The sequence below is a fragment of the Acipenser ruthenus genome, chromosome 4, assembly GCF_902713425.1.
Source record: "Acipenser ruthenus chromosome 4, fAciRut3.2 maternal haplotype, whole genome shotgun sequence".
In the NCBI taxonomy this organism is placed as follows: Eukaryota; Metazoa; Chordata; class Actinopteri; order Acipenseriformes; family Acipenseridae; genus Acipenser; species Acipenser ruthenus.
Genome location: NC_081192.1, coordinates 65199150 through 65343328, shown reverse-complemented (window position 1 = coordinate 65343328; position 144179 = coordinate 65199150). Strand labels below are relative to the sequence as shown.

Sequence of the window (144179 nt, the reverse complement as noted above, 5' to 3'; positions counted from 1 at the left end):
CTCTGTCCCCTCACCTCCCGACCTGCTCGCCCCTCCCCTCCCCATCCCTGGCTCTCCTTTGCGCTCCACTCGGCAAGAATCGCACTGCGATCTGCTGAAAAGAAATGGAAGTTTTACTGTTTAATATTTTAAGTATTTGAGGTAGATGATTTCTGAGAGGTATAAATGAAAATGTTTATTTAAAGAATTGCATACCAATTAATCAATAACAAACTTAATCACTCAATAACAATAACAAACAAAGTCAATAACTACAGTTTTCTATCTTGAGTTTGGATTTATGCGCAAGATACGTCAACAATTGCTTGCCTGTTGTTTTTTTTAGCTGTGGTTGGTGTCTCACTACACATGGTTTTCTGACCTATCTTGCCTGGACCTAATAGAAAGAAAAGATGTTCTGAAGTGAAACTAGCTGGGATAGGGGAGTCATTTTAAAACCAATGTATAAAAGCATTGGATAGCTACCTTTGTTTACATTACAGAACTCCACGAGTGCGGGCCATTGCTACAGAAATCTATCAGTGCATGAGCCTAAACTCAGCCACCTTAAATACAAATGACAATTGCTGTTGCTGGTTTAAGAATGAAACAAGTGAATACAGTTTTTAAAAATAATGATTTAAATTCTATTAACATGAATGGTTTCTAGCTTAAACTAAGTACGGTATAAAACCGTACAATTCATTTTATGACATGATCCGTCAATTATTATATTATACAGGATTTATTTGCTAAAAAAACAAAAATCGAATATGTTAATGCACAAACCTGGTGTTCACATGTTTCAGTATCTTCCTTGTCTTCAGTACCACAAAGGTCTTGGCATCGTTTGAGCTGTTTCTGGCATTTACCACTTTTGTCTAAGAGATAGCATATGTCAATGAGTAACTCATCGACTCTTGCTGGCAACATTTTTGAAGCTGACTGTGCTGCTATGTGAATTAATCCTTTCCAGCCCAGAGATGCCAATTGGAATCACTGTTTTAGGGTCTTAGTATTTGTGGTAAAAAAATTTTGTCAACATTGGTAGTAATAAAGGCAGGTATTGGTTAAAATCTGGACCAATAGCAAGGGGTATTAGAGAAAGGGTGCTTGCATGGTCATGTGACTTAGAGTGCATGAACTGAAGTTTAGTAAATCCTCCTATTCTTCCAACTTTATTTCAATTATTTGAACTGTATTTAAAACGAATATTATAGTTATTTTTCTACAAACACGTTTTACAGATGTTTGTACCTAGTGTCAAAAAGTATTTTATTATTTTCAAAATAATTGTAATTATTTTTAAGAAGCATAAAAATGTGTGATGCCATATGGAGTCAGTGGGCCTATTGCATGCACAAGCACTGCTGCATGCACTGCCGTGCCCCATGCGATATGTGTGTGTTTTTCAATAAATATGATGCTTTAATTAGTAAATTATGGCATTTAAGTGCTTTTTAGTTATATACTATTATGTGTTATAAATATTTATTTATTAATTAGTATTCATATAGTTATTATTATTATTATTTATTTCTTAGCAGACGCCCTGATCCAGGGCGACTTACAATCGTAAGCAAATACATTTCAAGTGTTACAATACAAGTAATACAATAAGAGCAAGAAATACAATAACTTTTGTTCAAGCAAAGTACAAGTGTGACAAACCACAATTCAATAATACAGCAGATAATAGTGATAGTTACATCAGGATATGATTAAATAGTGATTGTTACATCAGGATGTGATTAAATACAAAGTACTACAGGTTAAACACTTGGCAGATTACAGTATTCTGAAGTACAGGATTAAATGCAGTAAAATAGGGGGCAGATAAGAGCAAAATAAAGCACATTTACATGAAGGGTGATAGTGTCCCAGGATACAAACAGAGGAGTTCTACAGGTGCTCTTTGAAGAGGTGAGTCTTGAGGAGGCGCCGGAATGTGGTCAGGGACTGGGCAGTCCTGACTTCTGTAGGAAGGTCATTCCACCACTGCGGAGCAAGGGTGGAGAAGGAGCGGGCTCTGGAGGCAGGGGAGCGTAGCATAGGTAGAGCTAGTCTTCTAGTGCAGGCGGAGCGGAGAGGTCGAGTGGGGGTGTAGGGAGAGATGAGGGTCTGGAGGTAGCTGGGTGCAGTCTGGTCAAGGCATCTGTAGGCTAGTATAAGAGTCTTGAACTGGATGCGAGCGGTGATCGGGAGCCAGTGGAGCGAGCGGAGTAGTGGAGTAGCGTGGGCGAAGCGAGGCAGAGAGAACACCAGGCGGGCAGCAGAGTTCTGGATGAAATATAGTGCTTTATACAAAGCGCTTTACATAAATGATAAAACTATACAAAACAGTGAATAGTATAGGTGCTATGATGAAGTATGTGCCAGTGGCAGGGAAGGTTGAGAGATAATTTATATATTGAAATATACATTTTGACAGCAGATATTGTCTGCTAAATATTGTGTAGTTATGTCTGTACTAAAGATAAGTTACATTTTATCATTTAGATGGCAGGGATACGTACAGGTGTGTTCTACAAGAAAGCACAGACTAAATACATAGCGGTACCTGCAGGAGATCAATCTGATGCGAGCATTGAGTCAGATGAGGAAAGGGAAAAGCAAACTCCAGATTATGAAGTAGGAAGTGAAAGTTCAGGTCAGCTTCCAGATATTGGACGAGGTAGAAGTGTTTGATGGGGAACAGAGTGGTACTGAGGATGTTGACTATGTACCTCAGCCAGAAGTATACCATTTCAAAATGTTCCAGATTTTGTTTGCAAATTTATATAGTATTATCTTTTCAAAAACTATTATTATTTTTTTAACCTTGATATGTTAAAAAAAATGTCTAAGACAATTCAAGTGCCTTTTGTTAAACAAAAAATTTAATAAATCACATAAAAAAATGTATGCACTTTTTCTTTTATGTGGCCCAATGATGCCAAATGTACTCATGTTAAATTTCCAAAATAAAATATGCAGTTGCAAAAAAACATCCAAGTTTGGAATATTTAAGGTATTTTCAAGTAATTTTATGAATGACTTGTTTTTCTAATGTATAGAAATTAATGTGGGCTGGAAAGGGTTAAATGGCAAGGGCAGCCCTGAATGTGGATCGCGTTGATCTCTTTCTTTACCTAGGCAGCTGCCCTTTATGTGCATCCATCATAACAGAAGCATTGTCTGCTCCAAATGCTATGCAATTTTTCCATGGTATGTTAAATGACTAACACAGTGTTTACAGTGTTGAAGATATTTTCTCCTGTTGCTGATATGTCATTTCATGACGGTAAAGCAAGAAGTTCGGTCACGACTCTGCCAGTCTCTGCACTGAAAGTGTGAAAATATGTAGATGACAAGTACATGCTAAGGTTTCAATGACAGCAGTAGTTTTTGTTCTTGTAGTACCCCATATCTAGATGCTATTTTGCTGTCAGGAAAGGCAGCTTTCACCAGTGCACCTACATGATCTGCAACGGTGATAGGTAAGTTGTGCTCTAAAATAAAATTGGTGAAAAGGGTGGTTTCGCTGTCTGGTCTAAAAAACAAGGCGATCGACATATTATCTTGGGCTGCCCTCGCATTTCTTTCGTGTTTCATGGTTTTTACATGGTCATTTACGTTGTTTATTCCACCGAGTTTCAAGAGCAAAACAAAATACTCGCAGTAAGCATGAATCTCTGATATTTTACTTTGCTTAATGAAGGAAAACTCTTGTGTACTCATCCTTGAATTTTTGAGTGTTTGGTCGTGTCTTTTTGGAAGTCGCCGCCATTGTTCAGAGGTGTGCAATAATTCGTACAGTTCGAAACAATGCCGTGAATCGGAGAGGCAGGCAGTAGCTGCAAGTACTGTGGGTGCGTTCACGGAGATCATTCTGCATAGATTCTATGCAGAATCTGACCAATTTAGCCAATGATCTATAAACTGGTCAGATTCTGCACGGAATCTGCTCATAATGATCTCCGTGAACGCACCCTGTATTTTGTGATCTTCAACCCACCTCTTTTGACTTCTGTTCTGATTCGATGCATTGACTAAACTAAATCACATGCTCAGTAATGTCACTGAAACACACAGGTATAGCCCCTCCCACTTCCACTCCGCATAGTAAGGGCGAAGGAAAAAAAAAACTTCTTTTTTTAAAGCTGTATTGTGATACAACTGAAAAAAGTAGTATTAGCACCGTACCAGAGGGTCAAAAACCGTAAACCCTAGCAGTTGGCACCTCTGCCCTACATGCCTCTACCTCTGACATAGCAATCAACTGTGTCGTGAAGCGTAGTTTATGTATTCTCTCGGCGAGTGACCTACTACTTGCTGTTCTGACTTGCTCTGTGCTACTGCCGCTTGACATGATTGCCAAAACGGAGCCTTGAGGTGACACAAGCGCATTCTGTCTCTTTGAATTGTTGCCTGACCCTGATTGGATAGCAGATTCCCCAACCTACTCAGCATTGATTGGCTGGGAGCTGTCACTGCGCCAATAAACGCGCTTGCGCTAGAGTTTTTATTTTGAGCAGAATCGCACTTTTGGAGAAGCCATGCCGTACGGGGCATACGAGTTTGAGTTTAACCACTGTGTCTGCGATTGCGTTCGTTTCATTAGAGTCGAGCCCTTTGTGTCTGAATATGTTATTAGCAATCTGAATAATTCTCAGATACATAACATAAGTGAATCTAACAAATAAGGTAAAAGACCACCTATGTCGAGTAAAAAATAAGGATGTTTGGGAGTCTCTTACAATATGTGTACTAATGTTTTATGTAAAATGTTTGGATTGGTAATCTAGTTGGTCTGCCACTGTTCAGATCAGTTGAATAGGCAAATGCACATTTTCTAAGAGGACTAACCCATTGTATTCTTTATTCGTTCCATTATTTTTCTGCTCGTTTCATAGTGTTAAAATTATTTGAAGTTGTGCCTTTGCTAATAGGGACTGTTAGTTTGGTCTCTATATTTTTTGCTTCACAGATTTAGTCTGCCCTCAGTTTTTATATTTGTGTTTAACAAACTGACAATTCACAAGATGTGCATATAAAATATAAGCATTGCAAATTCCATGTACAGTATTTTGTAATACTATCAGAAGAATGCTGGTTTGTGGGGAAAGAGTATATGTCCAAGGAGCTTAATCTGTCTATGGAGAGTGCAAGCTGGGAAGTTCAAAACAACATTGCTTACTAACAGCTAACTGCTCTGGGCCTTATAAACACTACCATTGTGTGACACCTTATGTGCTTCTGCTATAGTTGCATACATTGCCTTGATCTAGGGTTATACCTTGTAACGGAGCCACACTCACTTATGTTCGTTTGCCCTTTTAAATGAGACCCAGCTTACAAAACTTACAAAGTCATTGCCAATTATTTTTATTATTTTCTCCCAATTTAGAATGGCCAATTATTTTTTAAGCTCAGCTCACCACTACCACCCCTGCGCTGACTCGGGAGGGCGAAGACGAACACACACTGTCCTCCGAAGCGTGTGTCGTCAGCCGACCTCTTTTTTCACACTGCAGACTCACCATACAGCCAACCAAGAGCTACAGCGTCGGAGGACAACGCAGCTCTCGGGCAGCTTACAGGCAAGCCCGCAGGCGCCCGGCCAGACTACAGGGGTCGCTAGTGCGCGGTGAGCCGAGGACACCCTGGCCGATCTAACCCACCCTCCCTCCCCCCAGGCGACGCTCGGCCAATTGTGCGCCGCACCCTGGCAGGAACCTAACAAAATAAACAGGACAGCTAAGCTGTTTACCTGTTAAAACGAAAACACACAGTTAAACAAAGTACACACAGTACCTCTCTTGTGACTGCTCGGCAGCAGGGCACACACCTTCCTGCTTCCTTCTACTTAGCAGCCATGAATTAACAGTAACTGAAGCTTACAGTATATGCCCCACAGTAACAAGTGTGGGCAGCTGGCTCAACTGTCAAAACAATTAACACATAATATAATTAAATAAACGTGCATTTGTACGTGTTCTGGCAGGGAAGCTTTTAACCTCCTTCCTGCCCCGTTACAACCTACATAGAGGAAAGAAAGGTGCTCCAATCATTCTGGTCCAGAGTTAGCCAGGTAAAATACTACAGCAGATCAAGTGTAAAAACATTATGAGGAACTGCTTAATATGGGAAGAAAAAACAAGCTTGGAGCTTGATAATCCCCCAGTTTCATCTGGGAAAGTTCTATTCACTAATAAACAAAATATTGAAAATACCCTTTTTTACCACAGATTGTCAAAATATGAAAAAAATCCCTTACTGGCAGTACAGCATTGTGACAATATTTGTTTTTCTTGTTAAAATTTGGCTTAGTCCTATTTCAAAAGAAAAGAGCATTGCATTGTACTTAGCCCTGCTGTCCTTAATGCTAACAGCTTATACAATAATATACCGTATCCCCCCTCCCGCAGAACAGGAAAAGTACTCAGACCCACTATAAAATCCAGGGCTGGCAATGGAATGTGAAACAAGCAATGTGATTGGTCGAGCAAGGTTCGAGCTGTCCGTATTTTGGATGGATATGGACAGTTGGAGCCTTGTCACATATTCTAAATCACTGCGCTGCCTCACGGAATTTAAAGTATCGGACGGTAGCCATCTTGCTTTTACAGTTGCAGATGTACAGCTGTAACTATGAAACTGAGTGACCAATTACCTGTAAAAAAAAATTGCAAAGTAGGAAGTAGACATGCCGATTTGGATGAAGAACAAGTAAATGAACTGAAGATAGCAAAAAAAATCGCTGTCTTTATACTCAGTCACCCTGACTGTCACTTAAAATAATGTACTTTTAGTGGTTTGTAAACGCTACAGAAAAACACAAAAAGACACTTATTATTATTATTATTATTATTATTATTATTATTATTATTATTATTATTATTATTATTTATTTCTTAGCAGATGCCCTTATCCAGGGCGACTTACAGTCGTAAACAAAAATACATTTCAAGAATCACAGTACAAGTAATAATACAATTAAGAGCAAGATAAAAATACAATGACTTCGGTTCTAGCAAATACAAGTATATGACAAAATACGATTCAATACCGGAGCAGATAACAGTGTCAGTGATAGTTACATCAGGATATAATTAAATACAAAATACTACAGATTAAATAACACTTGACATATTACAGTACTCTAAAGTACAGGATTAAATGCAGTAAAATAGGGGGCAGATAAGAGCAAGTAAAGCGCGTTTAAGGAAGAGTGATAAAGTGTCCAGAGGGAAAAGAGGAGTTCTACAGGTGCTGTCTGAAGAGGTGAGTCTTGAGGAGGCGCCGGAAGGTGGGAAGGCCATAACCACTTAGGAAGGCCATAACCACTTATGCACGTTATCCACCCCTCTCAGACACATACCTTGAAAAAACTGAAATCGAGACGTTGTTGTATTTCTTTTTATTCCTCCCGTCTGTTCTGCTCAGTGTGTCTGCACTGTCAGTGACTAGTAAAAAAAAAAAAAAACTCTGCCGTCTCAGCTCCGCCCCTGGTGTATCTTTTCAATGGCAATGTCCACAGTATAAAAAATACTTTCTTTTGCATGATCCAATAAAATGAATTTACTCGTCTTAACTTAGTGTGTAGTTCAAAGTTATAAATGGGACTACTTTATTTGATATTTCATTAAAAAAAAATACTTGTTTGCTCTAAATATGATTTATGCTTTTTTCCCTTCAAATCCACTGTTTGACCTGGATTATAAATGAATAAGGCCCTTCAGAGTGTCCGTATACGTTGAATATACAGACTTCTTGGGCCTTATTGCATATATATATATATATGGGATGATTACATATATATATATATATATATATATATATATATATATATATATATATATATATATGTAATCATCCCATCTATAAATAATTTCAAAATAATTGGAGCAAATTGCAAAATATTTAATGAGAAATGCCTCTCACAAATCTGGGTGAGTGAGACAGTCAGAGGAAAGCAGGTTTGTGTCCTGACTGTGCAATGTTGACACTCTTCATGAAGGATCCTACATGGAATGTTGCTCCTGTGAGTTAGGGAGGCAGGGATTATTTCTCCTTACCGAGCTGCAATAAATGTGCTTTGGGTATATCTAGATATGGTGTGGTTTATCTCTAGATGACAGGGTGTCGAATAGCACAGCACATACCATGGAGAAAATGTAAAAAAAAACAAAAAAACTGCCCATTTCATTGATAGGTTTTGTTATAGTTAGTGACAACTATCTGTATATAAAACACATTATGGAAAAGTAAATCGCTGTTAGTTCAATTTCCCTTTGAAAGCGTATTACAAAGTAAATGGCTCTGCACTGGGGTCCTTACCCTGATAAAGTAAGCAACCAAAAGGGATGACCTTAGATTGCACATATTTTTTTAACAACAAATATACTTAAGTATTAATATAGTAGTGAATTGCACTGCTGCCCAATACTACTACGTTGCAGTATATTTTTATGCCGCAAGGGTAGGTGTCCCATCTGCAGTCAGAATTGTTTTGTAAAGTCCCTCTTTTGTTTATCCATCACAAGACGACAGCGGGACTTCATTCACGTATATTGTGGTTCAACTGTATCTCTGATCGTGGCACGTCATGTGGTTAACCGTAAGCACATACATAAGGCGGGTAATACCAGACACAAGGCAAGGAGATTTGAATAGCCTACTACTATATAAACTCCCTTCAGCTTTCATACTCATACTCATTTCATACTCATGCACCGAGGAGACATTAACACGTTACCATTTCAAAGTTCTGAGCGTTGTAAGTATTAACTTCGTAAACTTAAGATCTTTTTTAAAGATGATGTTTTTACTAACTCATATAATAATAATAATAATAATAATAATAATAATAATAATAATAATAATAATAATAATAATAAAAACGGTCATTCTCTGTTAAATGCCCCCTTTGGGAATTATTAGTTTATCTCTGTTTTCTTTCTTTCTTTTTTTTTTTTAGTTCTAACTTATTTTATTTTTTAAATAAGATTTTAGTCTGGTGCAAGAGACATTTAGAAAATAATACAATTCAGTATGTTCTTACCTGTACAACTGTCGCGACTGAACAATTTATGCTGTGCTGTGTGTGGTATTTGAATCCAAGTTTGTTGTACAGTATATGATTGGGAAGGTCCAATAATGTAGACGCAATATTACAGGTAAAACAATAACTGCTGTTTATTATCGTTGACCCAAATAAAAATAAACCTTAACGGTGTAGTTTTTGTTACGTGCAAAGAAAAGGACAAGACAGCACACGTAGTCATTTAGATAATTTACCACAGTTCCATCTTGGCGCATAAATGTCTCTTGTGGTTTAACGGTTCTTTACAGCAGCCTACCGTGTCTTACATATATATATATATATATATATATATATATATCTCAATAGACGAAAAGCAAACCTTTTTTTGTTACTGAGTTCTCTGTTTTAGGGAAAGTAAGTCTACCAAAAGTAGCAAAAATGTATTGTCTACAGCATTTAATTCTCCAATGTCCCACAATCTTTATAGTAAAATGTGATTGCTTGGTGTTTGTTTATTACCACTACATCCTTTTTTAGTTTAGCCTCCGGTGCATTATCAGAAACCTACCCTGTTAACCACACACCTGGTTTATAAGGTCGTTTTAGCTGTAGGCAGGTTTCAAAAGCTTGCCACTAATTAACTCTGCAATAGGTTGTGATTATTTCTCTGTGTTTAGAAAGTAAAGCATAAATAATAAAGGGGTTCTCCTATGCTCCCAAATTTGTTGTTGTTATAAAGGTACTAATAAGATTCACAGATACTTCTTAAAGGTCTAACAGGTATATTACCTTGGTATTTTCCAAGGTGGGGAGACAAGATAACTGTCAGACACCTATTTCTAAATTGTGCAGGTGCTACCAGGATTTCCGCCAACCTGGTAGCTCTCGCTACCATTGTCAGTATTAAAGTAGAGTACTTTCCCTCATTGCAGCTATGAAGTAGGTGTAAAATATAGGCACTAAGTGCACAGGTGTCTTGGAACACTTTTATATTCTGGTTGACAGAATGCCTGCAGCTTTTTACCAGTACTGCATAGATCTGAAATCACGAGTGGTAACATAGTATGAGTACTGTTCTAAAAAGAAAGAGTATAAACCCAGTTTCCAGGTTTAAGAGATGCCTCTAAAACACTGGTTAGTGCTTGCTAATTACATTACTTTGTTTTTCCTACTGTAAAAAAAAAAATTTAAAAACATTTTTTTATGATTGGCTGTAGGAGCCCTTAACTCTAGTTAAGCACAAAAGGACTAAAAAAAGTAAATAACTTAATTGTCTTAATCTTTGTGGAAGAATTTGTTTTACAAACACAATTAGACTATTTTAGTTTCTGAAACTTTTTCTTTTTTTTAGGCATTTATCTTGACCAGAAGAGATACATTTGTACTGCAGTGGAAACAAAATAACAACTCATGGAAAGCATGGTAAGCCATTCTCATTTAAAAAAACCATCAATTGTGTCTTTTGCACGAAGAAGGTCTTTAGTAGGTCATTGCCATTCCTGGTTCAATGGATTATAACAAAATGACAATCACTACCAAAATAGTTTATTAAGGCACATGTACAGGATTATGACTTGATCTAGTTGTCAAAATTCTTGAGTGACCTTGACTCAAGATTAACCAAAAAAAACAAAACTCTTTGTTTTGGCATATAATGTTACATAAGTTATCAGTAAACATCAAACGTGTAAAAACAGATCAAAACCCACTAAGACAGTCAATATAACATATTATAGATTTCTTATTTACTACCTACATTCAATGACATATTCAGAGTTGTCATGCTCTTTAGTGATGAGAAAACAAAAGAAAATGAAAAAGCAGTATGTGGTTAACGGATTGGTTTCTTTCTCAAACACTGCACCTGAGTGAGGAACTCTGGGGGTAATCAACCTGTAGAAGTAGAAAAAGACATAGATATAGGAGGCCTGAACAACTTACAGGAGAAGTGGGTGTATTGCATATGTGCAAAATGTCATTACCATCTAGATGAAATTCATATCTAGTACAGACTTTGCTTTTCAATTCTATTTCTTGTTAACATTTTATTGCTTTTATTTATTGTCAATTCCATGTAGAATTGTTTTTTTTTCACAAATTTTAACTCCAAATGTAGTTTTTATGTGCAGTGTACATAAACATTCCACATTATTTTAAAGTACAGTACACTTAAAAATAAATCATTGCTATTTTACACCATAGAAAATGTACTCAAATAATGTTTTGTTTTTCATTCTCGGGTACAAGAATAAATCTAGCCACAGTTGCTGTAGTTCCATTTCATAATCATCATCCATAACAATAAAACACTTAATGGTGGTATTTTTAGTAATACTAATATAAACTTGTAAAATTCAATGATAAGCATTTTATAAACTACTGAAATCAGAAACTGCAATTTATGGTGACATGATCTACTGCAATGGAGCTCAGTTTTTATGGGGTAGGTTCACAATATTCCCTGTACTGTATATCAAATGACAGGCTTTATTGGCAGTTTTTGCTGCTAATCTTCTGCAAAAGTCTTAGATTAATGAGCTAAATCTGGTCCTATTTAGGATTAAGTGGATAATTGTTCCCTGCTACTGTATGATAAATGCAATGTTTTTTTTTTGTGTTACAGACATTTGACTCAAACGCTGTCACAGAGGATTATGATTATAGTACTGGTATGGATCCAGATATTGACAACACTGGATTTTGTGACAAGACGACCGTCAGAACATTCCGCCAGTACTATGTCCCAGTCTTGTACTGGGTTGTCTGTATTCTTGGGGCATTTGGGAACTTGTTGGTGGTGGGAATTTACTCCAAATTCAGGAACAGATTGAAGACTATGACAGATGTGTATCTTTTAAACCTGGCAGTTGCAGATCTGCTTTTCCTTTTCACTTTGCCTTTCTGGGCAGTCAGTGCATCCGAAGGTTGGGTTTTTGGGTTGACCATGTGCAAACTAGTAACTTCAATATACAAGATCAATTTCTTTAGCTGCATGCTGTTGCTCACTTGCATCAGTGTTGATAGATACATTGCCATTGTCCAAGCAACAAAGGCACAGAAGTTCAAAGTCAAACGACTTCTATACAGCAAGTTGATTTGTGGCTGTGTTTGGCTGCTTGCAGTAATTTTGTCTTTGCCTGAGCTGATTTTTGCTGATCAAAAAACAGTTAATAAACAGGATACGTGTGATATGATCTATCCAAATGATGCAAGTAAAACCATAAAAATGTTTGTTTCTGCTATTCAAGTTAGTGTAGGTTTTTGCCTACCTTTAGCTGTAATGCTAGTCTGTTACTCAGTGATAGTCAAGACCCTGCTGCAAGCAAAGAATTCTCAAAAACACAAGGCACTGAAGGTTATAATTACAGTAGTAGCTGTTTTTGTCTTATCCGAACTGCCCTACAATGGCTTTTTAGTAGTAAGGACCATAGATGTAGCCAATGCTACCATTACTAACTGTGAAGTTGCTGTGAAGATAGACATTGCAGCCCAAGTAATGCAGAGTTTAGCCTACATGCACTGCTGCCTCAATCCATTCCTATATGCTTTTATTGGGGTGCGCTTCAGAAAAGATCTCATCAAAATTTGGAGGTCACTAGGCTTTGTTAATTTGAAAAAGGTAAACAAATTCCAATCTGGTCCTAGTAGGTCATCTGCAATGTCTGAAACCGAAATTACTGGGGCATTGTCATTGTAAACCAGTATTTGGAGAGAACCTATGGTGGTACACATGCAGTTGAATGATAAGCTGACTTGTTGCCATAGTCGGCTACAAAAAGGTTACCTGATGTCTGTATACATAGACAATGGCAATAGTATTAATGCTGATTCCCAGATTAACTGGTCTGGAATTGCAAGGGCTATTCATATGTAATCATTTATGATCTTAGCTGTCAATGTTAAAACTGGGTACAAATCTCTTAACCCCTCATTGAAAATAATATAACATCTTAGAAAAAGATGTAAGTCTGTGTGGAGGCAATCATTTCTATTTCAGCACCTTTGTCATTAACAGAGTTGTTATAATGAGCAGCATTAACTGATATTATTTATACATATTATATTAACAATATATTTAGACATGCATTAAGGAAATAATGTCACAATGAGTGTTTGCTGTCTATCATACTGTGCTATCTGATGTAACTTTCCACAGTATTTTGCCAATGTATATTACCCTTGTAAAGTTGTATTGTACAGTTTTTGTTTTTATTAACCCTTCAATATAATTCATTCTGTTACCTGTTTATTTCTCATTATTGTGTAAGAGCCATTTATAATTTATGTTTTTTTGTGAACTGCTTTCCTGGAACCTGTTTAAACCATGTCATTGTTGTTTAGCTTTCAGATGAATATCAGTGAACTTCCTAGCGAAAATGCGTGTACATATTGTAGCAATAAAGACCTTGTGCTCGCATATTAATTACTTTAAATGCACATGAAGTGATGTGCAATCCTTGTGCTTAAATACAATTATACATTATAAATCACACGTGAAACACAGACCCGTTTATATCCCGTGTACCAATGCCTATACACCAACATTAACACAGCACACGTAACATACAACACAGAAATGCACACAGGGGCGGGGCACATTGCCACATATACCCCCCCTTGTGCGCAACACACATGGCCTCAACGGCCACCTCCCCCCTTAAAATCCCCAAAGTGTCGCTCAAAGTCCTGGGCCAAGAACAGGGACTTCAAGGGGTTCATGGGCGGCAATGTTGCCAGTAGCCAGATTGCTCCTTCAGCCGGGGCAGTCCTGGCAGCGGAAAGGCTGCTTGGGGGGTGGTCTCCTGACCTCCCCCCTTCTTCGTAGCCGGCAGCTCCCTTTTGTGGGGCTCCAGCCACAGTACTTCCTGCAGCGCACGTGCTGCAGTGGGAGCAGGTCTCCTGACCTCCCCCACGATCTCCGGCAGTGAAACTGCTGCTGGGGTTGGTGGTCTCCAGACCTCCTCCCCCTTCTTCGTGGCCAGCAGCTCCCCTTGGTGGGGTTCCGGCCACTGTACTTCCTGCTGCGATGCAGAGCAACAGGCAGCCCCAGGCAATAAGTGGATAATTGTTCCCTGCTACTGTATGATAAATGCAATGCTTTTTTTGTGTTACAGACATTTGACTCAAACGCTGTCACAGAGGATTATGATTATAGTACTGGTATGGATCCAGATATTGACAACACTGGATTTTGTGACAAGACGACCGTCAGAACATTCCGCCAGTACTATGTCCCAGTCTTGTACTGGGTTGTCTGTATTCTTGGGGCATTTGGGAACTTGTTGGTGGTGGGAATTTACTCCAAATTCAGGAACAGATTGAAGACTATGACAGATGTGTATCTTTTAAACCTGGCAGTTGCAGATCTGCTTTTCCTTTTCACTTTGCCTTTCTGGGCAGTCAGTGCATCCGAAGGTTGGGGTTTTGGGTTGACCATGTGCAAACTTGTAACTTCAATATACAAGATCAATTTCTTTAGCTGCATGCTGTTGCTCACTTGCATCAGTGTTGATAGATACATTGCCATTGTCCAAGCAACAAAGGCACAGAAGTTTAAAGTCAGCTACAAAAAGGTTACGTGATGTGCAATCCTCGTGCTTAAATACAATTATACATTTTAAATCACACGTGAAACACAGACCCGTTTATATCCCGTGTACCAATGCCTATACACCAACATTAACACAGCACACGTAACATACAACACAGAAATGCACACTGGGGCGGGGCACATTGCCACATATACCCCTCCTTGTGCGCAACACACATGGCCTCAACGGCCACCTCCCCCCTTAAAATCCCAAAAGTCTTGCTCAAAGTCCTGGGCCAAGAACAGGGACTTGAAGGGGTTCATGGGCGGCAATGTTGCCAGTAGCCAGATTGCTCCTTCAGCCGGGGCAGCCCTGGCAGCGGAAAGGCTGCTTGGGGGGTGGTCTGCCACAATTCTATATATAGCTGACCCTGTAATATATGACAAAGAGTTCCATGATGGAAGCAACCAGGTAGATATTCAACATTCTACACTGTTCTACAGTATAATACATATATATTACCGGTAATCATAATTTTTAACAGACTAACATTTGTGAATGTTTGTTGTGAACATATTATATTAAAATACACTTAAGAGTCTTTAATGAACAATTCCTGTACAATGTGCATCATTAAACAATCTATGTATAACCCCGAAGGGGCACCAATACTGGTATGAATGTACTATATATTCAAGTGATTTGTACCACCTTCCTCTTAATGAAGACAACATACAAGGAAAGGTTACCTTTTATCCATAATTTACATTATAAAATTATTTTTACTTAAAAGGAAAGCATGGAATATGCTGAATGTATACAATTTGGTTCCACCAAACTAAATAAAAAAACTCTCAACCTGCAAATGTACTACTATATTGACTGCAATTATATTTATTATATCATAAAGCTAATTTACCATTGGTTATGCATTACGTAACTTATTATGAGAAGGGGACTGCCGCTTATTTCATTTTACCACAGCTTAAGGACTCAGTCTGTATTCCTGTATTTGAAACCTAAGACGCAGAACAAGCTGTAAGCCACAGGACACCAGCATCCTTTGGTGCCTGGGTGTTGTTCCAGCTGCTATCAAGATAATACATGAGTACTAGAATCAACCTGGTTAGGCAGCTATTGAGACTTACATAGAAGATGGTGGCAGTTAAAAGATGACTGAATTGAACTAATATAGTTGTAATGCAGTCTATGAGAGAAGAAAAAACTGCATTCAGCCTAGTTTTTTCGTCATATCAAGGGTAGTGTACCCTGGGTATGTAAAGTGTTGCTGACAATGGGTTTCTCAGTCGTGCTCCAAAAAATAAAAGGGTTTGAACAGTAGACTGAAAAGGGAACATTCTATAGAAATATTGAAAAACAGCACCATTGTGATGGAACCTGTACCAGTATTATGTACAGATGTCAGTAGCAAGGAGCACATACAGGCTGAATCCCAGCAACAGGAGAGAGAGCTTCCCCAGCTGGGACTTACTTCTATAACACCGGGAAGGACAAGGGCCAATTCCCTGATTATTCAATTTTCTAAACTCCATAGTTTTCTTTAAATCACTCATCACAGTGTTGCCTTTCAATTTGTATACCACTGACATCATATGACTTACAAAAATAAATGGCCTGAACTACTTTTTCTGGACACCTCATGTTTTAGGAGTGTTGGTTGTACATCCAGTTATGGCCATTAATTTGAGATGATGTAATTTTGCCCAGTCCAGTTATTAAGGGTGTATTACTCCCTCAATCGACACAGCTAAAGGATTTGTCTGAAATGAAGGGCTAAGGGTATGTGCTGTTTCACAACTGAAGTCACTTTGAATTGAAGACCTCATCTCTTCTGCTCTTGTAGGTTTTCCAGAAGAGACAAAGGAATACACACTTAGTCTCTGCAGGTGTTTACATTATACAATTTGATTTTTGCACAATGATAGTACTCAGTAGCTATTTGTTTTCCTCACAAATAACTATAAATACAAATATATTTTCAGTGTGAGGCACCTTACTTGCATCACTGGTGCTGTGTAAAAAAAAAAATAACATGCCAAGAAAGCTGATTGAGGAGACTAAGAAAGATGAAATAGATCTAAAGTACACCATTTTTTTTAGAAGATCTGTCAGTTTGCAACACAGTACAATGACAAATAATAGCAAAACAATAGTTCATTTATATAACACTGAAATTAATGAACTAGGTAAATGTTTCAATTGTGGTTTTCATTTTATTCTTCTGTCTGTGTAAGCAGGCGGTAACAGAACAAGTGATTTGGAATGCTCGAAGCAACTATAAAATACCTGTTTTCCCTTTACACATATTTTTAAATTTACCATATGTGTAGCATAGTATAGCCTACAAGAAATAAGCATGTTTACAAAACATAGGGAGGTCCAACCAGAGACTTTCGACTTGTGTGAAAATAACTGGGGAAATGCCCTTTAAGCTTTTATGTAAAAATGCACCTCTGATTTCTTAAAATAACTTGTGTAACATGAAGTATATTGAACGACAATGTTTTTGAAATTGAAGGGGGTTTACCATGCAAACTTTGAAATCTATCAAAGTAGACAAAATTAACATATATTTCTGATTTAGATCTGTTGTATATTGTGTGGTGTAAACAGCTTAATTTGATACATATTATATTTTGTTAACCTGAAATGTTAAAAATGTCTTTAAAAGTCATGTGTTTTTTCTATTACTGAGCTCCAAAAAGCTGGTAAGAAAAACCTGTAGTCCTCTAAATGAATTGGTCTAATTGAAGTCTGGTAGCTTAAAAAACACTCTGTGCCTTCTTAAAAAACTGTGATTATGGAAACACTAAATGATTTACAGGAAGACTAGGGGTGGGGATTGTTTAGGCAATTTATCTTCACTCAGACCCCTTACTTACTAAATACCTTGGGATCTCTGAATACATAATCATCTCCTCTTTAAAAATATGCACAAGATTTTAGTGAGCAATTCATCTCACAAGTATAATAGTACCCCAATTGTTCTTCTTTTTCTTGATAAGCAGTAAACTTAGGGATGGGGAAAGAGGAGACTATTATATATTCAGGGTAACAAGATATTGTACTGTTTTCCTAAAAAAATGACATTTTGGGGTACCATTCTATGTGTGTATGTCTTGCTCATTAAAATATTTTGCATAGTGTTCAAGAGGAGACCTATTCAGGGAAACTCAGTAAGTAAAGGGTATGAGTGAGAGAAAATGGGCAATACAATTGTAACACCCAGTCGTTCTGTAAACCATTTGTTTTGGTACTGTACATTTAAAGGAACTGCAATTCCTAGAAAAAAGAAAACACACATTTTCAAACTGCGAAAATATTTAATTTTAGTAGTGTGACATATTTAGGAGTAACCATTGACACTGTCTTGAAATCAGTTTCAAGTTTCTTGATATTAATCATATTTCCTTCCTTTTTAGCGTTTGGTTTTACATTATTCTATTCCAATCACAATAGATTCAAAGGGTTTACTTAATGGCGTGACTGAAAGAACAGTATTTGTGGTGTCCTATGACAGGCTGCTATGACTTGACGGGTATTTTGTTGTTATTATGTTTGACATTTTAGGATTTTCATAGGTAGTAGGTCATTTCTAATGAACTGTCAGACAAGACTCTGAAGTAACTTTAAAGGAAATAACTTTACACTGGGTCCTGGTATCTGATCATCAATATACTCTTGCTCTGAATCCACACTAAGCTGTACTCATGCCATTCACTGAACTCAGTACTGGCCCTTAATTCTCTCAGCTCAACACTGAACGCTGTTGGCTTCCTCTTTGAAAATAGAAATTTCCAGAGGACTTGTACTGTGGTGCTTTAAACATTACATCACAATTACGGTATTAACATTATAATTTCATAATGTTCTATCCAGGAAACACCATTATATATATATATATATATATATATATATATATATATATATATATATATATATATATATATATATATATATATACAGTGCTCTCTGTCTATAACGCGGGTCTAGGGGGACGCACAATATGAGCGTTATAACCAAAGAGTGTTATAAATGGGGGAGGGGGTGGGGGGTGCAGCAGGATACATACAGACGTGCTCAAATTTGTTGGTACCCTTACAACTTATTGAAATAATGCTTCATTCCTCCTGAAAAGTGATGAAATTAAAAGCTATTTTATCATGTATACTTGCCTTTGGTATGTCATAGAATAAAGCAAAGAAGCTGTGAAAAGAGATGAATTATTGCTTATTCTACAAAGATATTCTAAAATGGCCTGGACACATTTGTTGGTACCCCTTAGAAAAGATAATAAATAATTGGATTATAGTGATATTTCAAACTAATTAGTTTCTTTAATTAGTATCACACATGTCTCCAATCTTGTAATCAGTCATTCAGCCTATTTAAATGGAGAAAATTAGTCACTATGCTGTTTGGTATCATTGTGTGCACCACACTGAACATGGACCAGAGAAAGCAAAGGAGAGAGTTGTCTGAGGAGATCAGAAAGAAAATAATAGACAAGCATGGTAAAGGTAAAGGCTACAAGACCATCTCCAAGCAGCTTGATGTTCCTGTGACAACAGTTGCAAATATTATTAAGAAGTTTAAGGTCCATAGAACTGTAGCCAACCTCCCTGGGCGCGGCCGCAAGAGGAAAATCGACCCCTAATCGAGCCTTATAGCGAGGGAGCAAATATTATATTGAACAAAGCAAAATTAAAGAATGAGTCATCCTTCTGTAACAATGATCCAATCAATTTGGATAACACCAAAGATACATATTTCCAAAAAACAGCAATGGTGCCAGGTGAGCCAAGTTGAGCCAAGTTGACCCTTCAAAACTATTTTCATTTGGAGGGGTTCCTGTCTCCACTACCAGGTGAAAACTACCTGCTGTGCACGCCACCATCGTCCAGGAAGGACGTCTTGATGTCCCCGTCGTCAGGGAGAGATGTCTGAATGTTCCCGCTGTTATTGCTTGGGCAAGGCGTCTCGCTGTCCCAGCCGCCGACGCCAGGGGAAGACCACCCCTAAGGGAGACGGGCCATTGTTCCCGCCTCCACTACCAGAGGGAGATGAGCTGCTGCTCCCACCTCTGCCGCTAGATGAAGATGGCTTGAAGTTCTTGCCTCCACCATCAGAGGGAGCCTATTGGATGGTCCTGCCTCCAGAGTTAGAGAGGGATGACCAAGAAGAACTGCTGCAGCCTCAAGAGCCAGAGCTGATGCCATCGTGAGAATTGGAAGGGATGGAGCCTTTGCCATCCTGCGGGCCTAATAAGGAGATCCTGCCATTACCACTTGAGTGGGAGAAGGAGGTGCAGTGTTCTCCAGAGCTGGAGTGGGAGGAGATGGTACTATGGCCTGTAGTGCCAGAGAGGAAAACGTCGGTGCTACTGTCATGGCTTCCACCACCAGGTGAAGAGGAGCTGGAGCTGCCTCTACCTCCACCCCTGCCTTCGCCACCAGAGGGAGACGGGCCGCTGTTCCTGCCTCAGCCACCAGAGGGAGATGGGCCAATGTGAGAGCCAGAGGGGATGGAACTGTTGCAGTCCCGATAGCTAGGAGGAGAGGAAAACGAGCTGCGTCTGCCTCCACCACCAGGAGGAGAGGAGCAGGAGCTACCGCTACCTCCACACCAGGGGGAGAAGAGCAGGAGCTGCCTCTCCCTTCAACCGAGGAAGGACCAGGACGTGATGCTGGCATTCCTCAGCAGCCACTGCAAAGGCTGCTGAGGGAAGCATGGCTGAAAACAGCCCGGCCACTCCTGTCACGAAAAGGGTCAGCACCGCCGCAGCCACTGCCAGAGTGGCCAACCCCAGCACCACGACTGTACTCCATCACCAGGGGGAGAAGTGGAGCTCCCGCTGCCTCCTTCTTGGCTGGGGGCTCCCCTCCTGACTTCGCCTCCTGAGGGTCTGCTGCTGTCATTGCCTCCCGAGGGTCCCCTGCTGCCATCGCCTTTCTGAGTGTAAGCTGCTGCCATGGCCTCCTGAGGGTCCGCACCTGTTGTCGCCTCCCAGTGTCATGCACCGTCTGGGGATGTCTGTTCACGATCGCCGTGGAAGGCCAGTTCGCCATTGCCAGAGGATGCCTGCACGGCACCACCCGGGGATGCCTGCACGTAACCGCCCGGGGATGCCTGCGTGTCACCGCCCGGGGATGCCTGCATGACACCTCCCAAGGATGCTTGTCTTGTACCACCTTGGGATGCAACACCTGCTCCGCTCTGGGATGCCACGCCCATTCTGCTCAGGGATGTCATGCCTGCTCCGCTCACGGGCATCTGCTCTGCATCGCTTGGGATTGCATGCTGCTGTGCATCGCCTGTGGTTGCTGCCTGTCCTGCTTCACCTGGGGTCGCCGGCTCTGCTTTGCCTGGGATCGCCGGTTCTGCTTCGCCTGGGGTCACCGGTTCTGCTTCGCTTGGGGTCGCCTGCTTGGGGTTGCTAGTTTGCCACTGCCCGGGGTTGCCAGGTTACCATTGCCCAAGTACTTGTTGGAAGTCCTTGTGCTACTGCCAGAACTATTTGTGCCAGGGGAATCAGTTCTGGCACTGGCAGCCTTTTCAGAGCAGACGGAGCTGCTGGCTGCAGTGCCACCTGTGGGCCTGTGGAAGCCTCCGTTCCTGTCCCAGGACTATGGATTGGACATTTGAGACTTTAAGGGGGGAGGTGGCCGTTAGGGCCATGTGTAAATTTGTGTTATTATTATCATTTTTACTGTTATTTTCATTATGATTTTCATTATAATTATTGTGGTTTTCATTATTGTGATTGTGCTATTGTTTGTTTTGGATTGGCAGGGAGGGGGTTAAATACACGTGAGAATGTGGCTGTAGCCTTAATTAGCTAATTGTTAATTATTGATTAATTGGGCTCCAGCCACAGACTATAAAAGCCAGGAGGAATCATTTGTCTGGGTGAAGTGGTTTGGAGAGATACAGAGAGACACAGAGAGTAAGTGTTATGATTGCTACCTGTAATATTATATATACAGTAATCCATCGCATATCCGCCTGCCATGGGACCAAGGTGGATAAATGAATCCTGTTTTAAATATCATTATACAATACACCGCTGTAACAATTATTATTGTAGCAACCCACTGCTGTGGTTGTTATGTGTTGCACGCGTTGTGTGTACTGTTAAACTGGTATGCATGCAAGTGTGTATGCGCAGCCGGGAGTGAATGGGGTTAGTTAGATTGCACGGCTCTGTGTGTGAATGGTGGAGGAGGAGCCGCTAAAAAAGTGTGTGACAGTTTTTTGAGTGAGGAACAGTACCTGCCTACAGTGTGAGACTGGAAGCCAGCTACAGCTGTTTGTGGTTAATAAATAAAAGACACTCACCTTGTCAGCGACTTTACTGCTGGCGCTGCAAAGAAAAGGGACGGCGGTACATTATATTCACACAATTATTGTTTTAAGATTCAGCTTTTATAAGGGAGCTCCTCTAAATCCCTTGTTTAGAAAGATACAGGGTATTAATGTTTGTGACAGAGTAGCCGTCTGCCATGTGGGTGCATGCATTTGCTGCTGAGTGACAGGCAGGAGAGCGAGATGGAGGGTGAAGTTGAACAGGATTTATTTACATATCAAGTCAACACACTGAACAGCTCATGTGACACTTCCAGCAATGCTTGCGCACGGAGCACATACAACACAGTATACAAAAACTCTGGTGGATCTACGATCTCTGAAATAATCTTCTCTGTTCAATAATAAACTCAATAATAAACGGGTAGGGCGGATATGTGATGGGCGGATACGCGACGGATTACTATATATATATATATATATATATATGTTGTATATATGTTGTATGCATTGATTTGTGTTTTGTTGCTTTGGCTCTTGTGCCCATTTATTTTATGTTTTGAAGAAGTCTTCAAAACATGACCTGCCGTCACACACATCACCACACCCCTCACATCCTGACATGTGCACATTGCAATCTTTTCTTGGTAAAAGTCTTTGCAATCCAGAAACCAAAAATTCACATGACCCCCAAAATGGTGGCTTATCTGTGACAGATTTATCCCTTGCTCAGTTGTTTGGACCAAGAATGCCACGTCAGTGCCCATAAGCCCGACTATGCCCTCAAAAAGTGGCTTTTGGCTAAATTAGCAGCAATGGGTGAGGCAGTGGCAGGTTGACAAACTCATGCAAGCTCTCCTTACGGGAATTTTTAATAACCTTACCCCTCACCCCACCGGCCTGATAATAAACGGTTATTCCATCTTGAAGATGATTGACAACATGTACTGAACTATATAAGGGCCTCCCATACATTTTTCAGTTCTATCACAATTGTCTATGATCAAATTAAGACTAATGACAGTGAAGGGAGGTCTTGTACACCTCCTCCACAAAATTGCCTGTGGACCTAAAACATGCTCCCTCCAGGTTCTCAGTGCCCCAAGCTGAACAGCTTCATGGTAATACTGGAATTACTGTACAATGGCATCCCAGTGGTATTTTTCTGGAAGGGAAATCATATTATTGCTACAAATAATTGGTATCTGGAAGCATTTTTGACCATACATTCAGGCCTAGATTTATAAAAGGATTGCACATGTTATACAACCCTAAAATTAATACGTGATTTGTGTGGGCAATGTCTCTGTGCGCTTTAGCCCTTGATGCAATATGTAATTCTGTATATGCATGTGTAATTCTGGGGCGTTTCTCAACGAAACCGCTAATATTGGGAGGGGATTTTGCAAATGAGGTCTATTAAATATTATGTCTAATTTATTAAATCTGCCGGTAATTGCGGTCCTCGTATTTGCTTGATTATTTTAAGAACTCTGAAAAGCAGGCGTTAATTTGCCGCAGTCAGACAGTAGGCTATATAAAAGGCAAGGTGATGTGGGAGACTTGTCTGCAGCAAGTAGGAGACTTCGTTTTCAAGGAGAAAAAAACATTTAATAACATTTTGCAAAGAACACATTTTTTAACCCCTTTGATCAAGTCAGTTTGTAAATTGCGATTTATAATACCATATTGTTTTGCAAACCCCAATTTTCAATACGTGTTTCATAGCTTACATGACAAAAATGAAAGTCTACAAATAGAGAATATAGAATCCATGTAAAAAAAGGTTCTTAGAAGCACCTAAAAAGGTCTCCCCACAGTGGCAAAGCAAGGTTCTAACAAGAACAGTGGAGGGGATTAATAAAAGATGGAACGATTTTCCGAGGCTCATAAAGAAAAAGTCTGATATAATACAACGAGGGCTCATCCTCTACCATTATGTTTTGTAATATGACATTCAAGTATTTAACAATACTGGTTCAGGCAAATGTCTTGTTAAACACTGTCTTGTTTTAAAATGTCTTGTTAATCAGTGAATCTCTGAAATTCACTGTGAAACAGGTTTAGACAGGAAATCCGTTGTACTGTTCACCTTTCAGTAACACAACACCACTATGCTTGGCTGTTACTGTAGTGCCAGCACTGAACGGTTATTAACACTGTCTGAGATTTTGCTTGTCAACCTCACCTCACGGATGTGGAGTAACAGTGAAAGTTCTGTGTAGAGTGATAGACTAGTTTCTCACAGAACAACAAATTACTCACCACAGTTTATACGTTATGTACATCTAGGGTTGCTAATAACTATATTTCTCATTGCGAAAAAATGAACTGTGAAATACATCAGTTAAACCCATTGGTTAACATTAATTAATATTAAACTGGCACCAATAACAGGAAATCAATTGACACAGTCAATGTTGGTGCAATAGCTGAAATACTTGTTTGCTAAAATCCTATGAATGTCTAATTCTGGGTCACCTAACTGCTACTGCCATGAGGACTATCTTGGGCGTAATACACTAAAAAGTTTGATAAATACCTTTAGGGTAGCATTAGTGGAAATACACAAGTGATAGTAACACACAATCAGATAACAACGATCATGATGTGATAGCATACTGTTAACGATATTGTAGAACAGTATTGCAATGTATTATTCGTGAGTAACCATTTACATTTTACGAAGTTGTCTTCGAAACAACAAACTGAAATTGAATATCCAGATGCTGAGTACTATTGTTACCACTTTTACAAAATGAGCCCAAACAGTGGTAAAAGAAGTTCCACAACATCTACTCCAACAGTACAAACATACTGAAAGAGAAGACAACCACCAACCAATACTTTTGAGATATGCCTGCCTTAGATACAGAGTCTTAGATACAGAAAGTCTACACGCCCTTGAACTTTTTTCACATTTTGTTGTGTCAGTGCCTCAGAGTTTCATGCATTTAAATGAGGATTTTTTTCCACTTATCTACACACCATACTCCACACTGTTAGGGGAAAAAAGTTTTTAATGAGAAAAAAATTATATATTAAAAATACAAAACTGAAAGATCATAATTGGATAAGTCTCCACCCCCCTCAGTTAATACTTGGTAGAAGCACCTTTGGCAGCAAATACAGCTGTGAGTCTATTGGGATAGGTCTCTACCAACTTTGCACACCTAGATTTGGCAATATTTGACCATTCTTCTTTACAAAACTGTTCAAGCTCTATCAAGTTCCTTGGGGAGCATTGATGGACAGCAATCTTCAAGTCATGCCACAAATTTTCGATTGGATTTAGGTCAGGGCTCTGACTGGGCCACTCAAGGACATTTACCTTTTTGTTCCTTAGCCACTCAAGTGTAGCTTTGGCTGTGTGCTTTGGATCATTGTCATACTGAAAGGGCAGCAGGTTTTCCTCAAGGACTTCTCTGTACTTTGCTCCATTCATTTTCCCTTCTATCCTGACAAGTGCCCCAGTCCCTGCCGATGGGAAACATCCGCTTAACATGATGCTGCCACCACCATGCTTCACAGTAGGGATGGTGTTCTTTGGGTGATGCGCTGTGTTGGGTTTGCGCCAAACATAATGCTTTACATTTATGCCAAAAAGTTCCGTTTTAGTTTCGTCAGACCACAAAACTTTTTGCTACATGGCTACAGAATCTCCTGAGTGTTTTTTTTTCCATACTTCAAATGGGATTCAAGGTGGGCTTTCTTGAGTAATGGCTTCCTTCTTGCCACCCTACCATACAGGCCAGATTTGTGGAGTGCTTGGGATATTGTTGTCACATGCACACTTTGACCAGTCTTGGCCATAAAAGCCTGTAGCTCTTGCAAAGTTGCCATTGGCCTCTTGGTAGCCTCTCTGATCAGTCTCCTTCTTGCTCAGTCATCCAGTTTAGAGGGACGGCCTGAACTAGGCAGGGTCTTGGTGGTGCCATACACCTTCCACTTCTTAATAATCGTCTTGACCATGATCCAAGGGATATTCAAGGCCTTTGATATTTTTTTTCTACCCATCCCCTGATCTGTGCCTTTCAACAACTTTGTCCCAGAGTTCTTTTGAAAGCGCCTTGGTGCTCATGGTTGAGTCTTTGTTTTGAAATGCAATACCCAGCAGAGGGAACCTACAGGAACTGCTGAATTTATCCTGAAATAATGTGAATCACTACAATTTAACACAGGTTGAGGCCACTTAACTTGGTGTGTGATTTTGAAGGCGATTGGTTACACCTGAGCTAATTTAGGATTGCTATTACAAGGGGGGTGGACACTTATCCAACCAAGATATTTCAGTTTTTATTTTAAATTAATTTTTTACGAATTTCTTGAATATTTTTTTCACTTGAAAGTTGTGGGGTAGGATGTGTAAATAAATGAAAAAAAAAACTATTTTAATGCATTTTAATTCCAGGCTATAAGGCAACAAAAGGTGAACATTTTGAAAGGGGATGTAGACTTTCTATAGGCACTGTAGGTATTCGCTGAGCATTTTATGTTAGAGCTGCCGATAGCCTCCTCCGTGGAGTGACGTCCACAGTCCCACCTGCCGAGGGAATAAATAGTCGCTCCGCGGAGCCCATTTCCTCTTTTGCATTGAACCCACGAATGCTAGTGATACCACCTCGCAAGGTTTGGTGGTCGTCTTCTCTTTTAGGGAACCAGGGTTACGGTAAGTAACCTAATGTTCCCTTTTGAATTCGAAGACGACCACCAACCAATACTTTTGGGAAAGTATACCGGAGCCGTCGCAAAGGAGCGTGAGCGGACAGCATACAAGGGACACCTCGCTACCGCCAACTAGTGTTGGTGGTGCGCGCGTACAACCTCAAGGACCCTAGTGCCTAATGAAGGCGTAGAGGGATCTACCACATTGATTCGGTAGAACCTGATGAATGTATGCAGAGTAGCCCAGCTAGCCGCAGTACAGATGTCAGTCAATGATGCGCCTCGAAAAGCATCCATGACGTGGCCACCCCTCTAGTAGAATGCGTGGCCATCCTCCCCAGTGGGGATAGGCAGGCCTCATTATAAGCGATACTGTGTCCACAATCCAATGGGCCAGTCGCTGCTTCGAGAGGGCTTGCCCCAGGGTCCCTTCACCATGGCAAATGAAGAGCTGGTCAGACTGACGCAGTCTTTTCATCCATATCCATATCCATATACTCTCTCAATGCCCTCACTGGGCAGAGAGAATTCAGTTTCCTATCCTCCTCTGAATCAAAGGGAGGGGGATGGAAGGCCGAGGCAAAGAGATCGACCTGGGCTTCCCCGAAGCGATCCCAAATGCACTGCACCACCTGAGGATGGAGTCACCATTCTGACGTGTGGGGACCCTCTCTCTCTCGAGAAGGTCCGCCGCCCAGTTCAACACTCTGGGGAGGTGAACAGCCCAGATCAGCAGCCGAAAGGCTATGCGGTGTAACCTCAGGGACTGAAGCCCACCCTGGTGGTTCACGCATGCCACTACTGACATGTCGGTGCGCACAAGGACATGTCTGTTCCGGAGCACAGGAAGGAAATGCTGGAGTGCAAGGTGCACTACTCGGAGCTCCAGCGTATTTATGTGCAGGGATGTCCAGCGGCCTGTCCAGGACTCATTGACTCCTCTGCCTGCCCAGACCGCAACCCAACCCAGGTTGGATGCGTCTGTCGTCACCACTTGACGGCTGTGTATCACTCCCATCACTACACCTTTGCACAGGTGAGAGGGTTGTCTCCACCAGCATAGGGCTTCCCAACATGAGCGAGACACTGTCAGCCGACGGTGTCTGTCTCACTTGGGGTGTAGCTGAAAGGCATTGAGCCACGCTTGAATGGGGCGCATATGCAGTAACCCCGGTTAGATAGCTGATGAGGCTGTGGCCATCAGACCCAATAGTTTTTGACATAACAGTAGCTGCACAGTGGACCCCTGTTGAAACAGGGCCAGAGAGTTTTGAATAGCCTCTACTCTGTTGTCCGACAGATAGGCTTGCATGGTGAGGTAATCCAGCCGGAGACCCAAGAAGACCGTACTCTGCACTGGTATTAATTGACTCTTGGCCTCGTTGAGAGTTAGACCTAGTCTCACTAGATGGTTTGTCACTGTCACCTTGTGGGCCACTGCTCCTTCCTGCGACTGGGAACAGATCAACCAGTCGTCCAGGTAGTTCAGCACCCTGATCCCTTGCAGCTGCAAGGGAGCTAGGATTGTATCCATGCTAGGTGTGGGCAATGATATGAAAATTGTATATGAATATTGTCCACATATTTTGATACCGATATCGATAATATCGAAGTCTTCCAAAATACAGAAAACTATAATAACACAATTGTAATATGAAACATATACATATAGAAGTTAACAGATATTTACATAAGAAAAGCAATAACTTACTTTTACTTTAGTATCTTAATATCCATAGAGAAAAACAGGGTCTTGTTATATTGTGTTACTATTCCATGCCATCATCAGCTACCTCAAAACCGAAATATTTATATACTGTACTTCACTGCGCAGACTAGCCAATCCTGAAGTAATTTAATCTTCTCTAATGCACAATACATCCAAAAGTATTAAGTACGGTGTCATGCTGAATGTTGCATTATTTTCAGATGTGTTTTGATGTTTTAAAAGTACATCTAATTTATAATACCAAAAGTTCACATTTTAAATATACATTACTAATAGTGTAAGTAATCACATGGATAAAATGCAATGGCCCACTGATGCTGCGCATATCTCAAAATAATCCCAATAGTACTTAATGTAGCATGCAAATTGCGCTTGGTACCTTGTACGTTCTGAATGGATGAAAAAAATAATATATATCAAATTATTTAAGCCGATTTTCCTGTTTATTATGTTTTTTGTGTTAAGTTTGTTTTTAGGTGTGTATCCCTTTAAAAAAAGATGGTCCTGTAGTTAGTTAATGCACACACTTTTTGAAAACAGGGTATAGTTTCCGGTAAGGGATTGGCCGGTGAGAGGAAACAGGTGAAGAAACAGCAGTAGAGCATACGAGAGAGGGTACACAGGTTATGGATTTGTTGTTTTTCTTGATTTATAGCTATTGAATGTTTTAAATACATTTGTTAATCAGGTTCTTAGAAAAAGAAAAACGGCAATCAATGGAATAAAATGGTTAAATAATACTTTGTGTGATTTTTGCCTACGAGACTAACAATGACTGGTATGTATAGGGTTTGTTGTATCTTAATATAAAATAAGTTTTGATTATACTTGTTTGTATTTTTAGCAGTATTAGCAATATAAAGTATGTCTCTGCAAGCGTACGTGAATTGTTTTTAGTCCCACGATACTGCGATATGGAAATTATTATCAGTATTGTTTGATATTGATATTGGTGCCCACCCCTAATCCACGCACTTCGCAAAGGTGCAGGGGCTAATGAGAGGCTGAAAGGCAGCACTGAAAACTCGAATACGGTCCCCTGAAAGGTGGAGATATTTCCTGTGCACCGGAGGTCCCGTGCTGAACTGCAGTGCATAACCGGTGTGAACCGGTGTGAAGCGAGCACCCAGGAGTCCGAGGTGCAATTGCGGCAGTTTTGCTGCTGATGTTGCGTAAGCGGGTGGGACTGAGGCTGCAAGCCTTGAGGGCCCCTGCTGGGGCTGCTGAGGCTGGGGCGGAGCATGCTGAGGCGGCTGCCTGGGGTGACAGCCCTGGAACTGTCTTTTGTAGCGCTACTGCGTGGAAGCCACGTCCTGCGTTCCCTCTTCTTTGCAGAAGGGTCTGGTTGCCTGCTGCTGCGGTGGCTTGCAGGCGGTGCCTCAGGTCACCCAGTGGAGCCGTGGGAATCGGGACTATCCGGGTTATTGTGCGTGCCTGTGGAGATTGCCAGTGGCTCGACCTGCCCCGCGCCGGAGCACGGGGAGGGAGCAGTGCAGCCACTTGCCGAGACGCCTTGCGTTCTCAGTGGGAGTGCTGCAGGATCTCCTCTACTGCTGGCCCAAATGTATGCCCTGGATATATCGCCGCATCCAACAGCGTCATTTTATCTGCATCAGGGACCCTCACCTGTGACAGCCATAACTGTCTGAGAGCCAATACCAGGCTTGCCAGGCTCCGGCCCAGGGCTTGCCCTTAAAGCACAGCCCTGATGGAGGAACACACGGCTGACTGACTGTCTTTTTTGTTGCCCAAGCAGCGCAAACGACAGCTGGCAGAGACGCTCAACAATGGGACGGCAAGCTGAGCCTTGGCAGAGGAACGATGTTCTCCCTCATATGATGGACAGCCAAGAAAAGACGGCCTGCGACATAAGCAAAGCAGCTGCTGATTCCACGAAAGCGACAAGCTGGCTCTCAGCACAAATGCAAGGGAATTACAGTCGACTCAGAAGAGCTCTTTTGAAAAACACACTCGGATTAGTGACACAGAAGCGTACCTTACCGTAGGTGAGAGGCAAAAGAGGAAGTGGGCACCGCGGAGCGACTATTTATTCCCTCGGCAGGCGGGACAGAGGACTTCACTCCATGGAGAGGCCTATCGGCAGCTCTGACAAAAAATACTCAGCGAATACCAACCTAAGGCAGGCATATCCCAAAAATATTGTTTGGTGGTTGTCTTCGAATTGAAAGGGAACCAGAATGTTAACAAGAACACAATCCACCATCTATGATCCAGCTCTTCATACTATGAGTAATATTACAAGAAAATTGCAACCCATGCTTTCAAATGATTGAAAACTAGAGCAGGTGTTTCCACAACATTCTATCTTGGCTAAGTCTCGATATATATATGTGTCCCCTACAAGCTTCTACAACTCAATATGAGAAAAGCAGAAATGTCCTTAGTTGCTCATTTGGAAAAATGAATGTTTGTAATTGTCAAACATTCATTTTAAAAATAGATTTTCAAAACTTTTTTTAATAAAAAGCAGAGCCAATTGAGCCCTCTGGGAATAACTGGTGACATTGTACTAGTTTATCTACAATAATAACAGACTATAACAGAGTGGGTGTTACTTCCTATTTTGTTCCATCTGGCAGGTCAAGCGAAAATCTCACAGCATACCACTGTTACATGAGAAAAACATTTTTTTGAATTTACATTTCAAGTCTTTCCATATACAGATGCTTGATCTGTTCAGTGAACCACTGGCAATACAACATTTTTCTATAATACTTCTACCCAATAAAATCTTAGGTAACACCTATTTTCTTTCTAGTAGACAAACTATACTTTCCTCCGTTACTGTATGTGAAGTGAGTTTGTGTCAGTATGTGTTGACATTTTACTATTGACTATGTGCCTATTTTAGCGTCCTTGGACAATGCTAAATTAGGCGCCTGTACCAACACGGCAACTGAAGCCTCCACCGGTGGAAATTGGGCCAGGCCCAGCTTCTCCGCATTGTGCACCCTATATAGGGAGTCCATAGACCAGGAAACAGCAGGAGCTGTAGCTGGGTGACCCCAGGACGACTGGATCTCAAAAAGAGAATCTGTGGGCACAGGAGAAGTGGTAGGCTCGTCATCAAAGATGAACCGCCTCGTCTCATCTAGGCCAGGGCACTTGCAAGACTGCAGTAGCCATCTTGTTCAGTGGTAGAAGCTCTGCCGCCAGGGAGAGCTTAACCGCAGGGGATGTGCTGTCTGACTCCACGTCCTCAGACAGGAACACCAGCTCCTCCTTTGTGTGCTCTGGTCCCAGGCAGAAAGAGCATCTGCCATACTTGTCCTCAACAGGCATACTGACCTTGCATGTGTGGCAGGGATAAAATCCAGGCATAATGCAAGTAGCAATGCCGTGTACAGTAACAATGTACAGGGGCTGCTTCAGTCTGCTTAAAGACAGTAATGCGGCTGTTCAAGACCTGAAAAAGACCGGCTTGGTACCGAGTCGGTTCGGTACTTGTTCGGTGACTTTTAGCACCAGGTCGGTATAGTATGGTACTGGTCAGAACTGCGATGGTACCAGGTTGGTTAGTTGACTGTAGCACATGTCGGTAGTTGGTCGGAATCAGGGTGGTAACGGGGCGGGGCGGTGCCGGTTTGGTGACTGTAGCACTGGGTCGGTACGGTACCGAGTCGGAACTGGGACGATAACGTTAGCATCGAGTCGGTACGATATGGTACTGAGTTAGTTCAGTAGGTCCTGGTTCAGTACGGAAATGAGGCGGGCCATTGACTTATTGTACATCAACACAGAGGATGGATATTGAACATCAGTCTTCGCTCTAATTTTTGTGTCCCATCTTTTGAGACTGGAAGTGGGGTAGATGCTAGAAAATGTACTTAACAAAGGTACTGAGCGCTTGTCTTGCCATTTGCTTGCAATCAAATTCAGTCCTTCAATTGATGTTACTTTTTCATCACATGATCCTCGTCCTAGTTTTTTTAAGCTCAGCATCACTTTTCAGAGTGCATCCCTTCAACGTATTCGATCTTACTGTGCCAAAGCAGCATAGCCCTCTCTTTGCCAACTCCACTTCTAGGCCTATGCTTGTGAACCAGTTGTCATGGTACAATTTTAAGTTTTAATTTTGGGATATTATGTTAGCCAGTTTCAAGATGATATTGGTACTGGCACCCAGATCTGGCATTTCATTTACTGGGTAAATCTTCTTACAGTAGAAGTTGTGCGCAATGCCCTTTGAGTCACAGAGCAGAAACATTTTACAGCCACTTCAAGCCACTGATTCCTTTAAAAGGTATAATCTGCTCATCAATACAAAGCTCCTATCCATTGGAATGCTGTTCAGTTGTTTCTGAACAAGGTTCCGTAGGGGCCTCACCTTGAATAGGTTAATCTCTTAGGGTGGTCTTCAACTGCAATCTGGATAGAATTATTATTGAAGGGAAGAAGTGCTTTTATTTTCATGGTGCACGGCAAAGGTGAGTTTATTTTCTTTTGACGGGGATATAAGTTTGACTGTTCAATTGTTTTGTATGCACTTTGTTGTGAGCATCTGTCTGAAATACAAATAAGGAGAATGCACTTCATCTACCTGAGGAATTTTAGATTTCCAAAGGGTAGCTGGGAAATGAGTGCAGACAGTATGTCCCCAAACAGGTTTGTTATTGGCCAGATATGATGATGATGGTAGTGACTCTTCAGCTAACCTCTCTTCACTGCTGTTCTCTCATTATTTTGTCCTTCACAGAACATAGGAATCTTCCATTCTTTCCTCATCTTAACTAGCATCACTGTCATCGCTATTTTCAGGGACTGCTGTAGCATTGCTAATCTGCCTGCCATAAAAACTTTTGGCACCCACCTATAAAAGAGACAATCACAATGTGTATAAATTTGGCAAAAGACTCAATCAAAATCAGTGATAGTGTTCATGATATTCACTGAAGTTGCATAATGTCATTTATAAATGACATACAGTTTTCTTATGTTTTTAAACATACATGATCTTCAAATTATCCCAAAAATGCATTCTACCCTGGCACAACACACAGATGAAGAGTCATTTCTACATAACAAAGTACAATACAATCTAGCAAATCTAGCAAATTTTGGTACTAAAAATAGTACCAAAATAAACAGTTTTTCTCATGGGAAAAACTAACTGATATGTGCCTAAGTATAACCCAGTAGGAAAATAAATATTGTGGTTGGGTTATTAGCATTTCTTAATGTTATTATTTACTGCAGTTTCCAGAAAATATAGTCACCTTTCTCGTAAAATATAAATATAAATTTAAAGGGAAAAACTGAAAAGTAACCAATCAGCTATATTTTGTCCGATACTTCTGGCAAAACTAATAAGCACACCAATATACAATTATATCAAATACAAAGGAAAATTGTTATCACATGCAAAGCTTATAAGATGGGCAAAATTCCCACTGATATTGGCAATTTTTTGTGCAGTGGCGGACAAAGGCACAAGAATCCCCCCTCATGCAAAAAAAGACTAATACTAATGAATAACAAATATGTATTGGTATTTTTTTGTTTTGGTTTACTGTTGCTTACAGGACAAACCTGTAAATGAGATAACATCTTAGGGGTTTTCTTTTTATCTGTGTAAACAGCAAAGCAAACCATAGCACACACGTGTGTTTGTACACCTTTCTGCAGATTTCTGCAGATCACCTTTCTGTACAAAGAAACAGGTACAATTACTGTGCAATACTAAAGGCTGGTTATCAGCAGTATATGTAATGGGGCAGCAGTGTGGAGTAGTGGTTAGGGCTCTGGACTCTTGACCGGGGGGTCGTGGGTTCAATCCCCGGTGGGGACACTGCTGCTGTACCCTTGAGCAAGGTACTTTACCTAGATTGCTCCAGTAAAAACCAACTGTATAAATGGGTAATTGTATGTAAAAAAATAAGGTGATATCTTGTAACAATTGTATGTCGCCCTGGATAAGGGCATCAGCTAAGAAATAAATAATAATAAAATAGGTGCTTTTGCAAAATATAACTATAAGTAGGAAATAACTACGTTTCAGACATACTGTAGCAAACACCTCTGCACTATTTATGTTAGCTAATCAGTGCAAGAATCTCACAACTCGTATTACAATCAGAGCTTGTTGAAAACCTCCACTATGATCTACTGTATCACAACATTTACAATATGTGGAATAAATCATTGCAGTTTTGAAAATGTGGCTTTATCTATCTCAACTAATCAGAGACCAGAATGACAGATTATTAAGAGATTTGTAGAATACAAATGTGGACAACTATAAAGACCCTATGTCAAAGCATTTGATCTGCTAATTGAGTTTTAAAGCAATGGGGTAGTGGAATTTTTTACTGGACAACACTGGTAATTGAACTTAAGTAAAAAAAAAAAACAACAACAAACAAATCTACAAATACAGCTGTGTACCTTACATTAAGACACTAACTCAGTGTACTGTCTCTGTGCAGCAGTAATTTAAACCATATTAGGTCACATGTCAATTGCACCTGTGTACCAAGGATGAAGGTAATCTCAAAGCGTTAAGAAGTTATCATCCAGAAACCAAAAAGTCACATGACCCCAATATGGTGGCCGCCTTGGGTCAAAGTTCAAGGTGAAAGGTGCCTTTAGATTTTGGCCACAGTTTTTTTACAGCACTGAAAAATTCAAGTTGCCAGCTTAATGGTTTATGAGTAGGGGTCTACTTAAATTGCGTTAAATTTACATATTTTTCGCGGCTAGGTTATGGAATAAAATTAGGATTTCGCTGACATTTCGCAGACCTGTTTAAACATTAAATAAATTTAAGTAGACAATATTTCAGAGCACTATAAAGCCTAAAAATAGTGGTACTTGTTTCCTTACTAAAACAGAGTGCTGCCATTTGTTAAAGGCAAGCATGCAACATCCCCCAGCTGTTGCTGCTGACATTCTCTTTCTGATGTGGACTTGCCCATACATTGAGACTGCACGTTCTGCATCCACTGAATTGGTTGGAAGTGTAAGGCAAAGCTTTGCCAAGTTATACAGATGTGGAAATCGATTAGAAACAGTCCCAAAACTCGAGTTACCCTCAAGGGCATCTGGCAAACTTAATAAAGGCAATATATGCAGCACGTTCATTATCATGTTATTTGTCCCATCCAATAAAACAAAGAAAATGTGCATATTTGAGTTTAAAATTCTAACTGCGTTTAAAAAGTAAGCAGCAGGTTGTTTGAAGCGAGGTGGCTGTGCTAGATCGTACCTGTAGTACTGATTTTTCTTGGTTACAACCGACAGGAATACTTTTTGTCTGCGCTGACTTTCCAATTTGTTTTCTGAAAGCTGTTTATTTTACGTTCTGTTGAGCAGCCTCTGAAGTAGCCATTCTTAATGTGTGATTCTGAAGATAAATAGCGATTGATTGTATTTTCTTCAAAGACACGTTACAAGATGTGCAAAACAATTACCTCCATCTGCATGTACAGTTTCTTTGGGAAATATCTTGACACGATCATCAGCCGAAATATACTTTGCTTGTTTTGCTTTGTCATCCATTTCTGGTATTTTACCTCCAATGCTGAAAACTAGATTTTAGCAACCTAAATCGAAACAATGCAGCACTGACTTTTTCCCACCTCCTACTGTACAGTACAGGTCACAGAAAAGCCAGTACAGACACACTGATAGGCTGATTAGAACATCGTCGTCATCTGAACAGTAAACAAGAACGTTAACCGCTTTGGAGTATTTTTATGCAATGCACACAGGACAGCGAAGGAATAAAAAAAGCCTATCTACAGAAGGAAGTTTGCGTCACTTGCATTGTGCAGTAGTTTCTCTCCGTACTTGTCCGGTATGCACTGGCCCCTAAAAGAGGTGAATTTTGCGGTGACCCCTCAATTTCCTGATTTCTGTGAAATCGCGATTTAGGTAGACCGCTATTTATGAAATATTAGAAGTAGTTGGTGCAGTGGAAGATGGCTGACAAAATCATACAAGCTAACCTTAAGTAGATAATTAATCAATACTACTACACAGTAATAACCAACACTCTTTATTGTATGTTGAGACAAACAGTCAAATCATTCAAAAACTTAAGTAAGATAATTTGTGATAATTATCTCCCCCCCCCCCAAATGGAAATTGTATGATACCTGTTACTTACTAAATAAGACAAATGCAAAAGCTCTTGAAACCCACATGTCAGTACTTTGAAAGGTTAAAGTTAAATAACTATTGCAGCATTTTGGGAACAAGAGGCTTTATTGGTTTTTGGTTTTAAAAATGATTATACTTTTCAAAAAGTGTGTGCAACATTGCATATATAGTTTTAATCAAATGTTTTCATTAAAAAACCACACATTGTTGGCTTTTTATAAAAATACAATTTGTATTGTAAAATATATATATATATATATATATATATATATATATATATATTACTAGCTGCTGTACCAAGAAAAGTAGCATCAAATTCACTATCTCATAAATATCTAAAAAAAAGAAATATATATATATATATATATATATATATATATATATATATATATATATATACTGTGTATATGTGTATATAATATACTGCAAGTGGTTGTCAGCATTCAAATAGGAAATTACAGGGTATAAATATAAATACAAGTTCAACAGCCTTTTAGTGTTATTAGATTTCTATAAATATAGCAAATACAACAGTTGGTAATTAAAAAAATAAAATAACATATGACACTACATTTGCGGTTAATAATCAGTATGAAGTATGAATAATCTATATAAAACCATTAATAAACCCTGGTGCTAAAAAGTCATTCAATGTATAGACTACCCCACTGCAATTCAACATATCATTGCGGTATGTTATCAACACTGATGTTTGCTACACAAACTTACTCATTATTAGCTTTTACAATTAAATTATGTTAAAGTAGTTTTGAGATTTATATACTTTTTTAAACACAAAATAATTCACACCACATACAGTTTATAGGCATATTCTCATATATATATATATATATATATATATATATATATATATAGTGTGTATGTATACGCATACACACTTCACTTCAGCAGGTACAGGGTCACTAGTGACAATGTAAATAAAATAAGCAGTTCAATTTCTTTTTACCCAGTGGCAGTATATTAGATATTGGTTACGCTGCTAACTGAGCAAAGACACATCATGAAAATAAATACCCTTGTCTATCAATAACATTTTAAAAGTCCTAGTATTTTATAACATAATAATACAAACATTATTTTTCCCTGATACATGCAGGGCTCAGTAGACACTGTAAATAGATTTTGCCCTGTTGTTTTGGGAGCAGCAATCAAAAGCTTTGGGGAAATAATATACGTGTGTAAATGAGTTTTAAATCCCATGATCAATGGTTTATGACCCTTTTGAATCTAGGATCTGGGCAATTCTATACTGTACATTACAAATTAAAAGAGATTATGTCTCTCTACATACTACGGCACAAGTGCTTTTGTTGAGTTTTATTTTGGATTTTTTCTGCTTTGCATTTGAAAATGTTATGTTATGATATGTTATGAGGCTGACATTTACACAAGAAGTTGCACCTGGAAGGTGGTTTTACTGCTCTCCAGGATTATCTCATGCAACCTCAGTACATTTTTTAAAAATCCCCTACTCTAACTGCACATTTCATTTTCACACACACAGTAGTACTTGGCACCCAGAGACTGTGGCATAAGGAGAATGAGGGTGCTTTAAAATCAAAATAAAACAATAAATAAGAAGAATTCCAATATTATGGGTAATCACTTCCATCGTAGATTATGGGTTTCTCAATTGTCAAGTTGTAACGAACTTTCTTTGAGATGAATCTGTAAAATAAAAAAAAAATAAAAAAAAATGTTACAGAAAAAAGTTAAAAAAGTACATTTAATAAAAATCCAAGGTCAATCATAGGTAGGGAGCTAGCGTTCTTGTTTACTATTCAAATGACAAACAGTGCGTCTTTACTGCTTTTATGTGCTCTGTACTGTGCAGTAGGGGGTGGGGCAAAGTCAGTGCTGCATTGTTTTGATTTAGGTTGCTAAAATCTAGTTTTCAGCATTAGACGTAAAATACCAGAAATGGACAACAAAAAACCAAAAGTATATTTCGGCTGATGACCTTTTCAAGCTATTTCCCAAAGAAACTGTACATGCAGACTGAGGTAATTGTTTTGTGTTAATGTGTCTTTGGAGAAAATACGATCGATCGCTATTTAGCTTCAGAATCACACATTAACAAAAGGCTACCACAGAGGCTGCTGAACAGAACGTAAAATAAACAGCTTTCAGAAACCAAACTGGAAAGTCAGCCCAGACAAGAAGTATTCCTGTCTGCAAGTTAAATCAGGACTAAAACGATCCAGCACAGCCACCTCGCTTCAACCTACTGCTTACTTTTTCGCAGTTGGAATTTTAGACCCGACTAGCCACGTTCTCTTTGTTTTGACTCAGTACTAATAAAAAAAATTATTGGATGGGACAATTAATATGACAACGAACGTGCTGCATACATTGCCTATATTAAAGTATGCCAGATGCCCTTGGGTAAACGAGTTTTGGGAGTGTTTCTAATCGATTCATCTGTATAACTTGGCAAAGCTTTGCTTTAACTTCCAACCAATTCAGTGGATGCAGACGTGCAGTCTCAATGTATGGGCAAGTCAACTGCAGGGGGATGCTGCATGCTTGCCTTTAACAAATGCCAGCACTCTGTTTTGTAAGGAAGCAAGTACCACTATTTTTAAGATTTATAGTGTTCTGAAATACTGTCTACTTAGTTTTATTTAATGTTTAAAAAGGTCCGCGAAATGTCCGCAAAATCCTAATTTTATTCCGCAACATACCTGTGAAAAAACTGTAAATTTACCGCGATTTAAGTAGACCCCTATACATAGGTAATGACTGCTGTGGCAGATATTAATACTATTATATACCAAATAAAAATGAAATACAATAGTGTTCAGCTAGTTATTAAACAGATTTTGTTTTTTTTTGTGCTGTTACTTTTTTATACAACTGCTTAAATATGAATTATAAATAAACATAATTTAAAGTAAACACTAATAAACAAAATGATGATGTAACTAGCAGGCATTAATATATACATTGTAAATATTTTTTAAAGGACATACCTGGAAAATGAGTTGTCGAATATGAGCATGTAGGAACCAGGATTCCTGACTTTCAGCTGACCCTGAATGGTTTCCCGGTGGGAATTGCAGCGAGTCAAAGGAATTAAAACCTGTGAATTAATTGGACACAAACACTTTTAATTCCTGTGGTATAAAGGAGTACTTCAGAAGTAGGAGACACCACATCAAGCCCTTGGTCCAGTTATTCCATATATAGAATGCCACATTTCACCTCTGCTGTAACTAGTGCAAACAACACCAAATGTAGAACATGCTACAGTAGTACCTGTTTTTTCTGTGACAATCATATATTACGCGATTGCAATTGCACCCCTTTAAAACAACAAAAACCAATAGAAGGTCAAATAAGTTTCTACATTGGAAGATAATGACAAGCAAATCTCTCATTACGGTTATGAACAACACAGGTGTTAACAGGCCTTGTTTGCCTGATGCCACATGCTTTACCACCTACATGTAAGGTAAGCACTGCAGATGTTCCTGGTTTCAGTACACCTCCTAAATCTCAAATGTACACTAAATCACAGCTACCACACCTGAGCCTTGAGTGGAAAATACTGTGATTTTCATCCTAAGCCAAGCAAACAAAAAAAAAAGTTCCTATTATTCTACATGTTGAGGTTTACACAAAAGGGTATGCCTGACTTACAGTGCAGAACTAATTATGCAGCTGAGGTCATCATCAACATCCAACGCAAGAACTGAGTGCTGTGGGTTGATGCAAACATACCACTTTTGTGACTCACTTTTGAGCGACTCTGTTCTTTTGCTGTGAATGACTTGCTAAGCTTAACCTACAGAAATATTCATTGCATCTTAGCTAGGTGCATTATTTTAAAACTCAATTATTACAACTGGCCAGAAAGAAATCATTTTATATAGGCTACATTCTGTATAGCAATTACTTTTAAGATTTAACTTCATAGGAAAACACTGTACTGTAATACACATAAGAACAATGTGACAGGGTGCAAGCCCTGTTATACTGTTGTTCTTCCAGTTTGTTGGGGATAATGGGGTTAATACTATCCCTGCCAAATACAAGTGCAGACTGTGGCAGGAACTTAATTGCTTAATTAACAATCAATTAAGCCTGGCCACAGGTGTAGGCCAAATGAGCAGTCTCTCCACTTGTGGGGAGACGAACCCAGGGCAAGAAGCAAAGCACATCAGCCAAACCAAAAGGAAGGACTACAATTCTCCTTTATATCTCCACGGACTGAAAGCAGGTAACTACCTCCACAACACCCAGAGACGATTACCTGCCAGCCCAGCATCTGCAGCTGTTAATAAAGATTCCACTTGTTTCTATACTTGCTCTGCCTGGGCTTCATTATATATAGAGTGTGCGATATTTAAAGACACAGTACCCTTTATTTAAGGAACTGTTTTTGTTATTTTTTGTTTGTAAATAAATATGCACAAGAGTGCTTAAACTGCCTCATTTTGCCTCTTGCCTGCTACTTTTACAGCCGTTAAAGGCTGCACCACAATGCTTACCCATTCACATTGGTGTTAGCGCCCTTAGCAGGCAGAAGAAGTATTGAAAGAGAATATATATATATATATATATATATATATATATATATATATATATATATATAAAATAATGGATTCATCAACCCTGTTCATCTGGTTCCTGGAACACAGCGGGGAGCCAGAAGAAGCAGTCCCTCAAGAATAATATACCTTCTTACAAAGAGAACAATGAATGTAGTATTAAAGGGTACCAAAAAGATATGTTTTATATCATATTATTTCTATTCTAAATGACTTTCTAGTGTTTTCTTTCTGCGTAGATCATTAATTGCCATGTTTACCAACTGTTCAAGTAAACACTGTGTGGCGAAATGACAGGGGAAGCATATTAGCATAGCGCAACATTAATATTCTTCTCCACTTCACTTTTAGAAAGCATTCTTATTAGCTATTGCATAATTTGGATTGATTGTCACTAACAATAACAGAACTCCATGGATCCTTTAGCTTTCATTTTAGCTCCAGCTCTAAGGCAGGGTCTAATCTAAAGAGTGAAACTGGTTAAACTCTCAGGGGGTAGGATGCTCGTTTTTAAAATACTGTTAAAAAAATGTTGTCTATCCTACTTTGTTTTTGAGGTTAAAGAGGTTAAACGAGATGTGCTGCCTGTTGAGATTAATTACACCACATACATTTCTCTGTCACGAAAGGAAGTAGCCTTCTGAAGCATGTCAACATGTACCTTAGAGCAAGATCCCACATATACGTCACTGGCCCTATACAAGGAATATATTTATAGATGTTCTCTTGTGTAAAATGTTTACCCAACCATAGGTTTGAAATTGAGGCATTTAAATGGTGTCATTGTTTTTCCTGTTTGCTTGTCTGACACTCTATGCACTCTACTTGCAAATGTTAAAGCTTGAATACAGATACAGCTCTTACTTCATTATTACTGGAAGTCAATTAGTCCAAAGTGTTTTAAATTAAAATATGTACTATTTTGCTATCCCTTAAGGGGATGTTTAATAATGATGTTACTAATAGTAATACTAATAAATTAGGGATGTGATTTTGTCATGGCGGTCACAGGACCTGTGAATTTTGACATTTGTTTCCACTCAGTGTGAAAATAGGAAAGGAGCCATTGAATTGGTTTCAGTGCAAAGTTAAAGTGGTTAGCAAATGTCAAATAAAGGTGAATACTATAAAAATTGTCGAAATTAAGTTCTAAGCAACTAGCAGAGCAATATCCCAAACAATTTCCTGTCAACAGTGTAAATGCAGAACAATCATTCTAATCTTTTCATGTACATCTTGTCATACCAAAACCACAGCTGTGTTTAAACAGACATTAATGAAAAAGATATTAAACAATTCTCAATTTAGATTAATTTAAAAAAAAACTCAATTTCAGTGTTCAGATCATTTCTTACATTGGACAAGGTATACATGTTAAAATGAAAAGGTAAGCATATTCCTGTAACGGTTGTTTTTTAACACTAGAAGCCCCGTGGCAGTCATTTTGGCGGTTTTTGGTTTTAAAATGTAATTTTCTCCAGTCATGTAACACATATGGGGCTGCGCGTTCATGTTCCTTTCTGTCCGTATGTATTAAATATTCTCACAAAGCATGAAACACAGGAGTGCAGAAATAAAGGAGATATATTACATTATACCTAAAAGCCCCGGGAGCAGTCGCATTGACGGCCACACATAAAACAATTGTATTTTCATTATACAGAACGGTATTCTACTTTATTATTTTTATTTACCAGTCTGCAATGTGTTTAGCTGTAATCAGATTAGTCTCTACTGTCTGCCTGAGTGAATGACTGACAGTCTGTTGTTATCAATCAGCCTTTTGAAGGCCTGCTTGCCAGCTGCGCTGTTTTGGTCAGTCAATTAGCATCGGGACTAGTGAAAATAAATACTAGAGACTGTGGAGTTTTATAACGCAACAAAATACGGAGTTGATGTTTTGGATCAGATGGCACGGAAGTATTCCATGAAAGCTGGCTCCCGACGGTGGTCTGTTCAGGTGTTTTACAATGTATTGAACCTAGCGGCCATCAACTCCTGGGTACTTTACAAAGAATGCATAGAGAATAATTTACCAAGGAGAGAATATATTTTACAGTTAGCAGAGGAACTTCGCAAGAAGCATTTGGAACAGAGGGAGACTGCCAAGTGTGTACCCACAGCTGAAGCTGGCAACCCCGCTGAGAGCCACAAGAGACGCCAATGCCAGGTTGGCAAGTGCAATAAAAATGAAACTTCAGACAGCTGTTCCCTGTGCAGAAAGGTGGCGTGGAGAAACGCATTACCCGTGTTGATTGTGAACAGCCTTAGACTCAAGGTAAGGGAATACCCTTTTGTCGAAAAAAAGAAAAATAAATTAGACTTTTTTTCATAACTTCTTGTGCTGTGCGCTTCTATAAAATGTTTTTTTTTATCTATGTTGGTCAGCTGCTTTTGCTCATCTGATAATAAACCGATTGCTGTTGATAAGTTAAAAATGTATTGCTATCGTTTCAGTTTTATAAATAGGTATGTTGTAAATCAATATCTGTTCAGATGTTTATTTATTTACATTTTCTTGTTTTGATTTGTAAAATAAATGTTCATATATATATATATATATATATATATATATATATATATATATATATATATATATATATATATATATATACTTTGGTTGTTCACATGTTTGTGACGTACTCAATAAAAAAAAAAAAACTAATTACATCCGACTGTTTCTCCTTTCGTTATACTATTTACAGTGTTTTGAATACAGCCGTCAGAAAGACAGCTGCGGGGCTTCTAAGTATGAGTATCTCTCCGGTCCTTCTAGTGTTAAGCGGTACTGTTAAAAAAAAAATGGTTTACTTTTGACTAGAAGCAAATACTAAAATATTACAGCATATTACATGAATAAATATATTTAAGTTCAAATCTTTGCAGCCGTGACCATTCCGTGAAATTGTCTATTTTTAGCCGTGACTGTGCTGTGATTTTTACATATTTTTCGATGACAAAATCCCATCCCTAACTAGGATTATTATTACTACGACTGCTAATGATAATACATGTTCACGAAGACAGGACTTCTTGAAGGACAGCACCTCCTTCACCATGATGGGCCATTGGTTAACTTCTGGCCCAGTAGCATTACTAAACTATCAACAACACTTCCTGGCATTTGGACAATGCTGATAATTTGCAATTCTAAAAGTAGCAAATGACCTGTGTATGACCCTGCGGTTAGTTTGTTTAATCAACTGCTGTTTTCAAAACGTAAGGAATGTCAGTGTCAAGTACAATAGTACAGCCCTACCTTTTGCCAACACTGGGACCACGTAAACTTTCAAGATCATTTGCTTAAATTCACAGGTTCTGTTTCAATATGCAAGCTAACCTGTATTTCCCTGTGACAGAGAGCGAATGAATCAGAGTCAACAATCTCCCTCCTGACCTCTGTGGGCACGGTATAACAGGGACAATGTGCCCCGGAGTGGATGGTTTGACAGTTCATTCCAGGGTCAGTTGGAAGCTGGACATCCAGGAAGGGGGTGGTGCCACAATACTAGAAGTCATTGCCTTAAGGCGATGTGTCAGTCACGGATTGGAGGATATGTGACTGGCCGCGCCACCGAAAGAGGGTGTGACTAGTGGAAGTGGCCGATCTATCTGTTCCTTCATTGCGGTTACTGAAACGACCCATTTAGGAAATGGAAGTGATTCATTATCGTGTTTTGTTTGTTTGATTGTGCCAACTGTTTGTCTTTTGTCACTGTTAGACAGCTAACACAAACCGGGAGCTGTTGCTACTAGCCAGCACCAAAACCTGGACTACACTGCACCACTGTTTCACAAACTGTTGTCTTTCACCCCACCTGCACACGAGCACTGACTGTCTGGAGAAGCGACCGTGTCTGTGTTTGGTGTTATTATAAAGTGTTGTATTATTTCGGGACTGAAACCCTTGTTTTGCACTGAGTGATAAACGTGGCTGTGTAGAGCCCGTGCTTATCATTTAAGTGTTGTTGACACGCAACCCAGCCAAATAAAGGAGCTGTTTTATTGAACTGTCTTGTGTGTAATTTTCCTGAGCATTGCACCAACTACACCTGCACACTGCAAGTCACTTTGCCACAGTCCCGTAGACACCTAAGTTTGTGAAGGAAAGGACAACATTATGAACATTAAATTCCATATGATATCATAACAAAACCCCTGAACCTGCTTACCTTTGACTGTTCTAAGGGGCTTTCCGCCGACTCTTGATACACAACGCTGAATGAGATACTTTTCGGCTCAGAAGAAAAAACCCAACTAATGGTGGGGCCAGCTTCCTCAACAGCAATGAGGATGACGCTGTAGCAGCTAGACTTAACGAACAGTTCTCTACTATCATCTCCAAACTGTGCAATCTGTTCAATATTCAGGGGGACTCGTAACCTGCAAACAAAGAGAACAAACTCACTGAAAATACATAATTTATGATGATGATAATGTTGAAGGAGTAAAATCACTTTGTAACATTAAACAACACTGTCAATGGACAGAACTAACTGGACATTTTTGAGAACATAAAGAAAGTATCTCTTGTGGCACTGCTTAGCACATTAACCCACTATTCCATCTAGCACTTGTACAACACATGTACTTCCAAATTAATGTAAACAGTTCCCAACATACATGTTATATTTCCTATCTATGTATCTATTTTACAATACAGATATGTTTTTTCAAAGTTTTGGCAGGGCAACTTCTCGAACTCTATAGAGTTCACACAAACAGCTTTTTTAAAATTTCTAAAAATTAAATTAAGAAGTCGTGACAATTAACCAATGCTTCCAAACCCGGAATAGCCTCCCAAAAACTGTCCTTGCAATATATATTTTGCTGTTGCTCTAGCAAAGCTGTCCAAATTCCATAGAACAGTGCTTTATGACTATTTTTTTTTAAAATTTAGACTGACAAATTATTATTTTTATTTATTTCCCCCCAATTTGGAATGTCCAATTATGTTTGTTCTCCTCACAGCAGCGAGTCCCCACACAGCACAGACGTTCTGAGGGTGTGTGAGTATCCTCCGATCTCACAAGCCTAAAGCCAGAATCGCTTTTACGCCGAGCAATCCAGAGCAGAGGTGGACAGGCTACCAATCCCAGAGAACACAGACCGGCCCTGCCTCTTATCCACTCTGAATGTGCTCGGTGTCTGGCCAGTAATGTTCGCTGTTGCGCGATGAGGAGAACCAATCACTGCTGGTTTCCCATCCCCCACCTGGGAGCGTAAGAGCCAATGTGACGCCCCCCTCGGGTGTCTCCAGCAAAGTTCGGCCTCTTTGCACAGCCTAGACGCAAACTGGCGCCATCCAAGCTGTGTGACTCATCCTGCACTTTAACTGGATGAGCCACTCGGGTACCCTGCATGACTATTTGGAGATATCGCACATCATGTGTCATATATCAACCAGGGAGCGTTTGCCAGGAGAAAAATAATGTATCTTCTAAACACTGAAGCTTATCCAGTTTATGCTTTCTCCAGCAACAATGCTGGTTTTCTGTTCTCACAATACACCACTCACTTCAATCAGAGCACAAGCATTGTTGCAGGAGGGAGTGTGAACTGGATACACTGCAATTTTGAAGTCAATATGATGTACAAATAAAATAAATCTAAAAACAATCAGGATTATGCTGCAAACTGCCATATGAACAACCCATAGTAAAGGCAGTCTTGTAAACTCAGGGGGTTACTTCTGCAAACCTAAAAACTCCCACAGGAAACTGTGATAAATGCTGAAACCACTTAATAAAATTCGTCATTACCAGAATTATTGTGGTCAGACACATTTGGTAGGTATAGGCAAGAACAATGCCCATCCAAAACTATAAATTTGATCAGGCACCCTCTTCTCTTCTCTGAATATGGTATATTATGCAAAACATAATTATAGTACAGCCTAACCACATAATTTTTTAAAATTATGTGGTTATAACCTTTATGGCCACTTTTACTATACACATAGAAGTAATCCTGGAACAGTTATAGTTCCGGTTTCCAGTATTTTATGTCTGTTTCAAATTAGTAAGGGTTAGACCATTTTCTTTTGCTCAGAATTAATTTAGGTGTAAGGGTAACTCACTCACGTAGGCCAGATGGTTGCCTGGTTTACATACTAGGATTTTTTTGTTTTAATTGATCACCTACATAAGGGCACTGTGGGATATGTTGAGTGACATACAATAAGTACCACACAATACCTTTAAAGGCACCTTCACCAGGTAAATAGTTGTAAAACAGTGAGGCTGTCAGGGCTCCACTCCTTTCCTGTTTTAAAGTTGAGTTCCTACTGAAGATGTCCTGGATCAACAAAGTCAACCCCAATTACTCTTTCAAACTGAACACAGACCAGTAGTAAAATTTGGAAGCTGAGACTAAACATATTTTTCACATACAGAGTAGTGGGTGTATTTAAAGGGGTACCAAGTCACATTGTTGCTGATGATTAATTTGGATCTTTCAAAAGCAGTGTGGACAAGATTCTGGGTATAATCAGCTATTAGGACTTGGACAAGTATCAGGGCCAAACTCCAAAGTGCCACTAAAATAAAGTACAATTCATTGAAAAATATTCAATAGAAGACATATATCTATTGTTATTGTAGGCAGGCAAAGAGTGCTTGTTTTCGTCAACTGCAGGCTCAGCAAAACACAGATTTAAATCTACACTGAACTACAGTTAAAAGTAGACTAGGAACTGGACAAGCATTGAGGGGCCCAATGGCCTTCTCTCATTCACACCTTTTCTTATTTTGTTATGTTCTTATCAATTCAAAATGACTGGATTTTTCAGACTGGCAGCAAGGTTTATTAGCTGGATAACACACAAAGTAACTAATTGGCTTTACCAGTAACACATATACAGGTACCTAGGGGCGGCCGGTTAACAGTGTTTGCTTGCTCGCCGAACCCCCAGTCTCTTATTAATGAATTGCGTTTCCCTTCTTCTGGGTGATGTGCGTTTCATTTCCCCCCTCTCACGTGACACTGGCACATCAACAATGCCATTCATCCAATCTGTTTAATGGGCTGAAGCCTGTCTGTGCACGCTCAGAAATGCGAGCTCCCGGTAGCAGTAGCAGCCAGCCGTTAGCCAGGACTGGCTAGGATTGGCTTAAAAATGTCTGGATGGAGCACAGCCGGTTAACGAACATGGTGATCAGCGGGCATGTGCCAAGAGGTCCCAAGTACCTCCTCAACCTGCTGACCCGCTATGTCCCTGCCCGCAAGCTGAGGTCCTCCGACTCTGGCCTGCTTGTTATCCCCAAGCAAAAGTGCACCACACTTGGAGAACGCTTGTTTAGCTTCATGGCTCCGACTCTTTAGAACTCTCTCCCAGCTTTGGTGCGTGATGCTCCCACTGTCGCTCACTTTAAATCAACTCTCAAGACCCACCTGCTCTCTCTTGCTTTCCATGCTCTTTAAGCCTGATATCTGCTATTAGCTGCTATGTTGCTTCTACTATTTCATGTATTATGCACTTAACACTGTATTTAATGTATTATGCATTGTTTTTTTCTGTATCATGTATTATGCATTTCTCTGTAGTTAAAGTATTATGGATTTTCTTGTTGTCACTGCATCTTGTAAAGTGCATTGTGATGGTGGTCCACTATGAAAGGCGCTATATAAAATAAAGATTGATTGATTGATTGATAAATATCAGCAGCACGACTTTGTCTCTTCTCAATCTTATAAGGTGTGTTACTTTGCGGAAATACAGAAAACTTTTAAGCTGTTTAAATATTAAAATAAAATTCACAAGCCTAATTATCTTTGTCTAACTTCGTCTAACTTTAAATTAATGTTTATGAATACTGTTATTTGTTCAACTTTGTTCTTTTCACAGTTTTAATCTGCCTTTATTTTGCGCAGTCTGTCCCTTTTTCTCCTGAGGCTGCTGCTCTTCAGCAGTGCTTTAACAAGCTCAGTAATATCTTGCTGTGTTTGGCAATTTTTCTTTTTTTTTGTTAATTTACCAACCACTACTACCTGTTTGGGGTAGTCGGTTATTAAATATACTGTACTGTACATTTTAATATTATTCATATAATATTTGATATTTCTTTTAAATCTTGTTGATAGCTGCGTCAGTCTTTTTTTCTAGGTGTTTTTAAATTACTATTTTTTTTACTGTTTGTTTGTAGCTGATCAGCCTTTTATTAGGTCTATATAAATTATCTGCTGGTTCCTGAAAATACAATCTCTTTAACACCTCTCCGCAAACTCTTTAACACTTCTCCCTCCCCCGCACCCCCTCCTGCTCCAACCCCTACACCCACTGCATCCCCTTCTAACTGACCCTCCTTCTCCACCTTCTCTCCCCTCTCAGACTCTGACCTCTCCTCCCTGCTCCAGGGTCACAAACCCACCACGTGTGCCCTGGATCCCCTCCCCACTCACCTTTTTCAAGCTGCTGCTCATGCTCTACTTCCCTTCATCTCCTCCCTTCTCAACACCTCTCTCCTTTCTGGTCTCTTTCCCTCTGCCTTCAAACAAGCCTCTATCACTCCCCTCCTCAAAAAACCTACCCTCGACCCCACCTCCCTCCAGAGCTACCGTCCTGTCTCCCACCTACCCTTCCTCTCCAAAACCCTCGAGCGGGCTGGACACCGCCAGCTCTCTGCTTTCCTGTCCAACCACTCTCTGCTCGACCCTCTCCAATCTGGCTTCCGCTCTGCTCACTCCACTGAAACCGCCCTCCTGTCTGTCACTAACTCACGAAACTCTGCCCGAGCTGCCTCTCTCTCCTCTGTCCTAATTCTCTTCGACCTCTCTGCTGCCTTTGACACTGTCAATCACTCTATTCTACTATCCTCTCTCGCTGACCTGGGAATCTCTGGCACTGCTCTGGCCTGGTTCTCCTCCTACCTCTCCAACCGCACTTACCAGGTAACCTGGCGTGGAGCAACCTCCACACCTCGCCCTCTCTCAACAGGAGTCCCCCAAGGGTCAGTCTTGGGTCCTCTCCTGTTCTCTCTCTACACCCGCTCCCTGGGCCCCCTCATCGCATCCTATGGTTTCTATGCTGATGATGCTCAGATTTTCCTCTCCTTCCCCACCTCTGACTCCACCTTCCCCTCCCGTACCTCTACCTGTCTGTCTGCTATCTCCTCCTGGATGCACTCGCATCACCTCAAACTCAACCTCTCTAAATCTGACCTCCTGTTCTTTCCCTCCTCCTCCTCCCCCTCCTCTGATCTCTCTATCTCCGTTCCTCTGGAATCTACCACACTCTCTCCCTCCTCCTCAGCTAAGAACCTCGGAGTCACCCTGGACCCCTGCCTCTCTTATTCCCAGCACATCTCCACTCTGGCACGCACTTGCCCATTCTTCTTGAGCAACATACGAAGAATCCGACCCTTCCTCATCAACTACGCCACCCAGTTCCTGGTCCAGGCCCTGGTACTCTCCCGCCTAGACTACTGCAACTCCCTCCTGGCTGGCCTCCCTGCGTCCGCCACCCGTCCGCTCCAGCTCATCCAGAACTCCGCTGCTCACCTGGTGTTCTCTCTGCCTCGCTTCTCCCACGCAACTCCACTGCTCTGCTCACTCCACTGGCTCCCGATCACAACTAGCATCCATTTCAAGCCTCTTGTACTAGTCTACAGATACCTTGACCAGACTGCACCCAGCTACCTCCAGACCCTCATCTCTCCCTACACCCCCACTCGACCTCTCCGCTCCTCCTGCACTAGAAGACTGGCTCTACCTCCTCTACGCTCCCCTGCCTCCAGAGCCCGCTCCTTCTCCACCCTCACCCAGCAGTGGTGGAATTACCTTCCTACAGATGTCAGGACTGTCCAGTCCCTAACCACCTTCCGGCGCCTCCTCAAGACTCACCTCTTCAGACAGCACCTGTAGAACTTTTTTTCCCCCCTCTGGACACTTATCACTCTTCCTTAAATGCGCTTTACTTGCTCTTATCTGCCTCCTATTTTACTGCATTTAATCCTGTACTTTAGGCTACTGTAATCTGTCAAGTGTTATTTAATCTGTAGTATTTTGTATTTAATTATATCCTGATGTAACTATCACTGACACTGTTATCTGCTCCGTCATTGAATCATATTTTATCATACTGTATAATTGTATTATTGCTTGTACTGTGATTCTTGAAATGTATTTTTGTTTACCACTGTAAGTTGCCCTGGATAAGGGCGTCTGCTAAGAAATAAATAATAATAATAAAAAAATCTACTTCATTGCTAATTACAGTGTTTTTTGTTGTGTTTTTTCCTTTGGCCTTAAGTGTGACTTTCATTTTTTCCTGTTCTTGGTCTTCTGAGGTGTGAACACTCAAAAATGTTGGCCACCGGCCGCCACTGCAGGTACCTGTATATTAATTTAGAAAAATGCAGCAGTGGTGATGTTTGAAATACAAAGATCACATACTTTAAAACAAGCAAACAAACAGATGGTTTTAAATATTTCTGTAAAATAATATATTCAAATTGAGGATCAGAAAGTATGAATAAAACACATACAAATTAAAAAATCACAATTTGTTTCATCATGAAAATACCAATTTGATCACTGATTGTACAAAGTATTTCTGTGGTGTATTTGAATGGAGGGACACCTAGTGGACATTGAAATGAAAGGCAAGATAATTTAGGACATTTTAATCAAACAGTTATTAAATACAACAAATCACTGCAATGTGCACTCTTAAATCGCTGTGCTCATACATGTATTAATAGTTTCAGTATATTGGAGAATTGTTATAACAATCTGAAATTGTGTGTGTGTTTACAACTACCGTTAAGAAGGTGTATATAATATGTATGTTATGGGCCAATGCCGAAATCGGGCAGTTGCCAAAATGCCTGAGCAGTTGGTGAAGTGCCCAGCTGCGGTGGGCAGATGCCGAATTAGCATCGAATTTTATGTAATTTCAGTATTTGCCCGGGCAGTTTGTCAACTGCCCACAGCCACCTGGGCTGACGGCGAAGAAAGATTTTTAACAGATACAGTATACTACTAATAGAGAGTGAATGACTTTAAGCGCAAAAGTGCACCACCATCGAGCCACCCATTGCCATGTTTACTTAAATAACTTAAATACTTTCTGACAACGCTAGTTTAGAGCAATGGTACTCAACAAAATATCAATGCACAGGTTATTTTCATTGTGGGTTAGATATAGAGGTTAGAGTAATTGGGGGGAAAAAACGAGTCCAGTATAAAATGCAACACTATTTTATTGTATTCTTATTGCAGTAATGCAATGTAGATCTCTGTGCAGAGTTCCATTGAATGAGAGATCATTCAATATCAGCAAGAAACTAATAATCACAGTTTAAACATGTATAAGCCACCCAGTTAAATTTACAGTAGTTACCTGAAACTCAGGAAGAACGCAGTGCCAAACAACTCATTTATCATAGCAATATTAATCGTATTTTGGGAATACAACTGGAATAGAGAGGAAGTGCTGCACGAATGAATGAAAGATGTCACCAGTGAAGTTTGACCAGGATGCGGCTTCATGGAAATTAAAGTTTAAAAGCATGACGTGGTAGATATGAACTCCTTTTTACATAACTGAGCTTCCGTATCTTTGCCTGTTTTATGATCTCTCATTCAAACAAAGCAACTCTGCACTCTGAGATCTGTATGCATTACTGCAATAAGAATACAATAAAACATTGCTGCATTTTATTCTGACCCCCCACCCCGTATCTAATCCATGATATAACCTGTGGATTGAGATTTTGTTGAGTTCTGTTGCTCTAAACTGCGTTGTCAGAAAGTATTTAAGCAGTGTGCTTTTGCCAGAGGTAACTCACTCTCTATTAGTAGTATACTGTATCTGTTAAAAATCTTTCTTCGTTTACGCTCATAAATTAGTTATGATTAGTTGAACTTGGATTAGACAAATTTTCTAATAGTACGATTATTATTATACAAATTCGATTAACACGAATGTCCTGTTAGTGCAAATTATTTTGGAGCCCTCCCAGGGAAGAAAAATGTGAATAAAATGAAACGCCCTAGTTCGAAGGATATTGGGAAATGTATTAACTTGCACCCACATTAGCGCATCTGTTCTGCATTTTAGTGCTGTTTGGGGACTACAGATCCTATGATGCACTTTGAGCTCACTCAAAACGTGCACTATCTTTGCAGATGAAAGTTGAGGTGTTGAAAGTGGTGGATAATGCACCACTGTACAAGAAAAAGAAAGATGTTGCTACAGATTTCAACATTCTAAAAAAAACAGGATACAATAAAACAGGCTTATGAACAACAAACTGGACACAAGTCATCAGTGTTTCTGATTTGCTCAATACCCTGATCTGGAGGAAGCCTTGCTTTTGTGGTTTCAAAATGTGATCAGACTGGGACATGCAGGTTTCAAGTGCAGTTCATTTGCAATGTACATTTTAAAAAGTTTGATTACAGTTGTATTTAAAAAAAAACCAAAAAAAACGCACAGTACTTATAAATGCATAATATTTGTAATTGTTCTGTAATTGAAATTTGATTTCAGTGTTACTGTAACTTCAATAAAAACTGACAGTATGCATTTGGCTTTAGATTCCTGATAATACGAATTACTGATAAGACACATTTTTTTTGCTGGTCTCTTGAAATTCATATTAACGGTAATTGACTGCATATTATTTATTGTGTATGGTACAGTACTTTTAGATGTATTCAATATTTAGAATATTGTATAGGGTACTGTTGGTTCAAGTTGATGTCCACCTCAAGAGAAGGTCCGATCAACTGATGTCTACAGCAGCCTAAAATATATTTGTATAATATAGAGTTAAATACGAATAATTACTGTATAGTTAATCTTAATGTCCAAACTATCTGATGCAAGCCATCTGAGAAAACTAGCCATGGTAAATATCAGTCACATAAAAAAATTATTAACACAAACATTAACTGATGGAAGGCTTATTGCTTCTTACAATAGCCAGTGTGTAAGTTTTCAGGGTTCTGGGGGAAACCTTTGTTGTAAACAAACTGTGCAACTGTGTCTGTTTTGTTCCCCAACCATTATGAAGTCGTACACAGATCAATTCATGGGGCGGGAGCCAGGCTATATCCCATGAATGAAGCGTCCATAAATAAAGCCAGGTCGTGAGGTGCTGAAAGGAATTCATCATAGAACATAAACAGGCCGTTCCAATGCTGTATGAGAGCAGACCACATTTTAATGTCTTTCCTAGCTTCTGATGAAATATTGATGTAGGGGTCCCAAGTTTTTTGCTGTCGATGAAAGAGCAAGTAATCAAGATATAAATGTCCGACCCTGGGAGATAATGCAAATTGCAAAATTGAAATGTCCCAGTAAAAAGAGCAGTGCACATTTCCTGATTGTTTTGCTGATCTGAACGTTCTGAATAAGAGAACGAATATGGAGTTTAGATACAGGAAGGCTGTGTACAGTATGATTCCTAGAAATTCCAGTGAATGAATGGGGCTGATTGTTTTTTCTTCTGAAAGCAGGACACCAACCTCTGAAAATAAACTTTTAAGATTTGTGATCGCTTCAAGAGAAAATGATCAAGTAGGTTGAGCAGAAATGGAACATGATACGAATTGAGAAGTATTCAGCATAAAGCCTCTGAGGAGTATTAAATATTTTTGGGCCGCTGCGGCAACCAAAAGTTAAGTGAGTAGAAAAATATAACTTATTTTCCCAGCATATCCCAAACAGGTGGCGAAGACAAGCGCGGATTGACATTACTTTAAAATGTGTCTGATATATCTGCTTTTGCTAACCAGGAGCCACGACCTGCCAATTTAATTGAATGAACTGCATCCGATATGGTAATGCACTGTAGAGAAAACTGATCGTGAGGAACAAGCTTAAGTTGATCCCCGTGATGCTGACAAGTCAGTGATGAGATGCTTTTTTCCTGACATTTTTCGAATGGCGATGCCTGTGGAGTTAATCCTGAATATTGGAAACGGGGAGCTGCAAATGGGCAAACCATAAATCCTTTTTTTTTTTTAATTTAGTAGCCGGCAATTGTTTTCTATTATTTTCTCCCAATTCCGAATATACAATTATTATTGAAGCTTGGCTCACCGCTAGCTACCACCCCTGCGCTGACACTCTTTTTGAATAAGAGACTGTACTGTCTTGGGCTCTTGAATAGCAGAATGGAGGTTTTTGCTTTGTAGGAGGAGGGATGGATTTGAGTCCAGTTGAAAAAACATTCTCTAGTCCATCGATTAAATAATTAAAGGAGCACTTGTCTGGATGATTCAGAAGTTTTTGTTTTAAAATGGAAATATTTATGGGAGTGGAGACTTTAAGTGTTGGAGAGAGTCACTTTGGAGCTACTAGGCAGATGACTACTGAATGAGCGTCACTGCAGAAACTGCACATATGGATGTTTTTGCATTGCCTCATCGAGCAGATACCAACATTGAAATTGTTACATATTTACTTTCCTGATATCTGATTCTTCGCCTGAATTTGTCTTCTCTTGTAGATTGCTCAGGTGGGACAGAAGAATGGATGGAGTGGGGATCGAGATTCTGTTGGAGAACCGGGGAGGAGTGATGCAGACTGCTGATCTGGAGGAGGTTGATGCTATGGCAGCTTTCAGGCAGAGAGAGGTTGAGTGGCCGGTGGAACCGCAGACCCTGCATGCGTTGGCTCTGAGACCGCTGAAAATCCTGTTGAATAGGTCTATAGTCCATGTTTGTGATAAACCGTTTTGATGGTAGGAGATCAAAGGATGGGGAGGAGCCTAGCTCCTGCCCCCCGAACCACACAGAAAAGGTTAATATTTATAATGGCGTTCTGAGGTTCAGTCTTTCCAAGAACCAAACATCCAAACAAGAAGAGGTATAATTACACTGAAACCGAAATGTTTGAACAGTTTATAGATAGTGAGAAAACACTTTAACAATTGGTGAGGCAAGAATATGAAATAGTGTGAAAACTGATACATTACTGCCATATTTTACCACTCCCATACCACAGTTACAAAGTCAGAACTAAGACTTGCACATAGCAACCTTTCCTGTTTATCAGCTACACTGTTTTTCAATGCTAGAACATATCCTGAATGTAAGAAACTTCTTAAAGAGCATGTATCACACTTCAGCAATGTCATAACAGTGTTTGTTTTATTATGGACACTTTCTCTTAGTTTCAAGGGTTTTCTTAAAGAGATATCCCCATCTGCTGAGTGCATCTTCCAGACTCTTTAAATAATTGTTTCTGTCGCCCTCTGTTGGCCAGATTCTGCATATCTTCAATGCTTGGCTAAAAGAGATCTTGTTAAACTGGGATTTTGAATGATTAACTTGTAATGCAGGCAATGCTGTTTGACATACATATTTGCTCTGAGGATGTGTTGTTACGACTGTATTTCGTTTCATTTTCTTACTGCTTCCAAACCTGGTGCTGAAAATGTTGTTGATGTATTGTATTGCCACCAACAAGCGAGCTTGCTCACACCTACGGTGGCAGGCAATAGTATTGGCACCCTACGCTTATTATACCATAATTTGAGGCAATAGATTAAGGACAAGAATTTAGTAAACTTGAAACTACTTTTTAATAAAACAAAAAGCAAAATATACAATTATAATTTAACAAATAATCTTCATAAAAAAACAAAAAAACTTATTTTATTTGAAGTATTAGTTCATGACAAAAGTATTAGCACCCCTGCTTTATTGTGTGTCCTCCTTTTTCTTTTAGTACAGCTTTCAGATGTTTATGATAGGCCACCAGTGTGTAACCAGTGTGTTACATCTTGTTGGTGAAATCTGGGTCCATTCTGTCTAGCATATTCCTTTCAGCTCAGGCAGATTGGGTACACAATGCTTTTTTTTCAGATCAGTCAAAAGCATTTCTATTGCATTGAGATCTGGTGATTGGGAATGCCATTCCAGAACTTGTATTTTCGTTTTCTTCAAGAATTTCAGTGTTGACTTAGCTGTATGCTTTGGGTTGTTTTATTTTAGTCTCACTGGACCGGATAATTTTATTGAAGACTGCTACTGTTCTGTTGTCTTTCCTTTGTTGTAGTTTGCATCAAGTGTTTTTCTCAAATGTGAATCCAACATCTTTGTCTTGACCATCATCTGCTGTGCTGCCAAAATGTTAAATTTGTAGACTTTTAATGTAAAGGTGCTAATACCTTTGTCATGAACAAATATTTTAAATTGCTCAAGTGAATTTTATTTTTTTTAATAGATTGTTTGTTAAACTACCAGGAATTGTGTACTTTGGTCTTTGTCATATTAATTAGGAGGCTGTGTGGTCCAGTGGTTAAAGAACAGGGATTGCAACCAGGAGGTCCCCGGTTCAAATCCCACCTCAGCCACTGACTCATTGTGTGACCCTGAGCAAGTCATTTAACCTCCTTGTGCTCCGTCTTTCGGGTGAGACGTAATTGTAAGTGACTCTGCAGCTGATGCATAGTTCACAACCCGAGTCTCTGTAAGTCACCTTGGATAAAGGCATCTGCTAAATAAACAAATAATAATAATAATTAGTGGCTAATGTTCACGAAATGTTTGTATTTAAAATGTTTTCTTGAATTATCTTATATTAAGTGTAGGGTGCTAATACTTTCATTGGTGACTATTTTGGTCAATCCCTATCATGAAGATATAAACTTGATGTGTACCAATTGCTGTTCCCTGGATGTGGAGATATTATGGGCCATTTGGATTGTACTAGAATATTCCATAAAAACATCTTATAAACAACATATCAGAAATCGACCAATCCCATGTACATATATAATCCTGTGCATAGAACACCTGTTGGCCTACACGCATTATTTAGGTACAGTGGCAGTTGATTCTAGACTGAACCATTTTACAACCAGAGGAGGGGGGGCGGGACGTGGACGACTAAAAGTGATATTTTACCAAAAAAGAGAAATAACAAAACTTCTAATGCTATTCCGTATAGTTTTCAGTCGCTTGTCGGGTCTCTTATTCCAGTACCTCTTGCGTTTGCCCTAACTGCACAACAAGACTCTTATACAATAAGAGACACCCTCCACACACACACCAACTATTTAATGTGCAAGTACTTATTTTGCCTTACTTGTTTTTCATATGTAGCTGTGCTTGTATTAATAATGCTTGCAGTTTTCATCCCTACTGGTTTATGGGCCAAGAAATATTTTACATTAAAAAAAAAAATAGCATTCAAATATAGCTATAAGTTTTCATTCCATTTTTCCCATATACAGTAATTAATTGTTTTCGGTATGACGTGGTGAAAATCAATATTTGCCATTTTTGTTTAATTTTCAGAACCCCTAACTCGATATATTTCCACAAAGTTATGAGTAAGTGACCCATGATAAATGGTGCTTTTAACTTTCATTTTCTTTAATGGTTCATGAATTTTACTGACAATCAAAAATTCTGAACAAACATGGGCCACTGCAAAGTCAATGTCAGTTATCAAATGAAACCTTTGCCATTGGCATACATAATTAGTGAAACAAAATCAATATTTAATTTCCAAAATGACCTTCCTGTAATAAGCCTCAGAGTACTTTTGGATTTATGCATTTTCCTGATGAAATTGAGATAGTCAGAGAAAAGGTTTGGTAAAAATCCAGAATCAATAACTTGCTTGACCATAGAAGGAAAAATCTAATTACAGACCACTTTCAAAGTAGATATTAAGATGGCTAGTTACATTTAAATTGCTAGTGAATTGCTATGTCCTCAGATCACTTTTAAATATGAAGCCATTAGATACTCAAAATCAGTGATTGTATTTACCAGGATAATTATTTGACAATCAAACCATTTTTTAAAATATCATGAAATGGTGTAGTGCTACAATAAGAGGGTCTATAAATGTTTCCACAAGATGAATTAGCCATAGACAATCAGTATTTTACCAAGCGCTATTTCCTCCTGCATGTTGTTGAATAATAGATTGAGAGGATTTCAATTAGATTAAAATTAGATGTTAAAGGGGGCTCCCGAATGGCGCATCCAGTAAAAGCACTCGCTAGAGTGCAGGATGCGCTCTATAGCCTAGACGTCGCCGGTTCGAGTTATTCAGGCTATTCCAAAGCCGACCGTGGACGGGAGCTCCCAGGGGGCGGCGCACAATTGGCCGAGCGTCGTCCGGGGGGAGGGAGGGTTAGGTCGGTCAGGGTGTCCTCGGCTCACCGCGCACCAGTGACCCCTGTAGTCTGGCCGGTCGCCTGCGGGCTTGCCTGTAAGCTGCCCAGAGCTGCATTGTCCTCCGACGCTGTAGCTCTGAGGCGGCTGCACGGTGAGTCTGCAGAGTGTAAAGAAGCGGGCGGCTGACGGCACACGCTTCGGAGGACAGCGTATGTTCATCTTTGCCCCTCCCGAGTCAGCGCAGGGGTGGTAGCGGTGAGCTGAGCCTAAAAATAATTGGGCATTTCAAATTGGGGAGAAAATAATAAAAACTAATTGGCAATGACTAAATTAAAAAAAAAAAAAAAAAAAAAATTAGATGTAAAAGTACAGATGATTAGACTTGAATGCTGTGTACATGGGACACAGAAAAAAAACAAACAAATAATGACTATGAACTGCTTCTTTACAATTAAATACACACGAGTACTGGATCTGCTTAACCATAAAACAATATAGGCCTAATACTGAAAATAAGCATCCTTTATGTACAATAAATCATTTGAAAATCCACTTACGTCAGTTCTCCAGACTTCAACAAGTATATCTCAGCATCTTGAACCGTTGGCTCTAGTTCATCTGGGGTTATTTCTTCTGAGCTTGCTTTCCTGAAGCAGAGATGTTATTGTTAGATATGTTAGAGATATTATTTAAATGATGACAGTATTTAGATCCTCAAACATTTAGATCAATTGAATATTCCCACCACGTACTACTGAAGTAATTAAAGGGCAGTTAAAACAAAATCAACCCACCAGAAAATAACTAAATGACAATGTAACGGCTATAAAACAATTGTTAGATGAAAAATGTGTGTATCATTGGTCCACTAAAATGAATACCTTTACCATTCAAGAACTGGTTAATGTTTTGTTAGAATTAGCTTGACTTTCTGAGGCTAGACCACTGTGAACATATCTGTCCTGAGATGTCATTAATGTCAAAGGCAGGCAAACAAGCCAAATACATCTCCTAATCTCGACAGGGCTTCTTTCTAATAAACCTGAAGCAAGCAGAGAAACTGTTTACACTTTGCATTTAAACTGGTTGTATTTGCAACTGAGTACATATTATGAGTGCCAGAAGGTGGCACAGCAAGCTAACAAATTGCACAACAAGATCAACAAAATGATGAGCATAAAATGCTATTTTAAAACTTGATGCAACTGAATTCACACCATTCTTCTGTGTTAGTTTTTCAGTATTAGGGTTCATAGAAACACATTTAATTTAAGAATAACATTGTTTTACCTAGGGCAGCTCAAGAGACACATATACTGTAGTTGGACAAACAGTGGCAGAACTGGGATCCTGAGCTAGATTATCTTGTATCCCAAACCTTCCCATTTATCATTAAATCAGTGACACTATTGGGGATTCATATTTTTCAAAAATAAATCTTTTATGTTTCCATATTTTATTTAACTGTAAATTTTAAAATAAATCAAATTGAAAGCTGCACAGAAAATTAAGCCAACTAGTACAGTATTGTAGCACTGCAGGGTTGCAAACAAGTCAATGCTGCAGAGAAAATGTAAGCTTTGTAGGCCAGTTCAAGCTATTAGGCAGGGTTGTCTGATGTTTTATAATTTGGTTGAAATGAAAGCAACTTAACTTTAAAAGCTACTGACCCTTGCATTCACCTTGCAGTATTTATACATACTGGTGTTTTTCAACTTGTTTCTTAAGACATGTGGTTTTTTGTTCAGTACTTGTTTGTGCAAAGTGGGCTACTTATTCCCATTCATTTATTTGCTTAATAATTATTAACATGGTGTCTTTAGAACAAGGTTAACAAGGTTTCTTTAGAATGTCCTTCTAATATGTGACACATTCTTCTGACATCTTTATTTCACAACAATGAAAACAACCACATTGTTTCAGAGATCTTTAATATGTAAAAGCTTACCATTTACATGGCTCAATTAAATTGTGAAATGTGGTGGTGGTGATGGCGGAGGTACAGTACCAGCTGCATTGGTATGAGGTGACCTATGCTAAGATATCAACCAGTTCATATTTAGTAAGTTGGAATCATGCTCATAGTACATGCACAAACTTATTGTTAGAGGCTGACTAAGAAATGCCTGTAGAGGAAGGGAGAACAGCTATTACAAAACAGATTCCACTGAAGTTACTAGTACTTCCCTGTATCTGAGTCAGGAATCAAAAGCAAATCCAGCAAATTCTAAAACAGACACCTGAACATGATATTATGCTTGCTCTTATTTCTCTAGGAAATATTGGTTATTTGAAATGCATGATGCATTGCATGAACTAGACATGAACATAACATTGCAGGGAGTTGGTCTGTTGCTGTAAAAGTCTATCAGTTGCATTGTAAACTGAATTTTAGTTTAACTGCTACACAGAAGTATAAGAATAATGAGTGTCAGGGATAACTTTAAATGACAATCCCATGAATTCAGCACACCCAAGTCAATGTGTATACCAAACATAAATACTGTACTGTATTGCAAAATCAAAACGTTACACTGCATTCATCTGTTTCATGTTTCCAGTCAACACAAATGTAATTTAATTGTACTTGTCATTGTTCTGTGGTGAACAGCTCAGTAATGTTCTCACATGGTTCGTGTCACAAAGACGGCCAGAGTGGGTTGCGTCAGACCAGAAAGGAATTCAAACACAGACGGTTGTTGTGATGAGCCGAGTTCAATGGTGGCACTCAGCGTTTATTAACAAATAAAAGGTTTTAAACGGTACACAAAACAGGACACGGCACTTGACGCCAAAATAAACAGACAGACAAAACGACTAGACACTAACACACAGGTGAAACGGAGACGAACAAACACGGTGAGAATACACTCATTATATTTATAATTACGCTGATTTTAACTCTCCTCTCTCTCTCCCGTTCTCCACTCTCTGAACACCTAACCCCGAGTGACTAAAAATGTGCCTATTTATACTGTTGTGCTGGGATTCAATTACTAATTAATTATTCACTTGAATCCCAGCACGTGAATTAATTCTGTGCAACCCCGTGCTCACATATTACATTTAACCAGCACGTGAAGTGATTTGTGCCCTCCTCGTGCCTAAATACAAATCTACAATTTTTGAAATACACGTGAAACACAGACCCATTTATATCCCGTGTACCAATCTATACACCAACATTAACATACGCACCATACATACAACATATAACACACAAATGCACACAGGGGCGGGGCACATTGCCACAGTTAGCCAACAGCATTTTGAAAGGGTAGCAACTGTACAAAACAAAATAAAACATATAAAACAATGACAAGGCGGGTAATAATATAGAAATACTAAACTTAATAAATGAAATGACAAATGTTTGTAGTTTCTTTTAGTGTTTCTAAATTTAGCACTATTGAGTGTTCATAGCTACGGACAATAAACTATTTTAAACTATTTAAAACTATTTTTGAGTTGAGAATGTATATGTAATGTAACTACCTGCTGTCGTGCCTAGGGTTCCTAGAAATAAATCTAATCTTTCACAGGGCAGTCACCAAACAAATGTATGTTATTAGGAGAAAAAAAGATATACTGAGGTATATTCAGTTTTAAATAGTCCCCATTTAAATATTTAAAATACTACTCTTCCAACCATTTTATGTATTTTTACACAAACATAGAAAATAATGAGGCTCCCATCCACTGTTAAAACCTTGATACGCATAATAAACCTTTTTGATTGCAGTATTTTCATCAAACTATTCCCACAATATATATTTTCACTGTAAAGCTTTGTCATTTTGTTGATTTCCTTTGTTTTGCTGAAAATATAGGAAGTAAATGACTTGGCAGTTTGCCTGGACATAGTCATCAATCGCAAGACTAGTTGCTAAAAGGAACTTTAATGAGTTCCTTGAGTGAATTAATTTATATAAATCTGCTATGCTGTTGTAACTGTTATTTCTATTTTGTTCTGGTCAGTTAAGTGATTCTGTTTAAGTAAAGACACAAAATGTACTTTTTTTTGTTCCAGATTTAAATTGAATGAAAATGTGCTCATCGGAAGTTACCACGTTTTTAAAATAACTACCTCAACTAGTCCTTTGCTTAGGCCTGATCACATTGCAACAGTTCTGTAGGTGTCATGACCTTTATTCAAAACAGTAAATAATTTGGTTATACAAGATTTCTTATAAGAGTAATGGGAAAATGAGTAGGCTGAAGTAGTGAAAACCTGTTCCAATTTTTTTATATTTGATTTATTCTCATTCTCAAGTCAAAACACCTTTTAACCATATTGGATAAAGAACAAGGTCATCATACAGAATCACCAAGAGTATATATCAGACTTTCTCCAAACGTAACAACTATCAGTGTGACTGAATAAATCCATTTTTGTTTCATCACTCCACCAAACATTTGACCAGAACTCAAATCCATCATTCAAATGCTGTTTTGCAAACTTTAAGCGATTGTCCTTGTGACGTTTTCCTAAGAGTGGCTTCTTCCTTGGCCTGCGACCATTGAGACCTTCACCATGCAATACTCGGCCTATGTTTGAAATGGAAACCCCAGTCCCACTTGCAGACAATTCACTTTGCATATCTTTACTACGGACTGTTACTAACCTTCCTCACAATTCTTCTACTTGTTCTTGGTGAAAGAACCTTCTTTCTTCCAGAGGGAGCATTGTGACAGTACCATGAGTCTTGTACTTCTTGATAATAGAAAAAAATACTTGAAATTGGGATACTCAAATGCTTGGAAATCTTGTATCCTTCTCCAGTTTTATGACAATAAATAATTTTCTGCCTAAGGTCTTCAGATAGCTCTTTACCTTTTTCCCAATATTGACTTATTGGTAATGACAGCAATCATCCTACGCCTAACCCTTTTCTACTCTCTAAGAATGTTCACCTACAATCCAGCATTTTATAGAACTAGGTTCTGCATTATCATATTGAAATTCCTAGGACCTTGTAGACAGTACTATCATAGCATCAAAGGGTATGAATACTTTTGAATTTTGGAGTTTTGCAAAAAAATTGCTGAAAAATGTAATTGTAGACATCTGTTTTTTGTAACATTTTCTCACCCACAAAAGCAAAACTTTTGCTACAAAAGATTTTTAAAATTCTTTGTTTTCAAGAAATTTCTAGAAATTATAAATTTCCATTGTGGTATGTAAACTTTTGACTACAACTGTAAATCTACGCACCAATTATACTGTAGTATTTTTCATATGCATGCAATCTGAGTTCTTCAAAGCGTACATTCAGTCAAACTAATTGAAACATTTTATTTATAAATCTAAATTGTATCTGAAGAAGAAGCTGTTTCGCACGCACGCAATTAGCCAGATGAAAACAAAACTGTAGTGATATTCAGGACGTAAGACAAGTTGTTAGTGTTTCCGGTTTGACGGCGTGTGGTGCTGACTGAGACGGAGCACAGATTAGAAAGTGACTGAGAGTGCATCTGTGAAATACAATAAAGAGTAGTTCATGTTTACGGTTACAACTCAACTGAAATGTACTTTGGCTTTAAAAAAGAAAAGACCACTAATGTAGGTGTACAGCACAGAAAAGGTAAAGAGACAAACGTGTTTATCTCTATATTATTACTCCCATTAAAAATCTAACACTTATATTACCTCGTTATTGACAAAAGTATTATTATTACAGTAACGCTTTACCAAATTAACGCGTTACCCCACCTCTGCCAGTCTCGGCCCTATGCCTCACAACGCACCTAAGCCCTGTCGCGGGTTATTGTTTACTGTACATAAGAAATGCAAGTATTACTACCATTTACAAAAGTCAGGAAATTCAATACAAAAAAATGACAATTAAATGAACTTCAAGAGTGAAGCTTGAAGCCGCAAAACTCAGGAAATACCATACCACTTATAACTAAACCATAAGGTGAGATGTGAAAATGGCAGAGGTAAGAAAATGTATTTTATAACCGTAGCAAAGACATCTTTAACAAGAAAAGTTCCACTAAACAATGATAAGAAAGTTCAATCCTCACATAAAACACTTTTGGAGAATTACTGCTGTATTGTGCTTTTGAATTCTGGTACATAACATAACTGCAGACAAAAGTTGCACATAGTGTTCCTTATCCGGCAGGATATCAATTTGCTGTTTTTTGCATCATATTGGCAACTTTTTATTTTAGTCCTTTTAGGATCAATGTAAATATTGATATTACTGATATAATAAGGATATGTCTTCATAAAAGTTATTTAAAATTATAGACAGTTAAAGTTTATTGCAGTATTTCTTTTTTTTTATTATTCCTGAAAGAATTCAATCCATGCAAGGACAAGAACATTTTATTTTAATGCAAGTTAGATTAAAATATATATATATATATATATATATATATATATATATATATATATATATATATATATATATATATATTAAAAAGTTCACTTGGTACTGCAGTGTCGTCCTAGTTCCCCCAGGCCTATTCTCTTGTGTACAAAACAAGCTTTTTTTTTATTTTTTTAAATGTAATCTCTTTCTGAATATGTAGAACTTACATAAACAGATAACATCCCTTCAGATATTTCAAGGATATTCTTTACCCCTGTGATGGGGTGCCAGCTCGCCCCTATAATTGTGTTATTGTTTTTACTGTTTTCATTATGATTACACCGTGTAACAATTTTTTATTTATTTTTTGGTTCCTGGGTAGTACGTGTTATTTCCTAATTGCTTATGCCTCAAAAGTATAGAAAATGGCTATTATTCCCCACTAACTTTGCTTTTGTGACCAGGACAGTGATATTTTGAAATTTACCTATTTTCCAGAACATTCCAGATAGATTCAGTGCTGAATAAACTTGGAGTAACTTCTTGAACTTTCTAGAACTTTCCAGTAATATAAATAGTAGTATAAATACAGGGGCCTTAAGCCCACCAGTTCAGTTTAGTTCCAGCTGCCTAACTGGATACATATCTGCATTTTTCTGAGATGGCATCAAGGTCATAGGAGACTTCAAAATGGTGGCATTCCTGATGGGTCTCCAAGGCGGTTTTACCAAGTTTCCCTGCTATCTTTGCCTTTGGGACAGCAGGGACACTAAGGCGCACTACCACAGGCGGGACTGGCCACAGCGGACCGAGTTCTCTGTGGGGAGCAACAACGTCAAGTGGGAGCCACTGGTGGACCCCCAGAAGGTGCTGATGCCACCACTGCACATCAAATTGGGCCTTATGAAACAATTTGTCAGAGCTCTAGATAAGGAGTCGGCAGCCTTCAAGTACCTTCAAGACTTCTTCCCTAAGCTGTCTGAGGCAAAGGTCAAAGCCGGTGTCTTCGTCGGACCACAGATAAAGAAGATCCTGGAATGCAATGAATTCCCCAAGAAGCTCACTAGTAAGGAGAAAGCGGCTTGGAACAGCTTTGTCGCAGTGGTTCGGGGCTTCCTGGGCAATCACAAGGCCGAAAACTATGTGGAGCTGGTTGAGACTCTGGTGAAGAACTATGGCACAATGGGCTGTAGGATGTCCCTCAAAGTCCATATCCTTGATGCTCATCTTGATAAATTCAAGGAGAACATGGGAGCGTACTTGGAGGAGCAAGGCGAGCGCTTCCACCAGGATATACTGGACTTTGAACGCCGCTACCAAGGACAGTATAACGAGAACATGATGGGAGACTACATTTGGGGGCTGATTCGTGAAAGAGATTTACAGTATAATCATAAATCTCGAAATACTACTCACTTCTAAATCTTTTGTAGTCATTTTTGTATTGCTTTAGTATAAATACATGTTAATTTGGATTCATATGTTGTTTTTTTCTGACTATGTGAATGCCCGTTTTCTCATTGGAAATAGGTAAATTTCAAAATATCACTGTCCTGGTCACAAAAGCAAAGTTTGTGGGGAATAATAGCCATTTTCTATACTTTTGAGGCATAAGCAATTAGGAAATAACACTTACTACCCAGGAACAAAAATTGTGTTACATAGTGTTATTCTTGTTTTGGTTTGGATCAACAGGGAGGGGGTTAAATTCCTCCCTGGGAAAATACATGTGAGAATGTGGCTGGAGCCTTAAGTGCTTAATTGGTCATTATTAGTTAATTGGGCTCCAGCCACAGAGTATAAAAGGTAGGTGAAACGCTTTGTGTAGAGGGTGGTTTGGAGTGTTTTTGTTTTGAAGAGACACAGAGGAAGTGTTGTCTGTAGAATGATTTATTTTGTTTGAAACCTTTTGTTTAGTGTTTATACCTTTTGTTTGGCCGTCGTGCCTGTTTATTTGTGTTTTTGGTCAATTAAAGTATTTTATTTCACTGCATTTTCTGACTGAGTCTTCTCTCTGCGGCTATCCTGTCACAACCCCCAACTCTGATCATCTCTGTGTTTCTTCAGTGTCACTTTTGGGCATCACAGACACTGGTGCACATGCATGTAGGTATTGTAAATGTTTTCTGAACTGCTTCTGCATTACCAGCTGCAAACTCTATAAACTATACTGTATCATAACAGTATGGCATATTGCAATTGTGTGATCAAGACAGGTTGACATTGGTTCTGAACCATAAGCCCCTTTCCATGATTCATGAATGACCACATGGGGCTTATCTTACAATCTTTAATTCAAGTAGATTACACTATTAATGGTGTCAGTCAGCAAATGCTACAGCCTGCTATGCACTGTATTAAAAATAGGAAAAATTGAAATATTGATTCTATTATCAATTACAAGCCAATTACTCTAGTTCGGTATAGCTGTAACTTTTATAGAATACCCACTTTAAACAAAATATAGGTACAGTGGTAGCCAAAACAAGCTATTTACCTGTTGCAGTGCGATAATGAAAAAATGGCTTTGCAATCCTGTTTTTTCGGACTACTTTAAAACAGCTGAACTTCATTAGACTTGCCACCAGGTGGCAACAGAGAGCACAAAATGCATTATTATTATTATTATTTATTTCTTAGCAGACTCCCTTATCCAGGGCGACTTACAATTGTTACAAGATACCACATTATTTCACATTATACAGATATCACATTCTTTTTTACAAACAATTACTGATTTATACAGTTGGGTTTTTACTGGAGCAATCTAGGTAAAGTACCTTGCTCAAGGGTACAGCAGCAGTATACCCCATCGGGGATTGAACCCACGACCCTCTGGTCAAGTCCAAAGCCCTAACCACTACTCCACACTGCTGCCCCTTTAAGGACACAATCATACTAATATATCATTATATTAGAACATTTATTCTTTTAATATATATATGTTTTTACAACATTTATAAATATCAACAATTAATTTCCTCATTACTTATAATAATAATGGATTGAAGAACTATTATGTTATTTATAAATATGTATTTTGAGAAAATAATCGAAAGTAGTGTCCATTATTGCTTATAAACATCCTGAGAATAAACGTTTATTATGGCATTGCAATTTTACTATGTTTGCTTATAATTAAGGATTATGTTTTTTGGGTACTTTCCAAAATGTTTGGGCTTAGTAACTCGACAGTACTTGCACACCTAAGTTGAACCTTCTTTCCTTTGCTGTGTTCCACAATGAAATCCTTATGGTCACGGGGACATTCTTCTGGGGTGTTTGTATGTAGGCATCTTTTTACATTTCGCCACAATTTGCAATTCTGTTTTAAATCCTCTGTATCTTAACTGTAATACAGCTTTAAATCCTGCGAATAAGCCTCCATTCATAATTGCAATCTCGTTTTAAATCTTGCAAGCCGTGTCTCCAATAAATGTAAAAATCTGCTCAGTAGTGGGGTGCGTTTAAAGTATTCAAAACAAATCAATAATAGATACAAGTCAGGGAGGAGGGACATTGCCCAGCTGCACTGGGAAAGGTAGTAGGTGAAGTCAACGTGAATTGAGTAACCATTTCCAATGTTTTCCTGTGTGTATTGGCTACACACCAATTTTATTTTCTTTTGTATTGGGGGTGTTTTATCATTTTTTAGCAGTTAAAACAAAAATCAGAAGCCCTATTTCTAATAGTTAGCATTTTGTAGTTAGCACTATTTATTCTGTTGTTCTTGCTGTTTGTAAAATACTGCTTTGATTATAGGATGTTCTGTGTGTATGTTTACTGTTTATGTACAGAAAATGATATGCATACAATATAAACGTTTCCACTCTAAAGAATTGCATTTCAAGTTGACAAGAAACCTATTCATTACTACTTTGTCTTAAACACACAGCTGCGCAGCAAATGAAAATAAATGATGAACGTGTATTTACAACTACTGTAGGTTGCATAAATGCACACAAAAAATGAATCATCAGCTGGATATTTATTTATTTATTTATTCTGCTTGTTGGTGTGCATACCCATTTTGACAACACATTTTCTTTTACTATTAGACACTCTTCAGCTGAACTTACTGTAGGGTTCGGCATATTCGAGCTGTTACGGCAATCGTACAGTATAATATAAAAATTACTTTAACTCAGTGTAAGCTTTGCACTTTTGGTATGCATGAGCTTCAGTGTGTGACATCCGCTGGTGAAACACTGTATTTCAGTAGTAATTTGTAACAAACCAGTTTCCAGTCAGATAACGCCCTCTAGAGTGCAGAAGATATAGGGCAGGTTAACAAAACTGCATATTGCATTGATTTCAGTTTTACTGCAGAGAGTACCACGCCACATTTAGACATTTTTACAGCTGGTTTTGGCTACCATTGTATATGCATACTTAAAAAACCTTGGTGAGATGGAAAACCATTTTGCAATTGGTCTAGATGGACGGGTACTTTCCCATTAAAGCTGGATTTTTTGGGGAACTAAGAGTGGCTTCTTATAATGTATTGCAACATGTTACTTACGGCTCTGAAGTGCCCTGCTCAAATGACTCTTTCAGGCTGTCTGGGGCCTCAGCACCAGTTGGAGGCAAAGAATCACGGTCATCGATTCCATTAATCTCATCATCAGTGATAATGTCAAAGGTAACATCATCTTGTTTTGAAACTCCATCTGTAACTACAATATCAAAACCACACTATCAACACCATGTCACACATACTGCAAGCATATAAGGAGACTTACTATGAATTGGTTATCAAAAAGAAAGAAAGTACATAGCTCCATTAGGCAAAAGTAAATATGTTGTAGCAGACTTTAAAATCCGTCCATAATACACAAGCTCCAGCTTTGGCCCTATTCACAATGATTAAAGTTATTTAAAGTCTTTTCTAAAGTCAGTTTTGATGGATGTCTTAAGGCAGTTTTATGCTAATTTATTTTCATCAAACATTTCAAATATTAAATATAAATAAAATTTAAAAAAAACTCATGAGTGAAAACTTTGTGAGTTGGGCCCAGGATTTCATAGGGAAATATGTATCTTGAAATATACACAATTGTCAATAATATCTGAAACAAAGACAGGAGGCTAGGGTTGGAATTCAGCTTAGGTGATAGAAAAAAAAAGCAGGTAGCAAAAAAAATATGAGACAAGGCTCTTGGTTTATAAGCAGTACATTCCTAGGCCTACCTGTGACACTTGGTGTTGGTCGTGGAGGTGCTTGAGCAGACAGGGATGGAGATCCCTTAGGAGTTTCAGGAGTACTGCATGTGTCCACCTCGCTAAACCTCTCAATCACGGCACTGTGCTGCATGTAGCACTCTCTGCAGCAACGCTCCTTTTTACCACTATGCTTGGTCTTCACAAAGTTGTTGCTGCAGTAATAGCAAAATATGCGACCACAAAGTCTAAGGAAGAGAAAGTAACAGTAGGATTCTTAAATGTGAGGGAAAACACATTGAGAATATTTGCTTTGCCAGTTTAAAATCAATAACTACATTTAAAAAACAACATGTATTTATTTAGCCATCTACAGTGAAACTTGAATTAACAGGTACCATGGTAAAGCATCTTTTTCATGTAGTCAAATGTTTTGGATACTGCCTTAATCTGTGAAACCTGAATTAACTGAGAGCCAAAGAGGCTGGGCATTAAAATGGCTGCTTAAGACAGATAGCTGTTCATTCAAGGTGCCCCTGTCATGCTTCTATGGGAAAAAACTAAAACCTTTTCTGTGATTTACTGGCTGGTAAAAGCTGTAAATCACTAGTCCCTATGACCTTAAAGACATGTTTTTCTTGTGATTTAATTTAATTACCACTTACCTGGTTTTATTTAGATGAGCGAGGATCTATTTCTACTAGACCTACCACACAAGCTAAGATAATGCAATAGAAAACACAATTTACACTGAAAAAGTATTTAATCAGAATCTCACATACAAGCATTCAAGAAACTTGTAATTTGTAACTGTATTTGTGCAAACATATATATATATATATATATATATATATATATATATATATATATATATATATATATAATTACATCAAAGTATGACAAAGACAAAGCACATTGGGATCCACCACACTTGGACACTTAGAGATTATTATTACTGAGAGAAACACTTAATAGCAAAAAGGTATTATGATTTTAAAACATGGTATCTGGTATTACTAAATAAATCTCTGTTTACAAGCCTTGCTTTCAGGTATTCTTGGTCATTGGTAAAATTGATTCCAATTTTACCAATGACCAAGGCTGATCTAACTGATAACTTTTTTTTAACCTAGTGTAGTACCAGGTTTCATGATTTTAAAACTCAACTTGCAATTATATTTGTTTCTGTCAAAGCTGCTCACCTTGAAGTTAATGTTTTTGATACTGTAAACATTTTAAATGGCACACATAATTATGTTAAGGTGGGAAGTAAGTGATAAACATTTACAGTGCAGACTATTTTGTATTGTTTATAATGACTGCCGAATAGAAAGCGAATGCATTTCCAAAGAGATTCCTTAATGTTGTCTTTTAATTCTGTGCATCCAAAGACATGTCATTATAGTTTTAAGAATGAAGCCTTCTGTTTGCTATTCTGCTTAAACCAGCAGTTTGCCAGTCCCAGACAGTTGTGAACATTTATATATTAAATAAACAAGAAACAGTGGCACCATTCAGTGAATGAAATTTGTTAAGGGTACTTTAGCTGAAACCTCCCGACGGAATGGGTACAGCTTCAAAAAATGGATGAAAACTCGATCTACAGTAGTAATAAAATGAACATTTTTTATAATTGACAGACCTGCAGTTGTGTCGGCGAAGCAACCATGTAAATTGACTCTGACAGCCCAGACAATGAATAGCCTCCCTGTCAACAAGCCAGCGCTCTTCAGTACGAAGCTTCTGTTCAAACTCCAGGGCATCTGATTTCTGCCAGAGGGTATCTTTGTCTCTGCACAAAAAACAGCAAAACATTTTTTTTTTTAACATCTGTTTTGTTTTATCAGGAAATGACGTGACGTTCAAAGGGCCAGATGCATCACAAAGCTCAAATACACTAAGCATAGGTACCATGTAGGCACTGTAAGAACGATATATATATATATATTCATATTATTTAATAATACTATTATTCAGGGCTTTTAATCGATTCAAGATTAATTGATTAATCACACCTGTGGGCTTTGATCTATTAAAAAATAATTGATTGATTAATTTTGTCTACCTGCGGTATCAGAAATCTTGAATGGTATACCCATTATTTCAAAATATCTCAGAATGAAGAAAAAAAATACTGCAACTAGCAACATTTTGTATTTAAGTATGGCAGGGATGGGGATAATTCCACCACTGCCGAATACACATGTGGAATGTGGCTGGGTCTTGATTGAATAATTGATCATCAATCTAGTGTAATCGAGTCACAAAAATTGGGACTCAAGTCGAGTCGAGTCACAGGGGGGTAAGACTCAAGTTGAGTCAAGCCGAGTCTAATCGAGTCACATATCTGGCTCAAGTCAATTCGAGTCATGAGTTATGGCACTTCAAGACAGTTTGATTTAATCAAATTCATTTGACAGGAGATTAGCAATCTACAAGTAAAAAGAAAAGAACATTTCAATTAAAATACAAAATTGAGATTATTATTATTATTTGTTTATTTAGCAGACGCCTTTATCCAAGGCGACTTACAGAGACTAGGGTGTGTGAACTATGCATCAGATGCAGAGTCACTTACAACTACGTCTCACCCGAAAGACGGAGCACAAGGAGGTTAAGTGACTTGCTCAGGGTCACAGGGTCCTGCTGGTTACAAGCCCTTTTCTTTAACCACTGGACCACACAGCCTCCGAGATGCAAAATAATGTGGTTATACTTGCCCCACTGATGTTCACCATTAAAGATCCAAGGTTTCTGTCTTGTGTTTTGTCTCCATTTCAGTGAATTCACAATTCCTTGGCCTATTTATAAGCAGGTTTTGTTATTGACCATACAGAGGCCCTTTTACCTATGCTCAATTGAGTTGGATGTACAGTAATGGATACCACAAAACAAAAGAATGCATTTAACCATTTATTTACAATTTTACTGATGACAGCCTGAATGTTTTTCACTTTTTCTCAACAGTCAAACTCCCTGATAGTTTTTTTTGCAGATACCTTAACCATATGAAAGGAAAATTTGTAGCATTTAATTTGATATTTGATAGAGCTTTTGCTTCTAGGCCTTAAAACATAGTAGTTACAAAGGAAAATAGTCCAATTAATGCAACTGTGGTGAAATCAGAGTATTAAAACCATTGCATACTCGCACATATATGCTCCAGATCAAAATCAATAAACTCAACCTAATTGGCTTAATATTAAAGAAAGAAATGTATCTTGAAAGGCTAAGAGTTTAGCATAACAATGCGTGTTACAAAATAAGTAATTTTCAGATTTTAAAAAAAAGTTGTTCACTAATGCGTTTAAAAAAAAATAGTGAAAATATTTCACACAGAACACATCGCACCATAAACCCTTTAACCACCTATACTTAGCACAATAAAATCCCAGTTGTTTGTCTAAATAAAATCATCAATGTAGTTAAAATGTACAAACGTACAGTAATACTAAGAGGTCAATTGTATTTTGAATAACCCTATTAGCATAAAAGACTGGTATTGTAGCTGCTGTTTCATAAACACATGCAAAATACCCCATCAGGGTAAACAAACACATTTTTTTTACCAGTGTAATAATTTATCTGTTCACCCACTATGACAAAAACCACAGACCACTTCTTAAAAATTCATTGAAAACAATGCAGTTCCATCCTCAACTTCGTCTGGCAATGTTGATTGTGCCTGTTCACAAAATCATGCTGCTGTGGTCTGGTCTGCCCATTTTTGTTTTTATGAATGTATTCATTAAAAAAGCAAAACCTTTTTAACCAAACTAACTCTAAAAAAATCTATCCAGCATGCAAATCCTGATGTATTAAATTAATCAAACAGGTCTAATTAACAATTATTAAAACTCCAGAGGATTGTTTGTGTACTAATTTCTTGTACAGTGCGTTATTATGTTAAAATCTGTGTGCAAAATAAAGTGTGCTTGTACATGAGTTTGGCTTCGTGGCAGTTTGGATTTTAAAAACAACTAACAATTTTAGCAAAATACGGCTTTTTTGCCAGTTATTTTTTGTTTTCTAAAACAATGTAAACATAGTGTAACTTTAGATGAATATACATTAAACATGGTAAGAAATAATAAAAAAGACCAAAAACGATTTCAGTTATTTTAGACACCTTGTTTATCTAGTTTGGCATTTCTCAGTGCTGGCAGGATGCAGACTGCTTATTTCTCTCCCTGTTTACTCCATAGTTCTTGCAAATTTGGCCACCGCAGGTACTCTTGATTTACCTTCCATGCTGCTGACGCTCTTCTCTCTGTCTCTATGTTGTCACGTGTTCCTCTCACTCATGAAGAGGAAGGGCTTGTACGCATCACAAGAAGGGCTGCAGTTATTGAAAACGAAACTGGTTGTGTAATTTATTTTATCATAAAGACTATGACTCGAGTCGAGTGGAGACTTTTGATGACAATGACTCGTCATTACAACTCTGCATCAATCAAGTCCCAGCCACATGGTATCAAAGGGAGGAGAAATCGTTTGTTTTTCCAATGATAAAATAGAACATACTTAATCAGTTCAATGAGTCGCTCCTCTAGGTTCCGCTTGGTTCGAGTCAAATCATCAAGTTCAGCCAAGAGCTCCATTTGTTCCTTTTGCTTTTCGGCCACTGTCTTGTCAAGTTCATCTCTGTACTCTTTGCTTTCTTTTTGTGACGCAACTAATTCTTCTTGAATTCTATTGGAAAGATAAGAGAATTTAGTTTGTATTTACTTTTTTTCATACAGCTATTGTCATTTCAGTTTTCAGTGTTTTGCATTTTGCAAGTAAAATTAAATGATTGGAATGCTGCCACCTTTATATGTGTAAACTCCTCTGTTTACGTTATTACCAATTAACTTTTAAAAAATCCATAAACTATAAATAGGCTTGTTCCTTTTTGACATTTATTTTTCACAGGCTCACAAAATACTGTAATAAATCACTAATTTTTGTTGAGTAGGTATTTGAATGGGGTTCTTCAATGGATCACCATGAAACCCGTTGATTATACAACAAGTGTGTATTATGTACCGGTTAGTTGTATGACCAATATTTTTTTCCTCAAGAAAACCAGTCCACCATATAACGGCAACAGTGTGGAGTAGTGGTTAGGGCTCTTGACTCTTGACTGGAGGATCGTGGGTTCAATCCCAGGTGAGGACACTGCTACTGTACCCTTGAGCAAGGTACTTTACCTAGATTGCTCCAGTAAAAACCCAACTGTATAAATGGGTAATTGTATGTAAACAAAATTATGTGATATCTTGTAACAATTGTAAGTCGCCCTGGATAAGGACGTCTGCTAAGAAATAAATAATAATAATAATAATAATAATAATAATAATAATAATAACATTGATGTTCAGTTTACTGCAGGTGGTTTACACATTTACAAAAACCTGTAATGGTAGCAAACTAGACATTGGTGTAGGTGTAATGGTATACAGTAATCCGTCACGTATCCACCCGTCACATGTTCAGTGTGTTGATATGTAAATAAATCATGTTCGCCTGCGGGGCGTATCAACTTCAGCCTCTGTCTTGATCTCCTGCCTGTCACTCAGCAGCAAATGCACATACTCACATGGCAGATGGCTACTCTGTCACAAGCATTAATACCCTGTGTCTTTCTAAACAAGGGATTTAGGGGAGCGCCCTAATAAAAGCTGAATCTTAAAACAATAATAGTGTGAATATTGTAATTGTTACAGCTGTGTATAATGATATTTAAAACAGGACTCATTACATATCTGCCCTTACTCTGGTCCCATCGCAGTTGGATATGCGACAGATTACTGTATTTGAACACCAAAGTCTGATTTTGCAGAACATTATTCTCATACGGTTTTTGAATATCAAAATGAATTTAATCTATCACAACAGACTTTAAAAACAGATGTGGTTGTGAATCCATACCTCGCCAAATTATCTTTTAAAGACTGTAGCTCTTGAGCATGTTGTTGGATTAATGTTTCAGAATTTTTCACTTGTTCTGCTTTTTCATCCAACTGCTTAGAGTAATCACTATTTACCACCTGGCACATGGAAACAAAAACATTAATAATCACGTAACATTAATTTCCTTCATAGTTTGCATAAAAATCAGACAGTTAGATAAATAGATAAAGTGCATAAACATTCTTCACACTTAAGAAAAATGTTGTTTGTAATATTGCGTTAAGCTGCATATGCAAAGATTCCTGTACACAATGAGCCCAATAACACTTGCGCTGTGTTGTGCCATATCTCCAATGCTCTAGTTGCGAACAAAGCAAACGCTGGAGGCTAGTGCAACTTAATTAGTCCTGGGCAATCCATCAACAGTGAGGGCCAAAAAGCATTAGCAAATCAATATGAAATAAAATAAGAATTCATTATTCCATTATACAGTACAAGTAAACATCCCACCACAGGGGCTTCTGTTGGATACAGAACAGAAACTGTAGCTGTATAATATGAAACATGACTTAATAAACCTGATTTGTTGCTGTGAAAAATATGTATGATCCAATAGAGGTGGTCAACGCTGGATGAAGTAAAAACTACAATCGAGTTTGAGAAAAAAACAATGGTGTGGTACATTTTGTATATTTACAGGTACGTAAAACCTCAAAATCAAAATATAGCATATCTGTCTTAAATATCTTTGATTTATTTATTATTTTACAAAACATTCACAATCGAAATGTCTGCAAACTGAAATCTGTAATTCTGAAGGGCACAAAACAGACACTGTACTGTATATCAGTGGTAGTATGTGTGAGATGCATCAGAACTATCATTTTGATATTGAGTGAAATGTTATATTTTTATTTTACATAGTCAAGCACCATTAAACTTTATAACAGAGAGGATGCCTTTCCTCATAAAATCTACAATGATTTATTTTTGAAGTGCAAAAAAGTTTTAACAAGTTACTTGTTCATTTTCTCTACTTTGTCACCTTAGTTGTATTATGTGTTCAGTGCCTACTCTAGCGCTTTGACAAGACCACTGCTCAGAAGAAGTTATTGTTAGTGACTTGCTCTGTGATCAAAATGTGGCCAATCGGTTCTAAGAGGTTACAGTTAGTGTGATAAATAATGCTGAACAACTTCTTTAGCACCCTATTGAATATTGTTTAATATTACCATAAAAATATATTTTCTGGAAAATGTAAAAGATGTGGAGGAAAAACTCACAATTTATGACTTTAGCAAGATTAAAAAATATTACCATAAAAATATATTTTCTGGAAAATGTAAAAGATGTGGAGGAAAAACTCACAATTTATGACTTTAGCAAGATTAAAAAATATTGAGGTAGTGTTTAGTTTTTTTATAAACACTTGTATAAACAGAATCTTCCAAGCCTGGTCATTGATAAGTAAGAAGACCCAACAGGGTGGGCGGTATTGGGGAATACCGGACCGCCCAAGGGCGTAATGGGGCCCAATGTCGCTGGAAGGTCCTGTATTTCTCAATACCGCCCACCCTCGAGTGCTTTAAAACTTGAACAGATATGTTTTATTTATTTTGAATCCTCATGAGTAGGTGGCTCAAGGATTTCTGTCCAGGTGAAAAGGCACTTATGCTGGTACTTTTTATGTCCTGGTCATCAACTGAAAGTTAATGTACCCCTTGCCAAGGGGTACTAGCCATTGAGATGCCAGGAAATAAAAAGCCCATTTTCTAATGATAATAAATAATACATTCTTGCTGACATAGAAGTATATACAGTATAGAGCTCTATTTCATCTGCATATTTCAAATGAATCATGCCTACCTTTAATTGTGAGACTGTTGCTTCCAGGTCAGACATCTTTTCTTCTTGCTCTTTCAACTGTCCTTTAATATTCTCCAATTCTTCTGTGACACTCTAATGGGGATAAAACTAGCATTTTAAAACTAGCATAGACACCTACACAGAGCATCACAGATCTAGGCTGTGTGTTGTTATAACAATTATACAGAACTAAGCCATATGTTTTATTCTACAGGGGGATTAATTGTATCTTTAGTGCTATTAAATGACTTTGTTTGTGCAGGTCAATTTTTTATAAAGAGGTATTTTAATGCATACTGGTCCTCACCTGGTAAGTTCCCTATGCTTTCTTTGCTGTATAAAGTACAATTGATCTAAAGTGTGGCAGATCTAAATCATTAAAAGAGGGGGCTCTTAATTGTATGTATGAGTTTCATAAGTGTATTTTTGTCATTAAAAGTAAAATGACAGGTTTGGCGGTATTTACATCAACCACTGTTTAGTACAACTGAATAGACCCCACTGTGCCATTCTCATTTATACAAAAGTACAAAGAGTTAAATATTATCGCTGAAAGGAAACGTTTATTCAGCATAGAGAGCACTGGGATACAAGTTTATTCGCAATGCACAGACAGGGATATATTTTTTTTACATTTTACATTACATCTTCTATCACATTCCTTAATTCGAAATACCTTAATTTTATTTTCATAGTTAAGAACTTCGCTGCTCATCTGAAACTTAACAGCAGAGACCTCTTCTTTTGATGTTTCCTGGTGACTCTTTGCCTGCTTTTCAGTTTTCTCTAAATTAGCTTGTAGCTCGTGGATTGCGGCTGCAAGGTTCTCTGATTGCTTCAGCTCCTCCTGAAGGCTTTCGTTCTCCTGTCTTAGAGCAGCCATGCTAGCATTTAACTTGTTTATCTCTTTTCCTGCTTCTTCACATTGCTCTTGAAGCTGAAGAGAAACACTTGTCAGTTTTTCTTTCGCATCTTCTTTTTCTGAGGTGAGGGTACAGATCTGAATGCCAAGCTCAGCCATTTCCACGTTTGCCCTTTGAAGCAATTCCTTGGTTTCCGTGTTTTCCAACTCAAGTTTTTCGGAGTACTGTTTAAGCACCAACATCTGATCTTTAAGAGATGCAGTGATAGTTTCATGCTCAGCCCTGGCCTTGGCTTCAGATTCCTTATCTTTTCTCAGACAGTCTTCCTTCTCCTTAAACTGCACAAGTTCCTGTACATGGTTTCGGTTAAGTGACTCAATCTGTCCCTTCAGTTGCTCTGTAAAGGTTCTGAATTCTTCTATAGAGGCTTCGGTAACATCTAACTTGGTTTGGGTTTTCATCCTTTCCTCACTGGCACTCTGAAGTTTGGTTCTGAGGTCAATAACCTCTGGTTGAAATCTTGCTACTTCTTTCATGTTTAACTCAAGTTGCCTTTCAGCCACAGACATTTGTGAGTTGATCTCTTTCTCCACAGAAGCCTTCTCCGTGGTGAGAGATTCCATTGACTTGGTTTGCTGCAGAAAGGCATTCTCTAAGTTTAGCTTCTGTCTCTCCAGTTCCATTACTTGTTTCTCAAATGTAACTGACTTGACTAAAAGTTCATCAATAAACTTTTCCTTCTCTTCTAAAAGTCTGTGTTTTTCTTGAAACTGCTCCTCAAGGGATTTCTCAGTCTTCTTTAGTGCTGCAATATTCTTCTCCAGCTCTGTAACATGCCGCTTCATGTCTCTTTTCAGTGAGGATATTTCTTCCTTTAGATTTGCCTCATCTTGCTTTAGATCTTTATTCTCAACCTCAAGCCTCTTTATTGCTTCTTCAAAAACTGCATTTTGCATTAACGCTTTCTGATAACTCTCATGTAGATGTCTGTTTTCTTCCCTGAGTTTCTTTTCCTTCTCATCCACAGTGACCATGGCATCATCTATCTGACTCTGCAGATGCTTCTCAGAAGCCCGAAGGCTAGCCAGTTCATCTTCTTGTACAGTTCTGTTTTCCATGAGTTCTTTATTGGTGTCCTCAGTCCTCTTTATTGTCTGTTGCAGTTTCTCATTCAGTGACTTCCAATTGGAACACTCAGTTTTAGATTGCTCTAGTTTATCGGATTGCTGTTTCATGTTTTCTTCTAACTCTGCAATGGTATTAATTAGATCTTCTTTCTCGTTGATGATCTTGATTCGCTGTTCGTCTAGCTTTTGAACATTTATATTGCTGTTAGACAGATCTTTTTCTTTGGCCTTTAGTTGTTCAGTGAGAAAATGTATCTGTTCCTCAAGACTTTCCTTCAGAGTGTCATACTTCTGTTGTAGTTCCTCCATCTCCTTCCAAGTCCCTTTCTCTTTCTCTTCATACTGCTTCTCCAGAAATTCAGAGTGCCTTTGCAGATCCTGTAACTGCATTTGCAGATTAGGGGTTTCCTCTTCTTTTACTGTCAGGACGGCTTCAAGCTTATCTTTAGGGTTTTTAAATGGTTCCACTTGCTTAGAGTTTTCTTCTCCGGAGATCATGGTGAGACTGCTGAATTTTGATTTAATTTCCCCTACAGCATCTTCTTTGAGCATTAACTCTTCAGTCAGTTTTTCAATCAGAGATTCTTGCTCACTTCTTTTTTTCTGCATTTCAATCTTTTCTTTCTCTGCCACATTGAATGTGTCTAAAACTTTGTGGCTAGCTGTTTGTTGCCCCTTTTCATTTAGAACCCCGTCAAGCTTTGCCAGGAGCTCTAGGTTCTTGTGTTCTACAAAATTGGGTCTAGCGTGTAGACCACTACTGGTACTGTCCTTGCTCTGCTCAGAAGCCTTGATGGTTTCCAGCACTTGAGTTGATGACTGCAATTGACTTGCATAGTCCCTAGTTTTCTTTTCTAGCCGCACAATGGTCTCCTGAGAATCTTTTAACTTTTCAGATGAATTTAGCTGTAGTGTTTTGAGGCACTGCTGTAAGTCATGAGCAGTGCTTTGGGTTGACAAGAAAACCTCCAGCTGCCTCTGCACATCCTCCACCATCTTCCTCAAGCGAGAGTTTTCCTCCTCGATGCTTGATCTCTTCATCTTCTCTGATTGCCCTTCCAGTTGGCTGATTTTCACCAGCTCTTGCTTTTCCTGTTCCAGCTGACGAACCTGCTCCTGCAATTTCAGCTGCTTTATTTCCGAATGGTCAAGTTCGATGCGCAGCTCGTCCACTTTGCTGACTGGCTCACTCATTAAAGAGTGGTTAAAATCTGGGCTTGATGGAAAGTCATGTGCCTGTGAACAAACAACGTTAGAAAATCATATTAAACTAAATAACAGGGGTATAAAAGTATTTTGAACAATACCTATGATATACTGATAGCAAAGACCTGGACTACCAAATCTGAATCTAATGAATAAAGATATAGGCCTTGCACACCTTTGTTTGTGATTTTCAGAAAAGTCTGGATAGGTAAAAGACAAAGTTTTAATAGATTCACTTTGTATATCAAGAAAAAACATAAAATGACAAAATAAAACCCCATAAACTGACAAAAAAATAATATACTGTTAATAAATAAAATAACTTGCACCTTTATGTTCCGCCAGTTCCAAATGGCGTTAAAAGAGTGTGTACAATACTTGAAAATACATTTATAAGGTTGCATCCTTCCCTTTGGCTGTACAGGATTTTTGTTTTAATTGTAGAATTGTTATAAAAAAAAAAAAAAAAAAAGAACACCGCCAAAATTCTGCCACATTCAGAACAGAACAATTTCTGACACATTATTTATCATGATATACGTTACAGGTTCCTGTTTTATTTCAAGGCACACCTATACATCAACCTGTAGAGCTTTATCAACCATTGCACCAGTAACTTACAACAAACAACAACATTTCTGACCGTTTCTGACATTTACATAAAGTAAATTAAATTCAGTTCAAGCCTACAGTAAAATCTAGAGAAACGATTATTTCATTAACAATCACCATTTTCTAACAGTTGTTACTTGAACAACATTTTTAATTGTTAATTTTATTTGCAATGCCACTGTGTAGATATTTTTGTAATATGTAACCACATGTTTACCTGTGAATAACTGCTAACCAAGCTACTTATGCTGGAACTTCGACTGGGTGGTTTCCAGAAATGGGCTGGAGAACTGACCAGTCCCAGTGTCCTCCTATAAGACATAACATATTATCAAGACTTCTTCTTCAACAGTATATTGCATTTAGTGTCTCAAGTTTATATTAGTTGTAGTTCTGCACTCATGGAAGGGGGAAACACTGGTGACTAATACTTTGTCTATCTGTAAGTCAAATACAATTAAAGCCACCCTACAACCTGAGGCCCTCTACAAAGTTCAACATCATTGGTTGTCTATGCAGATTCAAAGCTCAGACACATTTTTTTTTAGCAATAACCACAAAAGCTGCCACAAACCCTGCAGATCTGCAGCTGTATGCTTTTTTGTATAAGTCTGTGTGTCAACTGCACTTTTGAAATGGCTTTTTAGCTTAAGTTTATTTTTCTAAACTTTCAACGTTGTACTTTGAAACATGTCTTGTTGTTGCCATCAGTATGTCTCTGTGAACAAGGGGCTTGCAATTGAATGGATGTCCTGAATAAATTACTGCCAGTAAATACATACATAAATAAATAAATAAATACATATTGGACTAAGACAGGTTACTGATATTCAATGGGCTTACTGCAATGTCTAATGTTAAAGGCTGAAAGAATATATATTACCTTACCTTGCAAATGTTGGCCAAGCAGCATCTAGGTCATAACCCCTCGAAGCTATGTCAAACTGCACTTCATTCAATTCATACAGGTGGTTAATTATGTCAGCATTCAGGTGAGGTTTCAGTAATGGGCTTCGTGCATAATACCAGTCACTGGAGGAAAGCAACATACACAATAACACTTACGTAAAAAATATAACTTTTTTTTAAAATGACAACTGACTTGCAACCTTGCAAAAAAGTTCTGCATCCTCTCAGTATACTAATTAGAAAACAGTTTTACCCAACATCTATTATTTGGGGAAATAATGGCAACCAAAGGCACTAAACTATAATCAGGTCTTCCTTTGACATGATGTAATATTTAAAATTACATGTTTTTAGTTTTTTAATGTTGTAATATACAGTGCATACTAAAGTTAGATTAAATCTGTACGGTATATGGTTGAAGGTCAACTCGCACAGGCTACATCAGTTAACTTCATGTATTGATTCAGAATAAAGCTTTATGTTTTTCACAGTGCTCTGTCTTTGCCTTACCGTGTGACCTTTACATTGATCAAACACTGCTGAAGGGTGTCAGCCAGTCGCTGGTGTACAAGAGAATACCGAATAAAAGCCCTTCCTTTACCAAGAGACGTTTTCAGCTTTAGACCAAGGAACAAACAAAATTAAGACATTTAAAACCAGTTTAAAAGATTTGTTTCAACAACAAAACTACCACTTTGCTTCATCTATCGGTCTGCAAATAAGAAACCTTTCTGTAAAACAGTGTGCAGACAATTCAGATTTAACAGAAACATTGCAATTATCTTTAAATTCTAACAGTGAATTTGGATTTTATTTGAATAAAAAAAATAACACTTTAAAAGGGTTTTTTTGTAATATGCAGTTTTGTTTTTTTTACACATCCATATTATAAAATATGATTTCAATAATTTATTCAGGTGTGTGAAGTGGTATTGCTTGCTTTCTTTTGTAATTCTATGGCGCCTGGATGGCATTATTATGGACTTAGTGTTGACCTAATATTTAATTCTGTATAGCAACTTTAGGACACATACATAGGGTGTATGACTATAGCTCATCTCTGTTTGTTGTAACTGTGCAGCTAATTGTTCATTCACACTTCCATTTATGGTGGTTTTCCAAACCAGATTTGTTTCTCTATACTCAGCATCTCTCACTTCCCCCATGAAAAAGCACAAAGTTTCCAAGTAACTAAGACATTAAGGGGTAGATGTACTAAAGTGTTGCGTCTGTCACAATCGTTGCAAACCACATGAAAACCAGTCAGAAGTGTAGTGTGAAATGTACAAAACAAACGCAACACTGTTAGCATCATTTTAACAAATGCTTTGCAGCCGCAGTTCTTATTTGTGCTTTAGCCTTAAATGAATATGTAATTCTGGGCATTTCTGCAGAAATTCACAAAAACAGGGTGCAGATAGTGTAAATAAGGGATCAAAAATATTGTAATGAGATTTACTAAAGCTGCATGCAATTGTGACACCTACAATTGCATTAATTTGTTAAGAACTTTTGAAAGCATGTTTTAAACAGTCGCAATTGTTGCTGGCATTTCCCAGTCTGCTTTTTCTCGTGTATTGCCAGTTGTGCTCAATGTATTTTTGAAACGAACACCCAAGTACCTAATTTTCACTAAAGTCAGGGTGAACTTACAAGCCTTGAAAACAAATTTCTATAACATTTCTGGTTTCCCCAGCGTGTTGGGAGCAATAGACTGCAAACATGTGCCACTAACCCCACCAGCTCATTCTGAGCATCTGTATAGGACCGTGATCTATTGTGTGTTAATTGTCTAGGCTACTAGACCAAGTTAAAAATAATAATAATAAAAATAAAATAAAAAATAAAGAACTGTAAATGTATGTGTGTGCGATTTTATTCTATTGTTTTTAAACCCGACCTCCTTATGTCAGATCGGGCAAACATGTCCGGTTTAGTGAGGGGCTACTGTATGATTATGAAAAGCTTTTTGGGGGTGAAGGTTGGGGCCCCACTATAGAATCTGATGGAATTAAACTGCCTTTCATTTTTTATATATATAACTGTATTAAAATAGGTAAAATGAAGACGGAACAGAATGCATTGTATAGATAACGTTTACATTTAACAGACACAATGTTATTTTGATTCTTGCACCCTTGCATGTATAGATGTTATCCTTCGGGCACTCTCTGCTGCAGCAAACCACAACTCAGCTGCTGCTATTTCATTTGAAAAAATGTCGCACAACTCTTGCTAGAGATCTCGCTAAGATGACGCAAATAATATTTAAATTAGTATATTGCGGCTCTCTTCATTAACATATTTTCTCTTAGTACATACGACAAAATGTGCACTTTGCGAACTGTCGTAACCAAAATGCAAATTGCGGTATGTTTGCGCTGCGACTGGCCCATCTTAGTACATCTACCGCTAAGCAATACTTAAATTGTATTCAAAAACTTCCTTCTTGCAAGGTATACTACAAACCAAAGACACATGCAAAACCTGAATATAAGTTATAGTGCATTTTCATTTTCCTATACTAATACATTTTGTTTTGTAGTCCTGGGTTCCTCAACTAGAGTGGCATTAACAACTTCTAATAGTAAACCTGGATACTCAGGTGGGATAAATGTGATCAGTTCAGAGTATATTTAGCAGTGGCCTGATGGCTCAAATTCTAGGCATCTGGTCATTTCAATTGCATCCCTAAACAGGGATAGTTCTGTAACTCAGGACTATGCAAGACTACTGTGAGTTCATAAATTAGTGATTTAGCTGAACTGTTGCTGCAGAATCACTTACAATAGGACCACTGTTTTACATCTCATCCGGATGGAGCACATGGCAGTTAAGTGACTTGCTCAGGGTCACACACAGTGAGTCAGCTGGGACTGAACCTGGAACCTCCTGGTAACAAGCCCCTTTCTTTAACCACTGGACCACCAGTACTTCATGCATCTACAATGTTGATACTACACTACATTATTGAAATCCAGTCAACAGTGCAATGGGCTGGCCAAGAAAGACTATGCTAGTCAAATTACACAGTCTTGTAAAAAAAAATACAATTATGAATAAAAGAATACAGAACTAAAACATAAACACCACCGATGTACAAGAGATTATTTCACACCATGTTGCAGTTCTTTTGTGAAGCAGACTCTTCCTCAGCTGAGCAATTATGAACTGGACATACCCATTGAAAGAGGTTGAATGTTGAATGTAATTTCCATTTAAATTAAACAAAATGTCTATCTTGCACTTACTTTGTGCTTCCTTTTTATTGCTGTTGGCATTGGCCCTTATTTTGCAAATTACCTTTCATGTTATCGGACACTACCTATTGTATTACATTGACTAATCCTCTCCTTGGTTTTACTTGATCCTTTACAGCCCTACAGTACCATCTATAATTTACTGTGTATCCTAACTTTGCCGTTGAAACTACAGAAAAATGTATATTAAAATTTGTAAAAGATATAGGAATATATATTTTTACAGGAGCCACAGCCTACTCTTCCTAGTGTGGAGAGGGGGAGTAGGATGTACAATATTTTGTAGCATAATTGCTGCTGGATAGGTTTAGAAATGGAGTGTTGAGTATGCCATATAATGAAGACTCTTTCTGCAATAAAACTAGTACACATTTGAAATTGTATTATCTTGTAGGGTAGTTACACTATTGGAATAATACTGTATGCTGCTTAGTGGTTAAGGTTATGGTCATAGCAAATAATGAAAATGCAACATCAGTTTTAAAGTTGTTATTTTGATATAAACATTTAAAAAAGCAAGACACTGATTTGTTAGGCAAATGTATGCTTACAAGTGAGATGTAGGTCAGGGTACTCTCATATTTCTATTTAGACACAGATAAGTAACTTTTTTATTTTTAACAAATAGAACATATAAGGAGAGAGGCTGTGTCCTTTGAAGGCCCTATGCATATAAACGGGGGTTCCGTCATTGAGGAGACCCGACAAACAGGAGGGGCGTCATCGTCTCTGAGATGACCCGACATACGAAGAAGCTTGCAAACCAGAAAGAAAACACATTGATTATTAATATTATCACGTAAAAGTGGTTCCGGCTCTTCAAAGGCCCAACATATGCAGTAGGGGGGGTTCCGTCGCTGAGGAGACCTGACAAACAGGAGGGGGGCCACCGTCTTTGAGGTGACCCGACATACAAAGAGGGGCACCGTCTTTGAGGTGACCCGACATACAAAAAGGCTCACGAACCGGAAAGAAAAGTTAGTTGATGTTAGAACATATAGAGTGGGGTGTTCCACCTCTTCAAAAGCCCAACATTATAGAAGGGGGGTTCTGTCTTTGCAGAGACCCCGACAAACAAGAGGGGTTCCACCGCTTGGGGCCCTCACATAAATAGAGGCATCAGTACCTGAAAGAGAAGAAGACAAGGAATTATGCATGCTAAAGGAGGGGTTTGGCACGGGGTCCCCTCTGACTCACGAAGAACCCTCCTCTATGAGGTAAATGAAGAGATGCTTAACAAAGGGTTGGAGAAAGTGGAATCACTAACCCCCCAAAGGATGGACCCCCGGCTTCCCACTGGAGACGTTTATGAGAAGAAAAAAGGAGAACTGCCAATGCATACAGAAAAGAAGAAAAGAGAAAAAACATTTAACACAAAAAGAAAGAAAACGCTTAACGTGACACAGGGGTTAGTAACTGTACCCTACTGACTAGGTGAAGACCTTCTGCACAGTGGAAAGGAAAAAAACCCTTTCATTTATTTATTTTCTTTTTTAGGAGGAAACCTTTTGTGGCCCAAGCGGATAGGTCTCCCCACTGTGGACATACTAGCAATAGACTGATGGGAAGACACTATTTCGGCTGGTGAAGAATGAATGTAAGCTTCGACTGCTGATGAGGTCCAGCGTCCCATATTTTTTATTAGACGCTGGTTAATCTTTGCTCTTGCTGCTAAAGTGGCTTCCCCGATTCTGAATGAATGCAGAGTGTAGAATTGTGGGGGAAGACCTGCTCTGTAAACCAAAGTGGAGAGCCGAGAACAAAACCAAATGTCTTAAGACAACAGACCCGCTTGCATTGATGAACAGGGGGTCGGGAAGGAGATTTGGATTTACGTTCTATAATGTATTTCAGCATGGAAGCATATGGGCATAGAGGACATTTATTTTTTTTTTTTACAATGGACCGCTTGAATTGAAGAACAAAGGGTCAGAGGATGAAATGGCTTTGCGTTCTGCGATGTACTTCAGTATGGAAGTGTAGGGGCACAGAGGAGAGATGATTTTTGAAAGTTGAATACATTGTCCTTGCCGCAGCTGATCCGTTTTTGAAATCCGAAGGAATAGGATGAAATGGGAATCCTGAATGAGGTTCAGGTCACTACAGCAGATACCCAGAGTAGGAAAGTTGGAAATAGAAAGAACTGTATATTCGGAGCATCTCAAGACCTCAAAATACTGTTAGGCAGATGATTTTCAGTTAAGTCATCAAATGGAGAAAAGCAGCCTTGGCGGAGAAAGTAATCAAGTTGCCTAGAATGACTAGAGATAGCTAGGCGAGCAGGTGGAGCCGGAGAGCACTTGGAAATTCCTCGCAAGAGAAGACAAACAACTGAGATTCATATTATAATTGGAGAAGTGATAGACATCAAGCGAAATTGGTGTTGAATTCCTGACAAATAGGATTTGATAGTAGCTGGTGCCAGATGTAAAGATTATTTTGCATGAACTATGAAAGCCGTGATCCAATTCTGGTTAAATGGAGTAGGATTAATCCTGCTTTGGGAACAGAAAATCAATAGGTGGTCCAGCCTGTGAAATAAGAGGGATGATGGAAGTAGCATGTGCTGCAGCCATGTATGCTTGCGCTGTATTGAGTGGACTGCTGATAGATAGGTTCAGTTAAAAATTAGCTGGCTGAACTGGGATGTCACTGCTGGAGTTGGCAGAGCTGTAGGGACCAGACTAAAATCTGGAAATCGCTGTAGTAACTGCATAATAACAGGTAAACTGGAATGATATGAACTGTATTTGTTTTCGCACATCAAAAGTATTCATTTCTTTGATCAAAGATGACCCCATATATGTGCTGCTGCGACTGTTGGGTATATATGAAGAAGAGCTGTGGATTTTAGATGCAGTAATAGGTTTTCAATTTCTAGTGACAAAAAAAATAAAAAAAATAAACTAGAAAACCATTAATTGTTAAAAAAAACCTCCAAATCTCTTAAATGAAGCGTTCGTAAATAAGGCCAGGTTGAGAGGTGCTGAAATGAAATCATCATAGAATACAAAACAGGCCGTTCCAATGTTGAATGAGAGCAAACCACACGTAATTGTCTTTTCTAGCTTCTGATGAAATATTAATGAAGGAATCCAAGTTTTTTGCTGTTGATGAATTACAAATTAAAATGCAAAGAGAGCGGTGCGTGTTTCTTAATCTGAAAGTTCTGAATAGGGGAACGAATATAGTCGAGTTTAGATACAGAGGGCTTGCTTAAAACATCCAGTGTCAGTATGATTCCTAGAAATTGCAGTGGCTAAAGAGATCGTTTCCATCACTAGATCTTGAGAGATTAAAGTATTAGAATGGTAAAAATGGTAAACAAGGAGAGGTAGATGATGACTCTTAAAGATCCCGCACAGGCAAAGACGAACAGCTCGAATGGAGTGTAGTGTTGAAGAAATGGATATCACATAATACTGACGTTGGATTCCAGATAATTAGACTGATAGTGAAAGAGTCCTTGGAATGAACAATAAAAAGTGGGAATCCAATCTTGATTGAAAGGGGTTGAGGAAATCCATTTTAGTTCAGAAATTGTTGAGAAAAGTACTCAAGCCGGTGGTGTACGATGATCTAGATGAAGGGTGAGAGTAGATGCCATGTATCCTGGGCTGAATCCAGGAGATTAGTAAGGAGAGATTTAATTGAATAGATGATTTAATTACGAAGCTTCCAGAGGCGTTGGATGAGCTGCAGACTTTATGATGGAATCTGGATATCTGCATCTGAGCTGACCCACCGGCCATGTTATTCTGAGTACCGGGAAAGTGGTGTCTTGAATAAAAAGGTTTGGAAACTGAAATCCATATTAGAAGTTGCATGACCAGTGACAAAGAGGACCGGTCAAGAGGGCTGAAGAGAGATAAATTATACAAATGTTGGGGCAGATTTAGGCAGATAGAAAATACAGGGCTTTCTTACACAATGATATAGATACTGTAGCTTAACCCTTTGCGGTCTTATGTCGGACCAGGTCCAACATTACAATTATTTCTTTCTGGTCCGATGTCGGACCCTGTCCAACATCATCAAAAAGACGTCAAGCACAGATTTGTTTTTTCTCCAGAAAAAGCAGAGAAAACCTTTCAATGGCCGAGTGAGACCGATAGGAGCCATGAGAAGCCAAAAAAAAAAGGGGCGGATCTGAGCAATACACATACCCTGCACCACAGAGATAACATGGCCATAAACAAACAATATAGCTGCTTCACAGACATTTGCAGAGCTTTTTGAGATATAGTAATAAAATAATGACTTGGATCGCATTATTGAGGAGTTTGGTGATAAAACGAGTGATCAGGAGATGATTTATCAGTATGCACGACTATGAAGAGGTATGTGAAAAATACAGCGAACAAGGGGTGGGGTGGGGCTGGAGATGCAGTACTGAGTGTCCTGTTGATATGCAGTGCCTTTTAAACCTGTGTTTTACTGTGAAAAAAATACTTTTAAACAGCGCGTGTAAAAATAAATTGGACCTGACGCATCTGAGATGCGCTGAATAAATGGACCGCTAAGGGTTAAACACACAATTTGTGGTGTCATACTACCCTCTAGTGGTTACGATTAAACAAGCATGAGTCCACTTCATGTAAGCAAGAGGGTAAACTACAAGAATGCATTGTAAAACACGAAACTAAGACAATTTGCCACGAGTAACAAGCAGGGGATCCTGAGTTGAATGAGAATTGAATCAAATTAATGTCCTACCAATTATAATTTTGTGTCTCAATTACTGAAAGAAAGTAGCAATTAATCGCTGCAGCTGGGAGATTGTATGGAAACAGTGCAACGTGATGATTGAGAGATCTACTGCCGATATGGGTGTGGAGAGACGAGGCTGTATTGGCGTCTGCAATGACGTGAAAGTAAACAGAATTGGTAATGCTGATAATGAGTGATTCCAGCGGATGACTGTGCACCGAAGGGCATCGTTGAGAGCTGAATTAAAGCTTGCTGTCTTTAGATATTATAAAAGGGGAGAAAGATAATCTGCGCTACTTGTAATGCAGACTAAGAGTAAAAAGTCGACGGCTTGAACCAGCTGGGGGAGCGGCACTGCTGCTGCTTGAGTACTGGATTGCAACAGAAAAGAAAAATACCTTTTATGAACAGAGCTTTCAGGATTCTGTGAACGTGTCAATCTTTACAAAGACGCGCTGGAAATGCATGCCAAGGAAGATTTCTCTAGCGGTCAGAATACTAGATACAGTTGCTGCATGATCGAGTACTGTACCGCTGCGGCTGATATGGAAGGTCAGCGTTGTGCGGAGTTGAAGAGTCGCTATGTTGGTAGGATAAAACAGGATACCGGACGGATTTCTTTAGCCATTTCATCTGCTGGATTTGGACGAGGGGACACCATCATCAGAGATTTGCTGATTCTAGAAAGAAAATTGCTGCGGGTGAGTTTTCTTCTGTATTCCAAATAATCTGTAGTGATACATGAAATGAAAAAATGCAAGACCAACAAAAAAACGCAGGACAACTACATATAGGTGGTTAAGCATTAAACAGAGTAGATTTAATTGATGGAAGAAGATGAACCACACTAATAGGTTAACATTAGTGATGGAATGTTTTTTTTTCCTTTGCAACTTAGACTACTTCCCTTAGATTGACACAATATCCTACAGCACATGGATGTCAAGTCTCAAGGTTTACCCATTTCACAATTTTGTGAGTCACACGGCCGTGCAATGGATTTTCACGTTTGTGCATATTAAGCTTGTTATTGTTTGCGAGGCTGCAAAACCCTTTATAAATGACACAGAGGTAAATCCAATACAATTGTCCAAGCATGTTATTTCATTTTTTGGGGGGGGGGGGGGCACCATGAGGAGGTGTACATTATCACTCTATATTCCTGTAGCTGCTACGCAAACTCCCCCCAAAAGATAGAATTGCCTTGTTGTCGCAAACTGACGGTTTATCTGCGCGAGCCTTCTATGTTTCTGTACACAACACGTAATTACTCGAAGGAGAGGCTGTCAGAATGTCACTGTCTCGTTCACGCAGAAATTACCATAGAAATAAAAGAGAAATGGACATCAATGAGAATGTAATTATTAAAGTAAAAAAATATGATGTTCTTTATGGTGCCAGTGTCAGTGGTTATAAAGACAATACAAAGAAAGATGCCATATGGTAAGAAACAACAGAACAATTGGAAATTGATGGTATGTTTATCTCTCTTTATTTCACCTTAATTCTGGTCAAAGTGACGGGGAGCGCCACACACTGGTTTCGTATTTCTGTAAAATGACGCTTATTTGTTTTATAATGTTGACCAATAATAATAATAAGTACATTCACACACTAACTGAAGATTTTATTAAAACTGAAAATCAATAAACAAAGTATATTAAACTAATTCTCAGTATTTACAAATAAATGTGTAGACGTATTCTTTTTGAATGATTTACATGTTAAACCAGATCACATATAAACATTCATTGTTAAATGTCAATTTTTTTTAGTGTGTGGTGTACCCAGACTATTTCTTTGTTTTATTTATTTTATTTTGTCTCCACAAAAGGAGCAAAAGCAGACATTATTTTCTTTTCATGACTAGCTACCGGTGTGCATAGCCCTTAAGTCTAGGTCAGTGGCATAGCTGTCAGCCATGTGCAAAAATCTTGGTCCGTCACCACCCCACCAATCTATAAACAGTAACTAATGCAACTTATCTAAACAGCGATTGTTATGCTACTTCTATTTTTTATGTTCCAGTATTTAATAAACAAGCTATGCACTACTAGAAGATCATCCCTTTTAAATACAGATGTTTTTGATGATGTGTTATACCAAGGGTTTATTGTTAAAAGATAAAAGTGAATAAGAAATTATTTGCTTACCTACTTAGTTTACAGTTGTTAAAAAAACAGTTATACTTCCATTTAAACACTGAAGATGAAGTGGTAAAACTCCATGATCTGACATACAGTATGTTTGATTACATGTAATTCATTCATCAGATCTCCTTACCTCTAGGATAGACTTTACAAAGCGAATTCCATCATTAGCTCCTTTTATCTTGGCCAGACAGTCAGTGAAGTAATCCCAGTAGTCTTTCCTTGTACCCAGAAATGTTGTTTTTTCCTTCTGGTCAAACTGTAAATGTAAAAATTATAATAAATAGGTTTTATGCTTAGTGGTACTCTATTGAAGGGATCCTGAATAAAACTGTTAATCTTACTTTTATTAAAAAGGAGTTACATGCAGGAACATATTTTTATAACCCACCTGGCTACCCAGCATTCCAGATTTAACTCTGGATGTTCCATTAGTGCTCCTCTAGCTCTGGGATACCTCGAAATATCTCAAAATTACATAATGAAATATCTCAAATTTACAAAAGCCATCTCAATTATTACGTACAGTGCTCCTCATTATTTTGTTACTCGTCTCACACATAAAAATGTACAGTTTAATGTCAACATGTCCTAACCATGAATAAACCAAATTCATGATTTATAAAATCATGAAAAAACACTATTTTGACACAATACTGTATGTCAAGGGAAATACAAATAAAGAAATGAGTGATTCCGTAATCTCTTTTTTATATTCTACAGTAACTATTCAAATCATCATTTAAAATGACAGAAAATACATGTTGTATAAAATAAACATACTTGCAATAGGTATTCCAATTTGTATGAGAACTTGTGTAGACTTGTGCTGTCATCAGTGATTGGTTCCCCATTTTCTGTATATTCCTTGCTCAGCTCTGAAACTGCGTCTTGAAAGCAAAAGGCAAGAAAGGCAAGGAGCACAATCAGCTGCACAAGGTGAAATAGTTTTTAATGCTCCATCACTCAATAGCATATTTTTACTATTCTGTAAATTGTCTTTTGGAAATATTAGGACTCTAACATAGCGATCAATGGAAAGTGTACATTTCATAAATAAAACAAATGGTTACATTTAAAAAAAACACACACACAATGCTGGTTTGTGACCTATTGTATTTCCCTGTTCTATCACACTGTTCAATAAATTACAGATATAGTAGAACAGTTCAAAACAAAAAACAGCATTAACAGCAATTCCATTAACTCATGTGAATAGTCAATAATTCAATTTAAAATACATATACTGTAAGCCTACTGCAAAACTGAAGAGTTTGATTGAATGTTGCCATCTAATAGGGGTAAAATGTTAGTGATTTTTTTTTTGTAATTATTGAATCTACCCCATATAACTATATATTTAAGTATACAAGGATTGTCTGCACACTAAATGGGATAATTTTACAGCTTGGTAACTTACTTTTCTGTGCTGATAAAGAACTAAACAAAACCTACAATAATAACGGTTTGCATATTTACAATATCACGTAATTGAGCAACACAGAACATACATTTAAAAATAAAATAAATGTATACGTTTGAAAATGGTAAAAGTTAGTATATTTATTGCAATTATTTTTTAGTAATTTTCTGCTTTCAAACATAATACAAAAACATTGAGGGAAAAAACACAACTTCATTAGTGTACGGTGACATCATTGAAAATAAAATATGTAAATAAAAATATGTATAGGCTAAATCATCTTATCAGCCATACAGCACACAGTCAATAAACAAAAGTACCTGCACTGGATACACAGAAAAAACAAAACAAAAAGGGAACTGGGTCTCAGACTATTGCAAAAACATACAGCCAAGTATAATAACAGGAATTAACCCTTTGCGTTCCTATGTCGGACCTGGTCCGACATCATCAAGCCGAGAAAACCATTCAGTGGCCGAGTGGGAGCGACAGGAGCCGAGACAAGTCGAAAAAAAAAGGGCGTATCTCATGAATAGTCTTACTTGCCCCTGGCATCAGATAATGGCGGCCATAAGGAAACAAGCTGACTGCTACTGAATCAGCGCTGAGAGAATATCACGGACATTTGCAGAGCTTTTTTCAGATGTTATAGTAATAAAATAATGACTTGGATCGCATTATTGAGGTGTTTGGTAATAAAACGAGTGATCAGGAGATGATTGATTGGTATGTATGACTATTATTATTATTATTATTATTTATTTATTAGCATATGTGAAAGCTATAGCGAATGAAAGGGTGGGGCGGGCTGGAGATGCCTAGTGAGTGCTTTGTTGATATGCAGGGCTTTTTAAACCCGTTTGACTGTGGAAAAAAAATGCTTTTAAACAGCGGGTCTAAAATTAACTGCGCGTGTGAAAATAAATTGGACCTGACGCGCCTGACACGCACTTAATAAATGGACTGCAAAGGGTTAAGCAGAGGGAGCCGTAAGTTGTAAGGTTTCAAAATATGAGAGAAAGGGCTGCCGTACAGTATGGAATTTAGTGCTAGATCCATTAAGAGTGAATCTAATTTGTTCAAGTTTGAGAAATTGCATGATGTCTCTAACCCAATGCACATGAGAGGGCGGGGCAGCTTGCCTCCAATTCATCAAAATAAGGCGGCGAGCCAGAATAGATGCAAAAGCCAGTGTGCTAGATTGGAGTTTGGACAAAAATAGACCATCCGGTGCAACTCCAAATATCGCTATAAGTGGTATAGGGTCAATAAGCAAACTAAAAATTTGGGAGAAGGTTTCAACAACAAAGTTCCAAAATGTGGTTAGTCTAGGACAGGTCCAAAACATATGGATCAATGAGGCTGGAGCCTGCTTACAACTATCACATGTAGGATCAATATTAGGATAGATATTTGCCAGTTTAGTTTTGGACATATGGATGCGATGGAGGATTTTGAATTGAATCAGTGTTTGACATGCACAAATAGAAGAGGAATGTAATCTTAAAACAATAGAATCCCAAATGTCGTCTGTAAAACTAAAGCCTAGGTTCTGCTCCCAGGCAGCCCTTATAATCGCTATTGAAGGACAGTTTAAAGACAAAATAGAATTGTAAATTTTAGAAATCATACCACTACATTGAGGATTAAGTTTAAGTAGAGAGTCAATGGGGGATTCAGCAGGTGCACTGGGGAAACGAGTCACCTTACTACACACAAAGTGTCGAATCTGCAAGTACCGAAAGAAATGTTTATTTGGAATATTACATTTTTGAGAAAGTTGCTCAAAAGAAGCAAAATTATCATCAATATACAGATCTTTCACAAATTTCAGACCCTTATCATGCCACACCTGGAAGGAAACATCATTCAAAGAGGGTGCAAAATGATGATTCATAGCAATGGGTGAAAACACTGATTTGAGATTGAAAACCAAAATTCTGTCTGGACTGGGCCCATATCCTAAGGGAATGCCTTACTACAGGGTTGGAACTAAACTGTGTGAGAGAAAGAGGCAGAGAAGAACACATCAATGCTGCTTAAGATGTGGTTGACAAGAGGCAGCTTCAATCAGTAACCAGGTAGGCCCTGTCTGCTGTAGATGTTGGTGGAGCCAGTATGTGATACAACAAATGTTAGCTGACCGATAATAGAATTGAAAATTGGGCAAGGCCAAACCTCCCAACCTTTTAGGCCGTTGTAAGAGGGACCTTGCGAATACGTGGGTTTTTCTTATTCCATATAAAAGATGAAATGAGTGTATCCAGCGTCTTGAAAAAAGATTTAGGAATAAAAATAGGAATACACTGGAAAAAATATAAGAATTTAGGTAGCACATTCATTTTAACTGAATTAATGCGGCCAGCAAGTGAGAGAGGCAAAGTGGACCAGCGGATAAAATCTTGTTTAATATGTTCCACTAAGGGGGTGAAATTAGATTTAAAGAGATCTACATAGGACCTTGTTACAGACATTCCTAGATAAGTAAATTTATCATAAGTAATTTTGAAAGGTAGATCAGCAAATTGACAACGTATTGCCACAGGATTGATTGGAAATAATTCACTCGTATGTAAATTGAATTTGTATCCAGAACATTTACCAAATTGATCTAGGGTAGATAAAATATGAGGGAGGGATGTAGAAGGGTCAGATACATAAAGAAGGAGATCATCAGCATAAAGGGATACCTTTTGCTCCAGGCCACCACGGACCACCCCACTAATAAGATGATTACAGCGAAGGGAAGCAGCAAGGGGCTCAATTGCAATGGAAAATAATAGAGGAGATAAGGAGCATCCCTGACGTGTTCCACGCTGCAGAGAAAAGTGTCCAGAGTTTATACTGTTGGTACAAACTGAGGCAACAGGAGACGTATAGAGTAATTTTATCCAAGAAATAAAGTTCTGACCAAATCCAAATTTTTGATGGGTAGCAAAGAGGTAATCCCATTCCACACAATCGAAAGCTTTCTCAGCGTCTAATGAAAAAAACACTTCAGGGTCTGGATGAGGCGAAGATGTATAGATAATATTAAACAAATGTCTTAAGTTAAAAAAAAGAGTGGCGGTTCTGGATGAAACCTCTGATCTGAAAAGACAATAGAGGGAATAATCTGAGCCTGCGAGCTAAAGCTTTAGCTAAAATCTTGACATCTGCGTTAATTAATGAAACTGGGCGATATAAGCTGCAATCAAGAGGGTCCTTATTCTTTTTTAACAGTAAGAATATTGAGGCTTGATAAAGTGTAGGGGGGGAGAGATTGCGACTTAAATGATTCAGTGAACATAGACATAAAAAATTGGGAAAGTTGGGATGAAAATGTTTTATAGAGTTCGTCTGAAAAACCATCAGGTCCAGGAGATTTGCCACTTTAAATTGATTTAATGGCCTCTGTTATTTTCGCAATAGAAAAGGGCTCCTCTCAGCTACTCTTTGATTGGGGGTTGATAGAAGGCAGGTCGAGGTTCTGAAAAAAAGAGTCAATTAAAGAATGATCCATAACAGATTCAGAAGTATATGAATTTGAGTAAAACCATTTATATTGCTCATTGATAGCTTTTTGCTCAGTTGTAAGAGATCCTGATTGTGTTCGAATTTCAGTAATCAAGTGAGAGGCACTGGATTGACGCAGTTGGTGAGCTAAAAGCTTGCTCGCTTTATCACCATGTTCATACAAAAGATGAAGTGATCTGAGTATTTGTTTTTCTACATGTTGAGAGGCAGGTAAATCAAATTCTGTTTGTAGTCTTAGTCACTCCTTATACAAATCAGGGGAAGGTAAAACAGCATACTGCTGATCCAGCTGGAGAATAAGATCAGTTAGCTCTGACAGTCTCTTCTTACAACACTTGTTCTTTTGAGCAGTGAAGGAGATGATCTGACCGCGCATGTAAGCTTTCATTGCCCCCAATACCGTTGTAATAGGGACTCCTGAGGAGTTATTCGTATCAAAAAAATAAATAATCTGTTTAGACATAAATTTGACAAAATTTTCATCCGAAAACAGCAAACTACTAAAACGCCAAGGAGTTCTGGGTATAACCTGATTTGGAAAATTCAGTTCTAATTTAACAGGGGCATGATCAGATATAACTATGCTGTGATACGTACAAGAACGAACAGCCGACAGCAGTTTATTATCCAGAAAAAAATAATCAATTTGTGAGAATGTGTGGTGAACAGGAGAAAAAAAAGAGTACTGTCTAGGAAATAAAAAACACCACTGATCAGAAACACTGTAGTCTGACAGAAAGGATCGGATGGTTAATGCAGTTTTAGAAAGCGAGGTAGATTTCGAGGATGAACGATCTAAAGCAGGATTCAAGCAACAGTTAAAGTCCCCACCCAAAAGCAAGTGATGTGTATTTAAATCAGGAAGTTAGGCTAAAAAATGTGTAATAAAATCCCTGTCATCCCAGTTTGGGGCAGAGACATTGGCCAAAATCATAGGCGTACCATAAAGTCTGCCTACAACAACAACATAACGACCATTCCTATCAGCAATAACTTCAGAGGCAACAAACGGTATGTTCTTATGTACTAAGATTGCAGCACCTCTGGCCTTAGCATGAAATGTTGAATGATAGAGCTGCCCCACCCAATCCCTGCGCACGCGAAAGTGATCTGACATTCAAAAATGGGTTTCCTGCAAGAATGCAATGCCAGCATTTAAATGCTGGAGATGTGCTAGAACCTTATTTTGTTTCACTGGGTGATTTAGCCCTTTTACATGCCAACTTACAAACTTGACACCAGTTCCTCTATTAGCAGACATCATAATAGCAAAAATACAAGATCAAACTATAGGCTGTAAAAAATAAGATCAGGGAAAAGAGATCCATTGTCACCTTTAAATAACATGATATAGATAATAGTCTGAGACCCAATAAAAAAAAGAGAACGAAGGCAAAAGAACTTGGATTAAAGCACCCCCCCCCCACCCTGGCAGCAACTCCCCAAACGAGACGCAAGCCCACCCAAACATTAAAGAATTCCAACCCACTCATTAGGAGAACTCCCTAGGTTCTCCCTAACACGTATTATACATACCTAAACCCACAAGCACAAGTGAAAGATTGTAACCCATAAAATACATTAAAATAATATATATATATATATATATATATATATATATATATATATATATATATATATATATATATATATATATATATACACACACACACACACATATTTCTCTTTAAGAGTAATTCTATTTAAAATAAAACAAAAAAACTATTTGACCATAGCATTACAGGTATCACGACCAGTATAAAGCAGCCCAACTCACCCACACAAGGTTTTCAGGCTTAATTAAACTAGCAAATTAGGTTTAAAAAAAATCAAATATCTCGATACCCCTTGTAAACGTTAGAAAAAAGAAAGAAGCAAAAACATAAAAATGGCCTACACGCACATACATACGCACAGTATAAACAGGCTCATAGACAAAAAAAAAAAAAGTCATGAGGGTATTTAGCATCTAAAAACAAAAATGCTAAAATGACTCAAGATAGACAATCAGTATGTGAAGTTAACCAATATCAGTTTAGCACATATCTCAAGTCTATACAAATACCTTGTTACCCCTTGTATACGCTAGAAAACGAAAGAAGCAAAAATATAAAAATAGCCTATACGCACATACATACACACACACACACACACACACACACACACACACAGTATAAACAGGCACACTGTGACAGCCAAAAAAAAAAAAGAAAAAAAAGAGGGTATTTAGCATCTGCAAACAAAAATGCTAAAATGACTCAAAATAGACAATCAATATGTGAAGTTAACCAGTAACAGTTTAAAACATCTGCAATGGTTCTAATAATGATTTAGAAATAGGTACAATCTAAGAAGAAAAGTATACAAATTCACCTAAGCAAAGATGCCCGTAGATCTAATCAACTATTTTCACTGACCAAATAAGTAATTGTACAGGGTATATAAAGACTCTTAAGTAACAAAGCTCAGTAAACCGTATGCTAGTCACTAAAACCAGGGCTTAAAACCCTATTGAAGAGTTCAGCATAGTCTACAAAACTTCATAACATATCGCTACTTATCTGTGCTGACTTCCAGGCAAGGGAGAATGTCATTATCATAGAAAGCTTCAGCCTCCTGTACCGAAGTAAAAATCAGATTCCGACCCTTAAAGACAATATGGAGCCTGGCTGAATAGAGTAAGCTGAACTTAATTCCCTTTTTATACAGCCTTGTCATTATGTCCTTAAAAGCTGCACGGCTTCGGGTGACATCTGAGCTAAGGTCCGGAAAATAAAGATCTTTTCCTCCCGAAAGGTGAGGGTACCCCGCTCCCTCACCAGCCGGAGGACAAGCTCCTTGGTCTGATAGTGATGAAAGCGGACGATCACAGGTCTGGGCCTTAGGTGAGGGGCCGGCCTCGGCACCAGAGAGCGATGTGCCCGATCCAGCTCCGGAGCCGATCCCAGCGCCCCACCCCCAAATAACTCCACAAAGAAATCAGACATAAATTTAGTAGGGTGCGAACCCTCAAACCCCTCTGGCAGGCCGATGATTCGGAGATTCTGACACCTACTACGATTTTCTAGATCCGACAACTTCTCTTTAATCGCCTTGTTGTCAGCAGCAAGTGAAACACAAGAGGCCTCCAACTCACAAACTCGATCCCCGATGTCGTCAGCCGAATGCTCGAGGCTATCGATGCGGTGTGCATGGGAGGTAACTGTGGTCTGGATGGCAACGATAGAAGCTTTAAAAGACGCAAACGAGTTTTGAAACTCTGCCGTAAGATAAGCGGTAAGGGCTGCGCAGAGCTTTTCTAGCTTGGAAACTACGGCAGACATCGAAACCGGCGCAGCTCGGCCGGGTCAGCAGGCCCCTTGGTAGTGGAATCCAGAGGTAAAGAGTCTGGCGTCCCTCGTTTAGGTTTATTTAGCTTTGACATCATATAGCAGGTGTACAGATATGTTACAAAAAGTCAACACAGTGAAAATATATATTAAAGAATGGGTTTGATAATTAAATTTATAATAGTTTGTGGGAGCGAGTCTCACACGTGTCTACTCCATCTAGCACTCAACCGGAAGTCAAAGTTAGTATATTTAGTCAAAATTAATTTACCGCATTTTGAAAATAATCTGTGAAGCTATTACCACTTGTTACTAACAGCTCTGAAAAAGTAAAAAAAATCCCACATTTTACAATACAGTAAGTCTAGTGGTTCTTAGAATTATGTGCATTGCAAAAATTATTGCATAAGAAAGACATCTCTGATTCTTGTGAAAAGCCACTGTGACGAGCTGTCAAGTACTGCAAAGCTGCAGATGATTACCACAACTTTAAGACTTTGTGTTATTGTGGAAGCTAATATCCTGGTTCCTCTTGCACTGCTGTTATAATACTGACAGCTGTGAAACTGTGTTGGCAGAAGCAAATGGAGCTCGTAGTGAAATCAGAGCTGGTATGACAAGAGGTGGTTGCGATCTTTACCCAATAGAGGTTAGAAACAGTCTAGTGCACCACTCTGTACCCAGACAAAAACATTTTTTACAAATGTGAAACAGTACTGACAGGGCAGTTTAATCTGGGAGTAATACTATACCATGCAGATCTCTGATAATCCTCTGTAGCTGGTTCTCTCCCACTGACACAGCCATCGTCCAAGTTCATACATTCACGAAGTCACTCTGACAAAGTCTGCTGAATCAGAGAAACAGAGGTGTTCAGCACATCAGCAACAACAGCAGACAAATAGACTATAATATTTACCTGACAATCCTGGTTCTGCAATTGCAACTATAACTAATGTATTGTAACAAAAAAAGCTCTGACATAACAAATACATTGAAACACTGTTTATCAAAAATGTACCTTAAAAGCAGTAACAGTTGAAGTAATCTACCAATCCAGGGACGGAAACAAGGCTCTCATTGCATAGCAGTTTGAGCCAATCCTGGTTTTGCTAAGAGTTTAATAAGACACACTTGAGCTTAATACCTATGCACTGTGGCTAATCAAGCTCACATTAAAACCTGGAATGGGTGAAACTGCTATGCAATAAGAGCCTTATTTCCATCCATACAGTCTAACAGTAGTAGCAAACAATCTTTTCCACATAACAATCCCTGATTGATATGTCAGGACTTTTCTTTAGTGATTAAATTGCATCCACGATGCTTGTTTGTTCACCAGAAGAAACTGTGAGCAGAAATAGCTTGCACAGCTTGAAACAGGCATGCATCAGCAGGAACAATATGACAGACAAATTGAACCTCATTGTCTGCAATCCTTTTCAAATAAAAACATCCGCTAGGTCTGGGTTTCCCAATCCTGGTCCTGGGGACCCATGTGTCTGCTGGTTTTCATTCCAACTGAGTTCTCAATTACTTAATTGAACCCTTAATTGAACTATTTATTAGCTTAATTAGACCTTTTTAATTGTTTTCAGCTTTTAAAAAGTTGGAGATTTCAAGTTAACTGTACAATTGTATAAGTAACTTGAAATCTGCAACTTTTTAGGAGCTGAGAACAATTAAAAAGGTCTACTTAAGCACATTATTAGTTCAATTAAGGGTCTGATTAAGTAATTGAGAACTAAGTCGGAATGAAAACCAGCAGACACAGGGGTCCCCCAGGACCAGGATTGGGAAACCCTGCGCTAAGTGACATGAGCAATGGGCTGACAGGGTACAGTATCTGCAGGACAAATGTCCAGGAAGCTACAGTAACAGGACCCATCGCACAGAAAAGTTTGATGTGGTGGTGCAATGAGTCTGTTCCATAGTGAATGCCTTTTATTGCATAGCTGAGGCAGCAATAGGAAGGCATATTACTTCTGCTGGTATGTGGATTCATCATGGATGGCCGTGCGACCTGGTCATGTTTACCCACTGTGAACTATTTTTATCCCGGTGGTGATGGGTTCTTCCAAGATAACTACACAACCATCCATAAAGCAAGAACCTCAGTCGAGTACCGATTCAATGGGAAAGCAAGTCATTTAGGATCATTTGATAAAACCAAAAAAACTGACTGAATTCGTGCAGCCAAGGGAATGGTATATACCATTTACACATTGTGACAAATAAGCTGAATACACTGAATGAATAGTCGCTTTCTGCTCAATTGCTCCAGCCATATTTATATCACCCACACCGACACACTAAACCCAGTGCCAATCACATCTGCCACCTCACTAACCACTTCATACTCAGCCTAAAGTGACAGTAAAATAACCCAATAACAGAAGGTTAACAAGGACTAATTTAGCTGGGGAACCCTCCCAATTATTTACCCATCAGTGGGCTCCCACTGGTTATATTCCTGTAGTACAACCTAGTGCCTTGTTGAAAACTAAATACAGCCATGCCGCCCTTAAATTCTGTAAACACTAATATAGGGGTTACAGTTCCTTCCCTGACAGGTTACAATATCCTTATAACTGTTCATACTGGCAGTACTTAAGAATCTTAAATGTTAAGTTAAATTAGATTTTGCATTCCAATGTATATTGTCGCAATATAGTGGAGTTAAGTTTAATGCTAGTCTTAATTGATAAAATTAAATATTATAAAATGACTAATTTTATATTTTTTATAAAAAGCCTGTTAGCTTGATTATTAACTGGTTAACATAAATGTTTACCAGGTTACAAACAAGAATCGAATATATATTAAACTGAAATTGATCTGGGTAGGGAAAGCACTTCTTGTTTCTTTCAAAAGTTGAAAATAAGCCAGTAAGTCAGGAAAGACAGGCTGATCATGTTCTCCTAAGTGCAGCATGCCCTTTTGACATTTGTAATGTGTACCTCCAACGACACAGAAGTAAAGTAAAACAACATGTTTTTACTCTGATTCAGAGGCTTACTTGAAGTAAATTGCATGTACTGTAAAACTCTTATTAATGGGTATGAAAAAAGTAAATTATTTTAAAATGTATACAAATAAGGTAACACTTAGAAATGTGAATTTAGGACTATGCTAAATGCAGGTTTAGGGATTTAAGTTTTTGAGAATTAAACAACTTCTATACTTTTTGTATTGCAGTGGTTCAAAATTGCAAGGCACTTTTCCACAGCAAATCATTAATAAGGAAGCTTCAAATTATCGGGCCTTTTCTTTCTACAGTAGTTTCAACTCCTTACAAAAACAAAACACACAACCACATTTTAAATAAATAGTAAACCAATATTATTTGTCATAACAATACCACAGACGTTTTGACAAATCATATTGGTGTTTCGCTGCTGTTGCTTAGGCTGTAATTTCCCCAAATGGCCATCAATCATATACAGTAATACATTTGTATTACCAGCTTATGACAGTTGGGTTAGGGTTATGAAATAGTTCAGATGTTGGTGACAAGTAATAAAACCAACAAAATAACTGAAGGCAGCATCACATACAACCAATCATATTTGTGTAATCACGTCACCTTCAAAGTAACACATGAACAGACTGGGTCGGTTGTCCCCCGACAGCTGTATTGCATTGTGATCACTTTTACATTGCTATAAACCAAAAAAAAAAAAAAAATCACCAAGTGTACTTCATGTGCAGGACTGTTTAACAGAGGGATAAGACATGGGATTGCTGCCTACAGGTAACACTTAGTATAGGTGTTCTGTACCCACCTAGCACTGCTGATTCCTGTTACAGTGTATTAGTAGTACTTTACTTTGAGTGGCAACATGACATTTTTTTTAACTCTTGGTTCCTTATTCTGTGTACCACATGATTGTGCAAGTCTGATGACTGAAATCCATGATGGATCGTACACCTCACATATAAAACCGCAACCAAACTTTATACTTTTCAGAAACAACACTCCACAGAGATTTTCCATATCTAGACAAATGTTTTTTTAACCATGTACCATCATCTACTTTTACACATCCAGGGCTCTATCGTTGATTTTTCTTTCGTATCTTGACTTTTCATAGGTTTTTGTGACTTCATAGACCTACCCGCAATGTATTATCATTATAATATCAAAGTTTCACGCTTACCCTTGATGTATTATCATATTTCAATTTGTGCCTGTTATTTTATGTATGCCTCTCACTGGCATAAAATATAAAAGAAACCAATATATATACAGTCAGCACTCACATATCCGACCTTAAAATTTTTTTACTGCAGTGACGCTTAAACGCATGTGACACATATCTGATTATTTCATTTTGGCCCGTTCCAACCCTTGTATCTTTTTTGTGTTTCCTGAAAAACGGACAATGTCAAAAATACATATCTGAAAGGACTGTGTTTTAAAACAAGTAGGCTTCCATTTAGATGTACTGTATTGGTCAAGTCATGACAGTTTTCCTCACGACCTGTTTGCCGTACTTTTCAGGAAATGCATTGCTATGCAGTTCTGATTCAGGAAAAAAATCGATGCAGATTACTCAACTCATAGTCATTTAGGGGAAGGGATATTTAAATGTCCATGTATGCTTACTAAGTAGGAAAAGAACGACTCTGAATATCACGAGGAGAGCTTCATGCGTTGCCATGAAGATAAAAACATTTAACTGAGAAATTAATTCAAGTGTTGTCGCGCACATTCTGTTTAGCTACTTGTTTGTCTGGTTACCTTTACACATACACACACACACACACATAAATATATAAAATATAATTTCTACACGTTTTACTACTTAGAATTTATATTTATGTGTGTGTGTGTGTGTGTGTGTGTGTGTGTGTGTTTGTGGAACATCTAAAAGTTACATTTCATTAACACTAGAACCGCCTTTTACAATACATGTTTTTATTTTTAATATAACCTACAATATTCCATTTTTTATATATACAAGCCTGTTGTTATCTCTACTGGACCTGGCAGCCATCAATTCTTTCGTTTTGTACAAGGTAGGAGAGATTTCATCTTGAAGCTAGCCACAGCGCTTCAGAAGAAACATTTCGATCAGAAAACTGCAAAGCTGCAGGCTTTGTTACTTTCATTTTAAATTAAAAAATACTTTTAGAGTTTTGTATGTACATATACCTGTTTACACACTAGTTTCTTTTGAAATGTTTTTTAATGATAGTTTTTCATTTTTTGAAGTTGTGCTTTATATGTGGTAAGTTAGAAAATAAACCCTTTTATGTTTAATTGTTCATTTATATACGGCGTTTAGGCTGGGCAGATGTTTGATATGATGTATTAGAATAAAACTTTTGAGTTGTATCCGATAGTCTGTCTTTCATTTTAATATTGATGGTGTTTAAAATGTACCGGCGGTTGTAGGTATGAGTATAACCGCAGTGGTTCTAGTGTTGAAGTTGTCCATAAATGTACGTGTGTGTGTGTGTTGGGGGGGTGTCTGTTTTGTACGACCATTCTGCTGGAGATTACGTGATATTAAGTCAGAAGGACGGGACTGCTGAAATCTCATGAGACACAAGTATGATTCCTGGGTTTTTTACAGCTATTTTTATCGTGAGAAAGCGATTGACCCTGCCCTTAAAGCCGCGCTGCCATGTATTCCCGTGACAACGTCACAGTCATGACTGTAAAGTCGACTGTAAAACCAAGCCAGTGTTTACAAATACACCACACTCATTTTTTTTACTAGGCTATAATATAAAGCCTTCTGTTCTTTATTTTATTGCGTACATTTTGTCGTGTTAATTTTTTATTTGTGGCCTGCTATTTTGTCTGATTTTAATGTATTTTGTTCTTCTTTTTTTAATTGTATGCATTTTATTGCTTGTTTCTTATTTCTGTGATCTGTGATGTCTGTATGGTCTTTATATTTTTTATTGTAAAAGAACTTTTGGATACTATATTGTATGTAAAAAGGGCACAAGTGTTAGGCTAATATTGTCCTTTTTTATGTTTTCGTTTTTATTGTGACCTGCAGTTTCATGTGGTTTTTTTTCTTTTTTTTTTTTACAGCTTAGCATGCAGCAATCATATTTATTCAATTGTATGTATCCTATTAGTGTGTAGGCTTATATTGTGGTCATTTTGAGGATGTGTCTTATTTGAAAATCTGAGAGAGTTCCTTTGCTATATTGTTTTGTGACTGACTGAAGGACAGAGCGTCGTTTTGAGAGATGTCCTGTAGTGTTGATACCAAGCTTTTTCTATTTTGTAGACGGAATATCCTCCAGTTTTAAATAATCAGTCTAATCCTAAACATTTTTAAACATTATACCAGACATTTAGTCTATGTAAAATAGCTGCTTTTTTATTTGAAATTCTTAAACATTTTTTGGGGACCAATTAGGAGTGAATAGTCAGATTGTTTTCCAAATGGTTTCATGTGGTTACATCCGGCATTAACATTTTTGAAATAGCCTTGCAGCCAAATAATACTTCATAAGAACAGTCAAGGATAGCCCTCCTAGATTAGAGAGTGAGAGTCTCCTTTTATTTATTCTGGGCTGCGAACCTTCCATAGATCTTAAATCTAACCAACAGAGAGATTGGCAGGATTTTCCAGTTCAGCATCTTCTACTATTAATTCTAATTATTATACTGATTATTGGTAACCTAAAACTTAGTTCCAGTCTTCACATAATATAATGATTTACATGCAAATAAACATTTTCCCATCCAATTAACAATATGATTTTCAAGCAGGTAGGTAATTTATTTGCAAGTTCCCTAACAATCCAATTATTACATCACGATTTTAACGTCCATGTAACTGCTGTCAGCTACTTTTGTACACGTCCAACTACTGAAACTTACAGAAATATCATTACAACAGTACTTTCACCCTTTGCTGGAAATTAAATTACTGTGACCAAATTTTCAGAAACTCGTTCATACCACTAACACGCCTATATGTAGACATTATTCTTGAAAATGTTTCTTTGTAATGGCTTATCCCACAAGGTTGAGATTAAATGTTGGGGCTATTTACAAAGATACATATTAAATATAGAACATAGTAAAACATTGCAATCCAAACGCCTAGTGGAGCAGCCTCTTCGAAAACAGGAACAATTTATTAAATACCATCAACAAAGTTAGTTCTGCCTGCAACGGACGTGTTTTGCAGAATGCTTTAATTCAGCTCGGCAGGCACCCAGTACTGTGCTAGGAAATCACGGGGGGCATCAACTTACTGATGTTCAGATTTGCAATGTTTTTACTGTATATGAATACTAGTTCACTTTGACCCAGTTAATCCAACATTTTTCATTTGTCAAAATTGAAATATGACATAGATTTGAGATATTAATGTTACTTGCAAATACATCCTTGCAAAACATGTTTGTATGAGATAAACAAGGATGCACTCTTTAAACAAAAGCTGTTTTAGTGTCTAAACACGACGACCATGATGATATTAATAATCAGGGGTTAACAGAAAACTGGTACTGATGTTAAGCCTGACATGCAAAGTGAAATTCATGCAGTTTAATATGTTAAAATTTGAAAATGCACAAAAAAAACTCAACTTATGTAGGCATTTTAAAGCTAACTTATTTGTTTCACTTAACTGTTAATTCATTGCCACATCTGTTCAATGTTATTTTCTGCATTCCATCAAGATTAAAATTATTGCAGATGTGTTATTTTTAATAGGAGACTGTCATCTATTTTCTTTTTTCTCTCTACTACAAATATTACTTTATTTACAGCAGACGTTTTATGGCAAACAAAATTCAGTGCAGAAAATAATTTATTGACAATCATTAAGTGCCGCAGTAATGATGCTGCTATATTTTAGTCCCAATAGTTTCACTCCTTAGAGCTACCTGTCTATAGCATAAAACAAGGCAGGCGGAAAGTTTATTAATGAAGATTAATGAAAGTGTAGTATTAATCAAAATGAGACTGAGACAGCTGTGAGAAAGGGGAGATGGTGGGAGAATGAAGCACAATGACAGTGTAACTAATGAAAGTACAACAGGGGTACCTGTTAACAATGTACTGTAAACTAGGTTTTACCTACCTACCCTAGTGTTTTTCCCAACACAACCAGACCCACACATATTTTTTTAAAATTTGGCCTTATGTAAAATTTGCCCCATGACTGATTCATTTGTTATGCAAATAAATCCCAGACCTGTATTCTGTATCCTGTTTTTCACAATGGGAAAGACATCAGAGCTGACAGACTGATAAGAGGGCAGAAGATTAGTTGCCAATGCGCTTGCTTATTAAACACACAAACTGTACACATTTTTTATATGTTTACTCCCATATTTTTTTGTATTTATTTTGCATTTCCCTTATACTTTATTTTATTTTATTTTATTTATATAGCACTTTTCATACCATGGTATCTCAAAGCGATTTACAGACAGTATGTATCATGATCAAGAAAGACAGAACAGTATAATCACACAAATAATAAAATACAATGATACTAACAATAACAATAAATAGCATATATCTAGATAGGACAAAAATAAAATAAATAAGAATAACAAATAAAATACAAAGTTAGCTGATAAAAATAGATAACAAAAACTTTATATCTAGATTAGGTTAAAAAAAGCTGATCTATAAAAATTAGTTTTTAATCTTGATTTAAAATGCTGACCGAAGCAGCGTCTCTAATAGAGGAAGGCAGAGTTCCACAGCTTGGGAGCATTAAAACAAAACGCACTTTCTCCTCTCCTTTTCAATTTTACCATTGTGAGGCACAAAAGTCCAGCATTAGCCGACCTGAAAGTGCGCAGAGGTTTATATGGGGACAGAATCTCTCTTAGGTACTCTGGTGCTAAGTCATTTAGTGCTTTATATATTAATAGTAAGATTTTAAAATCAGTTCTAAAATGTATTGGAAGCTAGTCCAATGAGTCCAACACAGGAGTTATATGAGCCCGTTTTTTCGTTCTAGTCAGAACCCTCGCTGCTGCATTTTGAACAAGCTGTAAACGTGATAAGACATGATGTGGAAGTCCAGCAAATAAAGTATTGCAATAATCAAGTCTTACTGAAACGAAAGCATGAATTAGTTTACTGTACTAGAATAACGCAATGTATTAAGGTAAACTGGAAAACCCAGACCAAGGTCCCTTAAGCACGCTTTCAAGTTTTTAGATTTTCAGTTTTACAACATCAATGTGGATTGTTCTCCATTAAAAGGTTAGAGGAGCATATGGTTTAAATATGTCGTATCAGTGTCTTCATTATAACCCTGTCCTATACTGACAGATTTATTTTTATTGAACCAAGTTTGGAATATAAACGTAACAATTAAATTATTTTGCACAGGTTAACTTTTTGGGGACATTTTGGCATTTCTTAAATAACAGTTCATAATGTTGATGTTGAGTTATTTATTTAGATTTTAGAAACATTTACAATTTTTTTTTTCATTTTAGAAAGAGTGCAGTATCAGATTAGTAAACTCATGACTTGTGTTTATGGTCAGCAGAAAGGTTTTAAATATAACTAAATACTTTCTTTAAAAACACCGCTTCTGCTGTATCTAACTAGAGTAATAGATGGCAGTCATGTTAGATGCTGTAGTTTTCTGAAACTTCAATAATTTGACAAGACAGATTATTGTATTATACATAATGCAGATTGTGTAAACAGAAACAGTAATTCAGACTAACTTTAAAAACTGTACAGTGTCAGAAATTATTAATGCGGAATATGGAACAGGATTCAAAGTAATGATGGCTACGGACCATTCCTGAAACCAGACATTTGAGGAATAATGAGAAATAAAACAAAAACAGTTGCATCTTTTTGTCATTATTTGATAACTTTTTTGTTTCATTTCTGATTATCATTGCATATTTCATTGTATAATTTGAGATTGCACATAGGACTTGAGAACAGAGAGCTTTACTATAAATGGAGATTTGAGATACCAGGAACTTTGTTAATAGATCAAAGTAACATTTCTCTGAGTTGAAAACATAGACCTTTAATTAGTTAATAGTCCAGCTGTTATTGTAGAAACTGAAATATAATCAATGTGCACGTCTTCGTGTTATTTCTCCACTCAGAAAGCATACACTCATTTGTTAACACTAACAGTCAAGTTATTATTATTTTTTTAAACAGTACAGTAGTAGCTTACTAGGGTTAGGCTTAAAACCATTGCCACTCGATTTTGGTAATGTTAAAAAAAGAACTAAGTTGCAAAAACAGTTTTTAAAACGTGATACTGATAATAACGAGGGATAATAAAGCTAAAGCAAATAAAAAAAAAATAAAAAAAAAACATTGCAAACTACTGTATAGTATAACCAGAGGAATATCACGGTGTACTAATATCGCGGTAAACTTTTGGAAGGAACCTACAACATGTACAAATAATATTACTACTTTAAAAACACCTCTGATATTTTTTGGTCGCAATCTTTAATATGTATTTAATATGCGTATGTTTCTTCCTCAGTGTAAAGAAAGCACTGAAAACAAAAACGTTATCAACATGTTCCTGTTCGTTAGACGTAAACTTCGTTATTTCAGCATGTTTGCAAATTCATATCTATATTCATAAACTCTTTATCGAGGTTATATGATCATACACCAACTAGAAAAAAAAAACTAAGTTTTAAATACATTGAGTTTGAACTTCATATACGAAAGGCAATATACATTTCCCCAGCATCAAACTCAAAACCAGATGCTTGTTCTCAACACCCACTGCCATTTCCCAGAAACTGAAAGTACTACGTTGTACAGGAAAGTGAAAGCTAAAAAAAGTACCCGTAGTTGCAACAGCTAACACACAAAATACATTACAGCAAACTCCTTTACATTTGTGCAGAGCAAATTGACCTTACAAAACTACGCGTTGTTCTTCTGCACTACGTCTGATTAATAATAAACCAATCTACCCAATATATGAAGGTAACGTCATTACATTAAACTACCAGTATTGACGCACAGCAGTGAGTCGTCTTTATTACCACCAGTTGCTAAATTGTACATTTAGACAACAATAAGGTCATGACTAAAAACTTTAAATCCCGTGTGACACGGGTACAAATTTATACACATATGTCATAAACGCGTTATAACAAAACAAGAAATAAAACAAACTTTAACATACTTAAAAGTGGCAGATCCCCATCAGCTGAGTTAGTTTACAGCACAATCTAACTTGCTATGGGAGGCGGGTTGTCCTGTGACTGACAAGCTAAAGAAACAAATTAAAGTGAAATATAAGTGATTGGCGGCACCTGTGAAGCAATCATATGCAAAGGGCGGGGTATTTTATTAAAAAATGTCGCAATAGTTTGTTAGAAAGGATATTCAGGATAAACAGGGTTTAATCATGTGACTTTTGGTAACAGCATCTCCTTAGGAGAAGCTCCAAAAGTAATTACCAGCACCTGGAAAGAACTCCAGTATAAATGCAAGGCCTGCAATAAATGATTTAATTGTATGTAACCCAGTTGCTTCTTGGGATTAACAGAGTTTTGAAATGTAATTACTCTCTGTAGCAAGGCCTGTGTTTGTCTCAAAAACTGAAAAAGCCAAGACAGGTTTCATAGAGCTAAACTATCTTGGGGAATGTAGAAAATAGCACTATATCATAAAGCATAATACACAGAAGGCTTAATTATTGAAGAAAACGAAAAACAAGGTTACTGACTTTAGTGGAGTGGCTAAGCTTAAAATATGAGAAGAATTGTGCACTTTTTCCTAGAAACATAATATTTGGTATACTATATACATCTTGACTGTCTGCCTTTATTCATATTAGCACCCAGTTTTACTGGCAAAAGGTTAATAAGCGCCCATGCTGAAGTGCCCCCCGCCTCATTCATTTTTTAAATATCTTAAAATATTATATTACTTACAATGTATTTTATATTACTTACAATTCATTTTTACTTTCATTTATATGATTGCTTAACCAGATTTTTGTCTCCAGTTTACCATTAGCACGGTCTGGGAGTAAGATCCAGTAGAGTGTTGAGAGGGGATCTTGTACCTTTTACATGCGAAGCACTTGTCTTGATTATAGCAATAAATAAATACAAATTGAAGTGTATATGTCTATATTTTCTTTATTTTTCATGTGCTGTACTTAGTATTTTTAGGAAAAATTAGCAGTGCGACCACCAGTAAGTGAAGCCACTCTGTGGCCACCAAAATTTATGGTTGAGAACCACTGTGCTAAAGGGTTTAAGCTCACAGGAAAGACCGTTTGGGGAATTAAGTAATACATGCATATTTTTTGATGCTAGCATATGTAAAAATTCTTTCTGTTATTTCCTCACTTCCACTTGGTTTGCAGCTCACAGACAAACTTCACCTCAGGTGTGCATTAGTGCATTTAAATCAATACCTTTATTTATTTAGTTATTTATTTATGTATTATTATTATTAGCTCTGGTGTGCACTGGCCCAAACATATATATATATATATATATATATATATATATATATATATATATATATATATATATATATATATATACAGTGCCTTGCAAAAGTATTCAGACCCCTGACCAATTCTCTCATATTACTGAATTACAAATGGTACATTGAAATTTCGTTCTGTTTGATATTTTATTTTAAAACACTGAAACTCAAAATCAATTATTGTAAGGTGACATTGGTTTTATTTTGGGAAATATTTTTGAGAAAAATAAAAAACGGAAATATCTTGCTTGCATAAGTATTCAACCCCTGTGCTGTGGAAGCTCCCAGTTTACACCGATGAAAGAAATTGCCCTAACGAGGACACAATTACCTTACCATTGGCCTCCACCTGTGAACCATTAAAGTTGCTGTCACATTTTCTGGATAAAAACCCCACTCTTGAAGGGTCATTGGTCAGGCTGTGAATCTGAAGGAAAATAAAGACCAAAGAGCATTCTACAGAAGTTAGAGATAAAGTAATACAAATGCATAGATTAGGGAAAGGGTACAAAATAATATCCAAGTGTTTGGATATCCCAGTGAGCACAGTTGGATCAATAATCAGGAAGTGGAAGCTGCATCACACCACCCAGGCACTGCCAAGAAAAGGCCGTCCCTCAAAACTCAGCGCTCAAACAAGAAGGAGACTTGTGAGAGAAGCCACAGAGAGGCCAACAATCACTTTGAAGGAGCTACAGAGTTCAGTGGCTGGGAGTGGAGTAATGGTGCACCAGTCAACCATATCGAGAGCTCTGCATAACACTAGCCTGTATGGGAGGGTGGCAAGAAAGAAGCCGTTACTCAAAAAGTACCATCTGAAAGCACGTCTGGAGTTTGCCAGAAAGCATGAGAGTGACCCAGCTGCGATGTGGGAAAAGGTTTTGTGGTCAGACTAGACCAAGATAGAGCTTTTTGGCCAAAACTCAAAGCGCTATGTGTGGCGCAAACCTAACACTGCCCATGCCTCAAGACACACCATCCCTACAGTGAAGTATGGTGGTGGCAGCATCATGCTGTGGGGATGCTTCTCATCAGGGAAATACTGCAAGAGAACCTGCTTCAGTCCGCTAAAAAACTGAAGCTTGGGAGGAAATTCACCTTTCAGCAGGACAATCATCCAAAGCACAAGGCCAAAGCAACATTGGAGTGGCTCAAGAACAAAAAGGTGAATGTCCTACAGTGGCCCAGTCAAAGTCCTGATCTCAATCCCATTGAGAATCTGTGGCACTATTTGAAAATTGCGGTCCACAAACGTCACCCAACCAACCTGAACAACCTGGAGCAAATCTGCCAAGAAGAATGGGGCAAAATCACTCCGACACTGTGTGCAAAGCTGGTACATACTTACCCCAAAAGACTTGAAGCTGTTATTGCAGCGAAAGGTGGCTCTACCGAATATTAATGTGTGGGGGTTGAATACTTACGCAAGCAAGATATTTCAGTTTTTTATTTTTCTTAAAAATATTTCCCAACATAAAACCAATGTCACCTTACAATAATTGATTTTGAGTTTCAGTGTTTTAAAATAAAATATCAAACAGAACGAAATTTCAATGTACCATTTGTAATTCAGTAATATGAGAGAATTGGTCAGGGGTCTGAATACTTTTGCAAGGCACTGTATATATATATATATATATATATATATATATATATATATATATATATATATATATACAGACGTGCTCAAATTTGTTGGTACCCTTACAGCTCATTGAAATAATGCTTCATTCCTCCTGAAAAGTGATGAAATTAAAAGCTATTTTATCATGTATACTTGCATGCCTTTGGTATGTCATAGAATAAAGCAAAGAAGTTGTGAAAAGAGATGAATTATTGCTTATTCTACAAAGATATTCTAAAATGGCCTGGACACATTTGTTGGTACCCCTTAGAAAAGATAATAAATAATTGGATTATAGTGATATTTCAAACTAATTAGTTTCTTTAATTAGTATCACACATGTCTCCAATCTTGTAATCAGTCATTCAGCCTATTTAAATGGAGAAAAGTAGTCACTGTGCTGTTTGGTATCATTGTGTGCACCACACTGAACATGGACCAGAGAAAGCAAAGGAGAGAGTTGCCTGAGGAGATTCAGAAAGAAAATAATAGACAAGCATGGTAAAGGTAAAGGCTACAAGACCATCTCCAAGCAGCTTGATGTTCCTGTGACAACAGTTGCAAATATTATTAAGAAGTTTAAGGTCCATGGAACTGTAGCCAACCTCCCTGGGCGCAGCCGCAAGAGGAAAATCGACCCCAGATTGAACAGAAGGATAGTGCGAATGGTAGAAAAAGAACCAAGGATAACTGCCAAAGAGATACAAGCTGAACTCCAAGGTGAAGGTACGTCAGTTTCTGATCGCACCATCCGTCGCTTTTTGAGCGAAAGTGGGCTCCATGGAAGAAGACCCAGGAGGACTCCACTTTTGAAAGAAAAACATAAAAAAGCCAGACTGGAATTTGCTGAAATGCATGTTGACAAGCCACAATCCTTCTGGGAGAATGTCCTTTGGACAGATGAGTCAAAACTGGAGCTTTTTGGCAAGTCACATCAGCTCTATGTTCACAGACGAAAACATGAAGCTTTCAAAGAAAAGAACACCATACCTACAGTGAAACATGGAGGAGGCTCGGTTATGTTTTGGGGCTGCTTTGCTGCGCCTGGCACAGGGTGCCTTGAATCTGTGCAGGGCACAATGAAATCTCAAGACTATCAAGGCATTCTGGGGCGAAACGTACTGCCCAGTGTCAGAAAGCTCTGTCTCAGTCGCAGATCATGGGTCCTCCAACAGGATAATGACCCAAAACACACAACTAAAAGCACCCAAGAATGGATAAAAACAAAACATTGGACTGTTCTGAAGTGGCCTTCTATGAGTCCTGATCTGAATCCTATCGAACATCAATGGAAAGAGCTGAAACTTGCAGTCTGGAGAAGGCACCCATCAAACCTGAGACAGCTGGAGCAGTTTGCTCAGGAAGAGTGGGCCAAACTACCTGTTAACAGGTGCAGAAGTCTCATTGAGAGCTAGAAAAAACATTTGATTGCAGTGATTGCCTCTAAAGGTTGTGCAACAAAATATTAGGTTAGCGGTCCCATCATTTTTGTCCATGCCATTTTCATTTGTTTTATTATTTACAATATTATGTTGAATAAAAAATCAAAAGCAAAGTCTGATTTCTATTAAATATGGAATAAACAATAGTCGATGCCAATTACTTTTGTCAGTTTCAAGTTATTTCAGAGAAAATTGTGCATTCTTCGTTTTTTGTGGAGGGGTACCAACAAATTTGAGCACGTCTGTATATACACACACATACATATATATATATATATATATATATATATATATATATATATATATATATATATATATATTACTGAAAAGCATTGCAAAAAGCATTTACATTTACACAGCACAATACCTTTCTATAAAGGTCCCCAGGCATGTCACACACAACTGCTACATATTAAATAGCATATTTAAATTACGCAGTATATAAAAAACTAATGTTAAAAAGCAGAAATTTTAAAGTTACATTAAAACGCACTAAGATAAGAAAGCCGTTTTATAAAAGTATGTTTTCAGTCTTGACTTAAAAAATGTAACAGTCCCAGCTTCCCTGACTAAAGAAGGGAGGGCATTGCATAATTTAGAGGCTCTGCATGAATAAGCCCTTCCTCCCATGTTAATTTTGTTAAGCCTTGGTATAACCAGTAGCCCCACATGCTTTGATCTAAGAGTGTGATTTGGATGATACGGGCTCAGTAACTCCTGCAAATAACTAGGTGCTAATCCATTTAGGGCTCTATAGGTTAACAGTAAAATCTTTCAATCTATTCTATACTGCACAGGGAGCCTATGTAAGGAGGCTAAAACAGGGGAATATGTTCACTTTTCCTGGTTTTAGTCAGAATTTTAGCAGTGGTATTGTGAACGTGCTGTAGGCGGGATACCAGAGAGAAGTGCATTACAGTAGTCAATTCTAGATGAAACAAAGGCATGCATCTCGGTATCAGATACAGAAATAATTGGTCTAAGTTTGGCTATATTTCTCAAATGATAAAAATATACTTTATCAAATGATAGATCATGATCAAAGATGACTCCCAAATTAATTTCTAGTTTAAGATTTAATGAGAGATTACTAGGGTCGAGCTCATGTAATCCCACATTTTTTAGTTGGTTCTGAGAGCCCACTAGCATAACCTTTGTTTTATCTGAATTTAGCATTAAGTAGTACTGAAACATCCAACACTTGATGTCTACAAGACAAGCAGCAAGTAACTCCTCAGCAGAAGTATTTCCTGGCTTTCGGGACAGATATTTATATATAAAGTAGGGCTGTTCTGATTAGCAGATTAATCGGACCGATTAATCAACCAATTAATCAACTAAAGAGAAAATAAAGGGTGTTCTTTTTCATTTGCAAGCAAAGTTTTTCGTACAAGGGGAGTGTGAGTATACCACAATGCAAAAAAAAGTAGGCCTCCATGGTTTTAGAGCTTTTAACCTCATCTCATTTCACCAACGGAACTTGACAGAGGTTTCAATTCCGCAAGGAATATTTTTGTTTATTCTGTTTAGCCATATTATTGTTGATTGAGACACATCATGAGCAAGACTGCAACAGGGATGTAGAAACATTTGCTCTAATCAACATTTGGACTGACGGTTCAATCCACAGAAGCTTGGATGGAAGCATCAGTAACAAGCTGCTTCCGGGGCATTGATATCCGTATTGTTTACTTGCGTCTGTCACCCAGGTCAACCCTGATTTATGAAACGCAGTGTGAAATCACGTATGACACCAGAATCTGACCCGGGTGGAGCATGCCAGTGTGAAAGGGGCTTAGGTACACCAAACTGTCATTTACAGGTATCTCTAAATAACTTCCTGTTCATTTAGAGATATCTTTCAGTTATTTAAGATATGTCAAAATGACATCCTGTTCATCTCTAAATCATTTTTATAAGATATCTCTCAAATGAACAGGAAGATATTTCGAGATATCTTGAATTGAATTTCAGATATCTGATTTTTTTTAAAGATATCTTTAAAATGCATTTTTCTCGTTAAAAGCTCAATTTAAATATATCTGGAAATAATTTTCAAATATCTCTAGATGTATTTTAGATATCTTCAGATATTTAGCGATATCTGGAAATGATTTAGAAATATCTTCAAATATATATGGATATTTGGATCAGAACAACAGGCTTGCCATATACTATATGTAAAAAACATAGTTGTATTATACGATTTTTATTTTATATTATTTTAAAATTGCACACAACTCATTAAGTTGGAACTGCCAGCTTTTATTTATGATTTCCATAATTTAGCCTTACACACAATTCTGATTGGTCAGTGATTACATATATGTTGAGCAAGAAAACAATTATGAATCAAATATTTAAATGTACGCATTGAAGCTGTATTTCAAATGTCAAATGCCAAACAGTTCCAGAATTCAGGAGCACTGTATGTAAAAGATGTCTGGCCTATCAGTTCCCATAAGAGGAATTTTCAGTTTACATTCAGTGTTCCATAAAATAGAACACTCATTAACTTCACTTGCTAGCATGGATTGTAAATATCTTGGACCATCACCATGTCACATTTGTGAAACAGAGAAGCAAAATGTGACTGTCTTCTAAAATGCAATGGTAACGGACATAGCCAGATTAAATTTAATGGGGGCCCGGGGCTGTTATCGTTTTGGGGGCCCCTCTTTGCATATTAATTTGCTTCCCTTTACTGTTTTACTACCACCATGCTCGATTAACATTAATGTCAAATTATTCAGTCTGAACTGATCCATATTTGACCTGATTCAATGTTTGAATTAGCACCACTTTTGAAAATGAGCACTGGCCACAGCGCTAGTTACTGGCAGTTTCAAATACAAAATGGGAAATGCAAACTGCAGACTTTTATCATAATAGCAGGTTATCTGGAAATGTGTTGTCCTTATGTCTTACAAATATGTACGTTTATAATAGGTTTGTAGTAAATATATATGCAGTCAAAATGTTTTAGCAAATAACACAAGGATAGTACACAGCGTTTTCTTATGTAATGTTGTTTTTTATTATTATTTGTATAACGCTACAGCTTGTCTGTTTTTTCTTCTGGGGGGGGAGACCAAATGAGGCAGGCTGTGTTTTAAGACCTAAAAAAAACTTAATGGAAACCCGGTTTAAGAAAGCTGTACGATATCAGTAAGTCGCGCAAGGCCAAACTGGAACTCAGGCACAAACATAGCCTCCCGTATTTTAATATGAATTAGTTTATTTGCATTTGGAACGAGAATTTCTCAGCCTAAAAGAAAACTACATGGAAACACACACAACCTGAAACTACTACCAAAATAGAGTGAGAAAAAGGTGACTTATTTTTATTTTTCCATGGAGATTGCCTCACTGTAATCGATAAAAACCTAGGTCGTTTCCTCCTGTTGATTTCTCTCCAATGTATTTTCCGAAGTACTGGTACCTTTACATACATTTGTTGGTGTTGTATTAAAACAGTGTGTCAGCGTTGGTGTTTTGTTTAACCTATCCTCCTCGCGATGATGATGTACTTTGTGTGTTTCTGCTTTTCATCGTCGCTCTCATACTTCCTAGGTGCTGCTTTGTCAGACATTTACAGGTTCTGATCTGCGTCACGTTCACGCCGCAGCACACCTGATAAAAGTGGCACGTGACTTGATCGCAGGTCAAGTCATATGATCAAGCAGTCCCTGCTCCTCCAACACAATACAGCTTGGTAAAACAAACATGTTGTTCCGATACATAAAGTCACACGCTACTTTTTCATTTTTTAGATATTGTATTATAAATGATATAATCCGGCCCTTGTAACAGACACATTGTAGTATACAGTGGTGAGTTGAACCACCACAGCCCAAAGCAATCTTTCAAATTATATTCCAAGCAATTGAGAGACCATTTTTGAACGACATCTTAGTTGTCAGTAATAGGCAAAGTTTTCTTAATTTGTGCTCCAAAGCAGTGATGATTTCTATACAGCAAACCCAGTCTCATATAGTATGTAATTTTTTTAGTTCTGTTAATATGTTTGTCAAAAGTAAGACTGTGGTCAAGCCATAAGCCAAGGTATTTAAAAGACTACTCAGTAAAATGTGCCCTTCTGAGTCTTAATTTGCAATTTATCATTTTGTTTTTGAGAGCTTCCAAACAACATTAAGGGCCTCATTCACTAAACAGCAGTAATGTGTTTTGCACGTAGTCTTCACTAATCAGTGGCAGGCAACCTTATGGAAGGCCATCCGGTCAAAAAGGCGTTATTTAGTATGCGTTTCAAATATGTAGTACGTGTATTGATTTCAACCAATCAGAATACATTAAAAAAAACTACACGTTCTAAATAAATGTCAATTAATTATGCATATTTTACGTAGTGGCTGGTCATTTTACAGTTGTACATATGTAGTGGTTGGTCATTTTAAGTAGAGGCCGGTCATTTTACAGGCATGCAGTGTAATTACAAGAGTAGCCAATCACCTTCAGGATAACATCTTTTTAATTTGAGACATGAAATACGCTTAAAAAAAAGTCAAGAATTAAGCCCGGAACACTGCCAATGCAACCCTCACATCTCAATGGAGGAGGTCTAAATAATCTTTGCGAGTGGGCAACACACACTGCCTGATTTAAAGCGCAGGAAGGGACACACAATTTGTGATTTTATTCTGATGGTTGACCTGCCCTGGATGCAAAAGTACAGCAGCAATGGTGCAAATCAACAACAATATGCGAAAACATATTTAGCAAATTTAGCAAGAAAGCGATGTGATTGTGAAAATCACATATGACTAGAGACATGCATACAATCTCTCTCTCTATTAAAAAAAAATTATATATATATATATATATATATAAAATTATACACACACACACATCACACACACAAGGTATTCCATTGGTTTGTATACAATGTCCATACCGATATCTTGAAAATAAGCACTAACAGCCTCATAAGCATTGTTTCTAACCATTAGACAAATATGTCGCCCAAATGGTTATAATGCAAACATCTGTTATGTTTTCCCTTCATTGTAAATAAAAACGTGATTTTGGTATAATTTAATTAAAATGACATATTAGTTACAGTGGGATTACCACTGAATTAAAGCAAATTCTAAGGCTCTGAAATGTTAGGTTACTTACCGTAACCCTGGTTCCCTGAAAGAGAAGACAACCACCACTACATTAGGTATGGGATATTTCTGCCCTTGGGGTAGGTATTGCTGAGCTCTCTATACCAGAGCTGCCGAAGGCCCCTTCATGGGATGACGCACTCGGTCCCGCCCACCGAGGGGATAAAACCGTCACTCGCAGAAAGATCTCCCTCTTTTTCCATCGAACCCGTGAGGGTGACCGAAGCGATCTCGCAGGTGGTGGTCATCTTCTCTTTCAGGGAACCAGGGTTATAGTAAGTAACCTAACGTTCCCTTTCAATTTGAAGACGACCACTACTACATTATGTATGGGCTAATGTATACCAAAGCCGTCGCGAGGGAGAAGGAACGGCAGCATATGAGGGACGCACAAGCACTGTCTAACCCAGAGGTTAGCGGTGTGAACTTACACTCTTATGGACCCTTGTGCCTACAGAAGGCAAAGCAGGGTCTACCACATTAATATGGTAGAACCTGGAGAAAGTATGCAGCATAGCCCAGCTAGCCGCAGTACAAATTTCAGACATTGAGGCATCTTTCAAAAGGGCCCAAGATGTAGCCAACCCTCTAGTTGAGTGTGCGGCTACCCTACCAGGTGGGGTAAGCCAGCACCATTATACGCAGTCAACACTGTATCCACAATCCAGTGTGACAGACGCTGCTTAGAAAGGGGCTGTCGTAGAGTCCGTGTTCCATGACAGACAAAGAGCTGGTCAGATTGACGCAGAGCTCTTGTCCTAAGCACGTAGTATATCAATGCCCGCACTGGGCAGAGGAAATCCAATCTCTCATCCTCCGTTGAAGCAAACGGAGGTGGATGAAAAGACTCCAGTTCCACAGACTGATTAATGTGGAAGGCTGTAATCACCTTGGGGAGGAAAGCAGGGTTGGTGCGTAGCGACACTCTGCTGCCATCCTCCTAAATACGCATGCAGGAGCTGTGCACAGACAGCGCCTGCAGCTCACTGATCTGCTTAGCGGAGGTGATAGCTGAGAGGAAGGCTGTCTTCATAGACAGGTACTTCAGCTCTATGGAGTGTAAGGGCTCAAACAGGGCCTTCGTGAGAGCCTCTAGTACAATATTAAGGCTCCATTCGGGGAGAACAGTCCTCCTCGGAGGGTGGAATCGCCGTGTGCCTTTAAGGAAACGGGTAGCCAAAAAATACGCACCCGGAGACATAGAATCTATGGCAAGCAGATATAGCCTCTAAATACACCTTCAAGGTGGAAGGTGATCTTCCAGCATCAAGCAGTTCTTGCAGGAACTGCAAAATGACTGGCATAGGGCAAGTGATGGGGTCATGGTTTCTAGCCAGACACCAAGCTTGAAAAAACTTCCACTTATGGGTATATAAAGACCCAGTGGAGTCCATCCTAGCACTCTGCATCGCACCCACAACCGCGTCTGATAGCCCTAGGGCTAGCCAGCAGTCCCTTTCAGGGGCCAGACCCATAGCTGGAACCTGCCTGGTTCCGGGTGCCAAAGAGAGCCTTTCACCTGACTGAGGAGATCCAAATGAAGTGGAATCTCCCAGGGCTGGCCGTGCAACAGCTGGCACAGGGTCGAAAACCATATTCTCCTGTGCCACTTGGGAGCCACTAGGAGAACTGACTCTTTCTCTACGCCAAGTAGACTGCCTAAGTGGTGGAGGGAGTACCACAGGGGGCAATGTGTTGTTTCTGCCGAAGCAGAGAGATCGACCTGCGCCTTCCCGAACCGTTCCCAAATGCGTTCCACCGTCTGAGGGTGGAGTCGCCACTGTGACGGATGCGGGCCGCTCCTGGAGAAGAGGTCCGCTGCCCAGTTCACCGCTCCCGGAATGTGCATAAAAGCTATTTGATACAACCCCGGGGACCGTAGGCCTCCCTGGTGGTTGGCATACGCTACCACTGTTGTGCTGTCCGTCCGGATCAGCACACGTGTACCGCTCAGCACTGGGAGGAAGTGTTGGAGAGCAAGGAATACCGCTTGCAACTCCAGCATGTTCACGTGCAGGGATGCCCAGCGGTCCGACCAGGATCCACGGACTCCCCTGCCTTCCCAGACCGCTCCCCAACCCAGGTTGGAAGCGTCTGTCGTCACCACTTGGCGGTTCAGTACTACTCCCATTTGCACACCTTTGCGCAGGTGAGAGAGGACCCTCCACCAGCGTAGGGCTGCTGAGCACGCATAAGACACAGTCAACTGACGGTGTCTGTCGCGTTTGGCATTGAGGTGAAATGCACCCCCCCTGCACTCCCTTGGGGGAGGGGGGGTATGGTAATTGAGGCTGCAGTGGGGCCTGGACAAGGGCCTGGGCCGCTGGCGCCTGCTTGGTCAAGAGCTCCAGGACCTGGGCCATCTGGGCCTTGAGGTCCATAATGTCCCTCGCCTGCTTAGAACTCTTCACCCCTCTCGCTTCCAGAGACAGGGAGCGACTGCGGGCGGCCTGTGCATTTGGAATGTCCAGCAGGGAGTCCTGGACAATAATACAAAGCAAATTAAATATCTACTTGCTGAAGCGGTTTTTATTTTAGAAGACGAGTTGTGCAGTTGTAGCAGGCAGCAATGTAGCAAAAGGCACAGGGCAGTGACGTCACTTCCCTAGCAACAAGCCTCCTATGTTGGGAATGGGTTCTATCAAGCAGTGGGTTTATGCATTTGAGAAAGGAGAGGAAGACTCATAAAATTAGTTGGAGACAAGCTGAAGATGTGCAGGTAGTTTGTGATGCCTTCCCATTCACCGCTAGTGCCAGGAACAGGTTGTGGACTTGGTGAGGCAGACCTGGACATTACTCCAAAACACTTGCCGCCTCTGCTTGAAAAACACTGTGTCAGGTAAGAGGCAATTGTGTTGTATAGACATTATCTTTCGGGCACCCTCTGCTGCAGCAAACCACAACTCAACTTTATTCGAAAAAATGTTGCACGACTCTCGCAATGCTAAAGATCTCGCTAAGAAGACGCTGTCTTCAGCACCACAACTGATAATTATTATTATTTTTGTCTGGAAGCATAAACATGTATTTAGGAAAACAGCCATAATGATTATTCCTGTTGGTATGTAATGCATGGGGAGGGAGTAATAATTTGATGTATGATTTATGACAATCTGATCAGTTTTACTGCCTTGTCCGGGCACTTTTGTCTCCATCCTGCTTTTACCCACTCCCATAAAAGACATTCACATGGAACACCCAGGCGAACGCCTGTCCAACTTGGCCTCACTGACGATTGAAAAGGAGCTGCTTAGGAATCTGTACCGGATTACTATAGTTTAGTCATAGAGGAGTTTGTGAAAAAAGGAAAACAATTGGAATTTATATTCCCAGTGCACATTAGAAGATGTTTTTATGTCATGTAAAAGAAAAAGTTGTTGCATGCCTTGCTAAAGAAGGCACGGCACACCACTGCTCTGTAGATCTTGGAATGATCATTCATCAAGTTTCATCAGCTACCAAAATAACTCATATTTCTTAAATTAAGTTTCATTATTAGTCTACAACCAGTTAGCATAATGTAGTTTCTGTTTTAGTCAGCATTTGTTTTTTTAGTGTAGAACTAAATATCAGTGTTTGTTTTCAGTTCCTGTGTTTTACATCCCCTAATACAGTTGTCTTCTCTATGCTTTGTACTGCACCAAAGCTACTGGTATTTTTTAGTATATATTTTATTCTTTCTTGATCAAAGTGATTTATAGGCCAGCTGTATGCATCAGTGTACAGGGGTTCTCCCACCTAGTTTTTTTATATAAAGCAAAATAAATATTGTTGTTTTACAGTTTGCACAGTCTATGTCTAAGAATTGTATTTAGCAAACATGAAAACTTAAAAAATACATGAATAGTACTGTGCATGCATTTTTTTTTATTGCTGTCTGCATGGTGCATGCTTGCAGATCCGTAAATAGGCATTTTAGTGCCCGGGACAGGCAATTATATTTGCGCCCCCCTCCACCCTCATCCCCTCCCGTTTTTCCCTCACACCCATACTGCAATGACTTCATGGCATGAAGCATATTCAGAAAGACAAAAAATCGCATTTCCATCTATACAGTTAGCAAAAAGAAAATGTGTTTGTGACAGGATGGCGCAAGGGATGAGGCCTAGAGACAGACTGCAGTTCCAACAAAAATACTTTTATTAAATAAAAAACACAAAATAAACAGGCACGAGGGCCAAACAAAAGTTTTTTAAAACACAAACAATAAACACAAAGTAAAACTTACAGAAATAAATCCTCCAGGCTGAGCTTTGCCTTCACTGGACTGCAAAATTTTAAAAAAAAACAGCACACAAAGAAAAACCAACCTTGTTTCCTCTGCTACCTCTCTCTACTGAGGAGCTGACACCTCCTTTTATTACAATAAACCTGGGCAGGGAGGAGTATTTAACCCCATCCCTGCCAATATTTACAAGGGCAGAGCCTTGCTCTGCTACAGTGTTATTGTCACTTTTCAGTAATGAGTCAATCTGTAACTAAATCATATTATAGAAAAAAAATGACCTGTTGAAAATACAGCTTGAAATGGTGACCCATTTACAGAGGAACTCTCCTAGCCTTAACACTTGCAAACTTGTCTATTACAGCGTCAAAGTTTATTGAGCTGGTTAAAGTGTGCTCGATGGAGTGAATCGCCAAGTAGAGACGTTCTTGTCAAGCTTTCCTTTATCAGCAAATTCTGCCACTGTTGAGAAAGCTTACGTGCTTCCTCTTCTCTCCCTCTCTTCTGTTTTCTGAATTCGGTTCCAGGTGGCTTCTTTGGAGGCATCTTAGTCATTTATTTATTTAGTTTTCGCTCTGTATTAAAGGCCTCTTACATTGCATGGTTTGTGTAGAACCAGGTTAGTGGTCGTTAAGACCGCTAAGGAAGTGACGCATTTCATTTTCTAGTGTAGAGCCATGTGCGATCTTCAGACTATGCTAGGGGGCGCTGACAGCTGATAAGAAAAAACATTGAGAACCGCAAAATGAAATTATTACTCGAGTGGCAATGCATTTCAGTCATTTTTCCGCCCCTCACAGCTTTGCACCCAGGGCGGCTGCCTCGCTCGCCCTGCAGTAGTTACGGCTTGCATGCTTGCTATTATACAAAGTAGTTATTTATCAAAATAGCTACTCGGTTCTAGATTTTCTACCCGTGCCTACTTATTTGATACAGTTGTATCACTAAGTGTCAGACTTGTTTGGCAGAAGTTTGTTGAGAACATCATTGCACCTCTTTGGTCAACAAACAGATGATGTACTGTATTTTCAAAGAATTTCAGACTTGTTGGCAACATCATTGCACCTCTTCTTGTTGGCAGTGTTCTGTGACTGCAGCTTGTTCAGATCTAGAGAAACTGCAGACACTGCTAGGGAAGAGGTAGTGTAGAATGCACATTTAGTAAAAGTGAAAAATGCCCAATTCAAGACCAGGACACCCTACGTCAAATAATGGTTTAGGTCTTGAATTCAAAGATATATGAAGTGCTGTGGTAAAACAGTGGGTCTCAGTCAGGGAGGCTTCATAACAAACAAGAACACCTTTCTACTTAATCGAGTGGTTTAATCATTTATGTTTGCTTATACGGAGGCATTAACTATACAAGGAAATAGCTGACAAACTGCACAAGATAACATGTGTTATAATAATATTAACTCAGTATATTGCCATTATGTTATATATTTTTTTAATAAAAACTCCCCAATTTGGAATGTCCAATAATTTTTTCCCCCTCCACCGCAGCAATTCATCACACAGCTCAGGAGATCTGAAGGTTCAGTGGGTGTCCTCTGATCCCACGATGAGCCTCTTTTACACCCAGGAACACGAGAGCGGATGTCAGCGAGCTACTGACCTCTGGAGGGCAAACGCCAGCCCTGCAGGTATCTACTTTTGATCTCACTTGGCGCCACCAGCAGGGTTTGCTGTAGCACGATGAGGAGAAACAGTCCCTGGCGGTTTTGCCTTTCTAACCCACGGGAGCGCCAGAGCCAATGCAACGGTCCCTTCAGAATACCCAGTGAAGATCGGCCACTTTGTACAGCCAGGATGCAAACCTGCACTGTATGACTTACCCTGCAAACCACGCGGCTGTGCTTTTACCAGGTGAGTCATCCCTTTATTTGCTATTCATACTGTAAAAATGTACAGTTTGATAATTGTATTTAGCATAGTCCCACAGTCGACCAGTTATATATTATTACTTAATTAGATGCTTTTCTATTAGTAAAAGTATTTTTTTTAATAAGGAGGTGGCACCAAAGGTCATTCCAAAGAGGTTCCAAGAGATAAAAGTTTGAATAACTAATTGTAGGAGCACAACTACATTGTCATGAAAATCACTTTCCGGCATATAAAACACCTGCCAAATAATTATGGTAGGAAAAAGTTGAATTAGCTGAAACAGATAACTGGCAGGACTGTGTAAGGAGCTGGTTAACCAAAAGGGCTGCGATGATGTCTCTAACAGGGTAGGACAGGGGTGCACAAATCCGGTCCCCGAGGTCTAGAGTCCTCCAGGTTTTATTGGTATATTTAAATAATTAACAGATTAAGACCCAGAAGAAGGTTAAATTGGTTCAGAGTAACTTGGGAATAAGAATAGTAATAAAGAACAGGGCGGCTCCGGACCTCAAGGATCATCATTTCCATGATGTATGTGAGCATTTTTGTTTTGGCTGCAAAGGACTAGATCCCTTTTATGTGGTTTCCTGTTTACAAAAAGAGAAAAGTTTCAGTGCCGAAAAGGAGAAGGGAGAAAAGCTTTAATGTATAACAATTGAACTTATAAAAATGAAACCCACTGGTGTGAGTACATATTATCTCAGGATACTGCAAACAGTTGTTTCAGAAGCTTCAATCCAACATCAGCTGGCATAGGATAATATATGTACAAAGGCCATTAATGGACACAATGAGGTTCAGCATATGCTCAAACACTGACTGACCAATAACATCTGAGTGTGTTGCTTATCACAATATGCTGCACACTAATTCATGCTTGACCTGTCATGACCTGTTTGCAACCAGAGTTCTGATAAATTGGTCAAGGCAGCCAATATCATGCCCCTTATGAAGTCAATTTAAGAATTGGTGTATTTTCTTGTTGATGGAATATTTATTACATGTTTAAAAAATGCATACGTGCAAACAGTTGAGTTAAGGAACTGATTTAAGTGTGGTCTATTTTGTTTGTTTGTTTGCTGTATTTGATTATTGAAGCCTTACACATTGTACCAATGATATTAAGAGAAATGAATTGTGAATGAGCTGTTGACAATTAACAGTGGCGTAAAACACACGTAGAGTATTGTATGGAGCCTGGTGGTGAAAATGACTTTAAATCGAGGGCTTCTTGCAGGTTATTAAAGAAAGTCTCAACAAACGTTAAATGTGTAGACAACCAATATAGGTACCCTCCACATTTAGTATCTATGAAATCTTTTTCTGTGGAAAGAAAATTAAGATATATTAAAAATCACAAAGTGGTTTACATCTCAGGAACTGTGGTGCACTGAAGTGTGATTGAAGGGTCTATACCTAGGTTTTCAGCAGTAGCGGCTCCTGATTTTAATTAGTGGGGAGGCTTAACCACAAAACCTGCTTTTATTGCTTTATATATATATATATATATATATATATATATATATATATATATATGTAAATGCATTTCAATATTATTTTTAAGTACTTTTTATTATACACAAAATGTTGCGTGTTTCAAAAGGTACTTTGTAATTTAATAAGAAAATTCACGGCAGTGTCATCGTATTTCGTGGAATGTGCACAGAACTATTTTTTACATTATGTGTACAGATTTTTTTTTTTAAACAGCACATAGAGAGATAAATATACTGACATCACCAAAAGTAACATCAAAGTTATTCAAGCACTTTACAATAGCTTGTGAAATGGTGTTGTAGGTAAAGTGTATCTGTAAGGACAGCTTTCAGTTCTATGTCAGATGCACGTTCACCATTTAGGCCTTGCAAAACAAATACAATGTCTAACACATACTGATCTTGGGCATCAGTCGACTCGTCAGTGACCACTGACAAGCAACCAGACTGTTTTACCGATTCCATAATCTCTTGCTTGTGATACTCGGATACTTTACTTTAGGTAAGTATTCACGTCTCAGCTGGGCTGATGAAGGAAATGCTCCACCATTTACTACACTCATTCTGAAGAATTTACGTAACTTGGTTGTCCGATTTCTCAAGAGGGATATTTACGCAAACACCTCTGTCAAGTCTAAATTTAATGTGTTTCGTGCTTCATGGTTTTCAGTGGACTTTTGGGACTATTCGTAGCTTTTGTGCAGGAGTTTAAGGTTTTTAAGTAAACTCCTTTCTAGTCTGGTTGATCAAACTCTGAGACAAATCTCAAAGAGGTATTCAAACTCTCAGTTTTCATATCTACCACAGATAGTCAGTTTCTACCTTGCAAACGTCTTTCATTGGACAAATTATACACAAGACAAAACACGAGATTCTGGAAACAAGATTTGGCAATGGTGACTGTGAAAAAAGTGTATACTGTTTTGAACTGCAACAACCTTTCAGATTCACAGAAAGTGGCAGACCAAATGGCTGCTATACCTGGATTCCAATCATTTTGCTGTACATGTGTGATAGTTTGACTTGACCACTTCATTCAATTTCTTGACATTGGCTTATTTTCTTTTTTACTCTGTTGGTGGTGCCTCATAGTGATGATTAGGTGCAGATTATGATTAGGTGACATACGCAGATGGGCACCACCTTAAAATGTCATAGTGATGATTAGGTGCAGATTATGACAATCCAAATGGTGGGTTTCCTCAGGAAGAAACACATCCAAGTACCTGTGTGAATGTAGGTTCAGAGAGACCTCCAACTCATTTCATCCACCTGTTTGTGTGTAATGCTGTGATCTGGGACAATGGCATAGCATGGAAAGGTAGATCGTTTTTCACCACAAGTTCCTCAGAAAGTCATTCCATCATTGTCCGTTTCTCATGTGTAATAAAATATTTGGACAGGTTTTCTTGAAATATCTAGTTGTTTCAATAAACAAGTAATGCTTTAAAACCAGCTGCATGTCTTTCAGGTGCTGCCAGTAGTGGCACATCAAGGTTGCACTATATGCTGTTAGCTGCAGCTAAAGAATTAACAGTGACACTAAGTTTGTTTACGGAGTATACATTCTTAGACAATGTGTCAATTTAGGATAGCCATTGATACCTGTGTAGAATGCTTTGCTATGTGACCTTTGACCCAAGGCAATGACTTTGACCTTATAAGGTCAATAGGATGTTGCCATTGGATAGCCTATATCCAAAAAGGCTGATATAGACCTTTAAATCATGCTTATGTGTTTGAAAGTCACTGCGGCATGATCCACTTCAATATGATTTTCTCATAACCTTATTCACAAGTAAAGGTACGAAAAGGTGCTTTTTCCACCAACTGCCTATGGGACAGCAAGGGGCCCTGGACTTTGATGTAGGGGACCTGAAAATAATAAAAACCTCAACAACAGCCAACACCCTATTCACAAACAGTAAGAGGTTATTGTTTCTTTTCCTTGTAAAATTCCTTATTCCTCTTCTGATAGTTTTTCTTACTGCAGATTACAAGATAGGAAGTTCACTTGTACCTGCCAGCTACCCTGCTCAGTAACTCTATTTGTTCAAGAACAACAACTGAATCTTTTTTTAAATTTATTGAGATCTTTTAAAAAGAAACACAAAAGCACCACTAAGAGGTAAGACATTATTACAATATACTATAGATTATTTGTTTACTCTATTATTATTATTATTATTATTATTATTATTATTATTATTATTATTATTATTATTTTATTTATTTTATTTTTTTGTTAAACTACCAAATATATCTTACTTATTTATGTCTTGTACTTTAAGGAAAAATCCAAGCATGGAAGAAGCTGCTGAAACTATAGACTATCCTACAGACTATATAACATATACAGACTATGGAAGTGATGGTTGCAATATGGAGGATGTTCAAAACTTTGGAGCCATTGTAACACCTATTCTTTACACCATGGTAATAGTTGTGAGCCTCATTGGGAATCTGTTGGTCCTGTGGATCCTGGTAAAATGTGAAAATCTGAAATCAATCACAAACATTTTTATTCTAAACTTTGCTGTCTCAGATTTGCTTTTCACATTTTCATTGCTTTTTTTGGCTTTTACCTATACATACAGGTATGGTTGGGTCTTTGAAGGACATATGTGCAAAGTCATACAGGTGCCTTTTATGGTGGCTTTTACAGCGGTATACTATTCCTGACAATTATGACTATCAATATCTATATTGCTGTGGCCCATCCACTATATGACCAAGGGTTAAGGAAGGGTTGCTATGGCATCACAGCAACAGTGATTATCTGGATTGTCAGTATTTTAGCAACAGTGCCTGTAATATACTTCAATGAAGTAAAAGCGGACCAGGAGGGTAATAATGTTATGATCTGTGACTATCACACACACCCATGGAAGCAAATAGGATTATATCGGCAATTTTTTTTTTTTTTTAGTTGCCTTTTCTGTTATTATATACTGTTATTTAAGAATACTTAAGAAGTTACTTCAACCCAAAACACAGAAGCATTATAGAACAGTTAAACTCATATTCTCTATTGTTATTGTCTTCTTTTTTGGATGGGCCCCTTTCAATGTTGTTATATTCTTACAGACACTGGTACATTTTAACATTAAATACTTTGCGGAATGTAGACTGAGCAAACGTCTTGATTATGCATGGTTTGTTTGCAAAAAGATTGCCTTTTTCCACTCTTGTCTCAACCCAGTTTTTTATGCCTTTGTGGGAGTGAAATTCAGAAACCATCTGAAGACTTTGCTGCAGAAATGTTGGTTCTCTAAAAATAACGAAGAGCAGCCAATGTCTCCCACTTGAGTTCATTTAGCTCTCATTGAGGAGAAGGCTCAATTTACTGAGAAATATTTGGAGGTGGACCTCTTTAACATTAGCTATATGTAACAACATGTTTGAGAAGGTGAGCAGTTAGTTTTTAAATGTGCAATTTGAAGATACATAGTAGTGGTTTTCAATACTTTTAATGACTAACAAATATACAAATATTTTAGTGATTTAGCCTCATTTATCTATTGTGTAGATGTCAGTTGTTATTTTGTGTATAAGACACTTTCTAGTGATTTATTATACTTTTTTTTAAACCCATTGATATCCATTGTTTGTCTCGTTCTGCAAGAGAGACTGGCTGGAGTTATATTTTTTGGAAGGCTCTATTTTTCAGAATATATGAAGTTGTTAGATTGTCTTCATTGAAAAGAATAAGCAAGTAATTGAGGAATAAATATTACTGAAAATAGTTGATAAGATAATGCTTTATTTAGTGTTAAGCATCTTGAAGAGAAAACAGACATTGGGTGGTCTTTTAATTCCAATTTGGCTCAAATTTAGCCAAACTGTATTGTGTTGTCAGAGGTCCCAAGCAAGTTCCTTAAAATACCAGAATGTTTAGAAACACATGGTAGTGAAGTTGATATTTAATCTTAACCGTTTTCTATATTAAAATCAATTAAATCTATGTAGCTAACACCTTTGTTTGTACACAAGGAAAACAGGGAAGGAGCAACCCAACATTGCAACGAGTTATGAGTTTCCATTCCGTCTTACAAAGAATGACCACATTCTGTCTCTGACCTTTAATGATGAAGTTTTTACTTGATTTTATCATTACTAATTCGGCAAGATTTTAAAAAGAATGTATGTTTTATTAAATATTGTACCTATAACTGATTTTTTAAAACTTGTAAATATATTTATCTTTTTTCTTCCTAATTTGTTCTGTGTGAAATTTTAAAACAATTCTTAATTTTGTTTTCATGAGAGAACCTGTCTTTGTAATCAGCAGTGTTTTTATTTCTATTGGACATGTTGGCCACTAAATTGTATTAGCCTTATAATACTATTTTAATCTTTGCCAAAGTGCAGATGTTTTTCTTGATAGATGCATACTCTAATGATGTTCTCAAACAAGAAATAAATACTTTATACTTACTTGAAGTTCATGTTCAAGCAACTTTAAAAAAAGTAGTAGAGCCTTTCTGTAGAATTGCATGTTTCGTTATCCGATTAACGTCAGCGGTTATCTTTTAATGATCCAATAATATTTTATATATGACATGTGTGTACTGTATAACAGTACAATTTTGCTTACCTTTTTTACTTAATGTTACTATTAAATAAAGCAACTAATGTGTAAAGAAATGAATAGTCATGTTGCAATCTGATAGTGGAAGTGTGGATGTTCTGGCACTGATGAATCCACAAAATGTTTTTTCTTCATTTGATGGCTTTTCCACTGTGCAATTGCCAGGGAGACTATGCATGATTGGTAGAGGAAGCCTCTTCATTAATTAGCAACATAAACAGCTTGTATAAACCTGGGAATGGGCTTTGTTGTTTTTCTTATTTCACTAGGATGTGTCGTCTGTCTATTGGTGACCCCTTCTATTCCTTACAAACCTTTAAAGAGTCACGTAACATACTGGAAGAAAACTTGGTCATGTATTTGGTCATACGCAATTCTATAAGCTGGTATTCTGAAATACTGCTGAACAGTTTACATTAAAAACATGATTCACTGTATTTGCAAAAAAAATAAAAATAAAAGACCTGGATTCATAAATCTACTTTGTTCATCAAATAGAATTATTTCAGAAACAAAAACACACTCAATAAACGTACTAAAACAGACATAAACAACTCTGAAATGTTATTCAGAGGCTTAGTAGAAGCCTAAATTGGTTTCTTATTTATTTTTGTTTCCTTTCAGAAACAAATAATGGAAATAACAATTTGTAGTAAAAAGCTTTGAGATTCCAACCCCATTACTGATACCCTGTTCCCGTTACCTACATAATGCAGGACCAACACCTGCTGAAGAAACTAGCTAGCAAAATAATTCCATACATATCTGCAGTGCACTTCCATTTGTTATATAGGTATCTGTGACAGAGATCGAATGACTCTTGGTGTTAGATCTCCCTCTCGACCTGTGAGGGCACGGTGCAAGAGGAACAGAGTACCCTTAATTAAATGGCACGACAATTTATTCCGTAGGGTAGGTGGAAGTCGGTCATTTAGGAAGGGGGCAGAGCTACGGCACCCAAGCTCATTGACCCGGACGGTAAGCGGTGTGGCATCCGAGGACTGGAGGAGCGGATGCGCTCGTTAACCTCGGGGTCAGGGGCGAGGGTATAAATAGGGGGCATGGCTTGAGTGATCTGTTCCTTTGCATATGGTTAAGTTAAATAACCGAGAAGGAGCCCGTACTGTGAAAAACCGTGAGTGTTTTCGTGTCTGTGTATTAACACTGTGTGTCTTGTGTGTTATTAGTCACTGAAGATTACTGAGCACGATCCGGAGCTGCAGCCGCAGGCCAGCAAAAACCCGGACTTCACCATTCACCTTTTCCACTATCGGAACTGCCTTTGTTTTCACCACTAGCACTAGAATCACGCACTGTCTAATTGTGTCTGTGTTTTGTGTTTTGTGTGGGTGACGGAACTTTGGGTTACGGGTCAAACCCGTGGGATTACAAACCGAAGCGATACACGCCGCTGTATCACTTACAACACTGTTATTATTTGCAGGTTTGCCTTAAGGCTCTGGACATTTATTAAATTAAATAAACACCCTTGCACCTGTACAAACGTTGTCCGTGTGATTACTCTGCACTGCACTCACCTGCACGTCTTTACCACTTTGCCACAGTATCATATTAAACATGTATTTTAAAATATTACTGATACTGACCTGGTTAAATACATCTTGTTTTGCCAGTCATGAATTTAGTGTTGCACTTGCTTGGTCATGCCGCCTCCCCTTCAATGGTTTCTTTATCATTAACCAACCATCTGCTTCCTCTATTGACTGACATGCTTTCAAACAGTAACATGCTTTTACCGACAATACACTGCTGAGGTGAAATGACCCAGGGAGTGCAAGTGTATCAGATATCCTTAACCTAAATATTACCAGATATCATGTTTTAAAATGGAAATATATGTTTACTATAACATGTTTTTTTTCATAGCTGCTCACATAAGGCTTATATAGCCAATGGAAGTGTCAACAATTTTAAAATATATGGTGCCAACTTCCTAAATTTGTATTGGCTCAGATAGTTAGGTTACAGAATTTATACTTGTAGGCTTATAATTTAGTGCAATAAAAAATAAAAAATAGGTGGAACAGACTTTGCAAGAATACAAAATGAGTTCACAACAATGCACATTGACAAAAAGTGCAAGACATCTAGTGTAGTTTACTGTCAGTGTGGGGATCAACTTTTAAGTATCTGGAGAATTGACAAAAATACATATTCAATTTGTAAATGTTTTAGCTGTTAGAAAAACATGGTGGACATACTGTACCAGACATCCCTAGTCAAGCACTACTTTGAGTGTTAAATGAGTAACCACACCAATAGACGTTCCCTTTTCTGTACTAAATATGTAATTTCCTAAATTTATTGCTGACAAAATAAATGAGAAGTCTTCCGTTTTAATCAGACGTTCAACAGACCAGAGACGTGAGGTAACTAAAAACGTATTGTCTTTTATTTACTAAATTAATTCTAATTGTTCATTACTATGAAAACATGTATATTTATGTTCATTAAGCAAAACTTTTTTTTTTAAGAATCACAGGAATGCAGACCACCACAGAGTATATCCTGAACACATCTTACACAGACGACTATGAAAATGACTATAATGGAGGCATAGTATTACTTTGTGAATATGATTTACATGCATTTGTTGGAATATTCACCTCAGTATTTTATTGCCTCGTCTTTACCCTCAGTGTATTGGGGAATGGTTTGGTTTTGTGTGTGCTTCTGAAATATGAGGATAAAAAGAAGGTAATAAACATTTTCATTCTAAACTTGGCCATCTCTGACCTGGCACTGACTTTCTCTCTCCCATTCTGGGCAGTATATCATTCATACAATTGGATCTTTGGAGACTTTATGTGCAAACTCTTGAGTGGAATGTACTTTATTGGCTTCTACAGCTGTATGATGTTTCTAATGGTGATGACTATCCACCGTTACCTGACAGTGGTTCATAATGTATCTACTACTAAGACAAGGAGAACATGGTATGCCTGGTTGGCAAGTGCTACAGTTTGGGTTATCAGTATATCAGCTTCTATCAGAGAAATGGTCTTCTCTGCCACCCAAGAGGATAATCAAGGAACCATGTGTGAAGACACTTACAGCAATGGAAAAATATCAAATTTTGTAGGATATTGTATACAATTGTTTTTTTTCTTTTTACTTCCATTTTCCATCATTATGTACTGCTACTGCAGAATTGTAATGACTGTTGTTGCTTGTAGAACAAAGACGAAATACAATGTTATTAAATTTATATTTAGCATTGTTGTGACATTCTTTGTTTGTTGGGCCCCCTATAACCTAATCCTTTTTCTTAGGTCTCTTCATGAGCTTGGAGTTGCTCAATTGACGGGTTGTGATGTCGAAAAAAAAATGAATTACTCCTTCTATATCTGTCGCAACATAGCTTACTTCCACTGTTGTCTCAATCCTTTGTTTCATCTCTTTGTTCAAAACTTGAGAAGAAATTTGTCCAGATTAATTTGCAATACCCCCATGCAGGGAACAGTGAGGAAGCACCATAACAGTATTCAAAGTAGCTCAAATTGCATTAATAAAGCCACATTGGTCCATGAAGGAATCTGCATGTCATCTCCTTTACAAATAAATGTCAGCAGAGCTAGTAATGTAGAGGAAGGTTCAAGCTTTGTCTAAAAACAGAGAAAATAAAACTGTCAGGCGATATGTTTTGTTCTTTTACTGTGATTTATTGTTTTGTATGTTTACATTTTGTGTTAAAATGGACTTGTTTTAAATAATAGTAGCATGTTTCCGGCTTTATGAACCAAGTGTAAACCTCTCTTGTGTATACAATTTAGTAAATATATTGTACAAACTTACCAGGCAAACAAAAAATTGTAATTTGTTATATTTGGCTTTGTACTACAAGGTTAATAACTTAAATACAAATTTGTATTAAGAAACATAGTCAATTTTCTTGCATATATTTACAAAGCCTTTTATTATATTTATCCACTTTTGAAATTCATATGACTAGAGCAGCTCAAAGCTTTGATGTAACATTAATAACAATAGGGCAGCAGAGTGGAGTAGTGGTTAGGGCTCTGGACTCTTGACTGTAGGGTTGTGGGTTCAATCCCAGGTGGGGGACATTGCTGCTATTCCCTTGAGCAAGTAAAAACCCAACTGTATGAATGGGTAATTGTATGTAAAAATAATGTGAAAAAAATAATGTAATTGTATGTAAAAATAATGTGATATCTTGTAACAATTGTAAGTCGCCCTGGATAAGGGTGTCTGCTAAGAAATAAATAATAGTGTTGCTACAACTGTTTAAATAACATACCTGTCATTTTTCTTTTCATTGTTAACATCCTGACCACTTTTTTCCACTTAAAACTTTAAAGTCTGTTTCAAAGCTCTTTTCAAAATGGCCGCTCTAGTGCACTGATAACACTATGTAACACAATTTTTGTTCCTGGGTAGTAAGTGTTATTTCCTAATTGCTTATGCCTCAAAAGTATAGAAAATACAAACTTTGCTTTTGTGACCAGGACAGTGATATTTTGAAATGTACCTATTTCCAATGAGAAAATGGGCGAATTTGTGTCTTTTCGTTCACATAAGGTCAGAAAAAAACAACATATGAATCCAAATTAACATGTATTTATACTAAAGTAATACAAAAATGACTACAAAAGATTTAGAAGTGAGTAGTTTTTCGAGATTTACGATTATACTGTAAATCACTTTCACGAATCAGCCCCCAAATGTAGTCTCCCATCATGTTCTTGTTATACTGTCACTGGTAGTGGCGTTCAAAGTCCAGTATATCCTGGTGGAAGCGCTCGCCTTGCTCCTCCGAGTACGCTCCCATGTTCTCCTTGAATTTATCAAGATGAGCATCAAGGATATGGACTTTGAGGGACATCCTACAGCCCATTGTGCCGTAGTTCTTCACCAGAGTCTCAACCAGCTCCACATAGTTTTCGGCCTTGTGATTGCCCCGAACCACTGCGACAAAGCTGTTCCAAGCCGCTTTCTCCTTACTAGTGAGCTTCTTGGGGAATTCATTGCACTCCAGGATCTTCTTTATCTGTGGTCCGACGAAGACACCGGCTTTGACCTGTGCCTCAGACAGCTTAGGGAAGAAGTCTTGAAGGTACTTGAAGGCTGCCGACTCCTTATCTAGAGCTCTGACAAATTGTTTCATAAGGCCCAATTTGATGTGCAGTGGTGGCATCAGCACCTTCCGGGGGTCCATCAGTGGCTCCCACTTGACGTTGTTCCTCCCCACAGAGAACTCAGTCCGCTTGGAAGGGTCCACCATGCAGAAGTAGCAGTTGCTTGAGTGGTCAGTGGGTTCCCGCCAAATTCTTGGGATAGCGAACTTCATGGCTCTCTTTTCCCCTCTGTACCATCCTACAAAAATACATTTATTTCACCCATGACTAATGTGTAAGAGATTCTCGCAACATTTTTCATATATGATATATTTTTTCAATAACATTGAAAATTGTAAAACATTTTAAAATTAAAAACTTTTACAATTTTAAAAATTAACAAATTTTATAACATAAAATTCCGAGCAACAATTGTCCATCTTACCTTCCAGAGTTTTTTTGCAGTGCTCGCAGGTGAAATGAGGTGCCCAGGGTTTGTCTTGATCCCCGACAGGCATGCCGAAATATGCCTTGTAGGCCTCACACATCTTAGCAGATGCTTCCACGGAGTACTTTTTCGCTCTTGTCTTGATAAATTGGCCGCAGACATAGCAAAATGCGTCTGCCGGATGCTTGCAGCCTCTAGATGCCATCTCAGAAAAATGCAGATATGTATCCACTTAGGCAGCTGGAACTAAACTGAACTGGTGGGCTTAAGGCCCCTGTATTTATACTACTATTTATATTACTGGAAAGTTCTAGAAAGTTCTAGAAGTTACTCCAAGTTTACTCAGCACTGAATCTATCTGGAATGTTCTGGAAAATAGGTAAATTTCAAAATATCACTGTCCTGGTGTGGCAATGTGCCCCGCCCCTGTGTGCATGTGTGTGTTAAGTGTTGTATGATGCGTGTATTAATGTTGGTGTATAGAGATTGGTACACGGGATATAAACGGGTCTGTGTTTCACCTGTATTTAAAAATGTAGATTTGTATTTAGGCACGAGGAGGGCACAAATCACTTCACGTGCTGGTTAAATGTAATATGTGAGCACGGGGTTGCATGTAATGAATTCACGTGCTGGGATTCAAGTGAATAATTAATTGGTAATTGAATCCCAGCACAACAGTATATATAGACACATTTTCATTCACTCGGGGTTGGGTGTTCGAGAGTGGAGAACGGGAGAGAGAGAGAGGAGTTAAAATAAGTAAAAGTAAATATAAGTGTTGTACTCACCGTGTTTGTTTGTCTCTGTGCACCGTTTGTTAAGTGTTGGTTTGTTTTGTTTGTCTATTTATTTTGGCGTAAGTGCCGTGACCTGTTTTGTGTTTAAAACCTTTTATTTTCTGTTCTGTTTAATTATTAAATGCTGAGCGCGATCACGTGCTCAGCTTCATCAAAACCCCAAGTCTCTGTTTATTTCCTGCTTCTGGTCTGACGCCACCCACTCCGGCCGTCTTTGTGACACCTGGTCACAAAAGCAAAGTTTGTGGGGAATAATAGCCATTTTCTAGACTTTCGAGGCATAAGAAATTAGGAAATAACACTTACTACCCAGGAACCAAAAAAAAATTTGTTACACGGTGTAATACAAGGATTATTGCCCACATTGTCAAACAGGTAACACAGCAATAGCGATCCATGATGTGGTACGGAAGCAGAGAAGGAGATGTTTTTAAGACAAACGAAATATAACAGAGTCAGGTGTATGTCGGCATTTGTAAACTGTACCAAAAAGATGCACAGAATGATCTCTGTCTTGCCTACACTACAGTTTGTCAAAAGCTGTTACAATTTAGAACAGGTAGCATCTTTAAAGAAATTGCCACAAAAATTGACCCCACTCCACTGCCTTCCAAAAACTGTACTGTAATGAATAAACTGTTACCAGAAACAATGAGAAATTTGGCGACTACCTTTTCAGCGACATCCTGAAATGACCAAAGTGACACGAGTTCATAAATGTTTAACCTAACAGAAATATTTGGACGCTGTAATGCAGCAAATCTGAGTGTAGCCATATTCAGTTGTTTACAAAATAATGATCCAGTACAGAAAATTGTGTGGTTTCAATCGAACGGTACGTCGGTAATGCTAGCACAGGATTAGGAGGTATGTTTATTTTATATTAAAATTAAATGTATGTGATATACTGTATGATCATGTCTATTAGTGAGATCAGTATTTTGTAAAGTGTCTGTCATGTAACAGGACTGTGCCGATCCCTGCATATGATTTGTGTTATATAATGTTAGGTTACTTACCGTAACCCTGGTTCCCTGAAAGAGAAGACGACCACCAACCAATACTTTTGGGATATGCCTGCCTTAGGTAGGTATTCACTGAGCATTTTATGCCAGAGCTCCCGATAGGCCCCTCCGTGGAATGACGTCCTCGGTCCCGCCTACTGAGGGAATAAGTATTCGTTCCGCGGAGCTCACTTCCTCTTGTGCATCGAACCCACGAATGCGAGTGATGCGACCTCGCAAGGTTTGGTGGTCGTCTTCTCTCAGGGACCCAGGGTTAGAGTAAGTAATCTAACGTTCCCTTTTCAATTCGAAGACGACTACCAACTAATGCTTTTGGGAAAGTATACCGGAGCTGTCGCGAGGAAGCATGCGTGGACAGCAAACGAGGGATGCCTCGCTACCGCCAACTAGTGTTGGTGGTGCACGAGTGCACCTTCAAGGACCCTTGTGCTTAATGAAAGTGTAGAGGGATCTACCACATTGATTCGGTAGAACCTGATGAATGTATGCAGAGTAGCCCAGCTAGCCACAGTACAAATGTCAGTCAATGATGCACCTCGAAAGAGCGCCCATGACATGGTCACCCCTCTAGTAGAATGCGCCGCCACCCTCCCCGGTGGAGGTAGGCCAGCCTCATTATAAACAGTCAATACTGTGTCCACAATCCAGTAGGCCAGTCGCTGTAGATGGATTGTCACTGTCGCCGTGTGAGCCGCTGCTCCTTCCTGCAACTGGGAACAGATCAACCAGTCGTCCAGGTATTTCAACACCCTGACCCTTTGCAGCTGCAAGGGAGCTAGGATTGCATCCACACACTTCGAAAAGGTGCGTGGTGCTAAGGAGATTCCGAAAGGCAGCATGGAAAACTCGAATACACTCTCTTGAAAGGTGAAGCAGAGATATTTCCTGTGTGCTGGACGGATAGGAATGTGAAAATACGCGTCCTTCAAGTCCACATTTTGTAAACCAATCGCCCAGCCATACAGATTGACCAAGGCCACAATGGTGGAGTCCACTGAGGCCCAGTTTATCCGCGCCGTCTAAAGAAGCAAGCGGTGCCGCTTGCTTCAGCACACTGGGTGCTAAGGTCAGACAATCCCAGGAGGAGCATACCTCCTCCATGAAATCCAGGAACACTGGGAAGGGCTGAGGGCGAGGAGCCACAGCCTGCATCCTGAACACGGACCGGCGTGGCTCAGCTGCTGTCGCCCAAGGGACCTGCACAGTTTGCAGCATGTGGCGCACTAGCATGTGGCGCACTAGCTTCCGAAGCAACCTCGGTGCTAAGCTCTGGCTCGGTAGAGAGCGCAGGTTCCTCTCTTGCCCCCATGTCATTGGGGAAGGAGTCCTCGTTCCAGGAGGCTGCTATAGAGAGCGCGTCCTCCTCTGCCGTCTGCGTGGACGATTCCAGCGTATCAAGCATTGTGGGCGACGTGTGCACCGAGCGTGCCAAATGCCTTGTGTGCTGATTATCGCATGCACTGAGCACCGTGTCTGCCATGCAATGAGGTGCTATTCGCTCCGAGGCACCACAGTACCGTGTGCACCGAGTACCTTGCACAGAGTGTGCACCAAGTGCACTGTGTTCACCAATGCACCGCGTGTCCCGGGCACCGAGGTGCTATGCACGCCAAGGTACCAAAGCGGAGTGAGCACCGAGCACCGTGTGAGTATTGTGAGTACCGAGTACACAAGGCGCTATGCAAAACCCAAGGCCCAAAGCACCGAGGTGGGCTGGCTGAGGCAGCTGACAAGGTTCACTCGACAGCGGGGCAGGCCAAAGCACAGCCCCGATGGAGGAACACATGGCTGACTGCCATTTTGATATTTTTTTCCCAAGCTGTGTGAACGACAGCCGGTAGAGTCACTCAATGACAGATCGGCAAGCTGAGCCCCTGTGGAGGATTGGTGTTCTCCCTGAAGGTGTAGGCTGAAAGACAACACACGCACACACCAATACTGCACAGGCAGTCACACTCATATGATGGACAGCCAAGAAAAGACAGTCTGCGACAAGCGAACGCACTCTGGTTAGTGACACAGAAACGTACCTTACCATAGGTGAGAGCCAAAAGAAGAAGTGAGCTCCGTGGAACAACTACTTATTCCCTCATCAGGCGGGACTGAGGACGTCATTCCATGGAGGGGCCTATCGGCAGCTCTGATATAAAATGCTCAGCAAATACCTACCTAAGGCAGGCATATCCCAGAAGTATTGGTTGGTGGTCATCTTTGAATTGAAAGAGAAGTTGAATTACCATAAGTGCTCTGTCCAGTGCTCCCCAAACAAGTTTTTATGATAGTACAAAAAAAATCATAGGTGATTCAAGAATAATTATTTTTGATAATTATGGGGGTTAAATTACAGCCATTGAAAAAGTTTTGCAGAATCCTACAGAATTATCAAGACAGCATGTATCTTAAAATCCCTAATACCGTTTGTTACAAATAAACTAATGTACAAAATAAAAGTGGAATGACATGGAATGACAACTGTTTTCCATTGAATGATAGGCCGGGAATACCGAAAGACCAGTAAAATCACAGATAAATAAGGAATGACAGCTTGTATCTTAAAATCCCTA

The 144179-nt window shown here is 38.4% G+C and overlaps 3 protein-coding genes and 1 pseudogene across 4 annotated transcripts; 3 read left to right on the top strand and 1 right to left on the bottom strand.

The window, feature by feature from the left end:
- Nucleotides 1–8627: 8627 nt before the first annotated feature.
- On the top strand, nucleotides 8628–13406 carry LOC117399690 (C-C chemokine receptor type 9-like). The gene is made up of 3 exons (XM_033999027.3): nucleotides 8628–8740; nucleotides 10359–10429; nucleotides 11631–13406. The coding sequence occupies exons 2-3, from the start codon at nucleotides 10418–10420 to the stop codon at nucleotides 12702–12704; spliced, it is 1086 nt and encodes a 361-aa protein (XP_033854918.3). The 5' UTR covers nucleotides 8628–8740; nucleotides 10359–10417; the 3' UTR covers nucleotides 12705–13406.
- A 23332-nt stretch (nucleotides 13407–36738) lies between these two features.
- LOC117400569 (FYVE and coiled-coil domain-containing protein 1-like) lies at nucleotides 36739–112606 on the bottom strand. Of its 2 annotated transcripts, none has more exons than XM_034000716.3 (18): nucleotides 112531–112606; nucleotides 102145–102242; nucleotides 93908–94014; nucleotides 93258–93383; nucleotides 83515–83621; nucleotides 82984–83127; nucleotides 82313–82406; nucleotides 78964–81513; nucleotides 78288–78380; nucleotides 76440–76558; nucleotides 75051–75218; nucleotides 72169–72318; nucleotides 70557–70774; nucleotides 69889–70042; nucleotides 59601–59690; nucleotides 45126–45336; nucleotides 39373–39482; nucleotides 36739–38068 (listed from the first exon to the last, which is right to left on the bottom strand). In XM_034000716.3, exons 2-18 carry the CDS (start codon nucleotides 102197–102199, stop codon nucleotides 37993–37995), a joined length of 4572 nt encoding a protein of 1523 aa, XP_033856607.3. In that variant the 5' UTR covers nucleotides 102200–102242; nucleotides 112531–112606; the 3' UTR covers nucleotides 36739–37992. The 2 variants fall into 2 exon arrangements, with proteins under 2 accessions (XP_033856607.3, XP_033856606.3); XM_034000715.3 differs by having other exon boundaries at nucleotides 102145–102239; nucleotides 112531–112604.
- Nucleotides 112607–132263: 19657 nt separating this feature from the next.
- LOC117400759 (chemokine XC receptor 1-like) lies at nucleotides 132264–135246 on the top strand (annotated as a pseudogene).
- Nucleotides 135247–136587: 1341 nt separating this feature from the next.
- LOC117400776 (chemokine XC receptor 1-like) lies at nucleotides 136588–138665 on the top strand. Its single transcript, XM_034001106.3, has 2 exons — nucleotides 136588–136633; nucleotides 136739–138665. Exon 2 carries the CDS (start codon nucleotides 136749–136751, stop codon nucleotides 137871–137873), a length of 1125 nt encoding a protein of 374 aa, XP_033856997.2. The 5' UTR covers nucleotides 136588–136633; nucleotides 136739–136748; the 3' UTR covers nucleotides 137874–138665.
- The last annotated feature ends 5514 nt before the right edge of the window (nucleotides 138666–144179 follow it).

What these genes read in the sequence shown, in the direction of transcription:
- LOC117400569 (XM_034000716.3), bottom strand. Translation starts at nt 102,199, where the DNA reads ATGGCTGTGTCAGTGGGAGAGAACCAGCTACAGAGGATTATCAGAGAT. An exon ending in AATTGGAATACCTATTGCAA is followed by an intron (nt 93,384 to 93,907) that starts GTATGTTTATTT and finishes TTACATTTACAG; the next exon opens with TTTGACCAGAAGGAAAAAAC. An exon ending in ACTATGAAAATAAAATTAAG is followed by an intron (nt 78,381 to 78,963) that starts GTATTTCGAATT and finishes TATCCCCATTAG; the next exon opens with AGTGTCACAGAAGAATTGGA.
- LOC117400776 (XM_034001106.3), top strand. Translation starts at nt 136,749, where the DNA reads ATGCAGACCACCACAGAGTATATCCTGAACACATCTTACACAGACGAC.